Genomic DNA, 144,179 nt, shown 5'->3' on the forward strand with positions numbered 1-144,179 from the left:
AAAAGGTTTAGCGGACAACAAATTATACGCACTCTTTGTCTAAAAAGTAATTTCTTTTTGTACAAATAACCTTCGTGCAAGTTTAAAGTCATTCTCATTATTCGAATATGTATGCTATGATCCAAATGCGTTTTTTATAGATTGAGTGCAATGAGCAACACGCCATAAACATGTACATGGCGTTGACTATGATGATGCTTTTATTGAAGGTGTAAGAAAATGCTGATCATGGAAACATATAAGTTAAGAATGTTCAAAGTAAAATTCTTAACATCAAGTGTTTTCATAGTGTTATTACACTGTCTAAAAATCATGATTTATTTCAGATTAAATAATTCGATGAGACACATGAATTTTCAATCGGATAAGACTCAGAGAGAGTTTCATGTAAATTTTAAAATTTACAAAATCGGATGATAATGGTGACTCGACCACTTCATTGCTAAAAAAATTTCTTAAAGCATTCACAATCCGATGATGAACGTAGCATTTTGTTTCTCCTCTACTCACAATCACTTCCTATAATTTACAAAAATCACTCATAAAGATTTAAGGAATCTAATATGAATGTTTTAAGAAAATCTCAAGAGAGGAAAGTGATTGTTATATTGAAATGTGATATCGTTATGAGGGGTAAACAAGGCATTTGACATCAATTAAATGCTTGTAGAAAATAGTAAGTACATATTTCCATGTTTTTGTTAAGCAAACATTTATTACGAAACATAATTCACAAAAATATATAGGGTCTGTTTGGTATGAGGTAATGAAATGAACGACGGAATGGAATGAACATGGTAATGGAATGGACAAAGGAATGAATGAGTTATTATCATTCCAATGAGATGTTTGGTTACTACATGGTAATGAAATGAATGATTACTTTGTGTTGTTTGTTAGGCAGGAAAAAAAGAAAAAATAAAATTAAAATGGTAGTAAGTGGCGGTGGTGGTGATAGTGGTGGGAAGTAGGTGGTGGTCGTGGCATTGGTGGGCGGTGATGGTGGATGATAGTGGCGGGTGGTGGTGGGTGACGGGAGATAATGGTGGTGGGAGGTAAGTGGTGTTGGTGGTGGTGTTGGGGGGTGGGTAGTGGAGGTGGCAGGCGGCTGGCACTGATGGCGATGGTTGGTGGCGGTAACGGCGGTGGTGGACAGCAATGGTGGTGGCAGCGATGGTAGTGGTGGTGGGCGGCTGGTACTGATGGCGATGGTTGGTGGTGGTAACGGTTGGTGGTGGTGGTGGTGGGTGGTGGCGGCGGCGTTGGTGGTGGTGGGCGGTGGTGGTGGGTGTTGATGGTGGTGGGAGGGTGGTGGAGGTGATGTAGGGTGAAAAAAGGAATGGAATAAAAAAAACATGGGGGTATGGATGGAATAAAATTAGGGTATGTTTGGTTAGAGGTAATGGAATGGAGGGGGAATGGAATAAGAGAAGGAATGGAATGGACAAGGCAATGAAATGGATTATTACATTCGTTTGTTTTGTTTGGTTAACCTATTGGAATGAAATGAATTATTATTTTATGTTGTTTAGTATCCAAAAAAATGTGTAAATGAAATAAAAATAATAAAAATACTCATATCTCAAAAACAAAAAAAAAATTACCGAAATAAAAAAAATTGCAACGGCGACGGTGGTGGTGGTGGTGGTAGGGTGGCGACAACGTTGGTGGTGGTCACGCAACAACAGTGGTGGTGGCAGTGGTAGTCAGACGGCGACAATGACAATGGTTGTGGTGGTTACAACAACGATGGTGGTAGCGGTGGTGGTAAGGTAACGGTGGCAGCGATGGCGGTGGTGGCGGCGGCGACGGTGATGGTCAGGTGGTGGCGGTGGCGATGGTAGTGGTGGTGGTTGTTATTGTCAAGTGGTGTTGCTGAGAAAGCAATGTGAAAGAGGAATGGAATGAAAAAAAATAAGAGGGGTAGGAAGGAATGAGATTCCATGTGTAATGAGTGATTTCATTCCATGAAGCAACCAAATACCACTTTTTTCATTCTCACGCAATCAATCATTCCATTTCCCCTGTCATTACTGCATACCAAACGCTACCTTAAGGTGTTTTAGAGGGAATGGAATTAACTAGGTAATGGGTCATTTCATTCCTTTGATTAACCAAACACACTTTTCTCCATTCCCTCACAATGGGTCATTCCATTTCGCCCTCAATTTCTGCATACCAAACGCTACCATAGTGTTTAGACTTAAGAGTATACACAAAAGTGTAATGATTTATAGTATAGGTAAAGTCCATGTTTCTATATTTTTGTTAACAAAATATTTATTACGAAACGTAATTTACAAAAATATATAAAATTTAAAGTATAAAAGATATCTAACACAAAAGTGTGATGAATTATAGTATAGCTGTTTCGTCACTTAAGTAGTGAGTACCACAGTGTTATCATATTATCATCTCATTAATAATGCTAGTGATTATCGTTTATAATTATCATAATGTTAACAGGTGTGACCACTCATACATTTTAATACAGTTTTTCGAAAGAAAAAATTATATGAAAAACATCAAACACAACTTCTGTTAATATATGACATCTCATGTAATCTAAAAGGTATCCCAAGACCAGACATCACTTGAAAATCACTTCGAAGTCGTCATTTTTAGTTTTTAGTGTACAATCAAGCGGGTCAAATTTAGAGAAATGTTTTGGCTAAATAGGGTGAAATAAAAATTTTCAGAAGGTGATCAGTCCCGCAGATGCCATGGATCAACGGTAGATCAACTATCTTTTTACAACACTTGTGTTTTTTGAAATTTTGGTAATGTCTAGTAATTCTAACAATTCCTAACCCATTTGACAGAGAATTAACAATAGAGAAAACATTAGATTTGACTATGTTATTGTAAGTATTTCCGAACATTGTGAGCAAGTTTTATAATAAATACCAAATGGCATAAGTCATATTTGAATCATGTACAAATGGACATTTGTTTGTTGTTTGGTGTTAAAATGTTTACAATTTGAGTGTTGTATAGTTGATTTGAGATACTTTGGAGTGTTCTGAATCAACTTTTTAAGAAAAATAAGTGGTAGGTATAGGTGGTGTTGTTAGTGTTGGAAATAGTGGATCGGTTCGGTTAATTTAACGCGACCGACCGAGTTACAACCCGTGAGAGTTACACCTTAGGCAACGAACTAAAATCCGTTTAAATTGTTTAACCGGTAAATGACGAATCTAATTACGAGGAATTATTATTTATAATAGTTATAAATAATAAAGTTTATTTACTAATTAAATATATTGGTTCGGACTTTAAACAAAAGTTGGAACGAGTTGGACTTTGGACCCGGTTAGGATTTATTATTAATAAATATAAGATTACGAGATAATCTTAAAATAGTAATAAATCTCATGACTTGGAGATTACTCCATAATTGAATCCGTAAGTAAATTGGAGATCTATATATACATATATAGATCGTGACACAAGAAACAGAGGTAAGGAACTTTCTGCCGCAACCAAAGTCCAGCCGTCATTACTACGATCGTTACCGACCGTCGCTAAAGCAAAACACCCACTGCTGCCGCTACTGCCGTACGCCACCTGGCTGCTGCCGCTGCTGTCCGTACGCCATTCGGCTGCTGTCGCTGCTGTCCATAAGCTACTGTCGGTGCTACTTTCGCGTACCGCGGTTGCCGCTCGCTCGTTCGGTTCGTCACCTAGCATCGTTCGTTGAACCTCGGTGTCTCAACCGGTTATTCATTAACCGAGGTATTATTTATCTCATCGGTAGTTAAATAACATAGTGTATATTAATACCGTGCTCGTATGGTTTTGTAACCGGATCCTGTCGGGTTTAGTTTTGGTGCTGATTACTCGTTTATATTCCACTGCGCATTTATTAATTAATACGATTAATTATTATTTGTCATATTTATTGAACCGGGTTTAATAAATAAAATTTTGACTGATCACCACTGAAACCCAATATTGGTATTAGAGCCTTGGTTACAACGTACGAGTCGGGTACCGGTCTTTTAACCGGAATTAGAGCACAAACTTTAACTAGTTTAAAATTTCTGGTCCAATTAATTTTAGGGCAACTTTATATTTTGGTTAAAATTTTATTTTGTTTTATTTGACCAAAAGCTTGCCCGAATTTTGGTTGTTTGTTATGCAATATGTAAATCTGGCCCGACCCTGTTTGTGGTTGTTTGTGATGTTTTTGGTTTTTGGTTTTGGCCATATGGATGGTTCAAATTTGTAATAGTTAGGGTTTTTCCTTTATTATATTTATTTTTGTAATATTGTATTTCATTTATAAATATTGTAATAAATGAAGACCTGAAGACAAAGACCATGAAACTAAACCGAAATCACGAAGTCAGTGGGAGTTGCTCAAGACGACGATTGGATGCACTCAAGTCCATCCCTGTGGTTGTTTGTGTATTATGACCCCGTGACCCGTTCGGTCTTGCTAATAGGCTCTAGCAAGATCGAACAATTATAGGCCATATAGATTTACATATTTATTTATTGTTTTTGTGGTTGCTTATTTTTATAATTGTATATAATAACCAACCTCACACTAATATATATATTTTAAAAGGAGTTTTAAAATATTAAAAACAATCATAATAAAACAAGTTCTAAAAGGGTTTTACAACTTGTCAAATTTTGTCTTTAAAACAAAGTTTGATTTAAAACAAATTATAACCAATCATGTTTTGCAAAATTAAACTAAATTTGATTTTCCAAAACCAATAATTTAATAGGTAACTATTAACTTAATGTTGGTTATTTATATCGCGACAAACTTAGTTTTAATAGGTTATTTAAAACTGAGTGTCCTGAGAGATGAAATGGTTCATCAAGTTGTCCCGATTAATACAGTAAAACTGGAATTTTACTCTATTTTGTAATATTTAAAATTAATCCCAATTTTAAAATCAATAGTCTATGCCATCCTACTATAAGTCACACTTGAGGCATACTGCGAAACTTCAAGTGTTTGGAGCTAAAGCACCGTACTTGATTTCTAGCCTATCCCTTCAAGGTGAAAGGGTTTCGTTGACACATCCGGCCCTTTCACAAGTGACTATACTATGGCGACTATTACTTTACTCTCTTGTTACGTGCTACAGCTGTCTGGAGACTAAGGTGGGCATAGATGAGGCTAAACGTACCTACTTTGACAAATGTTGTCTTAATAGGCCTCATAACCGAGAGTTGTGCTTTATTCACAATTGGCAATAGTTGTTTGTCTGCCTAACCACTTACTAATGTTGTGTGCTACAGCTGCCACTAGTAACTGGAAGCCAGATTCTCAAGTTCCTATTTTATTAATGTTATCGGGTCATTGATAATAAGATTAAAACATCGAAAATACTAATTAAATTACTTTTTGCTTATTTAACAGATGTCAATTGATAATAACTCCTCATTCACTCTCAAGGCTATTCTTGAGAAAGAAAAGCTGAATGGCACCAATTTTCTTGAATGGCACCGCAATTTGGGACTTGTTCTCAAGATGGCAAAGAAGCACTATGTTCTCGATGGATCTGTTCCAACCGAGCCTGAAAACAATACTTGTGACATTCGTCAGTTTTTCGATTCGTTTTCGTATTTGTAAACCCGACCCGTTGGGTCGTTTCGATGTATTAAATATTTTAATAAAGAGATTCTCGACATTTAATATTCATTATTCAATGTTCGTTGTCATTCAAGTATTTATAAATTCCCGAGCCTTAAAGTAATCAAGCCGTATGGGTTAAACACGTAAAACCGAAAACTATTTAATTTAATTATAAAGTTTAGGGTTATAAATGTAAATTTGAAAACTTTATTTAACTTAAAAGATATTTATATTATCATTTAAAGGTTCTTTAAACTTCAGGGACTAACAGTGTAACATTTTTAATTCAATTTATATTAAAATAAAACCCTACCCGCCTCCCTCCCCGTTACCCGTTTTTCCGGCGAACCTCCAGTGGCCGGAATCGGCGCCGGAGGTAGCCGAAACCTTTTTCTAACGCGTTTTAAACCCAGGTAAATATACCAAAACGATTCTCCGTCAATATTAAACACTAACCGACTAATAAATTGTGATTTCCTTGCCATAAAACACCCGTAATCGACGCCGGAGTTCACGGAATCACCATTAACGAATTAAACGCGTAGATGCTCCTTCCACTAGTATAAATAGGTGCCTAAACCTCTAAACAACTCGCTCATTCTCTCAAATCCCCCTCTAATACACAAATTTCTCTGTAATTGGGAGCTTCTTTATTTTTTTTCCGGCAACCGGGTTTCGATCAAAACAAAATATTATAAGATAATTAATATATGCTTGTTAATGTCGTTTAACCTATAATCAATAACCCTAAACTAATTTGAACAAACATAGAACAGAAACCCCAATTGAATTATTAGGGTTTATGTTCTTCATGTGAAGAAGATGAACCTGAAGTATTATATATGTATAATGATTCTTAACTCTTAAACAAATATCCTTCTAGTTCAACTGGTTAAACTCATTCCCTCGCAACCATGAGACCCGGGTTCGAAACCCGGGTCATGCTCATTTTTTTTGGTTTAATAATCTGGCCCTGTTAATATTATTATTAACAAAATTCTTTTGAAACAGCCATTATATTTAAATATTAAGAACTAAACCATAAACGAATATGCAGTCTAGAGCAGCTGGTTGAAAACAAGGATTATAACCCCAAGACCCGGGTTCGAAACCCGGGTCAGTCATGTTTTTTTTTGTAAATTCAGTTTATTAATATTAATTAATTCTTAATCAATTAAAAATCATAAATAAATCATAAAATTCTTTTTAAATTAAATAAAAATTACGTAAATTAACTATAAAATATAACTCACCATCTCACCCTTAAAAACCAAGTTTCTCGTTTTCATAAGCCGCTATTAAAAATCATTTAATAAACGTAAAGTAAACTTTAAATTCCTAAAAATCATTTTGTCAAGACAATAATCATTTTTTCGACTTGTAATCGATAGTTCAAGCATTTCAGAAGTATAAACTCCATATTCTCGCCGTTAAGCTATTTATATTTTATTAATAAACAATTACCGTTAAACATAAATAATAATATAATAATCAAAGGGCCGTAGAATTGGTAATAAATTATAATAAATTAATAACTACCTTCTATAACTATTATACAATTAAACAACCTTAAAATCCCGATAGAATAGTCGTTAAAAGTCGTGTTTATTCTTATTTATAGTTCGTACGGATTGACCGCTTCGGTTTCCTTTGACGCCTTCAAGTTATTCTTATTCCTTTTTCACTTCAATTACTAAGGTGAGTTTTTTACCACCCCTTTTTAATGTTTTAATGTTTTGGGGTAGCATATGTATCCTTATAAAGATTCAAGTATTATTTCTTCTATTACAAAACTACAATTCGTATATGGACTTGTGTGTTACTTGTATTACTTGCACGAATATTACTTGCACGATTGGGAAGCCTCATTAAGTATGATCATACGCACCCATTTGCACTCCGGTCCATTTGTATCGAGTGGAAAAGGGCCTCATGATCCAAGTACGTTGGTTGTTACCAATTGGAAAGGACCTTACTTGCGCGATTATCCAAGTACGTTGGTTGTACCAACTGGAAATGACTTACTTGCTCGTTTACCACATGTCTATGAATTGTATGGTTTTTATGTACGTATTTAAACTGTGGAAACTCACCAGCTATATTTATAGCTGACCATATTTTATACATATGTTACAGGTACAGTAATTAGAGGTTGAAGTATTGAAGACACTTAGATTACTTAGGGTATTTCAATAAAAGAACTATTGTTATGGTTATGTTTTGGTTTGAACTTGTATTGTTACTTTCGAACTTGTGTTACTTGGCTTATTAAATGAATTAATGTTATTATGGTCACTTAATAGTGCCACGTGTGTTTGAGCAATCTGTACGTCACACTCAGGCGTTTCCGCTTAAGCCGGAGTGTTACAATACTGCTGCTACCAAAGAGGTTCTTGACAAGCATATAGACGACTCTGCTGAAATCGCCTGTATTATGCTAGCCACCATGTCTTACGAACTTGCTAAAGGCTTGGAAGATTTTGGTGCCTATGAGATGTTGGAGCAACTCAAGGGCATGTTCCAGAAACAAGCCCGTCAAGAACGCTATGACACCATGAAGCAGCTTATAAGCTGCAGAATGGAACATGGATAATCTGTTAGTGCGCATGTCGTCAAAATGAAAGGGTACATCGAACAGTTAAGGAAACTTGATTATCCCCTGTCAGATGAAATGGCAGCGGATTTCATCTTGAACTCTCTTCCCAGCTCTTATGACCAGTTCGTAATGAATTTCAACATGAATGGCTGGCTGAAGACAGTGCCAGAGCTTCATGGAATGCTCGAAACGGCTGAGATGAATATTCCTACTAAGACTAATCAAGTTCTTATGGTTCGATCTGCTGGTGTCAAGAAGCCTAAACCCAAGAACCAGGGTAATAACGGTAAAGGCAAGAAAAAGGTTACTGTTGCTGCCAAGTATGTCACTAACACTAACAAAGGTGTTGCAAAGGTACCGTCGCCGCCTCTTGAGGAGCGCCAGTGCTGCAGGTGCAACAAAATGGGACACTGGAAGCGTAACTGTCCTGACTATCTTGCTGAGCTGAAAAGGCAGAGGACCAATGGTGAAAGTTCCTCTAAAGGTATTTCCATTTACGTTATTGAACTTTTCACTGTCTCTAGAAACACATGGGTATTTGATACCGGATGTGGTTACTACATCGTTAATGTCTTGCAGGAGCCTAAAAAACTGGAAGAAGCTAAAACAAGGCAGCATGGAACTCATCGTTGGTGATGGGAAGAGAGTCCCAGTTCTTGCAACTGGCACATATCGTTTTGTTTGTCCATCTGGCCTTGTAGTTTCTTTGAATAACTGTTTGTTTGCACCTGGTTTGACCAGAAACATTATTTCAGTTTCTTTACTATTTGAACAAGGATTTAAGTACGTTTTTAATGGTATTGCTATTTTTGCTTACTTGAATGATGTCTTTTATTTTGAGGCTAAACCTCCAAATTGGTATTTATGATATCGATGTTCAAATAAACAATAATGTATATAATCTTTCTAAACGTATCAAATCTGGCATCAATGATACATTTCTATGGCATTGCCGACTTGGCCACATAAGCAAGGCACGAGTTAAGAGACTCCAATCCGAAGGGATTCTTGAATCCACAGGAATAGACTCTTTTAATGACTGCGAATCCTGCTTAGTTGGAAAACTCGCCAAAGACTCCTTCACTCATAAGAATGAACAAGCAAAGGATCTGCTAGGACTCATACATACTGATGTCTGTGGCCCTTTCAGAACCATGTCTAGAAATCATGAAAGAAACTTTGTTTCCTTTATTGATGATTACAGTCCATATGCTTATGTGTATCTTATGAAACACAAACATGAAACTTTTGAAAAGTTCAAAGAGTTTCAAAACGAAGTGGAAAACCAACTCAGAAAAACTATTAAAATGCTTCGATTAGATCGAGGTGGAGAGTATCTCAGCTCAGAGTTCATAAATCATCTAAAATAGCGTGGAATTGTTTCACAGCTCACTCCACCTGGCACACCCCCAACACAATGGCGTGAGCGAGAGGAGAAATCGAACCTTGCTAAACATGGTCCGATCGATGATGTGTAGAACGAACTTGCCTCATTCCTTTTTGGAGCTTTGCCCTTATGACCGCCGCCCGCATTGTCAATCTGGCTCCAACTAAAAGGTAAGCAAAACCCCATATGAGATATGGCATGGGCATAAACCCAATTTGTCTTTCCTTAGAGTATGGGGATGTGATGCATATGTCACCAGCGATTCTAATGACAAGCTCGATCCTCGCGGCGTAAAAGTTGTTTTCGTCGGATACTCTAACCAAAGCGAATATTATTTCTTCCATCCTGATACAAATTTGATTTCTATCAAAAGGAAGGGCCACTTTCTCAATAAGGAAATTCTCGATCGAGGAACTGGAAATAATATTGTCGATCTTGAAGAAATTCAAGAACCACAAACAACCGCTGAGGAAGTTGGAACGTCTGATCAACAAGTTGTTGCTGATACATCAGACATAAACACAAGCGTTCGCAGAAGTAATAGGACTCGCGTACCAAATTCTAAATACCTATGGCATCTAGATGGTCTCGAAGTCCTCTTAGTAGCTGAGTCAAGCGACGAACATACTAATTACAAATCTGCTATCTTAGATCCGGAATCTGAGAAATGGCAAGATGCCATGAACGCCGAGATGCAATCTATGCGTGACAATCAAGTCTGGAACTTGGTTGAGCTACCCCCCGAATGTCGAGCAGTAGGGAGCAAATGGATTTTCAAAACGAAAACCAACATGCATGGAAATGTATACACCTATAAAGCACTGCTAGTAGCGAAAAGCTTTACTCAAACTCAAGGTGTTGACTTTGGTGAAACCTTCTCGTCCATTGCTATGATCAAATTGATCAAGGTGTGCAAACTGAATAAGTCCATTTATGGACTCAAACAAGCATCTCGTAAATGGAATCTTTGTTTTGACTAGAAAATCAAAGAGTTTGGTTTTGTCAGAATGAAGACGAGTCTTGTGTTTACAGAAAGGCTAGTGGGAGCACTATATCATTTCTCATCCTGTATGTGGATGATATACTGATCATTTGGAAACAACATTCCTATGCTTAAGGAAGTTAAGCACTGGTTGGGATCTTGTTTCACAATGACAGATCTTGGTGAAGCTGCTTATATTCTTGGAATCAAGATCTATTGAGATAGGTCTAAGGGGCTTCTAGGGCTAAGTCAAAGTACATACATAGACAAGGTAATGACACGCTCCTCAATGGATAACTCCAAGAAAGGAGCCGTCCCCATGGCTAAAGGAACGGGTGTTGAACAAATCGCAATCTCCGGTAACAGACATTGAAACTAAGCACATGCAAGCAATTCCATATGCTTCAGCGATTGGTTCTATCATGTATGCAATGTTATGTACTAGACCTGACGTCTCATATGCGCTGAGCATGACTAGTCGTTTTCAGCTGAATCCTGGCATTGCCAACGGAACTGCTATGAAGAACATTATAAGGTACCTGAAAAGGACCAAGGACACGTTCTTAGTGTTTTGAGGAGTGGAAGATGAGCTCACTATAAGGTGTTACACTGATGCTAGCTTCCAAACTGACCGAGATGATTCTCGCTTACAATCTGCTTGGATGAAGAAGTTCATAGCCTACCTCGATCTAGTTCCAAGTTTTCGGAAACCGATCGACATAATTTGTGATAACACAAGAGCCATTGCTCAAGGCAAAGAGCTCAAATCTCATCACAGGGCCAAGCACATTCTAAGTAAGTTCCACTATATACGGGATATACTGGAACAACGAGACATCATAATAAGCAAAGTAGACACAGATCAAAACCTAGCTGACTCGTTCACTAAACCGATGACTCAGGACAAGCATGATCATCACAGAGATGCTATATGTCTTAGATTAGCTAGTAGTTTGTTTTGATTAAGTATTTGGATGTATGAACATTTGAACAGTTATACTTTTGAGTTCTCTTTTTGATTTAATGGTTAAATGCAAATGTTGAATAATATAACTGTGTTCGACTTTAATACATTTAATCCATGAATATTGTATTCTAAATTATCCGTAGTCGGTCATACTCGTGGGAACGACTCTGAATTAAGACTATTCTGACTTTGGACTCAAGGGGTTGACTTCCAAACTCACAGACCTCATTATGAATGACGTTGGATGTAACTCGCATCAAATCATCTTCATGGATCTTAGTCATAAGATGTTTTGATACTGGTATACTCATTTAGTATCCTTAGACCTAAGATATATATTAATTTTCGTTTACTAAAGGCATTGGTTGGGAATGATCTGAAGTTCAGTGGGAGTTGTATGCAATCAAGATGGGATTCTGTACTCTTACATGATATGTAACAGTTAAACATCTTGACGCCCTCGTTGATTCAAACTGGTAAGTGTGAGGCCTCACCCAAACTTATTATGTGTTTGATTGGACCACTTTGATTCTAGATCGAGAACAATAATGATTGAACGTCATATGAGATTGAATATGATCCATGTCTCATTGTTCAATTGATGTCTTATATGGAAAGGATAGATGACAACGATTACCATAAGCTCATTGTCTTGCAATAGTGTATTCCAAGATGTTTTGGTTAATGACTTTAAAGTGTCATAACTTGTTGGGGGCAGCCATGTGTAGCTAGAGCACCGCTGGTAGTCTGCGTTAAGGAACTTAACCGAAAGCCGTCCAAGTGGGAGACTGTTGGAAATAGTGGATCGGTTCGGTTAATTTAACGCGACCGACCGAGTTACGACCCGTGAGAGTTACACCTTGGGCAACGAACTAAAATCCGTTTAAATTGTTTAACCGGTAAATGACGAATCTAATTACGCGGAATTATTATTTATAATAGTTATAAATAATAAAGTTTATTTACTAATTAAATATACTGGTTCGGACTTTAAACGAAAGTTGGAACGAGTTGGACTTTGGACCCGGTTAGGATTTATTATTAATAAATATAAGATTACGAGATAATCTTAAAATAGTAATAAATCTCATGACTTGGAGATTACTCCATAATTGAATCCGTAAGTAAATTGGAGATCTATATATACATATATAGATCGTGACACAAGAAACAGAGGTAAGGAACTTTCTGCCGCAACCAAAGTCCAGTCGTCATTACTACGATCGTTACCGACCGTCGCTAAAGCAAAACACCCACTGCTGCAGCTACTGCCGTACGCCACCTGGCTGCTGCCGCTGCTGTCCGTACGCCATCCGGCTGCTGTCGCTGCTGTCCGTAAGCTACTGTCGGTGCTGCTTTCGCGTACTGCGGTTGCCGCTCGCTCGTTCGATTCGTCACCTAGCATCGTTCGTTGAACCTCGGTGTCTCAACCGGTTATTCATTAACCGAGGTATTATTTATCTCATCGGTAGTTAAATAATATAGTGTATATTAATACCATGCTCGTATGGTTTTGTAACCGGATCCTGTCAGGTTTAGTTTTGGTGCTGATTACTCGTTTATATTCCGCTGCGCATTTATTAATTAATACGATTAATTATTATTTGTCACATTTATTGAACCGGGTTTAATAAATAAAATTTTGACTGATCACCATTGAAACCCGACAGTTAGTTTTGTAGAAATCATATAAATGAATCAAAACTCAATTTGAGACGTGCTACTAGCAACTTTAGTTTTCTTTAATATGTTTTGACTTATAAAATCATACGTTTGAACTTTTTAAAGATTTTTAGTATTATGTCCCTGCCTCATTAAATATGTAAATAAGCCTTGGTAAACTATATAGATCGGTATCGCATGCTTTTAAATTTATCACCATAATTTTTTCTTTCTTTTCAAAAGATTGTAATGGAATGGTCAGTTTGAATGCTCACTTTTTTCCCTTTGTTGTTGTTATTGGTTCCGTCCAGCTTTCGCCCGGTGATTCCTTTATTTTTAACAGTAAAATTGTTTGCCGTTCAAAACAAAATATGTTAAACCGTAAATTTCTAAAATAAAATTTTTGTTTTATTACTTTTGTGATGATAAAACGAGGGGGAGTAACCCCATCTTCAACTAACCTTCACACTTATTTGTATTTTGTACAACATTTTCTTGTGTGTGAACTGTTTTTAGGCCCACCAAAATTATCAACTTTTTTTATTGGTTTCTTGCTTTGTTGTTATTGGTTTGTTCCGTCGATGGTTCCTCTGTTTTTTATAATAAAATTGGTTTCTCGATAAAAAAATATATATTAATTTATAATTTTTTTTAAACGACGACTTTCTTTTAATTAGGCTATTGTACTTTTCAAATTTAGAGAGCCTTGATGCTCCACTCTGCTATACTATATTGTCTTAACCGGGCCCCCGCTAGCTTCAGAGTTTGGTTTGAGCGTTCTCCCGAGAAACCATACCGCCGACTGCCACTTGACAGTCGTTGTGCCACCACAAGAGGAGAACTTTCTGGCGTAACACACGGTGAGACAAAAACTCGGGTGGGCTTTTGGTTTGAACTGACAACCTTTGCACAAGGCCTAGCTCAAATTCTTTATTGCCAATATCCACCTAAAAATGACACAAGTATGATTCAAACTTAAGTCTCCATTAAAAAACCTAAGTCTCCTATCACTAAGCCACACGAGATAAAAAACCATAAGTTTCTAAACTAAAAACTTTGTTTCATTACTTTCAACTAACCCGTCACACTTGTATTTTGTACAACCTTTTCTGTGTGTGAATTGTTTTTCCATGAGGACCACAAAGTTATCAACTTTTTTTTATTGTTTATATTTAAAAGCAAAGTAAATAGGAGTATTTTTTTTTCTTTCATAGTCCATTTTTGAAAACGGATATATGTTTTAAGGGTTGGATTAAATAAAAAGTTTGATTTTTCTAAAAAGACTAGGAAGAATGACATTTTGGTCCATTCTTCAATCTCAAAAACTTACTTAAGTTAATCTTAAAACCCACTTAATTTAATCTTAAAAATCCTGCTTACATCTTCTCACTCATCAACTACAACCACCACCACTCCATCCACCGCCCCCACCTTGCCGGAAAATTTCACCGGGAAAGTCGCCAGAAAAGCCACCGGAATTTTCCGCCGAAGTCGTCGGAATTTTTGGCCGGAAAGAATGAATTTTTGGCCGGAAAACTTGAGAGTTTTTGCCGGAAAACCACATCGGAAATTCGCCGGAAAATAGTCGTCGGAAAATTCACCGGAAAAAAACACAATGGAAAACACAATAAAAAAACGCAATGAAAAACACAATTATTTTTATATAGCAATATAGTGCTCATATAAAAGATAAAAAAAATACTCATTATTATGGTGATTTTATTATTTTTTTTAAATGTCGTATAAAAAAAGGTTATGAGCATTTTAAAATAGTAAGAGGAATTGACATACAGCTTGTATGTGAAAGAATAAAATCAACAGATGGGTTATCCATATTATATCATTCCCCTTGTGTAACATGAACTAAATTAATTTTTATCCTTTTAAAAAACCATACTTTATAACCTAATGCTCTATATTTTGATTTTGTATATAAATTTATATATTAGTTTATTTTTCCTAGCATTTTCTTCTCAATTTCATATTTTCATTTATAAATATTTTGCTTAAAAGAGTCTCTTCTTATGTTCTTTGTTCTTCTCTTCTTATGTCATGTTATTCATAAGTAAAGTGTTTAGATAATAATCCTTTTTTGAACATGTAAACATGTAATCCAACAAGATTTAGATGGTTACTTATTTAATCAAACAAGAAAAAACCGCCCATTTATATGCTGCTGTGTTGGATGAAAAGTGGAGCTTTGGGTCAATTCTTTTCTACGAACAATTTGTGCTCTAGTGCACATGGTCTTTAGTAAATATTTCACGCAATCGGTATTTGTAGAGCTTTACGTCTAAGATGAATACGTGTATGAATCAACATGCACCGAGTTTTTTGTATTAAATATTTTTCAGGTTGAAGTATAAAAAAAGTTAGCTATGATATATAAAGATATATAATGTGACTGTTTATCTACACTATTTTCTTATAAACACAGATTAAAAATATGTAAGTGTATACTCGTGTTTTTTTTACTATTAAGGTATATTATATTTGTCAGCATCTATGGAAACTGAATTTATGTAAAAAGTGACTTGAACGTAATCTATTTCGTATTTAATTAGGCTCTGGTTATCCATACTTCCTTTGACTTATACACACCCTCTTTCAAGTGGGTTCCATATAATCATATAACCCCATACGATTGTATGTAGGGTGTGTGGATAACCAATAGGTGTACCAATAACATATCCTAATTATTTACTTCATAAGTTTCAGAATTGACACTTCATATTTTGTAAGCACGTGTATATTATGTATATATAAGTGAATGAATGTGTGGATAAACATTGGTATCATATAAAATAATTAATGATCGAAAGTTAGTACAATTTGTACAAAATATGACTTGTCTTTTGTGGACCGGCCATTTTTTTGGAATATACAAGAAATATACTTTTTTTAAGTTATTTTAAAACCGACCATAGATAAGAACAATGTCAACATAATTTATGCTTATCTTATTAAATCATTGAATTTTGATGAATGGGCTTTAAATGTATCAATTAAAAGTAAACTGGTATAATTTTTTTTTATGTAATTTGTGATCTTGTTATAAGTTTGTTGTTGCCATTGCTTCGGCTGATTGTTTTCTAATAATATTAGCCTTTCGGGAAAAAAAAAGTTGTTGTGTGAAGAAAACTGTTTTAAATACACAAACTAATTACGAAGTGTTCTACATAATATAAATAGTATTATATATATATATATCAAAACAAAATAAGTATTTTATTTTATCATTTATGTTCCTTTTAGACGAACAAAAATGCTAGACCACTAGAATAGTTGTTTTAAACGTGAGCCAACACCCATCAATTTGGATTAAGTAGCAGCTTCATGGACCACGCACGACAAGGTTTATGAAGATAGAAACTTAGAATCAACCACCACCAAGAGTTGAACCTAATAACATTGTTCATGGCCCACGACAAGAGAGTCCACTATTGTCTACGCACTCCTGTATTAACAAGTATGCATGCCTCCCGGCCACTGTTACTCCACCCAGGGGTGGATTTAGTACAGATTCCCTAGGTTTATGGGTACCTATTGATTTTTAAGTTTTACGTTAAAAGGATATATAAAAAGTATTAGCGAGCCCATAAGATTTTTATAAGTGAACCCATGTTTAAGATAGTGTAGTGGTAAACTCCTTTTAAATCTTCCTAATCTTTTGAATTTTGAAAGGTCCCAAGTTCAAATTTTTCAAAGACCCACTTTGATTACATATTTTTTTCTTTCTGGTAAACAATCACCGTGCTATTGGTTTGGGTTTTATTTGAAATATCTCAAGTTCAAGTCTTTCTAAATCCTATTTTGGTAACTTTTTTTTTCTTTTTGGTGAACAATTATTGTGTATTTAGTTGAGGTTTTTAATAGCTAAAAAAAAACATTTTCGCTTCTGATTATTTCCAGACTTATTCACACATCACGCATCCACAACCCATTTATTGTAAAAAATTTTTCACTTTTAATGACCTTACATGTTTTTTAAATTAACATATTGTTTTATTATGGTATCGTATTATATAATATTCTCCGACAAGGCCCGACCGGCTCGAAAAATTTAACGCTTGGTTGTATGAAATTTGAACATCGAAAAAGATGAACCTATAGAAAAAAAATTCTAGATCCGTCACTGTTCCACCATTATATATAGTCCCTCTACTATCGAAGAATAATGATGTAAACATGCACGCGTGTGCACACACATTACATCAAGGTGTAGTTAATTATTATAATATATAATTCCTGAGATTTTACATATACGTTTTAAAGAATGTTAAAAGTTATAATGAAATATCTAGCTAGATATTAATTACGAAGGGATAAAGAAGAAGAATCAGAACACATAAATATTTATTATGTTTCTCACAGATATTATATCATGAATGGGAAAATACTTTTTATGTCTAGCACATATATTATGCATAGTAACAAAATCATGCTATGAAGTAAATTTGTAATAATAAAACTCTAAGGTAAGAGAGTTAGTCAGTGAAGTTCAACTTCGTAGAACTGAACAGTAAAATACTTTATATCCCATATATGTTAAATATGTATAAGATGATAATATTTTTAAAAGTTATATTCATTTAAGCACCATAAGTTGTACACAAAAGTCTATTTTACAAGACTTATGTATAATGATAATTGAAGGTATGGCATGATGAATGTTAATATAGTTATATCTATGATATGCTTTATTGTAAAAAAAAAAAAAAGAATGAAAATATAATAGTAAAAACTAAAATAGACGGCACACATCAAATATAAAACAGGAGAAAACGTGAGGCATATGAGAAGATATTATTTGAATTTTCTTGTTCATATCTCGGTATCTCACCTATTAAATCTTTGTATTATAATTTATTTTGATTAAACTCGAGTTTTATAAATCGTATATGGAGACCAACTAAACACTTTAGTTTTAGGTTGCTCAAAAATACACTCATTTTAAGTAAAACAAAAGAAGAAAGTTGAGTTTTTCTAAACTCGAAATACCACCTATTTAACAGCTTATTTCTCATTTTATATATATTTAGAAATTGTACATATTTTGGCAGTTTATGATGAATTAATGAAACGGGTGAAGGGAACTTGAATGAGTGATTTGGGAATTAATCTATTCTGGTGGTAATTTTAATTGCATTTTTCACATTTTATAGCACTTTTAACAATTACCACATCTTATTCATATCCCATTATTAATTATTTTATGTAACACTTATTTTGTTGAAACGGAGTATATTTGACATTGTTTTTATTATAATTATAATTTGTAAGTACAAAGTGATTGCAAGAGACGATAATTTCGATCGGTAGGTGATAAAGAGAAGGAGCCAACACCATGAATTTATTTTCAAATTGCAACGATGGAGACAAGCCAAGAAAAGTTATTTGGATTATGATTGAATGAAGGCTTGGTGCCCAAAGCCCACGTACACTGCAAAAGTAGAATTTATGGGCTGATTAAACTTTACAGACCCAAGTGTTGATCAAGGCATTATTGGATATTTTGGTTTGGGCTAGCGATGGGCTAGAAACAAAAGAAAATGCATACAGTTTTTCTACACACTCTAGAGTAGAGGTGTACAAAAAACCGGTTTGGGACCGGTTTTTTAGGCAAACCGAACCGGCTTGGGTTTAAAACCGGTTTCACCCAAACCGGTTCCCAAACCGACCCAAACCGCCAGTTTCAGGACCGGTTCCTCTTAAGATCTACAAAACTGGTTTTAAAACCGAACCGGTTTGAGAAAAACCAGGTTAAAACCGGTTAAACCAGTTTATAAACCGAACCGAATCAACATGACCAGGTCGGCCTATCTTGTTTCGAAACGGTTTATAAACCGAACCGGTTTGAGTCAAACCGGTTTTGACCAGTTGTTGACCAAAACCGGTTCGGTTTGGTTTTAATACCGGTTTTGTACACCTCTACTCTAGAGGTGCACAAATCGGTTTTTTTTAACCCGGAACTGGGTAGGACCGGTTCCGAGTATGGTCAACATAAGTCAGCACTGGGTCGGGTAGGAACCGGTTCCGGGTACAGTCAGGCATTTCACTAGGCTTTTTTCGGGGTTTAGGTAGGGTTGGGTGGGTTTTGACCGGGCCAGTTCCGGGTATGACTGCATGCATAAAGTCCTTTTCGGGTAATAAATTGTTAAAAGTATGTTTAAAGTTTAAACCATGTCATACATGCGTTTGTTGAGTGTTTGACATGTTGGTATGGCTTTGTAAGTGTTAAAACCATCAAAGCCAATGCGTATCTATTAGATGAAATAGATGTACTATACGCCAAGCCAAGCTGGGGAAACCCAATGCGCAACCCCTTTTGAGTTATGCCAAAAGTATCCTAGGTGGTTGGCGTATCATACGCTAGAAGGTGTAGGTGAGGAGATAAATTTTTTACATTGGTACGTAGATACACTTAATTCATGAAGTCTTAAAATTATTTCTTCAATCATATTAATCATAACATAAAAATCTATAGTCTTGAAATTTAAATATTGTTGTTACATATCTTACAATCTACTGAAAAAGCTTGTTTTTGTTTTAACAAAAATTCAAGAATATCATACGAACAAAAGGTCTTATATCTTAAGTTTGCGGCTCATAGTTCGCTTGAATAAAGCTAGCTAAAAAATTTGATTTGAAACGTTCCGAGCCAAGCCGACTCGTTTTTGTAACCGAGCCAAGCTCGACTCAGCTCGTCTCTAGGTTTGTTGGCTTGCTCTTAGACTTGTTTAACCTTAAGCTTGAGCTGAACCGAGATGCCTCGTTTAATTTCGAGCCCGATCTCAAACCCACACAGGCTCGACTCATTTATGCTGTGCTAAAATGTAGAAATGAAAGGACCTAGTTGTAAAAACCACTCAAAACCCTAATCCCCAAATTCAAACCCAAACCCAAACCCTAACCCCAACTCCAATCTAAATCCATTAATCCAACACTCTAACCTTGAATTCAATTCAATTGTTGAACACCAATGGCTTCCAATTCCATCACCAGATTCCGATTCATTCGCCAAACCCTAATCCAAACCCACCGCCATTTCTCATCAATCCTGAACCCTGATTCCACCACTCCTCTTACCAGCAAACAGAAGTCAAGAGCCGCTCTTTCCCTCTTAAAATCCGAGAAAAACCCAGAACGCATCATCGATATCTGCCGTGCAGCTTCCTTGACACCCGACTTACACCTCGACCGAGTCGCATTCTCACTCGCCATTTCCAAACTCACCCACTTGAATTACTACCAGGGTATCCGTGATTTCGTTGATGAGCTGTTTAAGACTCGACCCGATTTGAAAACCGAGCGGTTTGTATCGAATGCCATCGTTTATTTTGGTCAGGCTGGGCTTTTGAACGATGCCCACCAACTGTTTGATAAAATGCCTCAACTGGGTGTCGGTCGGAACGTGCGGTCGTTGAACGCGATGTTGTTTTCGTGCCTTGCGGCGAAGGAGTACGACGAGGTGAAACGGGTGTATCTTGATTTTCCCGGGAAGTATGGGGTGGAGATGAATGTTGATAGTTATAATACGGTGATCAAGGCGTTTTGTGAGTCGGGGTCAGCGAGTTCGTGTTATTCGGTGACGGCGGAGATGGTGAGGAAGAACTGTCGGCCGAATGCGACGACGTTTGGGTTGATGATCGCGGGGTTTTATAAGGAGGGGAAGTTTTATGATGTGGGGAGAGTGTTGGAGATGATGAAGAAGCATGATGTGCATATCGGGATCGGGACGTATAATATTAGGATTCAGAGTTTGTGTAAGCTTAAGAGGACGGTGGAAGCAAAGGCGTTACTTGACGGGATGCAGTCGAGGGGTATGAAGCTGAATGCGGTTACTTACAGTCATTTGATTCATGGGTTTTGCAGGGAGGGGAAGTTGAACGAGGCGAAAGAGTTGTTTAAGAAGACGATTAACGGAGGATTTAAACCGGAAAGCGAGTGTTACTTCACTTTGGCTCATTATCTTTGTAAAAGCGGTGATTTTGAAGCTGCGTTGGATATGTGCAAGAAAAGTATGGAGAAAGATTGGTATCCTAATTTTTCGACTATGAAGTTACTCGTTGAAGGGCTTGTGAATGGTTCAAAAGTTGTTGAAGCGAAAGAGGTTATTGAGACGATGAAGAACAAGTTTCCTAATAACGTTGATGTTTGGAATGAAGTAGAAGAGAAGTTACCGAAATAGAGAGGAGTGAAACCGTACGTGTATGCTCTTTCATGGTACGATGTCAAAATCACCATCACTAGGTCTGGTGATACTTTTTTTTTTAATTAATAACTTTAAATTAAATTGTTGTTTTGCTTTGCATTGGTAGTAACTAATTAGGTTTATTGTTCTTTCGTGTTGCATTTCGTTTAACGAATTTTGGTTGCCCATATATAGGCTTAATCCTTTAATCATAAGCAATCTATTTACAGAAAAGAGAGTTATGATCAATGATGGATATATATTGTGGATTATTACAGTATAAAAGTCACTTGTACAGTAATGATATGATCTACAATGTATCTTGCTGCTTTAATTTTTTTTACCGGATCTTATATTGCTTCGCTTAGTGTCAGCTTCAGCCTTCAAGATTGTGGTAACTGAACCCGGGAATCTTGTTTGCCTGGCGGTGGTTGTGGTGGCCCTCGGTGGCGTCCATCATTATACAAATCCTTGGCAAAAACTTATTCTTCTGCCATTTGGTTTCAAAGAATCCGAAACCGCTCCAAAATCTTGAACCACCACTGTCAAAGTTTGTGTCACTAGTGCCGCCATGGTTCTTAAGACGATCACCGCCAATGTTTGACTCGAGCCTCTTGTAATACTCAATCTCCTTCATCAAAAGGTTACCCATTGTGCCATGTGTCCCTATTTCAGCCAGAGGCGCTGCATCTCCGCCCTTGTTTTTTGAGAACATGCTGGTGGCAACTGGCAGTCTAGCAGCTAGATGGAGCATATGCATTTGGTTCTAATGCAATGGTTTTTAATTGACATAAATGGTGGTCATTAGTGGTAGTTTTTAGGTCTTTATCCATGGTGGGAAAGATAAAAGAACACTTTTGGTTGGTAAATCTATTGTCACAACAATAATCACAGAAATTAAAATAAAATTAATGCTAATATGCAATAGAAGTTGTTCATCAGTCATAGTTTTGCTTTGGTACGCTATAGGCCTCTTCTTTAGCTTTTGTAAGTGATTTTGTACACAATATAAAATAAAATTAAATTGTATTTTTTAAATATAACCTTTATATAGTGTGGTACTAGTTATATTAACATACTCGTTTAAGACCCGTCTATTATACGGGTAGTTTTTGAAAACACAATATCTAATAAATCATCGATATAAAGAAACTATAAACCAATTAAACACTATTAATACACAGTCGTTGTACAATAGTCTTTAAAAAAAAATTTAAAGTAAAAGATTATTATAAATATCAAATATTTAAAAAAAAATAGGAACTAAATATTAAATTAACAAATTTTGAAACATAAATTTTAGGAAATGGTAAATATTATTTTACTATTATAAATTTGTTAAAAATAATGAGTTTTAATGTGAGAGTGACAAGTGACAAAAATTGTAATTTTTTATTAGAGTATAGATATAGATGTTTTTTTTCGTGTATATTGTGATTAAGGATAGAGATTTAAAAGCATTTGAACATAATCATAACTTATTTTACCTATTTATTTAAACTTGTCAAATAGGTTATATGACCTACATTTATATTAAACGATTTAAACACATCAACCCAAAATACTTTTTGCTAAATTTTGTGTTTGTATCAAGAATTGACACCTCATCACATATAGAAATCATGATTTATTTTTTTCTTGTGCTTAATAGTTTTACTGGTGTATTCACTCAAAATAGTTGAACATAATGAGATTTTATGCAGTTAAATAATTATAATGAAGTGACTTACGTTTAGATTCAAGATATTTGTTCATACCCTTTTGGATAATAGCAATTTCTAAGGTCAAAATAGAAATAAAATATGGTCAACATAAATGTATAGCAACATCAATAGTAATTGTGCTATAGTGTCCTAGCAGCAGATTCATACACTCTCATTAGTTCCTTCTTTACCTCATTTCCAGCAAATATGAAATCAACAGCTTTTCTGGCTAGTTCAAACAACTCCATCTTCCCAAGACCTTCAACACATTAAAGACAACATCAAATCACTTATCATTCATTAAATTATGCATCCAATATGTCACATGACATGATACTGGTAAATAGTAGTAATAATACTAACCAAAAGCAGAAGATACAAGAGCATATTCGTTTGAAAGACTTGTCGAGAATACCCCCGAGTCATCCGTGCAAAGAACAATGGGATGGTTTTCCTTGTAAAGATTGGCTGTAAACAAAAACATCATTTATTCTCAAGTCAAGGGGTAAAGGGGGTAAAATTGCCATTTTCTAATTTAAATCTTGAGAAAGAACAACTAACCAAAATGATGAACATCTACGGAAGAGATCGTCTCGGTTCGTATATTGGACGTTAAACATATTTCAACCTGTATGCAAAAGAAAATACTTATAAAAACCGCTAAATATATAAACATATCATTAAAATAGATATAAGAACATAAATCTACCGGTATTTTGTAAGATTTTAATTTTCTCCATTCTTCATCTTGAAAGCAACACGCGTGCCCAATTCTACCAGGAAGAAAATCGAGCATTGATTGAATTTCAACTGAATTAGGTACCTAAAACCACTATGCCAGTACAGGTTGAAAGGGGTCGCTATTATAATAACTTGTGTGTTAAATATAACTACAGAAACTCTTATTACATTAATAATCTAAATAATGAAATAAAACAATTTAGTTTATTTGTTTAAGAGAGGACCTCGCCACAGTGAAGTGTAACCGAAAGACCTTGTTCTCTAGCAAACTTCAAAGCCGGAAGAAACGTTGCCCTAAAAAAATTCAAAATAATTTAAACGTATTTCAGAATTACTAAAACAAATCACATTAACCGAAATGGCAAACAGATTAAAGTTTTGATTTTTACCATTCACCGACAGTCGGATTGCCTGAAAGATCAATTCCAATAACACCCATACCCTTCATTTCCAAAGCAAGATTAACCTAAAACAAGTTTCCGGGTTTTTAAACATAATTAAATTAATTATTGGACAAGGGCCAAACAGGTCTTTGGTGAAGTTAGGTTGACGTTATGCGATTTTTGGCCAATTAATTTTTATATAAACCTAGTGTGTCATATATGGTTACAAAAACCATAAAATTCAAATAATAATCTTATTTACTGAATAAAATGGTTTAAAAGATTTTATACATTATATATAAAGTTTGGATGATTTTCAGCCCGTTCAACATATTTAACCTGATAGAAATAAAACATAAACCAAATCTACGAAACACCAAACCATTATAACCGAACCCAAACAGAAACCGGCAGTTTGGTTTTGTGTTTTTGTAAAAACAGAACTTTTCAGTTTTGCATGAAAAATAGAAAAAGACGAACCGATTCTATGAGTTTTATTTTTAAACTTGAATTTTAAGTAATTTATAAGAATTTAATAAATAGTGTTGCCCAAATATTTCAGCCTAAACGTATAATGATCAATTAACTATGAATTAACAAAAAAGATTTAGGCTTAAATTAATTATTTGAGCAACTCTTTTTTGTCCAACCAAAACTATCTAACCCAAACGGTAAAACTGAAAAGTCCAAAACCGAACAGTGGTCGTTGGTTTTTGGTTCGGTTTGAACCCAAAATAAATCCAAATCGCCCATTTGAACATAAATGGGTCAAAACAGCAACTTGTAGGACTAAAATCTTGTAATAATTTAAAAATGACATTCTAAAAACTTACGGTTTCCATTGCAGATGCAGTAGACTCACGGCGATCAATGCTAAGTAGAAGTCTAACAATTATCTTCTTTTCGGTTTTAAATTTTGAAAATTTTTCAAAATCACCACAAGAAAAATTGATGTCAAGATTACTACTACTCGCAGATCTTAAACCATCAATAACAGCTTCCATGTAGGACTGCTTGCTCATACCGATTGAATCATTCCTCTATAAATACTTTAATTAGATCAAATCTGAAAACTTTATCCATTTCTTTAGATAACTAAATAAGGAATCCATGATAAAATGTAACTGTATATACATTTAGAGGTGCATAGGCTGAGTAATGGGTCAAAATTTGTTATTTTACGCGGGTCAAAATGAATCTTTTTTAACTTTATATGCAACTTATGTGGTGAATTAATATGATTACAGAAATAATATAACTTTTTAAATAAAGTGACTTCGGGGCTTGTTGTTAAATCAATGCACCTTGGATGACTATAAATCATTTTGAACCGTTACCTTTAAAAGGTCAAATCATTTTCACATTTTGCTTAGCACATTTGACATGTTAAAAATAAAAAAAAAATAATTCATGTTTGTAATTGAAAATTATTTGAATTTAATGTCATTTTGCCATTTTATAAACAAGTTCAATTTTCTTTTGGTGATATTTATCCAACATGTTTTCATGTTCTATGCTAGCACGTAGGCCTAGTGAACTGTTCGTGAACCGTTCTGCGAGAAGTTCGTTTATGTTCGTTCATTTAATAAAGGAATGAACACGAACACAATTTTTTGTTCACTTATTCAAATGAACAAACATGAACACATGTCATGTTCCGTTCGCTCATTTATGTTCGTGAGCATTCATTCACTTATGTTCGTACTTCGTTCGTTTATATCTCTTCACTTAAGTCCATTTCTTTAAGCATGTCCATTCAAATTTATTTATTACTAATATAAATTTAAAGTCGATTTGATGTTCAAATTTTATAAAGCTTAAGTTCAATTTTAAATCAGTTTGATAACTTTGTTTAGTTTTAAAATGTTGGATACTTGGATGTAAGTGTAAAGATGACGATATTTCACCTTTACTTTTAGTTGGTGTTCGTTTGTGTTCTTGAACCGTTTGTTTATGACATTGACGTACAAACACCAACGAACACGACACACGAAATGAACAAGAAAATCGATTTGTTTAAGTGTTCGTGTTCGTTTTGATTTGTTTACAGGCCAGGCATATACAGTAACAAAATCATATTTTTATTTATTAATTTAGAAAAAGTTGGAATGTGGAAGTACCTTTGGAGTTGTTCTTAACTCCAAATAAACCACATTTTCAGCTGCAAAATCTTCAACTACCTACAAAAAACAAAGGAGATAATTGTGCATCATGACAAAATAATATCAAGATAGAAATTAGCATACTTCTTTGGTGATTCTTGTAATGGTTTTGTGGTCGGTGGTAACAACATGGATAAGATCAAACAGCTTGAAGACTTGGCGTAGTGTCGGGTCATCTAATTTTGGTTGCATACAACAACATGAGTAAAGAAAAGAAATTATTAGAAAAATAAATAAAAGAAGTGGAGATGAAGGCATACTTTTCCTGATAACATGCTCAAAATCAGAGAAGACGATTGTGCCCTTTTCACCCAATTCTCTAGCAAGTTCTCTGTTGGCAATTGATGAAACAAAAAGAAGAAAGAAATGAAGAGAAGAGAAGAGAAGAAGATACATACAGTAGAGTTGAGTTTCTAATGGAGCCATTGAGGTGGGCATGCAGTTCCACCTTTGGAATAGAAACCCACCATTCCATCTCCTTCTCCTTCTCCTTCTCCTTCTCCTTCTCCTTCTCCTTCACTTCACTCTTGTTGATTTTCAATCCCCAATGGGATTTTTTAGTATCTAGGGCACCAAATTAGTAGGATAGATATACTTCTAGTTGGGATTTCTTATTTTTATAACTTATAATAATTATTATATTGAAAAGAAGTTAAAAACTGTTACTTAATGCATGAATTTTAATAAGTTACAAAGAAATCTTGTAACTTATGAATTTAAAAATAAGAAATCCCAAACACCCTTTAAGTCGGTGTTTGTTTGACCGTTAAAAATTAGAGAGTCAAGGATAAAGTCGTCTTTTCATACATAAACCTAAAATAATATTAATAATAATAATGTTCACATCCCAATTTCATGACAATCAATCTTCTAAATTATCACAATCATACTTTTCAGGTAGTTTTGGTGATTGTGTACTCAAATTTATAAACTGGAGAGAGAGAGAGAGAGATGCAGGTCCTATATAATGGATCTCACAACTTTACTCGGATCAATCCGTATTGTTAGTTAGCGGAAATCACTAACAACAATCGGATCTTGGATTTTAGTTTGCTAACACAAAAGAGAGAACAAGTTCTTAGAAAGATGTTTTATTTTCAGGAGTTATGTCTTTTATGTTTTGTGTGTGAAGAAATGAGTAAAAGTGACTCTTTCGTAGGGTCCCAATTTCTCCAAAGTTTATATTTACCATACAAAATAAATTTACCATACAAAATAAACGTACTGAGTACGTAATACACTGACTAAAAGTAAACTGAAAGACATATATAATCCTAATACTAATATAGGATATTAGCTCTACAAGAGAGAGAGAGAGAGCGTCAATCATTCAAATTCAAATTATTTGTTTGGGGCTTAAATAAGATTCAATGTGAAACTCATCAGAGAGAGAGAGAGAGGGAGAGAGAACGACAATCATGCAAATTATTTGTCTGGGGCTTAACAAGATTCAATGCGAAACTCATGAGAGAGAGAACGTCAATCCTCCAAATTATTTGCTTGGGGCTTGAACAAGATTCAAATATTGTGAAACTCAACCGAGGGGGGGGGATAACGATATCGAATGCAATACCTCATGATATTTTAAATCGATGGATATTCCTTTTGCTATAAATTTACAAATCCTAAAAAGATAATTTTAATGTGACCAATTTCCCTTCATCTCGGCTCCTTCTTCCATAACGTGAGCTTGGGGAAGAAGGATTGATCAAACTTTATTGAGTCTGACTCATAGTTGAACAAATATATTTCTATGGGAAAATAGCTAATCCTTTTGTTTTATTATAAATACGAAAAAGAAATTCTTTCAAAGGTGTGAGATAAAATAGTGATTGCGAGGCCTCAATTCTTGTCATCGATTCAACATTGACTAAAAAAGGGACAATTTCTTTGGAGGCATAGGCCTCTCAAAAGGTACCTCCTCAGGGAATATAAAGTTTTCATGAGGCTGATCTTGAGCCTATTGAGATTTTTTCCCCCGAAGGTGTACTAAATGTGTCCGAGCTTGTCCTACTACGGATAAAGTGAAATTACAATTGAAACAATAGAAAAAGAAATATGAGTTAATAGATGCTCTATCCTATTTTTGAGAATGAGTTGAAGCCCGTTCAAGCTTTTCCTGGGAGTATGGCATGAGTTACTGCAGCGTCGTAGCACATGGTACCAAGATTTCGTGATATGCTGTCGAGCTTATTCCACCATTGGATTTAGGGGTGTGCATGGGTTGAGTTGTTTTTGTTCTTACGTTCAAACGGGTTTTGCGCATCAGAATTTCTCTTTCGTGTCTATTATGAGTTTGCTTCATACTCTTGCTTGTTGATTCATTTGTGTTACATATGCGTTATTTGTTTAAAGCTATTGATTCATTTGTATAAATTCATTTCTGGTTTCATACTTTTCAATTGCTCCACTCCATATACATAAAATTTGAAATCATACACTTGGAGATTATTCGATAATCCATACGTAGTTGGAGATTATTCCATAATCTTTCTTCTGTCTCATATATATGTTGCAATGTGCCTGAAGAGACGTGGATCGACTTACTGGTAGACGATCTACTTTCCTCGGGTGTGATTATACTATTCCACCGATGGTTCTCTGGGATCTTGATTCTTCCACCTACAAAATAAACAGCACCGTAAACTTACCCCTCAGAAAGGGACAGAGGGGTCCTCTTTGGGGTAACCCTCCGGTGTGAGAATAAGTGTTTGTAGGAGAAGATAATAATATGAGAGTAAGGAAATCTGGAGAGTATTGCTTAATATAGCTGAATACTGTGTGATTGTGTTACTGGATGTAACTGAGTGTGATTGAGTGTCCCTTCCTTGTGGAGTTGATGTGGTATTTATAGTGCTAGGGTTTCCACTGATTGGGCTCAGCCTTGTTGGCCTCCTCCAATTGATTTGCGCCACGTGTCCTTGGGGACACCTGGTGCTTTTTCATTGGTTATAATCACGTGGTAGCACATGGGTTTTGCTGAGTTGTCCACCTTTCACTGGCAGCTGTCAACATCAGCATATTCTTATTCCTTAAAAAGATACATTCTGGAAGGTTGTCTGACGTGCACAATCAAGGTTGCCCTAATCCTGATTTGGATAAGGACGAGGTTGATTATGTGCATGTGTGATACGCGCCTATCCTGAGGATGCGCGAGGTCTTCTCTTTATTCTCACGCGCAGATGTTTCATGCGCAGATGTGATATGCACAAGCATGTGATATGCGCCACGCGCGGATGTGCCACGCGCAGATGTGATATGCGTGAGCATATGTGATATGCGTGAGCATGTGATGCATGAGCATATGTGATATGCGTGAGCATATGTGATGCCTGAGCATGTGATATGCGTGAGCATATGTGATGCCTGAGCATGTGATGCATGAGCATATGTTATATGCGCCATGCGCATAGGTTTTGGCTTTGTGCCTTCATAATGTCTTGATTTCAAGACTCTTGTCTATATCTTGTGGGTTGACCCGCCTCGCTCGGTGTTGAGGCGGGTACATACCTCTTCAAGCCCCCCCAGTCTAATGTGTTTCTTGTCTCGCGTGAGCGAGGTAAGATAGATATTAGACTTAATAGTTTGCTCTTTTAATAGGGTTTTGTCTTTTTCTTCTTATTACTCGTCGTTGCGCGAAATTCTATCCTTTTGGTTGAAACGAATCATCTATGTACGTGATGGAGACGTGTCAGACCTTTCGTGTGCTCGAGGTGCTACAGTTGCCTTTCATGTCCCCTCACATAGTGTCAGGAACACGTGTCGCGCTCGCGTTGGTCCGTACCTGCGAGTGGTGGCGCGTGAACTCTGGTGGCAGCTGTATAGTTTCTTTTCGTGTCCCCTCACACAGTGTCAGGGACACGTGTGGCGCTCGCATTGGCTTACACCTGCGAGTGGGGGCGCGTGAAATCCGATCAGCACCACTTTTTCTCTCTCCTGGGCCTATAAAAGCCAGCCCCTTTGAGTTTTTTATCCTTCATCTTCTTGTTTGTTCAGAGCTTTTTCTTTCTTTCATTCTATTCCGATTACCGTCTTCTGCTTCCAGATCTCTGTTCCTTTAGAAGCATCCTCCGTTCGTTTTTACCGTTGTATGTCTGATAGTTCAGACAACACAATCTCCCCTATCCATCGCCGTGTTAAATCCTTAGTAATGTCTACGTTGAAGAAGACCGGCAAGGGGAAGAAAGCTGCTGAGGCCTCATCGGAGGATGTAGGGAAGACCAAGGCAGTGAAGAAGTGGGATGAAATCCCCTGCAAACTGAGGCAGGCTGATTTTGACAGCCTTATCGCCTCTCAGGGTTTTCTCCCTGAGTTTGGCTGCATGCTGCCGGCGGCCGGGCAGACGGCGGCGGACCCGCCCACCGGCTATATATCCCTTTATAGCCATTTTTTCACCCATTGCAACCTTCGTCTCCCGATGACAAGGTTTGTGGGTGCGGTGCTTAAATTTTATGGGATTCATATATCCCAAGTCCATCCGTTTGGACTCGTGCGCATGACTCATTTTGAGTTCATGTGCAAATCCCAGCGCGAGGAGCCCACCCCTCGGCGCTTTCAGTTTTTTTATAAGCCCAAGATCCAAGATTCTTGGTTTTCCTTCATTCCTCGCAGTCAGAAGGTGAAGTGCTGCACTGTTTCATTCAAGAGCCTTCATGACTGGTCTGAGAGATTTTTCTACATCAGGGCTGGTGTGATCCCCATCCGCATGACCATGCGCGCGATCTCTTCTGCGCCTGCGGATGTGGGTGTCCTCAAGAACCCAACTGGCGCCTGGGTTGATAAGTTGATCGCTGAACCATCCCCCGCCAAGAAAATTTGTGAGGAGGCGCTGGTGGGGGTTGGTATGAGCAGGAGGTGGGCCGACAGCGTGACTGAGCCCGTTATCCATGTTGACGGCTTGTGTAAGTTAATCTCATTGCCTTACTTCTGCGCGAATATAATTCGTTTTGCTGATATCATTTGATTTGTTTTGTGCAGTCACCAAGGAGTATATCCACGCCGCCTATGATGAGCATATGGAGGGTGGCTCCGTCGCGCTGGGCGCTGGGGAGGTTGGCTTCCCCGATCGCTTTGATGACATGTTCATCCCTGTTGATCTGGGATTTCTCTTTGAGAGCGATGCGCCTGGTAAGCCTTTGTACTAATGCTTATGCCTTTATAATACCAAATTTGGCTAACATTTCCGTTGCATGTATTGTAGATGCGCTCGAAAACTACGAGCTGGAGCTCGCGGAAGAGGAGGAGGAGGAGGAAGCGCCCCAACTAAAGCGTAAAGCTAAGGGGAAAACTGGCGCAGGGGCCAGTAAGAAACAGAAGAAAGATGATGCCCCTGTTGTTCAGGATCCTCCTACTCAGGCGAAGGGACCTGAGAAAACCCAGGTGTATACCACCAAGTTTTCCTTGTCTTCTCTGCCTCAAAAAGTGGGCAGACCTCCTGTCCACTTGAGGTATGGTGCCACTACCTCCTCCCTTCGCGCGGCGGAAAAGGGAAGCGGTGTTGCGCCTTCCACAGGTATACTTTGCTTATCCTTTGGTTATCTTTTATGGTTCTATGAGCGCGATTCTGATAGAATTACTAATGAATCTTTGCTCACTCAAATGTTTGTAGAGCCGGCGACCCTGGTGGACCAACCTCAGGCGCAACAAGGTGCCGAGCCTGCGCCGGAGGTCGCTTCGAAGTCCCCTGTTTTACCCTCCAAAAAGGGGAGAATGGACTTCATGGCGATGTTTGCCTCGCGAACGGAGTTGCGCCAATGTATGTACTGCCCTTTTATTTTCTGACTTTTTTCTTTTAGATCAAGTCATGAACCATTTCTTTTTGTTGATTTTTCATAGAGGTCATTGCTGGCGTACAAGCTGCTGGCGGCACTCCTGGCGCCGGTGCCAGCGCCGCTGGTTCTGCTCCTGCTCCTGCAAGTGCTGAATCTCCCCTCATCGGGATTACTAAGGAGCAGGAGGCCGTTTTACGCGCCGACCTGGCGGCGTCAAGACCTCCCTCACCTCCTCCTCGCGAGACTGTATTTGGTTCTAGGTCGCAGGAGAAAAGGCATGTTTCCGAGGAGGGTGAGGAGTTTGAAGTTGAAGACTCCGACGGCGGCCGCGCCAGCCCTGCAGCGCCACGAGGTTTCGCGGCGGAGCCTTCTCTTGGGGCTGGCGCTAACTTTTCTGCTTCATCCCCGCAGGTATAGGTTCGTTTTTGCTCCGCTGCGCGGACTTCCATCTTAGTGTTTTGATGACTTAGATAATTACTTTGTGTTTGCAGGAAGCCGATCACATTTACCGCCCTAGATGGAATATTACTGAGGACAGCTCATTTCAATCCATGGGTGTGTATGCGGAATTCTGGGCTCATTCTGTGCCTCCAGCTGAAAAGAGGTTTCAGGAGGGCCGCGCTCGCGATGACTTGCTCAACGATCATCTGTTTGCTGGGTCGGCTTTCTTTGCTGCCTCCCAAGAGCTTCGCTATGATTACATAAAGGTACGTGATGCTCTTGCGGAAGCCAAGCAAGAGGCTAAAGTGTCTGCTTGGCATCTTTCTGATGCTCGAGAGAGAGCTGAGAAGCTCCAAGCAGAGCTCAGTGAGAACAGAGCAAGTGCTAACACCGTCTTCGTGAAGCGCGGTCATGAGCTACAGGCTGCGAGGGAGAAGCTACAGGCGGCCGAGGCGGACGCTGCCAAGTACGCGCGTAGAGTGCGCGACTTGGAGCTGGACGCGGAGGCGCGTGACCAAGCTCTTGTCCAGTCTATAACTGACAAATCATCACTGGAGAGTGAGGTTGCCCGCCTGAAGAAGGAGCTGGCGGCCGCGCAGGTAGAAAAAGATGAAGCCCTGGCGACGGCAGCGTCTAGCCAGGAAGCACTTGACCTTGCGCGAGCGGAAAAAGAAGAAGCCTTGGCGAAACAAGCTAAAGAAACTGTTGAGTTGTTAAACTCTCAGGTTCCTTCTCTTGAGACGTCTGTTGCTTCCCTCGCGCAGGATCGCCAATGGCTAGTCTCACAGGGCATGACTCGTTGCGCTTACGCGATGAAATAATCAGACGAGTTTCAGGCCCTTGTGATGGATTGCAACGCTGCCGCGCGCCTGGTGGGTCGAGCTGAAGGGTTCAAGGATGGCTATGAATATGGGATGCTGAAGAAGAACCCATCCGACTACCCTTATCAGAGCGACGTTGCCTGCGCGGACATGGCCGCGATGGGGGAGAAGTATTTGAATACTCCTATTCCCATCCTTGGGCAGGTATTTTATCCTTAATGATATTACCCTGACTTATTTTCCAAGTCTTTTTTGTACTTATATTTTTCCATATGATTCGCAGATATCCGCGCTTGCTGACCAGCCCGACCTCGGCGCGCTAAAGAAATTACTTGACGAGTGCGAAGGGGCTGGTGGCGGCGATGATGGCGCGGGGAATGCTGCTCCTGCTAGCGGCTCTGGCGTGGCCAAAGGATCCGCTCCTGACACTGTTGTGCTAGAAGACTCCATTCAGGATGAACAACTTGACTATGGTCAGTTTGGAGATGACGAGGAGCAGGCTGCGCCAGATGCTGAGGGCGGTGATGAGGATTATGAAGAGGCTGACGTCGACGTGGAGACTTGAGAAGCCCTTCATGTTTTTTTTTTTATTTTTATTTGTAGTTTGTATCTCATCATCTTGTAAACTTGTAAATTTCAATGCTTTGAAATGAAATTTTGTTTTTCCCTTCTTTGCATCTTGCGCATTCCCTGTTCATCTTTTTATATCGCATGTTTGCTTGTTGAAAATAAGATATGCTTGCACGTTGAAATAAGAACAAGGTTGTAAGGAAATTATTATACTTAATCCTTGTCATATTGTAAGTGATTTTGCCATATCTTGATTATGTTGACACGTGCCTTGGCGTTTTCATTATTCCTCTTTTGCGCGACGTTACCGCGCATTCATTATATGGAATTATGAGTTTTTTAGCCTTTACGTGTCAGTATGTGTTACTCAGATATCCATTACAATTTTATGCGCGACCCCGACCTGAGACCTTAACAACTATGTTTTGGCATTTGCTTTGCCTTAGTTGTGTTTAGGTATTTTTATGGTCAGGCTGCGCAGCATGTAGGATGGATGTTGTGAGTGATTTGAGCTAAGGCTCACATTATTGGGCTAAGGCCCTGAGCTAAGGCTCATATTATTGGGCTAAGGCCCTGACGTTTTAGAGTTAAGACTCGTTAACGCGTTTTTGAGCTTGAAGCTCGCGCATGTATGTTTTACTTCGTTTTATTTTGTTTTGATGTCAATACAATGTTGTCATATTGCTCAAAATTAATAAAGGGAAGTGTGAAACATGTATGCCAAAGGTAATAGAATCCACATTAAGAGAAGATAGCGCGTATCATTATTCATAATGACTTAAAAAGCCTTGATTACAAACTTGACAATTTTTACATGAAACATCTTCTAAGCTGTGCCGCGTTCCATGCGCGCGGGATCTTCTTTCCATTCAAATCTTTTAAGGCATATGCGCCTTTTCCCAATTCTTCCAAGACTTGATAAGGTCCCTCCCAATTGGGGGACATCTTTCCCGGGGGAATCGCGCGGCTAGCTTCATTGTTTCGAAGGACAAAATCATTCTTCTTGAAGTGGCATTCTTTCACGCTCTGATTGTAATATTTTTCCAGTTTTTTCTTGTACTTGGCTTCACTGATGATAGCCGCCTCTCTGCGCCCTTCAAGTAAGTTGAGATCCAACCTTCTTTCGCGCTCGTTATCAATCTTGTTCATCATGAGCACTCTATGGGATGGGCATCCAATTTCTGCTGGAATCATTGCCTCCGTTCCATAGGTTAGGCTGAACGGGGATTCGCCATTGCTAGTTTTGCTTAATGTCCTGTGTGCCCACAGGACATTAGGTAGCTCTTCAACCCAAGAATGGGATTCTCCCTCCAACCTTTTCTTCAGCCCATTTAACAAGCTTTGATTCGCGCGCTCCACTTGGCCATTCCCCTGAGGGTGGTATACCGAAGTGAAGATTTGGTTGATGCGCAATTCCTTGAGCCAGTTGGATATCTTCCTGTCAGTGAATTGTTTGCCGTTATCGCTCACAATTTCCATGGGCAAGCCAAAACGGCATATGATGTGGCTCCAAATAAACTGCTTCATAGCTTCGACCCATTTTGTGAAATAGTCTACTGCCACTACCAAAAATTTTACTCGCCCTTGCGCTTGCGGAAGGGGACCCACAATGTCGATTGCCCATTTGTGGAAAGGCCATGCGGAGGTCACTGGAATCAAGTTGTTCTTTGGCCGCATGGTGTTTGGCGCATAGCTCTGACATGCTTTGCATTTTTGGATCTCTTTTAGAGCGTCCAAGTACATGCCTGGCCAATAGTAACCTGCGCTCATTGCCTTGGCAACCACCATGCGCGGGCCAGCATGTATTCCACAGATTCCTTCGTGTATCTCTCTGATCACATAGCTTGCTTCCTCAGCATCTAGACATTTCATGAGCGGCCCAAGATAAGAGCGTCGATATAATGTGCCATCAAGCAGTTCATAATTCTGCGACTTGTGTCTTATCTTCCTCACCTGTGCGCGATTGTCCGGTACCTTTCCCTCCTTCAAGAATTCCATTATTGGAGTTATCCATGATGAAGGGGTTGTATGAGTTACAAGGACAGACTTCGCTACCACCGACGGGTTACTCATTACTTCTACCCTGACATCTTTGCCAAAGTGATCGAAACTGGTTGATGCCATCTTGCTCAGCGCGTCAGCAGATTTGTTTTCACTGCGCGGAATATGAATGATTCTGAAGCAGTCAAACTGCTCGATGAGCTTTTTCGCCTGCTCTAGATATAGAGGCATGGTGTTCTCCTTGGCATCATAAAGGCCTTTGACCTGTGCTGCTACCAAGTATGAATCAACATGGGCCTCTAACTTTTTAACTCCGAATTTGTGGGCGATGCGCAGGCCAGCTAGCAGGGCTTCATACTCAGCCTCATTGTTGGTGCTCTTGAAGTCCAACCTGATGGCGTAAGTATATTCATGATTCTCGGGATCCACCAGTTTAAGGCCTGCGCCGGACCCCTCATTGTTTGAAGCTCCTTCAGTGAACAATCTCCAAACATTTTCTTCATCATTGGCTCGCGGAGGGTCTACCTCGCGCTGAGCCTCTTCAATTTTTCCTTCTGGAATTTCCGCGATGAAATCAGCTAAGACTTGTCCTTTTATTGCTGGGCGGGGCTTATAGGCGATCGTGTGTTCACCTAATTCCAGGGCCCATTTTGTCAGCCTTCCCGAGAGCGCGGGGCGCTGCAAGACTTGCTGGATATTGTAACCAGTCAGTACTTCAATGGGATGACCATTGAAATATCTATGAAGCTTGCGCGACGCGTGTGTTAGTGACAAAACTAACTTTTCCATGATGGAGTAGCGCGTCTCAGGATCTGTCAGCACCCGACTCACATAGTATATTGGCGTTTGGATTCCCTTGCGATCCACCAACAATACTGCGCCGATGGCGCGCTCTCCTGCTGATAGGTACAATGTCAAAGTTTCACCAGGAAGTGGAGCTGTGAGCGCAGGCAGATTTATCAAACATTCTTTAATCTCACTGAAAGCTTGCTCGGCCTCAGGAGTCCATTTGAACTGGCTTTTCTTTAAGCAGTTTCTCAATGTATTGACAAATGGGGTAGATTTGCTTGCATGGTTCGCTAGGAACCTGTTGATTGATACCAATCTACCATTCAGCTTCTGGACTTCTTTCATGGTGGATGGCGAAGGCATGTCAAGGATGGCCTCCACCTTCTCAGGATTCACCTTGAAACCATCCTTGGTGACCATTACACCTAGAAATTTTCCCTCTTGTACGCCGAAAGTGCATTTGCTCGGATTGAGCTTCATGTTAACTTCCGTTAGGCGCCCAAGGGTTTCTTCGATGTCTTTGAGCATTTGTTTTTCCTCCCTGCTTTTGATCACCAAATCATCCACATAGACTTCTAGGTTTCTTCCAATTTGCTCGCTGAAAACGGCATCCATAAGTCTTTGGTAGGTGGCGCCCGCATTCTTCAAACCAAAGGGCATTTTTGTGTAACAAAAAACACCCTTGTCGGTTCTGAAGGCGGTCTTGTCCTCATCTTGTGGTGCCATTTGAATCTGGTGATAGCCTTTGTAGGCATCCAGGAAACATTTTAGCTTGAATGGCGCCACGGAGTCCACCTTTGCGTCGATGTTTGGGAGGGGGTAACAATCCTTTGGGCACGCTTTGTTGAGGTCCTTGAAGTCAATGCACATCCTCCACGACCCGTTACTTTTCTTTACCATCACAGGATTGGCTACCCACGTCTGGTATCGTATCGGGCGGATGATGTTTGCGCGCAGTAGATCCTCAACCTGCTCATTCATGGCCCTCGCTTTCTCATCCCCCATGACTCTCTTCTTTTGAGCAATTGGCTCTACAGACTTGAACGTGTTGAGAGAATGTTGTGCCAGGTCTCGCGGAACCCCAGTCATATCAGAATGTTGCCACGCGAAGACCGACATATATGCTGTGAGCAATCTTTTTATTCTCACCCTCGTGTCGTCTGATATCGTTGCGCCAATTGTGATCTTCTGCTCCGGGAATTTTGGGTTGAGAATCCATTCCTCTGGCGCGTTGTCTGCCATTGGAAGTTTCATTCTCCCCTCCCGCGGAGTACTTGTCACTGCACACAAATGATCCCGGTATACAAAAGTTACACCTGTTGGTGTTGGGAACCCCAACGCGCCGTGCGCTGGCGACGGTATGGCGTTGAATTGGGCAATCGTTCCCCTACCCAAGATCATATTGTGGCAAGAAGTGGTGGGCAAGACCAAGAAGTTAACAACTTCGGCTCGCTTGTGTTTCTCATCCCCCATGGTTAGTTCAAATTGTATTTGACCTAGGGGATGAATGATTTCATTTGAAACACCAGAGATTGGTGCATTCACAATTTCAAGCCTTGCTTGGTCTGCCGGATCCAGTTTCCTGAAACATTGCTCATACATGATGTCTGATTCGCTGCCAGTGTCCACCAGGACTTTTGACACTTCGTAATGAGCAATGTGTGTAGTGATTACAAGAGGACTGCTGATGGAAGGGCCTCCCCTGATTCTTGGGAAGATTACTTGCTGCTCGCGCCAATCTCCTTGGATTTGCGCGCTTCTCTTTCTTGATCTTTGCCCTTGCGTTCCTCCCTCGGCTACACAGATTCTTTTGTACTTTTTGCTGGCAGAGGCTCCTTCTGGTTGTTCACTTTCTGGTCTTTGGTTTTTCACCAGGTGAGCCAGCTTGCCTGATTTCATATCCTTTTCAATTGCATCCTTCAAGTGATGGCATGAATCAGTGTTGTGTCCTGTGGACTTGTGAAACTCACAGTACTTGCCACTGCTTGACGGTCCCTTGTAGTGTAGTGGCTTGGGGCTTTTGAACTGGACATTCTCAGTGCTCAACACTTGTGAAGGTGTTTTAGTGAGGGGAGTCCATATTCTTGGCAGAGGTCTGCTAGGATCTCTGCCGCCTTCCCTCTTATCACCTTCCCCGCGATTACGAATGTCTTTTTGGGGCTGAGGTGAGCTTGGTTGCGCCTGTTTTTCTACGGGAGAAAAACTGGTTGGTTGCAACCTGGACCATACAGTGTTCTGTTTGCCCCTTCTTTCGTTGCTGCGCAGTGTCTCAGCTTGATGCCCTCTTTCTCTTGCCCTATCTTGGGCAATTTGTTTTTCATTTCTCGCGAAGACTCGCGATGCTTCCATTAGTTTAGCCCAAGTGGTGGGCATGCCATCTCTGCTTACGAGAGCTCGGCGGAGTTGATCACTGCGCGCGCCTTGTATAAAGGCCACGCGCAATAGTTGCTCAGTGATGCCTCCGATTGCCAGAGACTCCTGATTGAAACGAGTGATGTAGTCTTCAATCGTTTCATCATTCCTGCGCACGCAGTGCATGATGTCATCAGGGTCGCGCGTGTGTCTGCGCTGTTGTACGAAGTGAGCTTGGAACTTTTCCAAAAGTTCCTCGAACCCATCGATTTGCCCAGTAGGCAAGCTCTCGAACCAGACACGAGCCGCGCCCGTTAGGCATCGAGCAAACATGTGACACCATGTTGGCATCGTCCAGCTTTCTAGGTTTCCCGTGTTGTAAAAACCTTGCAAGAAATCATCTGGATCTGTTGTGCCGTCATATTTGCCCAAACCACTTGGCATCTTGGTTTTGTGCTGAATGGGGGCCTTCGCGATGCGCTCAGTGAATTTTGAATGTTTCACTAAGATGGCTGGCCTGTACGGTGTGGTTACGTCCACTTGCCCTCTCACTGGTGGGCTGTACGGTGCGTGCAGATCCAGATCGGCTCTGGCTCCAGGCGCCATGTTCATTTGCACGCGGGGCTGTGAGCCTCCTGCATGAGTATCTCGCGTCCTCCTGACGCTGTGCACTTCTTCATCACTAAACTCAGCGTGTTCAGTGTGAACAGAGTGACCCTCTTCCGGCGCGCGCCCCCTTCTTGTTCCATGAACAGTTTGCTTATCAAACGCTTGCCTTTGTGTTTTTTGTTTGACCAGCTCATTGTACTTGTCCATTAGACGCCGTTGCTCGTTTATGAGCCATTCTTTAGGGTCATTTGTTTCATCTTCCGGACCCATTGGTCCTTTTTGTTTCGCGCCGGCAAGATTTTGTAACGTGAGATCGTCTGGAGGAGTTTCAGTCTGGCCATGAGGAGTTGTGATGAAGGGACGGTTACTGGTGGTGCGAGTAGAATCACGCGGCACCCTCAGAAACTGCTGTCCCTCATTAACATCCTCACGTTCAATATCCTCCAGAACTTGATCGACGTTACGAGCACCAGAAACCATGGTGAAAATTTGTTTTTTTTTTTTTTATAGATCTGATGAGATCTTGTTGCCGTTGTAACAGTGGATGGCGCCAATGAAGAGACGTGGATCGACTTACTGGTAGACGATCTACTTTCCTCGGGTGTGATTATACTATTCCACCGATGGTTCTCTGGGATCTTGATTCTTCCACCTACAAAATGAACAGCACCGTAAACTTATCCCTCAGAAAGGGACAGAGGGGTCCTCTTTGGGGTAACCCTCCGGTGTGAGAATAAGTGTTTGTAGGAGAAGATAATAATATGAGAGTAAGGAAATCTGGAGAGTATTGCTTAATATAGCTGAATACTGTGTGATTGTGTTACTGGATGTAACTGAGTGTGATTGAGTGTCCCTTCCTTGTGGAGTTGATGTGGTATTTATAGTGCTAGGGTTTCCACTGATTGGGCTCAGCCTTGTTGGCCTCCTCCAATTGATTTGCGCCACGTGTCCTTGGGGACACCTGGTGCTTTTTCATTGGTTATAATCACGTGGTAGCACATGGGTTTTGCTGAGTTGTCCATCTTTCACTGGCAGCTGTCAACATCAGCATATTCTTATTCCTTAAAAAGATACCTTCTGGAAGGTTGTCTGACGTGCACAATCAAGGTTGCCCTAATCCTGATTTGGATAAGGACGAGGTTGATTATGTGCATGTGTGATACGCGCCTATCCTGAGGATGCGCGAGGTCTTCTCTTTATTCTCACGCGCAGATGTTTCATGCGCAGATGTGATATGCACAAGCATGTGATATGCGCCACGCGCGGATGTGCCACGCGCAGATGTGATATGCGTGAGCATATGTGATGCGTGAGCATATGTGATATGCGTGAGCATGTGATGCATGAGCATATGTGATATGCGTAAGCATATGTGATGCCTGAGCATGTGATATGCGTGAGCATATGTTATATGCGCCATGCGCATATGTTTTGGCTTTGTGCCTTCATAATGTCTTGATTTCAAGACTCTTGTCTATATCTTGTGGGTTGACCCGCCTCGCTCGGTGTTGAGGCGGGTACATACCTCTTCAGTGCCATGTGAGGATTAGGTAAAAGTCCTATTAACTAACAATTTAAAAAAATAAAACATAAACATACTAAAACAGGGAATCGAACACGGGTTCACTCTCATAATTTTATATAAATATAAAATTAAAAAAAAATTGTTGATAAGTCAATTTTGTCTTTTTGCTATCTAGTACTATAGTATGAGTGGATGACACATTATCAATATGTTTGTGCATTAATTTCGCCACTTGAGAGATGGCAGATGGAACAAAAGACGGAAGCTCAGCCCCTTTCTCCTACGGGTAACCTCTCGGATGGATCTCCCTATTTGATTCGGTTTGTTTTCGTTGGCCTTTTTTTTTTATTACAGTTGACCCTTTAATCATTTATACGCCTAACTCCTTTGATTTTTTTTTTCTTCGTATTTTTTAAATACAAATGCCTATTTTGTATAAACAAATCATTTTTTATCTTTTAAAATAACACAAAATGGTTAAAAAGTAATGCTTATTTAAGGGTGAGATCTGGTACACATACATGCACTTTTGAACTACAGTAATTACAGTTTCGAGAAAAATTATATTATAAAAAATAAAATCGTGTATAATAAAAAAGACATGAACAGATTAGGTTAATGAAAACTAATCTAAACACATGTAAGTTAGCTGAAAGATGTGTAGGCAAGAAATTAGAATTGATTTTTATTTTCATTTTTTTATATGTTGTTATAGTCTTTGTTAAAATAAAAAAGAATTAAAAACAATGTGGATCGTGTGAGTACATATATGTATTTTGCGAAGTATATATAAGGTAAATATATATAGGTTAGAAGCTACATATAAGTATTTTCATAATCTACATTTATTATTTTTCCTTTTTATTTTGGTAAAAGTTAGTAACATACAAATAGGATGAAAAGGTAAAAAAAAAAATTAGTGTTTAAAAATGATTTTCACAAGTTTCGTTTTCAAGTATCTTAGGGGTTTTATTTGAACCATCTCCTATATATTTGTGTGTGCGTAACAAGATGTTGTTACATAATAGTTATTATTATATTTACACATATGAAAACGATAGTTAAATAACAAATGTTTTGTATCGTACAAAAAATTATAATCATACATTTATATAAAAAAAAATCAAATACTTAATAAATAATAAACGAGCTAAGGTTGTGATTGAAAATTTATCAAACGCACTTACATTATAGGTTGTTACGTGACAGGGTTTGTGTGGGATCGGCATTGGATGGTGATTAACTCGAAAGGCCGAGGGTGCACCCAAAGGGTCGAACCAAAGCTCGCTATGGTTCAAGTGGAGCTGCCCCTTGAGGCCTTTTCTCTGGGTTGGAAGCCAAACAACTCATCTTACTTGGGTATATTTTTCTTCCTGCCAAAATTTTGTATTTCATGTTTACTAGAATAAAGGTTATTTGTTTGGTCAATGTATAAAAAACATACGCAACAAGGGCAGAAGAATTGTTGTTGAGTTCACTCGATTTTGTTCTAATGTCAGTGGTACGCGCTCCTGGGATGGCCGAGCTCAAGGTCTCACTGGCTAAACCATGTTTACTGTCTGATGGAGTCTCGGTTTGGGAATGGTCAGGCTCGGCCTGGGACGAGGGAGACGAGGCTGCCAGATGGTTCACTGATTACCTTGGAAAACCAAGCCGCTTAGTGCGCTTTAATGAAGGTACAATATAACTCTTAGTCAAGTTTATTATCTGTTATAGTTATTATTATTGTTGGTTAGCTTTGTTATTATCTTTTATAAATAGATCTGGTTTTCTGTTGTCAATACATAGAAATTATTATTAGTTATTTTGAATAATGTATTGTACCATTGTACAATATAATACAATGCATTACATGACATGAGAGATTAGTTTAATTTGTTTTCTATGTAAAGAATCGGAGACTAGACCCATTAACCCTCACTATGCATCCGGATTCAACGTGAAATTTACAGATCTTTCCCCCTTCCATTTGATCTCCGAGGTTAGCACTCATATAAGTACGCGATAAAAATGTCTTTAGACCCTTTGAAATTCGTAATTGGTTGTAAATTGTAATATGAATCTCTTAAGTCCTGCAGGCTTCTTTGGATGCTGTAAATGAACAACTAAAGGAACCGATAAGCATAAACCGATTTAGACCCAAGTACGCATTTAGCACATTAACTTAGCGTTCTCAAATGTTTTATTAAAAAAGAAGCATATCATTATTTTAGTAATATACTTTCAATAACCTTATTGCAGCATCTTTGTGAATGGTTGTGAATCATTTGCTGAGGACCTCTGGAAACAAATCAAAATCAATGACTCGACTTTTCAAAACGTCATGCTTTGCCCCCGCTGTAAGGTATTGCAGCAATTCTTTTTGTCACATAATTACTTGGGCCTCAACATTACTGTTATTATCACTATTACTATTACTACTATTATTCAGATACCCAATATCAATCAAGAGGACGGGAAACACGGAAGTGAACCTACCGCAACCATGATGAAATTCCGCTCATATAAAGTCTTGGAAGTGAACACCGTGACCACCCAATATAGGGGACGGGTTAGTGGCTAACACCTTTGGGTCTCACTGTGTTATGTGTTGTGTGTGTCTGAGAAAGAAATTAATATGGGTGGTGTATAGGTTTACATTGGGCAGATGCTGGTGTGTGAGGATAGCAAGGGGAAGATTGTGAGTGTTGGAGATATTATTGAGGTGGAAAGTGTATTCCCTTCATATGCAGATGTTGCAGTTTAATCTTTACACTCTCCTTCAATACTTAAGTCTTACCAGTTGTTCTTTGTTCAATTAATAAACTTGATAAACAAAACTAAAATATATGCAATTGTATGCTAGTTTTATGTCACCAAGGCCTCACTCAGATTTACATATTTGAAGCATACCTTTACAGATTCTGAATATCACATTGTTTAAACACATTAGCACCTAAAATTTAATTTTGTGTAATCGGAATTTGTAGATTCTACATATTAATTGAAACTTTTAGTAACATTCGATTCGAGGTATTTTGATATCGAGCTTTTAGAGTTTCTAGTTTAAAGCTTTAAAAGAAAAAAGCTCCTACTCAATAAAAAACTTTATTTGGTTGAGGGAGATTGAAGCTTTTAAGTTAGGAGAAAAAATTCTATATTTGAACGCTCGTACTTGTAGCGTTGAGAAAAACTACAAGCTTTTAGTATTTAAAATTTTACAAATTTGGTGCTTGAACTTCCATAAGCTTTTGTTAATTTATATAGTAGTTATACATTTAACCCTTATTCAAAACAAACTAGCCTCATGACTTTTTAAAAGACCATAATTTTTTTACACGCTAATATTTTTTTTAAGAAATGTTGGTTTTAAATAATCTCAACTATGTCATATTGGCAAATAACAGTCCCAACTTTTTTACTTTACTGATAGTGACCCAAATAAAGGGGCACTTGTTTTTTAACGGACCGTGACTAACGGATGTAACTCCGTTAGTGATTTGTTGACGTGGGCCTTCTTCTCCGACCGCATCACGCTGGAAACCTACCAAAAACCTTCAGCTCACCTCCATTCTCCCTAATATCGTTACACCGTCTCTCTCTCTCATTCGAAACCTAATTGACGTGCCACATTCGTTGTCTCCGGCAAAGTCCATCCTCGTCAATCGTGTACCATTCGAGGTAATTGACACATCATTCGACTCGCTTTAATCCTCTTAACAAAAGCCCTATGTTTATTTTGTAAATTATATAACATTGATTTCGAATTTTTGAAAATAAGATCGGGTTTAGTATCTAGGGATTGACCATGGAAGAAGATGATCATTTTCTAATTTCCGATGTGTTTTGAAGGGGATGAGACAGTGCAACGATATTAGGAAGAATGGAGGCGAGTTGCAGTTTCCGGCGTGACGCAGTTGGAGAAGAAGGTCCCCGTTAGCAAATCACTAATAGAGTTAACATCCGTTAGTCGTGGTCCTTTAAAAACAAATACCCTTTTAGTTGGGACCGCCACCAGTCAAGTTTAAAGTTGAGACTGTTATTTGCCAATAGAGCATGTGATTATTTAAAACCAACATTCCTTTTTTAAAATACATCATAAAAACGAGAATTTTATTTTTCTTTAATTTGAGTATGGCGTTGCTATACTTCTTTATCTTTAAAAATTTAACATATTATGTGATTACCAGTTAGGATCGGCAACAAGTCGAGTCAGGTGACCTCGGGTTATGTGTAAGACCAAATTAGAGTCGGAACGAGCCGATACAAAAAGGGTTAATTTAGTTCGGTTCGTGTTGGTACGGTTTTGAGTCAAAAGGGGTCATGTCAAAACAAGTTTCAGATTAGAACAGTGTCGGGTCGGAATGGGATTCGGATCAAAACATGTTTAAAAATTATCTATTTGAAATTATTGTATGCTTCAATTTTGCTTCTTGATTTTCACCAATGGTTACATGCATACTGCCTTTTCAATAATTATACGTCTACATCCGGGTTATTTGTGCACTGTCATCAGATGAATCATGTACCGAAAATGATTATGTGGTTGATGGCAAGTTGCGTGCCTACCCCACTGCATTGCGCAGACACCCAGCTAGTTTTATTAAAAGCTCCAGCTACTCCACCGAACAACTAAATATATCTAAAAGCTACAGCTAACAGCTGCCGGCCACCAGTTAGCTTTGCCAGACGTACCCTTAATATTTCAAGTTTTTGTGGCACATTCAATGGCCTTTGACTTTGATCATTCTCATGGCTTCCAATATTTTCTTAACATTTTGTCCAACTCTACATGTGAAGGAATTTAAATAATCCCTAGTTATTTGACGCTTCATGTCTGACCCCCCCTTTTTATGGTTGTGGCACCCGACTATTTTAAGCTGATACTAAATATTATAACTAATGAAATAACGTTATTTTAGTTCAAAAATTCCAAAAGTACGCGTTATATTTTATTATGTTAAAAAATTTAAGTTTTGTCGTGTGGAGAACATTGGAAGAAACAAGCGCGGGTGACGACCCAGGTAAAATAAAAAGTCCAAAAATATTCCAAAACATTAGGAATAACTTAAAAATAAATTATTATCATTGAAAATATTAATAATAAGTCATCCATGAAAAACAAAACCATAAAATGTTTTCAACATAACTAAAACCAGATAATGTTGAAAGGTAGATTATGTTTTCAACATAGCAAAAAACAAAAATCTATAATATATATAAATGAAACCCCTAAAATCCTACGTGTCGTGATGTGGTCGCTCCCCTTTTATGGAAGCTACCAGATTGCTTGATTTTAAATGGAGACCTCTCATTGATTTAACCCAAATTCATGGGTATGAGTCTTACCAAAACCAGATATCTCTTAAACGGGTTATAACATCTCATTAAATTAAAAATTAAACTTACCAATTATTTGATATAAAAATCCTATAAAATAGGGATATACTAAAATTTAATATCCAATTTAAAAGAAAAAGATATTATTTATAATTAATAAACAATTTTATAGTAAAAAACATAAGCGCGTCATGGGTCACCAAAGCCAGATAGCTTTTAAACGGGTTATAGCATATCATTTATTTATGAAACCCTTTCATCATCAAACCCTAAGTATATTATTAACTTTCTTACAATAAAGCAAATTAAAATCCAAAAAATAAATATTAAAAAACAAAAAATGTAAAACAACTATTTTCTCAAGCCATCAGATTGCTTTATTTGTAAATGAAGGTGATGGCAATGAGCTTGTAAATGGATCAAATACCCGAACAGAGAACTACAACGAACTCTACAAGATACATACACACCACTTAAGAGCTTCGTTGGGCAGAGTTTCTAACCCGGATTCCCGATACAGTCACACCACGAGAATCTGAATTAGCCTTCCAAGATCACCTTCTAATCTCCTGCCAAGAAATTAGAATAGTAATGGAAATAATATCCTCTAAGTACGGAGAATAGAATTTTGGAAAATCAAGTCTGTGTTTTCATTCCCATTTTTAGTACATATTGGTTAAAAGAAAGAAGCTAATAAGAGCACTACTACCCCACGTCTCCTACACTTTTGGAATCTCAAAACTACTTTAACAACTTTAAACAAATGAAATAAAAAAAATGAAAATTACTAAAATAAACAAAAGACATGCTGTGAAATAAAAACGTGGGTCAGTCAAACTTCATGCGGTCAAGATTCTGGATATCCCAACTGGGCCAGGTTAACCCATATTTGATTTGGACTTGCGGACATTGAGTTATGGGTCTGGGCCTGCGTCTTCCCATCATCCTCTCCTGCTTCGAAAAAATTTGACCTCAAACTTGGAAGGGGATCATCAGGATCGAAATAAGGCTGTAGATCAACAACATTAATGGTTGCTGAAGCTGATGAATTTCCTGGCAGGTCAATTTTATAAGCATTGTCATTCACTTTAGCAAGAACTTTGAACGGGCAATCAGACCGAGGGCTCAACTTGGAACGACATTTAGACAGAAATCGTTCCTTTCGAAAATGCAGCCAAACAAGATCCCCTGGTTTAAAAAGAACATGCTTTCTACCCTTATCACGCCGATATTTAATGAGCTCATTAGTTTTTGCAATTTGATCATGAATACGCTGATGGATTGGCTTGATATCAACTGCTAAATCACTGACTTCTTTACTGAATTTTGTGGAGGTGTCCAGGACAGCGAGATCAAGTGGAGTTTGTGGGTTTAAACCATAAACAGCCATGAAGGGGCTGATTCCTGTTGTCTTACTAGGAGCCCGGTTATAAGCGAATTCAGCCCGAGGCAATAAATCTTCCCGCTGCTTCAAGTTAGTTGTTATGAGAGCCCGTAACAGTGACCCTAGGGTATGATTAGTGACTTCGGTCTGTCCGTCAGTTTGCGGATGGCTTGACGTGCTAAACTTGAGTTTGGTGTCTAACTTCCTCCACAATGTCAACCAAAAATGGCTTAAAAATTTAACGTCCCGATCACTAACCATAGTCTTTGGCACACCATGAAGGTGGACTATCTCTTTGAAGTATAAATTAGCGATTTGGACAGCATCATATGTCATGTGACAGGCAATGAAATGAGCCATCTTAGAGAAACGATTGACCACGGCCATAATGGAATCCTTTTGGTTTTGGGTACCGGGTAATCCAGTGATAAAATCGAGACTAACATCCTCCCAAGGGGCAACCGGTACCGGAAGTGGCATGTATAATCCATGGGGAGAAGACTGACCTTTTGCTTTATGGCACTGCAAACAACGTCGAATATAATGTTCAACATCACGGTTCATCCGAGGCAAAAAAAAAATGACTTCACAATATATAAGTTGTTTTGTCTATACCCAAATGACCTGCTAACCCCCCTCATGAGCCTCCTGTATAATGACCAACCTGATGCTATGGAGTGGAACACAAAGTTGATGTCTTTTGAACAGGAACCCGTTAAAAACGAGAAATTCGCCCTTAGCATGACTTTGACAGTTGGAGTATATCTCCACAAAGTCGGGATCTGATGGGTATACATTATGTAAGAGTTCAAACCCAATAACTTTCGGTTGAAGTGAAGCAAGTAAGGAGTACCTGAGAGATAACGCGTCAACTCCTTTATTGAACTTTCCAGACTTGTGTTTAATAGTGAAGGTAAAATCCTGAAGGAATTCCACCCATTTAGCATGAAGGGGTTGTAGTTTATGTTGGCCTTGAATGCACTTAGCGCCTCATGATCTGAATGTAAATGAACTCTTTGGAAATCAGATAATGTTGCCAATGTTCCAACGCCCGGATAGTTGCATAAAACTCTTTATCATATGTGGAATATCTCCGTTTGGCATCATTAAGCTTTTCACTAAAATAGGCAATTGGGCGGTTCAATTGAGTTAAAACAGCCCCAATTCCCACCCCAGACGCGTCACACTCAACCTCGAACACTTCAGTAAAACAGGGCAGTGCCAATACTAGAGTAGAAGACATTGTCGCTTGAGCTCATCGAAAGCGATTTGAGCTTGGGGATTCCAAGCGAAAGTTTTTAGCTTTGTTATTTCGGTCATTGGAGCCACAATAGTGCTGAAGTTCTTGATAAAACGGCGGTAAAACAAGGCAAGACCATGAAAACATCGGACTTGCTGAATGGATTGGGGCACCGGCCAGTCACTAATGGCTTAAATTTTCTTGTCGTCGACTTGAATGCCCTGTGCTGAAACAAGATAACCAAGAAAAGTTACTTGATTAGTAAAGAACTTACATTTGTCCAAATTCCCATATAGTTTTTCTCGATCAAGAACTTGAAACAGTTTTGAAAGGTGGGATTGGTGTTCATACGTGGTCCGGCTATACACGAGGATATCATCGAAATAAACAACAATAAAGCTACCTAAAAACGGCTTTAACGCGTGGTTCATCAACCTCATGAACGTGCTAGGTGCATTTGATAACCCGGAAGGCATGACAAGCCATTCATACAACCCCTCTTTAGTCTTAAAAGCGGTTTTCCATTCATCCCCTTCATAAATTCGAATTTGATGGTAACCACTCCGCAAATCGACTTTAGAAAACACAGTGGCACCGTGAAGCTCATCCAACAAATCATTCAGCCTTGGTATGGGAAAACGGTATTTTATTGTAATTTTATTGATCGACCTGCTATCCATACACATCTGCCACTCCCCATTCTTTTTTGGTACAAGCAAAATGGGGACTGCACAAGGACTAAGGGACTCACGAACAAGTCGTCAACCTGCTTCCTGATTTCGATGGTTTCTTGGGGGTTTGCTCGATAAGCGGGTTTATTGGGTAAGGCATAATCGGGTAGGAGATCAATTTTGTGTTGAATGGATCGTTTAGGTGGTAGACCAAGGGGAATTTCAGTGGGGAAGACTTGGGAATAGGATTTTAACAAGGCTTTTACAAGAGGGGACACAATCGGTTGGGATAGGTTCTCATCTTCGTCAAGTTCCAACAAAACAAACTCTATGATGGATTGGTATTCATGGTATTTGGCTTGTAGTAGGTTGCTCAGGGAAGCTGTTGGTTTTGGGGAAGTTACTGAAGGGATAATTGGGGTAAGGATAATCTTGCGGTTGTTATGATCAAGAGTCTAGGGATCATCCTCAGGTATATCACACTTCATCAGGAGACATTCAAATTCACGATAATATTCTTCTACCGTACCTGGTGATTGCTTCAACAAGTGCAGCTGTGAAAAGCTATTCTGAATATAGTATGTGGGTAAAAATTTTTGCTTCATCTTTGTGAAATATATATAAATCGCTTGTATATTTTAATTAATATTTTATTACTTTTTTGTTCGGTTTTTATTAGAATTTATATATTACTAATATATTTGAATAATGTAGGTTCTGATACTTGTTCATGGTTAAAAAAGGCGAAAAAAGAGCTAAAACAAGCCAAACCGGTGAACTGGAGCATCATAATTGAACTGGACCGCATCATAATTGAACCGAACCGCATCAGGAAACGAACCGAACCGATCAACAATCCTAGCCCGCGGCGCCGCACGACCGGGAGGCAAAATGCCGCCGCGCGGCGCTCTGGGGACCCCGTTTCTCGAATTTTCTTCGTTATTTATCAGTTTTGGGCCTAGGAAACCTATATAAACACCCCTAAACTTAATCCTGAGCATACCCTGTGACCAGAGCCGAATTTGGAGTTTCCTGGAGCTTAGGATTGCAATATTTGGCGGGTTTGAAGGCTAGGAATCAGTCGGCGAAGTGCTTATCATCCAAGAACGAAGACCACGGGTTTTATCGCCTTTAATCGTCCGTTCTTATTTATTTCGCCATGATTTCCTTTGTTATCATTTTGTTTGCTTTTATGATGTTAGGCTAAACTTTATAGACTGCCTAGCTTTATGATGAACCTTTGTTGACATTTGATATTTGACTTGGGATTTATTTATCATTATGGTTTTTATTACTAGTTAAAATGTTTAATTATATTAAATTGATGCATATGTGTGCTTAGGGTTGTTTAATTAAGTTTATTATTCCATAGTTGATTTGATTATTGTTTCTTATTATGATAGATTTCTATTAGGTCATCTCCTTTGTTTTTTTGACTATTTTATGATTGATTTTGCGATAAGATCATAGGAATAATATTAGTTAATCAAATAAACCTAAGTGTGCTGCTAACCTAAATAGCTTTAAGGTGCTAGGTTATTGATAGGTCTTTGTTGATCAGGAATACTAGATTTAGTTCTTCGTAAGGAGTCCGTCTAGGTTTGATTGATTAACTTTGTCTATCGAGTCAATTGAATATATTAGACTGCCTTTGATTTCCGCGCTGTAAGGTAGGATTTCGTACAAAGGAACTAGTTTGTAATTAATTAGGTGACCGTAAGGAAACTTGATTTTAATACTTGTGTGCGTTAAAACTTATTAGAAATCCATAGGTGTCTCTTGAGAAGGGTCAGGGGTCCTGTTCGGGTTTTCTCTTAAGCATCTATATTACGATCCCAGTTCCATAACTAAATAGTATCCCGGTTAATTGATAACTGAAACTTAAGGGATTCTAGCGTAGGTGGTTGTTCATCATCATCTGAATTAAGTCCAACTTATAAGTTTAGTCGTCTTTAGTTTCCTTAATTAGTTAAAATTAGTTTATTAGTAAAACCCCCTAAAACAAATAATAAATAAATAAGTTGTGTCTGTAATTGAGTCTAATTAGCTAGTTAACGTAATTTAAAGAGTCCTGTGGGTTCGATATATGGACTTACTTAGTTGTACTAGAGTCGACCGGTTCACTTGCCGGTTAGTAGTTTTATTTTAGTTAAGAGTCTAGAATTATTACTTAGTGTCTAGATTAGCGTAATTTAGTTAGTAATCATTAGACTACTTTTAGCACATCACTTTGCCTTCATCTTGGGCCCCAAGTCTGGATCTTTTCTTTCCCTGATCTTTCTTGCTTCAAACAAGTATTCGATCACCATGTCGATGCATATTTTCGAAGTTTGAGGGCAACAATTTTGACCTTGTTATCCTCAGTCGTTTGTTTATAATCAAAGACCCGCTCCACAGTGTAACCATTCAAAAAACTCGTCAGGATCTAGTTTCCCATCATACTCAGGGATATCAACTTTGATTTCATTCGGGTGCCATCCACCGGCACCTCCTTTGTTAACCGACCTGCTTGACAGGGACTCGTCACCATGAACCTGGGAAACAATCAATTCTTGAATTTGTTCTTGCATCGCCTGCAACTTTTGCGCCATCTCCTTCTTATCAGTTTCCATAATCTCCAAAATCTTATTCAAGTCGGTACTACTTCGGGTATCCATAGCTCTGATACCAAATGATGGCAATGAGCTTGTAAATGGATCAAATACTCGAACAGAGAACTACAACGAACTCTACAAGATACAGACACACCACTCGAGAGCTTCGTTGGGCAGAGTTTCTAACCCGGATTCCCGATACAATCACACCATGAAAATCTGAATTAGCCTTCCAAGATCACCTTCTAATCTCCTGCCAATAAATTAGAATAGAAATGGAAATTATATCCTCTAAGTACAGAGAATAGAATTTTGGAAAATCAAGTCTGCGTTTTCATTCCCATTTTCTGTACATATTAGTGAAAAGAAAGAAACTAACAAGAGCACTACTACCCTACGTCTCCTACACTGTTGGAATCTCAAAAATTCTTATGACAACTTCAAACAAATGAAACAAAAAAAATTAAAATTACTGAAATAAACGAAAGACATGCTGTGTAATAAAAACGTGGGTCAGTTAAATTTCATGCAGTTAAGTATCTGGATATCCCAACTGGCCAGGTTAACCATCTTTGATTTGGACCTGCGGACATTGAGTTATGGGTCTGGCCTGCGTCTTCCCATCAGAAGGCTTCTCACTCATTTGACCTGAATTCACGGGTAAATGTGTCATCAAACTCGGATAGCTCTTAAACAAGTTATAACATCTTATTGTATATATTAAAACTTAATCTCATCAAATATTTGATATGAAAATCCTATAAAATAGGGATATACTAAATATTAATATCCTATTTTATTTAAAAAAAAGATATTATTTATAATTAAGAAACAATTTTATAATAAAGAAAATAAACGGGTAATGGGTATCACCAAACCCAGATAGTTTTTAAACCGGATTATAACATATCATTTATTTGTGAAACCATTTTATCATCAAATCTCAAGTATATTAATTATTAACTTTCTTACAATAAATAAAATTAAAATCCATATATATATATATATATAAAAATATTAAAAATGAATAATGTAAAACAACCCCCGTAATACGGGGGATAAAATCTAGTAAATAAATAAAATAAAAGATAAAAAGCAGATAACATCCTTCACTACTTTATTAGTCCTAAACTTGAAGCTGTCATCGCGATCTACACTCTTAATACGTTAGGAATATTTTGCAATGTCATTCAAGATTCCTCATGTCCAATGACACTCCAAAAATATGAAAAGCAGCTAAGAATAGAGGATCTATCGGGTCTAACCCAACCAACTTTAACTTCTCATGATATTCAAGAACGGTTATCCCTTCTTTGCTTTTAATCAAATACCGTAGAGCCTTTTGCATATCAAGTGCTAAATCATCATCAGTTATAGATGATGATTTTAAGGTTTTTGCGCTTTTGTTTGGATTAGGCTCGGGGGTATACTCAGGAGTAGGCTCGAAAGCATGGTGTCCGTAATCATTAGAGCCGACATCATCTTCGGTGTCATGAATAACTGTGTTAGTAATCATAAGTGGTTTGTCACGATGACAAGAAGATGATATAGCCCCTGATTTTATTTGGGTTGAGGTCCACTTGCAATTCCCAGTGGTAGTATTGCCATCAAACAATTCTGCACAAAGATTAGGAAAAGGCAATGGAACTATTTTCGATGATACAGTCTTCAGATGCCCCTAAACTCAAAGTAAAAAAAAGTGTTTATGTTTATTGATAGATGTTAAAATTTTTAAATATGAAAATACCTTCTTAATTTCTTCACATTCTTAATTTGTTAAGGCAAAAGTAATTCTTTGCAGCGTTGTATATGTTGCCGGTTTGTTATTCAAATACACCCATCCTGTGTATTTGGCTTTAAGATTATCATAGGCATTCTTCATTTGTTTTTGACTCAAATCCAACCAAACTTTTCCTTAAGAACTGTTTCTAACGTAATCCATGAGTCTTTTTGCAAACTCTAACATTTTCTACCCATTGTGTTAACTCTTCAATGGAAGTCTTTAATAAGCATTTTAGATATTCATTTGACCATTGTTGTTTCTCTCTCATTTCTATTAATCAACAAACAATCGACAACAGAAAACAAACAAATCAATTGAGCATGTTAACTATATGCTCAAACAATTTTGTTATACCTAAACTTTCATGTTAAAGTAAACTTTCTACAATAACTATTCAACCAAACACAAAAACTTTATATATGTATCATGCAATTCAATTCGAAATAATAATCAACAAAATCCCTAATAATTTAAGTCTAACCCAAACACAAGAGATTTTCAATTTATTTATAAAGAAGAAAAAGAAAATATCGCCTATCAATGAAATTCAATTCTATATAATAATTACCAAAAGCCTAATAATTCAATTCCAACTCAAACACAAGAACTTTTCAATTCAATTATAAAGTGTTAAAACAACAACTCTAATCTCTTTATTTCATCCATATCAAAACAAATTACAACTATGTTCAAATCAAATTACAACATATCAAACCCTAAATATCTAATCAAAACAGAAATAATAGAGTTGATTACAAGCAATTGAATATGAACTATGGAACAAGAAAACAATACCTGCAACATTGAGTTGCAGGTTGATCCGGATATGAACAGAATGAAGAAGACGATCAACCGATAAATTCCGTTGTATAATATCACGAACCATAAGCTCCTGCAGTTTTCTTTTCTTTTATATCAGCAATATTTCCAGTTTTGTCCCTTTACTTTGCACACGTCCAGCTTCAACCCTTCCAGATTGCAAAGCCCTTCCCAAATTACTCTTTGCACCCTCCAAAGTTGTAATCATGCAAAATAAATCCAAAACATAACAAGAAGTTATTTATTATACTTATTAAAGAAATGAAACTAATTTGAGACTAATTCATACCGTTACTAGATGTCTGTATATGTTGAAATGAACTAGATACTTTCAACACCCCCTCTCAGTTCAACTATCACAGGCATCAACCAAGCCCAAGTTTTTACACAGAAGTTGGTGTTGTGCAATACCAAGACCTTTGGTAAACAAATCTGCAGTTTGATTATTTGTATCCACTTTTACCACTTTAACCACCCCCTCAATTACTCTATCTCGCACTAAATGCAAGTCAATTTCAAAATGCTTTGTCCGATCATGGAACACAGGGTTTGCAGCAATTAAAATTGCAGCTGAACTGGTAACTTCACAACAATTAGCTGCAAGTGCTCTATATTCTGCCTCAGCAGAAGATCTAGACACGGTTAACTGTTTTTTGCTTTTCCAAGAAATCAAAGATTTCCCAAGAAATATGCAAAACCTAGATATGCACTTTCTCGTGGCAAGACATTTGCCACAGTCAGCATCATAAAAAGCTTTTAGGTTAAATTGATCACTTATACTAAAAAAATTTCCTTTAGCAGGACTACTTTTCAAGTATCTAAGCAACCTTAAGGCAACTTTCAGGTGTGAATTTAATGGAGAATGCATAAACTGACTTAAACACCCAACCGTATATGAAATGTCAGGTCTGGTAATTGTCAAATATATCAACTTACCTATCAATTTTTTATTAGAATTAACATCTTCAATCTCATAGTCAGAGTCTGAAGAGTTTAGTTTATCGGTTACAACTAAATTTTGATCAATAGGATTACCAACAGGTTTAGTACCAAGTAACCCAAACTCATCAAGTAAATCAAGACAATATTTTCTTTGTGATAACACCAAACCTGTTGGTTTATAAAAAAATTCTATACATAAAAAATAAGTTAGTTTTCCAAGATCTTTGATCTTGAATTTAGAACTCAACCATGATTTAGTGTATTGTATTTCAGATTCACTATTACCAGTTAAAATTATGTCATCAACATACACTAATAGGATAGTTATGTTATGACCTTTTGACTTAATAAATAGTGAATAATCACTTTTACTTTGTTTAAACCCTACTTCTATAAGTGTATTTGTTAATTTTTCATTCCACATACGCGGAGCCTGTTTAAGCCCATAAAGGGACTTGACCAGTTTACGCACTCTTTGATCAGAAGGATTATGATATCCTTCAGGTGGTGTCATATACACCTCCTCGGTTAATGAACCATATAAAAAAGCATTATTAACATCTAATTGACACAGATTCCACTTATTTTGAACTGCTAGTGCCAAAACGGTTCTAATAGTGACAATTTTAACTACTGGTGAAAAGGTCTCCTCAAAATCTAACCCTTCCTTTTAATTGAATTCTTTAGCTACAAGCCTAGCCTTGTATCTCTCAATTGTACCATTAGACCTATATTTAATTTTATATATCCATTTACATCCAACTGGTTTCCTACCACTCGGCAACTCAGTTAATATCCAAGTGCCATTTCTCATTAAGGCTTCCATTTCCTCATTCATGGCAGAAATCTAGTTAGAATCAGTGGATGCTTCTTTATAATTCCTAGGTTCTAAGTTTTTATTAAGAGCAGCAACAAGAGATATATAATCAGAAGAAAGATTTGAGCATTTAACAACCTTGTTAACACAAAATTTTGACCTGCCTTCTAGAATAAAGTCATCATATTTCCTAGGAATATAAGTCTTCCTACTAGATCTCTTAAGGAAACTATCTTTAGTTTCATCTACATTTTCTTTGTTTTTTCCCTCAGAACTTGGAGTATCAACATGAGTATCATCAGGAGAATTAGCCTCGTCAGTTTCAGACTCAGTAAGATTCTCATTAAGACTAGCATCTTGATCAGCTAAGTCACTAAAGTCTCTACTCAAACTGTTCTCATCAGACCCTTAACCAAGAGACTCTTTAGTACCACTGTTCAAGTCACCACTTTCCTGATGAGATATATCCTGAGTGACACCAAGTGGCCTATCATCCTGAATGTCTCTATTTGAACTACCCCTCTTGTCATCATAGGGAACAGGTGTCTCAGAATTTACTAAGAAAAAACTATAGAACTCTTCAGATGTTAAATTTGGTTTAATTTCATCAGATGCTTTGATTTTAAAAGGAAACACATCCTCATAAAATCTAACATCCCTTGAATATAAAACAGATTTAGTTTCCAAATTCCACATTTTATAACATTTTTTTGTATCTGAATACCCTATAAATGCACATTTAATGGCACTTGAATCAAATTTACTAGAAGGATTTAAGTTTGTGCAAAAACCAAGACACCCAAAAGACCTGAGATGCTTAAGAGAGGGTTTCTTTCCAAAGATTAGTTCATAAGGAGATTTACCAGATAGAATAGAAGAAGGAATACGATTGATCAAGTAGGCAGCAGTTAAAACACAGTCACTCCACATGTTTATAGGCAAGTGACCCTGAAACATGAGAGATCTAGCAGCATTTAGAAGATGGCGGTGTTTTCTTTCCACCACTCCATTTTGCTGAGGAGTATAAGCAACAGAGGTTTGGTGAATGACACCTTGATTTGCGAAGAAAGCTTGCAAACCTGAGTTAACAAACTCAGTGCCATTATCAGATCTACATACTTTAACATTTTTCTTAAACTGTGTTCTTATTAGACTAAAAAAGGACACAATAGAGGAATAAGTTTGATCTTTAGACTTTAACAAATATAGCCACACACCTCTAGAATAGTCATCAACAATGGTTTAAAAATACCTAAAACCGTCTTGACTAGTGACCTTAAAAGGACCCTATAAATCCATATGAATTAGGTCTCCTAATTCTATGGATTTACGGTCACTGGAGGAAAAAGATAATCTAGTTTGTTTAGACTTATGACAAGTTTCACAAGGTTGAGAGTGATCTATTTTACTCAGGTTAATATCATCTTTTAAAACATTTAGTACATGATCTGAGGGATGACCAAGCCTATTGTGCCACAACTCAGCAGATAAAAGGCTGGAAAACACATTATTTGAATTACACATAATCTTACCACCATTTACAGATTCTAAGACATATAAACCCCCTAACTCTTTACCAATCATCACTAGCTTCTGATGCACTAAGTCCTGTACATAACAGTGTGACTCAGTAAACAAGGAATACATTTTATTTTCCTTAGCCATTTTATTCACAGATATTAGATTTATAGAGTAATCAGGTATCACAAGAACATAATGTAACATTATGTCATTATTTACCTTCAAGTTCCCTATTTTAAATATTTTGGCTTTAGTCTCGTTAGGGAGACCAACAGAAAGATTCAAATCAGAAACATCAAGACAATTTACCATATTTAATTCAGAAGTCACCATATGTTGGTTGGCTCCTGAATCAATGATCCAATTATTTGATTCAAGTATTTCCTTATTTACATTTGTAGAAAAGATAGAATGACAACTGGTGGGATTGAACCAGCTACCTGTCATAGTAGTAGAAGAAGCACTAGCAGTACCCTTATCAGATATGAGGGCCATGATTCTAGAAATCTGCTCAGGAGTGAAAGGTTGTACTCCAGTATGAGTAGCTTCTTTGAAACTGTCCTGATCTGAAAAAGCATTGGAAGAACTCTGGTTTCTTACAGTGTTAGACTTCTTCTTGTAATTAGGAGGATAGCCTGCAATCTCATAGCATTTATCAACAGCATGTCCAGTAAGATTACAATGTGTACATTTAGAAATCTGTCTACCTTGTTTCCTCTTATTATCAACTAACTTTGTATTAAAAGCAGCAGGTTGGCTTTTAACACTAGAAGAAACACCCCTGTGAGACTCCTCACTAGAGATGGTGGCAAAAGCAGATTTAACAGAAGGAAGAGGATCTTTAGAAAGTATAGTGGTTCTTAAGGGTTGATACACATCATCTAATCCCATCAAGAATTGCATTAACTTGATCCTATTACTAAAATCATTTAATTCTACTGAAGCTTCACATTTACATGGAGGTAATTTTGTGAGGTTATCGTATTGCCTCCATAGTGAATTAAGTTTGTAATAATAATCAGAAATAGAAGTACCATTCTGAGTAATAGAATTTATTTGCTTATGCAGATTGTAAACAATAGAACCATCAATTTTACAGTATGTTTCTTTTAACTCATTCCACACATTAGAGGCAATAGTAGAAAATATCTGACTAGCATAACGTTCTTCACTAATAGTGTTAAGTATCCAAGACAAAACAACTGAATTACACCTGTCCCATTGAGCTTGTAGCACATGATTAGTGGTGGATCTTACACATGTCCCTTTAATAAAGCCTATCTTATTTTTTACATTTAAATCTAACTCAATTGAACTAGCCCAGACATTGTAATTCTCTGTTCCTTTCAGTTTGACGTTAACAATCGCTATATTGCTAGTGTCAGTAGGGTGAAGAAATAGAGGATGACAGAAGTGTAGGCTGCTAATCAATGTATTGTTATTATTATGATTATTATCATTATTATTATTATCATTTTCATGTTCATTACTATTATCACTACTGTTACTGTGTACATATACCTCAGACATGATGACACAAACAAGGAACAATTAACACAGTAAAGAAACAAGAACAATGCAACACGTATAATGCACCAACTAAACCAAATACTGGAACCACTAGTCCAGTTAAATCAATGCCTAATCAAGCAAATATCGTGATGCAAAAAAATAAAGATTGAGTAAGAAGACTTACAGTGTACTCTTGCAGGGTTAGAAGACTTACAGTGAGTTGGAGAAAAAACATATGAATTAGCATCGGACACCTTAGGTAGAGACTAAGTCCAGATGAACCAACAATGCAATCCACCCCAGGACTGACAATATAATTTCTCCAAATAATCAGTCTCGAAACACAAGAAAGAATAAGTCAAACCCTATTGATACAAGTTATGAAACCCTAAATTCAATTATTTTAGGGTTTCTATACAAAATCGATTTAACTACGAAATACACACCAATAATTCTTGAATAACAGACACGAACAATCGTCGTGATGATCAATTCAAGACTTAATCAAGGATAAAAACACAAACCGGAGAAACAAAGAGATTAAAGATCACGAGCACGTGGCTTTGATACCATATTAAAAAAACAACTCTAATCTCTTTATTTCATCCATATCAAAACAAATTACAACTATGTTCAAATCAAATTACAACATATCAAACCCTAAATATCTAATCAAAACAGAAATAATAGAGTTGATTACAAGCAATTGAATATGAACTATGAAACAAGAAAACAATACCTGCAACAATGAGTTGCAGGTTGATCCGAAATATGAACAGAATGAAGAAGACGATCACCCGATAAATTTCGTTGTATAATATCACGAACCATAAGCTCCTGCAGTTTTCTTTTCTTTTATATCAGCAATATTTCCAGTTTTGTCCCTTTACTTTGCACATGTCCATCTTCAACCCTTCCAGTTTGCAAAGCATCAATCAATCAATCAATCAATCAATCATGCCCAGTAAAATCCCACCGACAGCAAAGCTATAAGTAGGGTCTGGAGAGGGTGGGATGTAGGCACACCGTACCTCTATCCAAAGGAATAAAGAGGTGGCTTCCAGAGAGACCCTCGGCTCTAAGTACATGTGTATGAAGCAAAATAAAGGAAATCAAAGTTTAACAGTTATATAAAAACTACTACTAATTATAATAATATTAATAATAAGATCACAGTTTAACAGCTATATAAAAGCTAATAATAATTATAATAATAATAATAATATATGTAAGGGAAATACCATTATGGTATGTGACCTAAATAAGTTAAGTCTAAGCCCTAAGGTATTCAAATCTCTCTAAAAATCCTTAACTTTAATTCTACTTCTCCACGAATTCCTATCCTCAACCATGTCCTCGGAGAGGTTTAGGTCTATCAAATCATGCCTAATCCTCTCATCCCAAGTCAATTTCGGTTGTCCTCTACCCCTCCTCCCCTCTATAGTAATGTTTTCTACGGATCTAACAGGATTCGTCTTCTGTCTTCTCTTTACATGTCCAAACCATCTCAATCTCCAGTTTGCAAAGCCCTTCCCAAATTACTCTTTGCACCCTCCAAAGTTGTAATCATGCAAAATAAATCCAAAACATAACAAGAAGTTATTTATTATACTTATTAAAGAAATGAAACTAATTTGAGACTAATTCATACCGTTACTAGATGTCTGTATATGTTGAAATGAACTAGATACTTTCAACATAAAGAATAAGAAGAAAATATCATCTATCAATGCAATTCAATTCTAAATAATAATCAACATCACATATCACCACAATTGCACCATGTAATCCTCAAATAAAAGTTACCTGAACAGAAGACCGGTGAACAGCGGCGGTGTGGTGGTGATGGTCAGTGTGGCGGCGGTGCAGGGGGGAGACCAACAGTGGTGATGGGGGTACGGTGTCGACAGTGCCCGGGGGGGGGGGGGGCAACGACAAGAGAATGGAGAGTAAAATATTTTTTAGGGCTTGAAATATGAGAAGGAAGAGGGTGGAAGACTTTAGGGGGGTGTTTGGTACAGAGAAAAAGAATGGGAAGAAATGGAAATAGAAATGGGAGAGAAATGGAATTGGAGAGAAATAGAAATGGGTGGAGAATTGACAATCATTTCCTTTGTTTGGTACAATAGAGAAATGGGTGGAGAAACGGGAGCAGAGACGTGATTAGGGTTCCGCCTCAGCATCATCATGGTGGAGAAATGGTGGCTCAGAGACGCGTCGCAACACCGCGAACGGAGTAGAGCGTCATCATCATCGCCGCGCAACATCAACACCGCGATTTAGGGTTCCGCCTCGCAACACCGCCTCGCGATTTAGGGTTTCGTTTTGGCTCAGAGACGCGAACGGACGTGGCTGCGGCGTCGGCCGCCGTGCCGGACGTCGGCATCATCATCACCATCGCCGGTCGGAGCATCATCATCATCATACGCGAACGGAGTAGAGCAGAGACGCGATTTAGAAGCAGAGAGAATTCCATTTCTCTTCCAAATGGAGAGAATTGGATTTCTCTACTTTTTGCCTACACCCAATTCTCAGAGAAAACCAATTCTCCGCCCAATTCTCCGCCTAATTCTCCCAAACAAGAGAAACCTAATTCTCCACCCTCAAATCTCTCTACCAAACACCCCCTAGAAGTGGTTGGTCTAGCCAGAAGAAGGCAAGTAGACATTTTTTTAATGAAATGTCTTTCAAAAAACAAATAGTTTGTATACCTCAACATCTGCATGTAGTATGTATCAGTGTTTTAAATACAGGTTCATACCGGCCGGTTGAACCGGTAATACTGGGTTTCACGTATTAGGCCAATATTTTGAGTCCGGTATTTTAGGGCGGTTTGCTAGAACATCAAACCAACGGTTTTTTCTAAAATACCGGTTTAAACCGGCAAACCGATTTAAAGTCCAAGAGATTTTTGATATTTTGTGGCCTATATTTTTTAAAAATTACTTTTAACCTAGAGATAAACATTGGAACGAGTATACTTCTGGATTATTTTTTTTAAAAAACGAGTAGTGTTGTATTATTTTTTATTATAGATTAACTTTTGGATTATATTTTATTATGGAATCATATGTTTTTGGTTTACTTTTGAGTTGAAGTTGCAATTATATCAAATTACAAGGTAAACTACATAAGACGGTTGAACCTTTCGCTACAACCCGATTCAACCGGTTGTACAATTTTTTTAGCCCAATTCGGTATGAGTAAAAAACTGTTTTTAAAACATTGGTCTGTTTGAAGCAGACAAAAGAGATCAGGAAGATCTTTTTTGAAAAAAGAAACACCCCTAAGTGTCCCAAATCATTTATTAAAATCGATTTGTATTTATGATTATTATAGTAACCGTGTGATCATCAGGGCGTGTTCGTTTCACAGAATTCGTAGGAATTCAAAGGAATTGGAATTAAAATCCCCCGACATGGCGTGTTCGTTTCGTTGGAATTGGAATCTTAATTTCCTTTTGATGCGTTCGGTTGCCAAGGAATTGGAATTGGAATCCAATTTCTTTAAATCCTTTAAATAAAGGGATTCTAAATCCATCAATATGTGGAGTATTTCAAGTGAATTCGTTCGAATACTTTGTTGAGTTTTTTTTTACGAGAACAACGAATAAAATATTTTGTTTTTTTTTTACTTTTTTGTTTTTGATTTATATTTTGAGTTATGAATTTTTTATTATTTTTTTTTAATATTTTTTGAGAGGTTTTGATCTTAATAGAAAACCCCTAAAAAAATTCAAAAAAAAATAATAATAAAAAATCATAACGCAAAATATAAATAAAAAACAAAAAATCTAAAAAACCTAAAATGTTTCCGCCGCTATATTCGTTAAAAAAAATCGATTCCAATTCATGTTAAACGAACACATCAAGAAATGGAATTGGATTTCAGTTCCTTCACATTCCAATTTCTATTGGAATGTTCAGATTCCAAATCCAATTCCTTTCGATTCCAAATCCTATGCAAATTACAATTCCAATTACATTCCATTATGTGAAACGAACGCATCCTAAATGTTTTCTTAAAACTAATAAAAGAAAATCAATCTATGTACCGAGCAACTAAGGAAAGCTATTTGTTGTCGACTCATATCACCAGCTAATATTATCTGTTGTGTAAGTTATTTGTTTGAAAAAGAACATAACATGATAACAATTTCGAAAGGTAACAACACGTTTTAGTTTATTTAATTGTTGCGTTCAATGGGTTTAATATTTTTTTTGCTTTTCAGTTCGGTTTTGGTATTGAAATTACGAAACATTTGCAGAGTATGTGGTGATCTTTATGTGGTGTATTATTCGTTTTTATGTTTTAAGGCAACTGTTTTGCACATTTGAATTCTGATGCTGCATAATTTTTATTAGTTTTTGGTTTCGAAACCGGTAAGCCGAGTACATTAAGTAATAGGAACTTTAAACTGAACCCATTTTGACCCAAGTCTATTCTGATTAGAATTCACGCGCTTTGATCCAACCAAACTCGACCTGTTTTAGACCTGTCTGTTTGACATGTTAGCTGACCTGCACATTCTACAAAATTAAATAGTTATTATATTTCAGGGTCTCCACGTAAGCATTTTTTTAACTCTTAGCTACTTGAAGGTCCCCAAAACTATCATTTCTTGTAAAATATAGATACCATTAAAGGCATAGTAATCAGATGATCATGCTCTCAACGAATAATAAAACGGATGATTCATATACCAAAATTATATGTATAGGAGTTAAAGAATAATAAAGCAATAAATTTGATTGTTTATTGGATTACATCGAAACAGAAGGCAAGCGGGCAACAAGCTACGCCGCTACCCCTTTTTGAATCGCAAAACCCAATCTTTTAAAAATTATATTTGCTGATCTTGGAGTCATAACATTACTATGCATGACCCGCTGAACATGGGTAAGTAGCTCCACAGCTTCAGGCGCGAGGAAACCAAAAGTGTCAAAAGCAAAAGGAATAAATACATGTTGGTTGTCAAGACACGCCTTTTCATGTTTTGCCACCTTACCTGAAGCAGCTTTTAATGCGGCTTGACCGACCGCGAAACCACTACTCCCTAAGCCCACCAAAGGAGAAACCCCTGTTAAATCCACACACACGTGTTTCCCTCCTATCCATCCAAACATCAAAATGTCAGCCGGTCGAAGAGATGATCTTCCCTCCGACGGGCCAGTCAGGAAATTCACAAGTGCTTCTTTCTTAACAGAAATTCCAGCTCGCCTGAATATATCAAAGAGCACATCCCTAACCAGATCGTGTCGGTACTTGAACCCCGGGAGCTCTTTACAATGCACCGCGTGCTCCCCATATGAGTCTAAACACGCTTTACGACAAACAGGACATATCTCATCAACCGGAAATAGAGGAATCATAAAGCGATACTTAAGGATACTACGATACTTCACTGGAGACATATGCTTGCCTAACCCATCTATAGGGATAGCAAGAAGAAAATCTTGAGCATGTGGTGCTTGTAGACACTCAAAAATGGCTTTTTGTCTACTTGTCATGTTAAAGCGTGACTCCATGTCGTGAACAATTTTACTAAAAAGAGTACTCGCCAATGCATGCTGGGCTTTAGAGGGGGCGGTCTCTTTGTTAGAGAAACTGCTAAAATCGAAGCTTGGAATCATATCACGAAGACAAGCCAGAGCACAAGAATAATAAAACTATATATGTAAATTTGGTGTCCGATGGTTTACAAAGCTGCATTTGAAATGCTCATTTGTTTTCTGGATTGAAGGGATTTTCAAAATAAGTTTACCTGGTCTAGAGCTGGAGTGGGTTGATCAGACTGGGTGAATGTAACTTTTTGTTAAGGGTCAAATCGGATCAGTTTGACATGAAATAATTTTCTCCATAATTTTATCTACATTTAGTGTCAAATTTGCTAAGAAGAACCATATTATTTAAAAAAAATCCAAATTTTTGAATAAAAATACATATTTGACAACACTCAACTCGTTTGACCCAGTCGAGTAGAATAACGAATATAATTATTGAATATTAACTTTTATTGAAGAACTAGGGTATTACTACATGGATTTCAAACTAGTTCATAATAAATAGAAAACAATAAATGGAAATGGATGAATTCAAGTCTTATCCCTAGGCAAAATCGTTGCCTTGAGTGGATTCTTCATGTTTACAGTTAAAGCAAATTTCTCAGCCGGGTAGGGCGGATTACCTGCAACCGGAACCCATTTGAATGCATGAATCATTCTAGCCACCAGCAACTGAACATGCAACGTACCCAGACTCCATGCTGGGCAAATCCTCCTACCCGCACCGAAAGGCATCATGTTCACTCCCCGCTTCCCCGTGATGTCCACATCCACCCCGTCTCCGCCTTCCAAAAACCTCTCGGGCCGAAACTTCTCCGGAGCTTCCCATGCCTCCGGATCCTTGGCCACCCAAGCCGTGTAGAAGTCCACGTTAACGTTCGGTGGAATTATGTACCCACCGAGCTCTGTCGCCTCTGTCGTGGCGTGCGAAAGAATGAAGTGGCTCGGTGGGTGTCGCCTGAAGGTCTCTTTAACCACCGATAATAGATACGCCATCTCCTCTACATCACTTTCTTGAACCTCCCCATTCACACCAACTTTTTTCACTATTTCTTTGTAAACTTTTTCTTGTATGTCTTGATTCATCACGAGTTCGAACATAGCCCACTCCACCATGTTGGCGCTGGTGTCAGTTCCAGCATTAATCGTCTCTGGTACCAGCGACACCAACTCTTCCTCCTTTAACCGCCCATGGCCGGGCGGTTTAAGGTCAAAGAGGGAGTCAACATAAGCAGCTCCAACCGGACTCACCATCTCCAACGCTCCATCCGGTTGGAGCCGGTTATTAGCACCATCTTCCTTCTGGCTTTCAATGAACGCTCTTCTAGCCCGAACCAACGGGACCAAACACTCCATCTGTCTCCTCCGCAGGTCCTTGGCTGCCTCATAAGGACGGCGGAAGAACGGGAGGAGCAGGAGCACCGGAATGAAATCCGAAAGCCTCTTGGTGCTCATCAAAATAACCTCTTTGAGCACACTCTCTATACTCAGCATTTTTTCCTTTGAAAGTTTTGCACCAAAACACAAACATATCAAAATACTACAAATTGTAAGCCTAACATTAATCATCACATCCACAAACCCCTTTTGCGAGTTTTCCAATTCCAAAATTTTCAAGTGCTCTTTAAGTGCCCATTCCCGGATCCACCTGTTCTGTCGGATCCGGGAAGGGCTAACCAACTCGGTCACAAAGTTTCGCCATAGGGTCCGCCACATTGGACCGTACGGCAGGGCGTTGATGGCCTTTTTCCCGGCGCTAAACAAAAATTGAATAGGCGTGTCCGCTGGCCGGCTAGCAAAATTGGCACCCTTTTGAATCAAAGCTTCATGGATGAGTTTGGAGCTTGTAACAATGACCAGAGTTTTTTGACCCATCTTAATGGTGTAGATAGGACCATACTTGGCTCGCAAACCGCTCACCACATACATGAACGGACGCTTATCAAGGAGGACCTGAACCAGGTTGCCGACTATCGGCCACCCGGGTGGTCCTAGTCGGAGTTTATTGTGGCCGGAAGACCGTGGTCGCCACCACAGAAAACAAAGGAGGCATGTTATGGTGGCTAGCATGATGCCCAAGAGTTCCATTTTTGAGTGTGTATGAGGATAGAGATGGTACTTATGCATGGATATATATAATAAAGTTATACGTGAATAATAATAAATTAAAAGTTTAGAGGTATAAAAGGGAGGAACATAAATACCAACATTTTGAGGTAGTCTTGTTGAAAACAAGATGAAGCTTTCAATTTCTTTCACAAAATCATGGATGGTGCTCTAAATGGTAGGAACACAAAAACCAATTTTATTAAGAAAGATATATAATGTTTAAAAGCATTTCCATTTGTATAAATATTTGAATGCATATTTTATTTTTTATTTTTATTAGGTTTTTTTTAGATATTACGTACTATGTTTTCCAATTACACCGTACTTTACTAAGGTTTGACTAAGACATACCAGTCATAGTTTATTTCATACATGAACAAATCATTAATTATTGTTAAGAACTAAAAGCCCTTTTAATAATTTTCTAATTATAACCGATCATTAATAAAACTACTTAAATTACAATATGTATTTGAATTACATAAAAGTTAGATTCTAAAAAAAAGGTTATCTAATATTAAAAACACATTTTTATATAATTTGCTAATATCATTTGGGTGAGGTTAAAATAAAAAGTATTATTTTTGTAAGAAGGATAAGAAGGATTGCAGATCATTGATTTTTTATTTGGATGGTTAAGATTAGTTTTGGGAAAATTAAGTAAAAAGTAAAGGGAAGGGCACAAATGGAATAACACATAATTGTAGACTTTCTCTCATCACATGTAAGGCACATGTCAAATTTTCTCATCATTTTAAAATGTCTATAACTTTTTTTATACAACACGTTTTTAAAAAAAATCACCATAATAACAAACGTCTTTTTATCTTTAATATGAATACAATATTGTCATATAAAAACCAAAAAAACTAACGAGTTTTTTATTAGTTTGTGTTATAGGTTATGATCATTGTGTTTTATCAAATTGTGTTTTACAAACTTTATTTTAACAGTAGTTTTTTTCCATTGTGTTTTTAGAATAATGTTTTTGAGGTAAGAAATACAATTGTGTTTTTATAAGAAAGTCATTTCACTCATGTCTTTTACAATTTACGATTTTACGTTTTGTGTTTTACCAATTAAGCTACAGTGCGATACAATTGCGTTTAATGGTGTTTGAAAAATACAACGGTTGTGTTTTAATCCGGATTCACTATTAATTATTTACACCATGATTAATTTGTCCTTATATCTCAATTACTGATTTACACACACATGGTGAAGGCTATGAAGCACTACTTTAAAGTTCGCCAGAAATCCGTTTAACCGTATCTCACCGGAAAAACACAATGGTCCGCCGTATCTCACCAGAAAAAACACAATGGGTGAAAAGCATAATGTTTTAAGTTCGTCGGAAATCTGTTTTACCGGAAAAAAAAATCTCGAAGGCTTCACGAAATTAGAAGGTGCCGGTGCCGGTGCCGGTGATGGTGACGGAGAAGAGCTGAGCCAGCGGTGATGTTGGTGGCGGTAGTGTAGCGCTAGCAGAGGGGGTTACAGTGGTGGAGGTTAGCTGACAGAGAGGGTGCAGATGTGTGGCCTGAAGGTGGTGGATATGATGTGCTTTTTATGTTTAGGGTTTTAATTTTGTGATGGACAAAAATATCATTCTTCTTAGCCTTCTTATAATATTTAAACTTTTTATTTAAACTTAACACTCATTTTGTAATAATTAATAAAATGTTTTATTTGTAGTATTTATTAATTTATATCTTATCTTAAAGATAATATAGCAGCATTAGCTACAATTTACTTTACCACATAATTAATTAGGTTTGACTATAACACATCACTATAAGAAAATTTGGCGTGACGAAAAAGAAAAAAAAAAAACTTGTCCTGATTGGGAAAAAAAAGTTTGTTAAATATCTTAAATTGTATATGTTTTTACTAATAATATTAGAACTCGTAACACTGATATAGTGGTATATGATATGTTAAAAGAGATTGGTAACTTTATTGATGGAGGTGGGCCGATCTAAATTTGTGGGCATACGTGAGATGTGTTTATGGGCATGGCTATGAACTAGGCCCAAATCTTTGGGGCTATGACCGGCAAGCAGTTGGGCTATGGGTTCAGTTCGGCATTCTGATTAAATGCATCTGATGGCTAATGTATGTAGACCACTTTGGGTTGTAATGATGAATATAATGTGCAAAAACAAGAACACGTATTTTACGTTGTGGTTCATACCAGATGGGAGGTTGGGTTGAAATGGTTGGGCCAGAACACCGCCACACCTCTTATCTATCTGTGAGGATGACTCATAATTCATAAATAAAAGTTTAACTCTAGTTGATGTGTTATAGTCAAACCTAATTAATTATGTGGTAAAGTAAATTGTAGCTAATGCTGCTATATTATCTTTAAGATAAGATATAAATTAATACTACAAATAAAACATTTTATTAATTATTACAAAATGAGTGTTAAGTTTAAATATTATAAGAGGTGTGGGCCTAGTTCATAGCCATGCCCATAAACACATCTCACGTATGCCCACAAATTTAGATCGGCCCACCTCCATCAATAAAGTTACCAATCTCTTTTAACATATCATATACCACTATATCAGTGTTACGAGTTCTAATATTATTAGTAAAAACATATACAATTTAAGATATTTAACAAACTTTTTTTTCCCAATCAGGACAAGTTTTTTTTTTTTCTTTTTCGTCACGCCAAATTTTCTAAAAAAACATAATTTTTTTGGATGACGAATGAGGACAATGTTAGAAAGCTAAAATCACATCAATTCGACTAATATAAGTAGAATCTTCGCTCTATTGTTCACCAAATAAAACCTCGTGAGTTAATTTGATCAATTAATTTTGAAATTGTTGTCATGATTATTAAAAATGTTATCATTATGTCGCCCGCTAAATGGCCCATGGTGTAACGAGCACAATGTAGTATTGTACCTTCTTTTCTTATGCAATTTAGGTTGAGGATACTATACTACATGTTTTTTTTTTAACGGCCAACAAACATAGAATGCCTAGGTACTTTGTACGGGATAATCCAATGGCAAAAGGCCACCACCAACTAGCCCAATCCAACCGTACGTAGCCCTTAAGCGCCTCCAAATTATCTCCAGTTCTGGAAAAACCCTCCCGCCCAAAGGCCCACGTGGTGGTCAAACCCGAACGCGCTCAGGATTGAACTAGAGATCACAAATACCTCAGAGTTTTCTCCTGAAACATTTTTCAAATACAAAAGTTCAGTATTTTCCCACGAATTAGTAAATTAGATAGGATTCCTTTGCACAGAATAAAAAGTTGTGGCTCAATCTTCAGAAATTTTATCGGAAATCTGAAATACTTATACCCACAAAAAAACGTGGGAGAGATAAAAAAGATGTAGAGTAATTTGTCTGCTTGGCTAGTTAAGCATACGCTAATTCATAGATCTTTGGGCTTTTATTACCAAGGAATAGAGACTTTACAAATAAACCCGGGGATTGACATTCCATTGCTGTCATTTTATATGTATATGGTTACAATTATCTTCGTTTCTAATGCGCCTATGATGTAGCACCGGGCGGACTATTAGCTAGTGTGTATCATCTTACTAGAATAGAGTATGGCGTGGATCAACCAGAAGAGGTATGCATAAAAGTATTTCCCCCGAGGAGGGATCCTAGAATTCCGTCTATTTTCTGAGTTTGGAAAAGTGTGGATTTTCAAGAACGGGAATCTTATGATATGTTGGGAATCTCTTATGATAATCATTCACGTTTGAAATGCACCTTAATGCCTAAAAGTTAGATAGGATGGCCTTTACGTATAGATTATATTGCTCCCAATTTTTATGAAATACAAGATGCTCATTGAATGATAAAAAAAACAAATCTTCACTTATAACAATTCTATAGATTCAATGTTCTATTCTAGATTAAACAGAGTAATTGAAGTCTCTTTTGTTTTATGGTTTGTATTTTTATTATGTATAGAATAAAAAATACAATAAAATTAGGGATTCATTGGGATTCTCAAATTTGGAAAAGACTTAATGAATATATATTCATATCAATGAATTGGTAGAGTAGAGACTCATACAAACTAATCATGTGTCATGAACCAGATTTGAACTGTTGACACGAGGATTTTCAGTCTTCTGCTAAAGATCTCAGTATTCCTTTATTGAGCCACCCATATCCCCCAAAAATATTGTAAGTGAAGTTTGAACTTAAATCTCCATTAAAAATCTCATGTTTCCTACCACTACACAAAGTTTAGCTTTTCTTACCTTCTACTTTGCAACTTTCATTTATTTATTTGTTTATTTTTGCGTATAACTATTGTTTTCAGAGTAATAGCAATAAATCAAGCTGATGGTTGTCTTTATTTAAAACTGTCGAACACATTGAACCCGTGTTTGAATCCCTTCATCCCCTTTTATTTTTCTTATTTTTCAACGTGTTGCCTTTCCGCATTCTATCTTAATGTAGACATTATATTTTATTAAAAACAAGGTTAGTTACCCGTGTTATACAGGGTGAAAAATAAAGAAAGCAATATATGTTTATGTTATACATTTTAATGAATTACAAATGTCATATTTATAAGAATGAATAATTTTGCATAAACTATAAGGTATTATGTTGTTATTTTTATTAAGACAAAAAAACATGCAAAGAGAAACAGAGTAAAATGACAACTTAAAACATCTTTTTAAGTTAAACCGTGAAACCAAAAAGATATATTAATAAAAACTATATCATATGATAAAGTCAAATGTTGTATGTCAAAAAAAACTTTACAGTATCCACAAAGTTTGTTTCTTACACAATCATTGAAATATGAAACAAATGTTTTATAATTTATCATACCTGAAAAGAAGAAAGCTAAAATCACTACAAAATCAAAGTAAATGTATTGAATTAATTAAACTATTTGTTAAAAGCTTGGTACTCATTTTAAGAACACGATTTTGAACTATTCATTCCTATTTTTTACGCTCTGCAATTCCGCAGGGCTGCACCAACAACAAAAACGCATAATAAAACTCAAAAGAGTTATTATTGTCAATTTCATCTCTAAGTCATTATTTTAACTTTATTTTGACATTTATTTAACTTTATTTTTTATTTAACTTTATGAGATATTATTGTCAATTTCATCTCTAAGTCATTATTTTATGAATAAGAGTTTACTGTCGAACTTGAATTAATTTGAATGTTTAATCCGAATGAATGGCCCGATTTGACCTGAACTCACTTTTCTCGTAATCCATTTTGCTGATAACACTATTAAATCCGAATCTAGTCGATATTTTTATTTGAAATGACCCGTAATCAATAGTACATCTTTTTTATTTTCTGGCAAGAATAAGGCTTGGAATAGCACTTTAGAAGATATGCAGCCAAAATTGATTCTTGTCTCATCTTCCCGATTTCACTTTAAAGCTTTCCATAATTTTTGATTGTAACTGATAGTTTCTTTTTCACGTTTCTAATGGTTTTCCATGTTCTACCTAATGATAGTTTTACAGACATAGAAGTCCCAATTTTATACCCATATATGTAACGTAGCGATTGTTTAACCCATAAATTTTTTTTGAATAAGTAACTAACATACTTTCTAAATTAAATTCTAAGTTTACGCCAGTATTCTTAATGCGACTCGAGCACAGAACACTCAACCAATTGTTGAGAATTATCTTATTACACACCTTGATCCCTCTTGGCCACAAACACTTCAACATCATAAATAATTTCAAAACATCTATGCACGCATATGCACACACTTACAAACAGAATATAAAATATATGAAATATGGAAATTGAAAAAATATAAAAAAAAAAATAAGATTTCTAAACATATACATAATTTATTAAAAATTTCTTGAAAATACGGTCCAACACTCCAACTACCAGTCTAGTTTGACTCATAACTATCGGCATCACTAAAGTTTGTTAAGACTATTAATTATTGTTATTTTTGAGTTGTGAAAAGCAAGGTCACCCGCCAAATCCGTTGTCAAACCCATTTTTACCCTCCACCGCTGTCCCATTAACGACCTACCCCTTTTTGGTTATTGAGGTCCACATCAAACTCACCAATTATATACAAAGACAAATTTATTTTATTTTAGTTATTTGCTAGGATAATAACCCGTGTTACACACGGGTGGAAAATGTAACAACTCGGGTTTTCCAACGAACGAATTGATGTCTTTTACCCGACTCGTTTTATAATTCGGGAAATTTTAAACAAATAAAAAATATCACGTTTATCGAGAAATATTTATACGATTTATATTTGTTTATTATATTTAATATATATTTAACTATGAAGAATATACATATTTTACCCTAAACTTATGTTTTAACCTCTCTATTTGTATCCCCATCAAATTTCAGGGACCAAAGTGCAATTTCTGCTTATTTCTTTATAACCCATAACCAGACCCGTTTACCCATGGATCCAGGACCCGTTAACCCAAAACCCGTACCCGTTTAGTTGCTTGAGCCTCAATTATCGTTCTAAATTGAGAATTTGATCGTGTTTTTGATTCTCCTTGCTATAATCGGCCTAACAGACTCATTTAATTTAAGAAACGAGATCAAAGATGATACGAATTAATTCATAAACAAACCGTCTTTAACCTAGATTCGATTATATAGTCTAGGAGTGACTATAATCCAATTAGTTTCATCAGAACCTTCCCTACAACCCAACGACCAAAAACCCTATACTTAATTATATTTAAACTGGCCGTAAACCTCCATTCGAGCCCTGTTTCTAGCTGTCAAGACGGGGTAGCCGTTCTCTCTATTTCCGTCATCGTTTGAGGTAATTAACACTTGCACTAGGTTCGCATAACAGCAATGGGCAAAAGCCCCAACACTAATTAAACGGGTATTGAATGGATTGATCAATTGCAGATTTAGGGTTTTATAATCAAATCTAGGATTGTCAGCTTCTATATATAAGGTTCTGTTTACAACAATTTAATAATTGACACACCAGCGCAGATCGCTGGTGTGTGTGTGTGTTCAAATTCTGGTCAAAGATCGTGGGTTCGAGTCTTGCAAGCCGTTTTTTTGGTTATATTTTTGATATTTATTGTTTTAAGGATTTTAAATGATATATAATTTATTATAAGTAATATTAAATAAACGATATTTTATTCAAACCGACGTCAAGTTAAAATTTTCGTGTCAAATAATCTCGTTACTAGTTTTCGTATATGTATGTGTATATGTGTGTATATATATATATGTATGTATCTTATTATTAATAATAAATCATTATTTTGTTTTATTAAAAACCGACGCTAATGTTAATGCTTCTCGTTGTAAAAACGTTTTTTTCTAAATTCATTTATATTTAATAAATATATATTAAATATGTATATATGTAAGTGTTATTTATTTTAAAAATCATAATAAACGTATTAACGTATTTAAAAGTGTTAACTATATTTTACCACCGACTTTCGTTAAGAAGTCCGAGATACAAATTTTACTATAATTGCATATTTAAACGATTATTATTATAATGGATCTCAACTTATATTTATTAAACTAATAATTATTTGTAAGTTCGGTTATACGATAAACAATGGTTTTTATACAATTAAACAATAATAAAATCCGTAGAGATCAATCGTTCAATCCGTAACATACCAAATCATAATTGTAACTCAAATCATATCGAATCCTAAATTCGTTATATGTATTATATAATTTATAATTCACTTATATCATTATTTAATTAGGATTCTTTTCGGTATTCTCGAAGAGCATGATTATCGTTCTTGTCGCGTTCAATTCCGTTTGGCTTAATCGATCAGGTGAGTTTGATCATTCCCCTTTTTATACAATGTTTTCGAATGTTTTGGGGACATATGCGTACTTACTCATATTTTCTATGCTATATATATACACTGAAAATCGCAAACATAATTATTATGTGAATATCAGTTGAATGCTATTTGCTAATTGCTACATGTTTAATTGTTTACTTGATAACGTTTCAGGGAGGTCCAACATATCCCCTTTTGTATAGGCTTATCATTAGTATGATCATACGTCCGTCTTAGTAACCGGAGCTCGATTCGCTTGGCGAAAGTAAACCGACAATCTAGTCATTGAAATCAATGCTTGATTCGCTTGGCAACGATTCACTGGCACACGAGTACAACTTGATTTTGGTTTGTTAAAGTTTGATTGATTTTTACCACATATATTGGTTTGCGCATTTATCATTTACTATTTCTCAATTATCTATATATATATATATATATATATATATATATATATATATATATATATGTTATTTGTTGTTTCAAAATTTGGTGATCATCTCACTCAACATGTGTTGTTGATCAAACTCCATTTTCTACGCATATGCAGGTTGCTTAAATTGAAATATGGATACTTAGAAAGATCATAGGGTTATATTGAAGACAAACTTAAATTTAATTGATTGTATTTATTTATTTGAATTGTATTGTTGTATTTGAATATTGTGTATTATTTGAATTAAAATAATTAATTAGATATTGTCATTTATAATTATGATAGTATCTTCGAGCTGTGAGCAATCGGATCACGCCCCGGCATTTCCGCCTTAGGTTGGGGTGTGACAGAAAACATATCAACAAACAATATAAAATATGAACTACGACTTCAGTCAACACAAATATTTGACATAAGTTTTTTACCCTCAGATGTTACAAAAGATGTTAAACTATGTCTATAACATAAAAAGAAAATACTTTATAAATAAACAATGTAATGAATAAGAAATAATATAACATAAATGAACCATTAGACCTGAAAAAAATAAAAAAAACATATTAGTAAAAGATTTGTTATATTAATTGAAAACTAAGTTTACAAATACACACCAGCTTTAGACTGTACCACATTAAGTTTCCGAAAATCTCTTTGTAAACAGCTTTATTTATTTTTTTTAAATGTTCCTAATTGTTTTAAAGAACGTTTTTTTTTTCTTTTTTCTTTTAGAGTGTTTTTTACAAATAATTTTCAGAGATATCTATATTTTTATAGCATTTTTCATATCATTTCTTGATAAATAAATAAATAAATAAATAAAACTTAAAGAACATTCGGTTTGATCACCATTCACCGACTCTTCTTCTTTCCTCAAGAGTAAATTAAATCATTGACAATGTGGTTATTAATTGGAATAAATAGACTTAATCATGGAGTTAATTGCTTTAATTTGAATAAATAGATTTAAATGAAAGAGAAACTTAAAAAGAAAGACATACATTTGACAATGTGATTATTAATTAGAATAAATAGACTTAATTATGAAGTTAATTGTATTAATTTGAATAAATAGATTTAATTGTAGAATTAATTGAATTAAATTGGAATGCTGATTTTAATTTAGTGGATTAAAAATAATTGTGAATATATGGAAATTATTGATATGGAAATGTGATTACATGAAATCCTATGTGGATAGGCTAGAATAAGGACAAGTGGAGATAATTATCTTGCTTTAATATATTAGTAAGATTAAAATATTAGTTAAACTAATTTAAACCGCAACACGTTAGTTAAGGTTAAACTAGTTACCACTTCACTACCTACGCAATAGTAACGCGGTGTTTTAACTAAACCGTTTTGATTTACCCATGGCAAACAACCTAAGAAACACTAAATCAAACTAGTTAGAGCATTCTCAACCCATTCTCTAAAATTATATGAGGAAAGTTTGTAAATTATAGGGTGGGGTTGTTAGTGTAAATTATAGGGTGGAGAGAGAAAATGTAGTGATTTTTTTGTAAATTATAGAGTGAAGAGAGAAAACTGTAATGAAAAAGGTATAAAAAAATATTATTTAATTAAACAGAAGAGAGAAATATAATGTTTTTTAGTATAATTATATGATATATATGGATATAAAGATAGAGAACTGGATGAGAATGCTCTATATCGGTTTCTAGTTACCAAGTCTAAAACAGTAAGTATGGATTCATGAGGTTGGTGGTTACTATTTATTGAAAAAGAAGCAGGGGTGTGGTCGTACACGTAGACTTTTAAAACTTACATTAGTAAACAGCAGAAAGGTGGTTCGTCAAATTAATAGCCATTGGTCAATCCCCAACTAGATCTCATTGGATTCAATGTAAACGTAGGCCCCACACTAGATATCATTGGTCTTTTTCCAACCAGATATATTGTTGTTAATTTCTTATTGAGTGGTAGATCGAGTATTTTTCAGTTGGCTTTTTTATGTTCATATGTCTCGACGTCTCGTAGTTAAACACCACAATTTTTGGTGCGGGTTACATAAATAGTACTAATTTTATCGTTATAGTCAATAAAATTAAGAGAAAGTTTTTAATTATTATGCGTTTGAGTTAATCAAAAGCTTACTATTTACAGTTATTGTTGTAAGTGATCAATAACCTGTCAGAAAGAAAAATTCAAGTAATTAGGTGAGTGGCATACTTATTATTATTACTATTATTATTATTATTATTATTATTATTATTATTATTATTATTATTATGTTTATCAATTACAAAATGCATAGATTGAGTTTTTCAATGTAAGTAAAAAAGTTGCAGTGCCGATGCTCAAAAACCACTAGGGTTAAATTCCATATTAAACGTATATATAAAAGTAAAAAATTAAGTGCCGTGCTCCATATACCAGTTCCACTCATGCTTACATCAATTTACTAAAGCACATCATTTAAATATGTTGAAAACGTTGGGTAATGTTTGAAGTGTGAAAAAATTACATAAATCTCATAAATGCAAGAGTCGTTAAATAGATTATTATGATACATTATAAATAAATATTTTTAAACTACAGCAGAATCATAACTATTTTATACATGTTAAGAAAATGATAAAACAAGTCTTTGTGAGCTAATTCAACCCAACCCGATTTAGTTCGGTCTGTAACCAACTTATTTTGTCTCCTACAATATTGACTTATTTTTTTAACTAAGCTATGTGTGTTTTTTTTAACTCATATGTAACTTTGTGAAAATTTACTACAAATAAAAATGTGAAAAAAAAAATTAAAAAGTACAACTTTTGTCTGGCAAACTACATATAAATGTACAATAAGTCATTTAATGTTTTATAAGAAAAATAGCTAGGAAGCTTCAATGTAAATTACCTTTTTAAGTGATGAATGACAAAAATATTTCTTTAAAAAAATTATAGCCACCGTTCTATAAGGCGTCAAGAGCACCTATAACGTAAGGTTTGCGGGGTGATCATCCTTTTGATGTGGCAGCCTACAAATGAGCAGCGGCAAACGAGTCTCGTTGTGACTGTTTGTCCATCCATATGGGTTTGCATATGCAAACAAGAAGGCGGATGAGAAAATAGGGCCACACTCTCTCTCTCTTTCTCTCTCTCTCTCTCTCTCTATCATATACTAACACATTATATAAAAATTTCAACAATGCTTTAATATGGTTTTTGGAGGTTTGATGTTGTAGAAGAAAGCGGGGTTTTTAGAAACTCTTTAAATCTAATATGGTGCTGATGTGACGATTTACAGGCGTTTAACGTTGTAAGGGCTCTAAAACAGGATCAACAATCACATCAGATCAAGAATTCAAACAAATGAAAATAAAAATTACATCAATTTCCCCTGAATAAATTTCTACCTATTTTCGGCTTATGCAAATTACATAAATCTCAAATTCGTGACATTTGAGGAGTTAATGTTAGTAAAATTTCCTCCTCATCTTTCATATGACTTTGAGGCAAATAATTAACATTAACCTGGTTATTTAGGAACATTCCTACCTATTTATGTTTTCATTTATAATATTCCTTCAATAATATTGTAATCATATAAAGTTGATTTACTAAATAACTAGAATATAGTCCGTGTAACACGTGGGTGGTTAAGAATTTGCAACAAAAAAATTTAAATTTAATAATTTACATAATAACTTATGTGGATTCATAAGATATAAATAATGATAAATAAAATTTCATAATTCATAAATATCTAAAAACTCATTTAATACAACATTTAAAGTTACATTTTTAACTTTGTTAGTAATTCTATAAATGATAATAGTGTTAGTTGACATTTTAATTGGTTACTTTAGTTAAATGACATATGAAAGAATGACTCTGTTTTAAAAGTATAGGTAAATTAGAATGTGTTTATGGTAATATATTGCTATGTGTTTGGAGTGTAGGTTATGATAGAAAAACGGAACAACCATCCACTAAAAAACTTCGAAGATGATAGACGCATTAGTAATAAGTATAAAAGATAAGTTTGGTGCCGCAAAGTTTCTACTGGGCCACTTTGCGGCGTCTTATTGGTCCGCAACATTTTTTTGGTACCGGTATCATAATGAACATAACAAAAATTGATTGGATTTACGTCAACTTACTATCTCAACGCTCGGGACCGACAACGCTTAAGTTTTGTCACTGTCTGGGTTTCACCAACATGCCCGGTGCGTCACGCCGGTAATATTACTAGTTCAGTATATTTTGGGCCAAGTTATTACGATGAGACATGAATGGAAAAATTGAATTGAAGACATACTTGTACCAAATATACGAACCAAAATAACCTTGATTTCGAATTTTCAAAATAAAAAAAAATTCTTCACATATAAATTGAGGATATATGTAATGAATAAGTGGGTGTTTAGGATTGCTATTTATATGAGAGAAAAAAGTTAATAAATTACACTTTTTTAACTTATTAACTTATTGAAAAATTATAAGAAGTTTTCATAAGGAGTCTCAAGCACCCCCTAAAAAGAATATTTCCAAAACCACCCCAAGAAGAAATTTGTTAGAACTTTGGGTTAAAAATACTTAAACTAAGGTAGCGTTTGGTATGCAGGAATGGAATGCTTCATTGCGTGGGAATGAAAAAAGTGATGTTTAGTTGCTCAATGGAATGGAAACATCCATTACACATGGAATCTCATTCCATCAAAACCATTCCTTCCCACTCCCTTCTTTTTTTCTTTCCATTCCATTCCTCCTTCACCTTACTTTCTCAACAACACCACCACCATCTAACAACAACCACTACCACTACCATCGCCACCACTATCACCTGATCGTCGTCGCCAACACCACCTCCGCCACCACCACCAGCTCTACCACCGCCACCGCCGTTGCAACCAACTTTGTGCGCAACCACCGCAACCCTTTTCACCGCCCCCGCTTGACCATCACCTCCACCACCATTGTCGCTGTTAGACCGCCACCACTGTCGCTGCCACCCTACCATCGCCATCACTACGAATGCTACCACCGCCACCCATGCCGCCTGGCCGACCACCATCACCACTGTCGCCACCACCATTTTCGTCGCCGAAGCTACCATCGTCACCATTGAAGGTTTTTTATTTATTTATTTATTTTTTTGGGTTAAAAAGTATTTCAAGATAGGAGTGTTTTTACTATTCTATTTAATTCGTATAATTTTTTTTGGATACCAAATAGTATAAAGTAATAATTCATTTCATTTACATAGGTTAACCGAACAAGACAAATGAATGGTAATAATGCATTTCATTACCATGTCCATTCCATTCCATTTCTTTTACCATTCCATTTCCCCTTCATTCCATTACCTCCAACCAAGTTTAAAACAAGAGAATGAATAAAACATGTTTGGTTGTCATGTGTTAATAGCACGAATCATTCCATAATGAATGAAATTCCTTAAATTTCTAGAATTTTCATTTATTTAAAAAGTTTTTTTAATATCTTTTTTACCTTCAAGGAATGAAAAGGAGTCAGTAATAACAACAACAATAATAATTACTATTATTATTATATTACTTTTATCATTGTATATTATAATATAACTATTATTATATTAGAAATATCATTATATTATCAATATTGTTGTTATTTTAAATTTAGTGAGTTAATATTTCACAATACACATTCATGATATTAGTGTTTTTATGATTATTTTTATTTGGTTTAAAGATCTCGTTGCAATGCATAGGCCCTGAAAACTAGCTATTATGAACATTCATATTATTATTATTATTGTTGTTGTTATCAACAACAATAATAATAAAGAAGTGATAAATCATTCCTGTATTGTAACCAAGCATAATAGTAGAATAGTAATGATTCATTTATTACTTTGTTCATTCTATTACCATGTCCATTACTCATTTCATTATCTCATACCAACCATACACATATAGTATTTATTGAAAGTTAATAACGTGTTTAAGAAAAGTTGGAGAGTCAAAGTGGAAAGTATAATTAAGTTTAGTTTTTAATAAATAGCTTCAATTAATTAGTAAGATTAAATGTTTAATAAGAGTTATATATAGTAGGTTTATTCTTTTTGCAAGTTAAGTTAGTTGAGTCCTTGTTTAGATCCGGTTAGATTATAAACATGGTTGTTTTGCCTTTGTTTTGAGTATGCAACATTTCTAATTGATAATTTTTTTACTTTTTACTTTAGTTGTTTGATTTATAGAAAATTTGATATTTGTCTTGTTCATGGAGTTGGCTCAACAATTAGTATCAAAGCGTACGCTTGAACTAAGAGGCATGTAATTAAATAGAAGAAAGCAAGTGCTCATCCATAGAGAAGGAGATCGAATACATAAGCAAGGCATGATCACATAGGAAGCAAGACGTGATCACGTGAAAAAAAGAAGCAAAGCGTGATCATGTGGGTTCAAGAAATTTTATTACAATAGTCTTTTGGCTGATTATGAGGTAGTGGGGGACTTTTTCGGGTGATGTTATTCGCAGCTGGTCGAGGATAAGATCCGTTGAGTAGGTTATCAAGATCAATTCTTGATAAATTAAAGAAGGCACGTGTAGAAAGTAGGTAAGAAGGTTTCCTAGAATGAAGGCAGAAGGTAATAGAGAGTTTGTTTCTTGACAGGAGGTAGAAGATAATCAAGAACTCGCTTTCTAAAAATAATAAGGTGTGGGGGGGGGGGGGGGGGGGAGAAAGAAGGTAGTCGATGGCCAAATGCTGAAGAAAGAAGATAGCTAGCTAGTCAGCAGCCAAGTCTTGAAAATTTAAGGTACAAAGTAATCTAATATTTTTATTAGAAGCAACAGTAAGAAATCGTAAACCGTTTTGGTTCTTAATAGCAAGAGAGAGCAAGAAATCTGATTTGGGTTATAGCAAGAAAGAATTCCCAAGAATTTAAAAAAGATAAATAAACTTATTTTTGAGTTAGAGCAAGAACAAGAAAGAAAAGAAAGAAAGATTATTAGCAAGAAAGTAAGATCGAAGCAAGGAAATTAAGCAAGAAAACATCTTAGAAAACAAGTGGAACGACAAGAAAGAAGGAACGAATAATGACAAGGAAGAGGACACGATTAACAAGGCAAAACATATTCAAGATGACCTTGATGTGACTTTGTATCGAAGAATAAATGAGTTGGTTTCAGGATTAAGGGAGAATATTGAAAGTTGATCCTTAAATGTGTTTAAAAGATAGTTGGAGGACCAAGTGGAAAATTTAATGAAGTCTAATTTTTAATAAATATTTTGATTTATATAGTAAGTTTAAATGCTTAAGAGTTACCTAGTAGGTTTATTTGTTTTTCAAGTTAAGTTATTTGAGTCCTAGTATGTTAAGATTTGGTTAGGTTATAAATAATTAATGTGACATTTCATTTTTCAGTTTGATTCGTATTCTTATTTGCATTGTATAACCCGACCCGGGTATGTTTTCGGATCCTTGTATATTAATAAAATAACAAATTTTGTGTTATAATCATGTTTTATACTTGTCTTATTGTTACATTATCCTTAACTTGCTTATTTTATGCTAAAAATCGATCTTAAACAAGTCCAGGGACTAAAATTACCAAAAAAATAAAGTTTTTTTGAGCCTCACCCATTGTGATATGCGATAAAGATGCCCCCCCCCCCCCCTCATTGGGCATGCTAAGCGACTAAGTTGCAGATCAGCAGCTTGGTTTTTGTTTTTGTTTTCGATCGTTTAAGGGTTCAAACTCGTGTTTCTTCCACCCAAATCGATCAAGTCCCAACCCATTATTATATTATATATTACTAAACTATTTTTCATCTTAGAATATATTAATTTAATTATAAAACTTTATTTAAATTCAAAAGCAACCAATAAACATTTTTGCATGAGATTCTATTGGCAAAGCCTTGTCACTCTCTCAAGCTTATCCTTGCATGTTTGTTCTATAAAAGAAGCTCCATTACACTCATTCTTAGTTGTTCTTCCCCTCTAATCTCTCTCAAATCCGGATTTGAAAGGCTTAATCGCTTGTTCTTGACAGTTTGACCTTTAAAGTCAAATAGAAGCCGTTACTTGCTTTTAATCCGATTTGGGTAATTAAAACTCATGTTTTTCTGTTTATTTATGTTGTATCACTTTTTTTCTTTGTTTCCCTTCTTCAACCTTGGTTGATTAAGTTGTTTATGCCATTCTATGGCAAGCCTTTGCATATTAAGGCTATTTTGGTTCGTTTTGGGATTTTACTAATTTATAACTTTCTGGTTCGGTTTCAAATTTGAATTTTTAATATGTTGTACTTATCATTATAACATGGAAGTGTCGGAACCAAACTTGGTATCATACCAAGTCTCGGACCAACCAAACCTAAGTAAACCTAATTCATTCGCTTAAACACACTAGTTGTCTTTCGAGCCACCAAATCTCATATTTTTCTTTAAGTTTCTTTTTAAACTGATTTAGAAATGTTTTCTCAAATACTTGGCATGTCAGAACCAACTTGGTCTTATATCAAGCTTGGACCGATACAACCGAACACTCACTTAATGTTAGCGTTTGGAGTTTTTCTTAATGAAACTTCTAACTTGGTTAAGCTTCTGACTTAAATTAATCATCTCATAATTATTTATCACTTGGAAGTGTCGGGTCGGACTTGATAACATATCAAGACCCGAGTTGACTAAACCGAACACGCTTTTAAGATTAAATTATAGGGTTTAAACTGATAAACTTTCAAATTATCTAAGCTACTAGTTTTTATATTTATAAGTTATTTTATATTATACATCATTTAGAAAAGTCGGGTTCGAACTTGATGACATATTTCACAGCCACTCGTTAAAGTCCAATTTTAATGTTTATCTAGCAAGGGGTCATGCACTCTTGCATAAAACCAATCCTCTCATATTAACTCAATCAAGGTTGAGTAAAACAAGCAGATAAAAATGCCAAGACTTGATTTCATCTTAGTTACTTTACAAGTCGTTTATTTCCAACACTTAAGTTTTACATATTTAACTTTAAATCACAAAATACAAAGACTAAGCCATGGATGATCCAGTTTTGTTTTATCTTATATTTTACTTTATTTTTCCTCAAGCACCATTATTAATCCGAGTCTTTGCATTCTAGTACGTGCGTGCTAAACTAAACCTTTCAGTTCGTCTTCTTGAGGATCTTCTAGTCTTCAACAAAGTTGTCACACCCTCAAATTTCGGCTAAAGGGGTTTTACCGTGAGGCACACAACGTACCAGGATCTAGCCATGTGTCTACTAAATAACCATTTAATAATGAAAAATTATCATTTAATACAACTCATTAATAATGAGAAAAATACATTAACGGTATAAGTTGCGTTTGCGGAAGCGTAAAAGTAAACAACTTGAAAACGAAGAAATTTCATGCTCAAACATGCACAACCCATCCAAGTGTAAGACAATGTATCCATGCTATAATGAAACTCCAAAACAAACGCGTGCACAAGCTCCTTAGCATACCTAGTAACCTGGGCAAGTATAAATACTCAAGGGTTAAAATGAGGTTGGTGAGTTCATAAGTTATATCAAAAAGCAGTATAAGTAGATTCAGCACTTTTTCAAAATATATCATGGTAGCTAACCCATTTACAAGCTACTCACTCGAACTGAAGCTAACAAGATGTATGTCTTCCTACTAGGTCTATCACCGACACTAGAATATATAGTTAGGTCAATAAAATACCCATTTTACGATATCCCCATCATGCTAGCTCGACTATCCGGGTGGGGTTTGTCACCCAGTAGTACCAGTTAGTATTACCCCGCAAGAATCCTCTCTCTAACGGTTTCAAAAAATGTAAGGACTTTATGTGATATAAAGGGCATCTAGTATACATTTGTGATATACAAGAAATCACATAAATCTAAAACAAGTCATTGTGTTTTCCTCCAAAAACATATAAGAATATGCCTGTGTTTTCTCCCGAAAACAAGTAAATGAAAATGTTTGGTGTTTTCTTCCCGAAAACTAGTAATGAAAATGCTTGGTCTTTTCTTCCCGAAAACAGGTATGAAAAGTATGAACTCACCTGGTGATGCGTGCAATAGATCTTCCCCAAAATCAAAAGAATACACTTGACTCGCTAACTGTTGCCTAGTACAAATGTTTAAGTTATGAGAGTGTGTTCAACAACACACGACCCTAAGACTCACATATAGACTCACACACAAACACAAAATTGACCCAACGACTTGTTGGTGATTGCAATTAATGTCAAAAGTTAAAATAAGTTCTAGCACGTTTCAAACATCAAGCAATGATCACACCATCAGGCATCATCATGAAACTGAAATACTTATCATGCAGTCCTCTAGTTAGATTTAGACATGTACAAACGAATTTTATTATCTAATCATACAACGAAAATAAGTTCCAACGTATTTACCACAGTAGCATTCATGTGTTAGGTTTACCAAATAATTTTTTTTATAGTTTTCTCGTGCACAAAATAATCATGATAAATCAATCATTACAGATAAGTGCAAATAGTTCATCACACTTCACAACAAAGAGTATTAGCTTGGTTCTGACACAATACTAATCTAAATCAAGCAAGGCCAATTGGGTTAGATTAGTAACTCAAAGCGTGAACTTCTAGAAGTAGAATCAACCCATTTGGCTTTGCATTATCAGGTTAAGATATCGGGAATCAAGGTCAGAAAATAACTCTCTAAATCATATTAGACACACAATCTTGTAAAATCATAAAACCTATGAAGCACTCGTCAAACAATTACAAACTATAGCTTTCTGGAAACTAAACTCAAAGTAGAACATTATGGAATAAAGAATCAATCGAATATTGTGACATTTGAGACAAAACCAGGTACACCTCAGTACGTATTTACCGATTAAGCGAATAAACGCTTATTATGTAACGAACGAATGCTTAACCGAACGGGTCTGGTTATAACCTAGGTATCTCGCGGAGCCATCTATAATTGATATACGTTTAATATAAGCTAGCATGCTAGTATTAAGGCCTTAGTTCGATAGCAAACAAGTTAAACGAAAACATGCTCGTTTAACTACCCGCTATAGATTTAAACGCGAAAGATAGTTACAAACCAAGCATTGTATCATCCGTTAAGCCGAAAAAGACTTACCAAAAACTTTAAAATGTTTTAAGCGATCCGTGAAAATATTTTTGAATTTTACAAACGTACAGTATGTTTTTATAAATTTATACAAAAATAGCCGAAAAACACTCGTTTTCGCGCTATTTGTCGTACCCGATATATTTTTCGCTCCAAAAACCAAACCCGAAATATATTTAGACTTGGATTTTCACGTACAGGCACACAAATCGAAAAATGTGGGCCAAAATGGGCCCAAAGAGGCTCAAAAAGCCTCCCGGCCGTAACATTTGAAATAAAACCCCCTAAGTCATTTTTTTTATTTATATCCATTAGGAGATAATGTTAACATCAACTTCCACCAACTTCTGGACTAAAAATCCGTTTTTCAACAATCTGGACTATCTGGATAATGTTAATCCATTTTTTTTATTTATAACCTTTTTATGAGAAACCTGGACAATCTTGATAGATTGTGCGCGTTTCCCCTTAAATCAAACTGAGTAAACGGAAACGGGCCCCATAGCGTATCCGAAACCCCAATATGTGATCTTTCTTTATAACTTAATCATTTTATCGACCAACACATTTACCCAAGCTTACTTCCCCATAACTGTTTTCTGAACGCATAAACGAACAACTTGGCCCAGCTGGGAAAACATGGAAACTGAGCCAAGTTCAGTTTTAAGTATTATAAATTGAACAACATCACAACCTAAGCCTATTGACACTTTCTGGGCATTCCAGCTATACCCAGATTAGATATACAGCCTAGTTTAGTATTAAGATAATAATAATATTAAAATATTAATATTATTATAATATTGATTATAGGAACTAGTGATAGCGAATCGAGCAAACCACGAGCTGACTCAGTACTGATTATCTACTAAACAGTGAGTTTCATGACCCCACTTTTAAACTGTTTTTACGAACTTTCGGGGTGAAAAACATGTTGATACATATCTATATACTCTGAATTGTTTGATGATGAGAATTATCTAAGTGCTAACACACGAAAGTCCCCACGAACAAAATGATTAACTTCGAGCCGGTGGCTTGTGAATAGTACTATTTGTTTGACAAACCCAAATGGAATCGACCTGGTTTCCGTGTTTGCACATGACCATACTTATACAGACAGACTATGTGGTGTTAGACATTGCTACCGGGGCATGTTGGGTGGGCGGAAAGGGAGCCACAGTGGTTGATTGGGCGTGGGAAATGGATGCACGCAGCACAGACAGTCAAGGCTTCACTGTAGCTTAGCTTAATTACATCATAAACATACATACAAACGTACTTGTGAACGTACATGCATACATACTTGCGTATTTACAAACTGTGATTGTTGTACGCATAAATGATTTCTTGAAACTCGTGAAACCCACCAACTATTTGTAGTTGACCCTTTTTAACATGTTTTTTAGGTACTGGATTGGATTAGAAAGTCAATGTGCTATGTGTTTGACTTGCGATCAATGTTGGGTGAATTGATGCAAGTGTGCTAATAGGAAGTAAAGTCGTTTAACGAGATGAATTTAGTTTGTATCACCTAGTTGTAAATTAAGTTAGATCAATGTAATATACTGTAAAGTAGTTTGTATTGTTCTTTATAAACAATGTGGTTGATATCAGAGTTGTCTGTTACATTTCCGTTTTACGCTTCCGCAAATCGCTTAACGGGGTGTGACATAAGTTGGTATAAGAGCCATTGGTTATAAAGGATTAGGTTATCCCTTAGGGTACCTAAAATATAACCGTAGGCTCGATTAACTCTAGGAAAATAAATAATAATATAATATTATATACTGATGGATGCCGGGATGAACTTGTAGGGCAAGTAAGTTATTATGGTTTGGAACATAATAACAGACTTGCTTGTACAAGAGAATTCGGGGAGAAGTCGCGGAATGTAAGGGTAGGTAAAAATGGCAACATGTGTGTATGAAAGGTAATGCTGAGCATGTGTATGTGTGTGTGTGTGTGTGTATATAACATACATACGTGCTTATCTGGAACAAGGTGTACGAGTACGTGTACGTACTATATTGTCGATGATACTAAGTCTTCGTGTAACGAATATTATATTCGATTATAATCAATATTAATTTAAAATTGTATTTTATTAAAAATAATATCATATCTTATCATAATTAATATTGTACCTGACCATAACAAATAAAATATCTTATTTGGCCTTGAGTAATAATATTCTCTACTATGATTCCTACTATTGAAAAATATTATTTTTATGACAAATTGTGAAAATGAAAGATGTTGAAAATGGTAGTCTCATATCGGATGAAGAACTGATGTTTCCTGTAAACGGGAATGCATGGACGTTCTAGCAAGTCCAAACTAAACCTTATTGTATGATTGAATCACATAATGAGCATAAATTCAAAGCACAGAAAGAAACTGTGGAAAGTATGATATACGTACGTCCATCTCAAGGGAACACGACACTTCTCGATTCGGGCCTAATCTTTATCTCACATACTAGTTTCTAACAGCAGATTGATATGTTTTCTAGTCATCTTTCCACTTCCCTCATTCAAGGATAAACACTATTCCTAGGAAAATACCTATTGACTAGTTCAATTTATGAAATTACAAAATATATAAGTACTTTACGAAATCCTCGATATATAACAGACCGTAATCACCTGTATATACTACTTATCAGCTATAGTTCAAAAGCTTTTCATATCATCAGTACAATCATCCCTGCCAAATCCACCTAATCAACAAACTCATCAAATCATATGTATACGAGTATCTTCAACCCCTCCCATATTGTTGCCACTCCGATCAATGTATCATAGAAAGGAAACCTCACGCCGTGAACCGATGACATGTCTTGGCTTATAGAGAACCAACTTACTCCCAACTAATAAATCACCACTTTTTGTAGTAGCATGCTTATTGGTACTGAATAATCTGATGAAAGAATATTCTGTAGCTATATTTAATAACATCCAAAGGTCAAGGAAAGTATACAAATGCCTCCGACTACAACATACTGTTTAAACTCATAACAAACAAATGCCTATTTATGGGGGAGGCAGAATAAAACAGTTACCCAGTGGTGGGATTACATCTGAATGATTTTTGTACAAGTTGTGAACTATTCGTGATTATTATAATGTGTGCTCGAATAGACAAGGATAGTATGACAAAGTTGTGTATAGTTTCGATACTCCATGCATGCATTTGGTAATGTGCTATGCTGATATGGGAAACGATTTGGATCTAATAGTACAAACATTGACCCTTACCGGGTTAAAATTACTTGTCACAGGATGACAATTTTCGATGTATATACGCAAACAATGGCCTTGTTAGGCTAAATCTATATACTATCCTGAGTATATGGATACGTGATTTGGTATGTGTAATACGTGTTAGCTATTTGAATTACCTGCCTGTTAGTTAATGTGATTCCCTGCGTAATGAGTTATGGGGAAAATTCTATTACGTGAAGTTTAGTTGTTTATCATTATAGAATAGCACCGAAGAAAACAAACACGTGATTTGAGGCAGTTGTGGCCGAAATGATTGCTCGGCAATTGTAGATAGTAACTTTGACAATCGCAGCGCGATTCGCTGCCGGCATTAATACGACAATGAATACAAATTAAATGCCAAACACTAATACGGTCGCGAATATTATTTCACCGCCCAATACTAATACAGTTACAAATGTTATTTTCATGATAAATACGAACATTGTCACGAATAATACTCCCCCATTGGGCAATAATGCTACTACCGATAATGATAAATTTAAATGCCATTGGCAACAAAATCGTTTACCGAACATGAATACTAGTCGTAAAAACAGTGATCCTTCACAACGAAAATACTCGTTTAAACAAATTACGTCGAGCAAACCTATAAATTCTAGTGGCACTACAAGAGTAAATGTTTTAGTAAAATGAATCGAAGAAATAAAATCTGTTATCAATACCAGAAATTGATCATTACATGTGTGACAGATAACGATTGTACAAATTCGGAAACAAGAGACAACCAACTGTATGATTTGGACAAAACTTAAAACCCTTTTATTAAAATATTTTCGTCCAAGGAATGAAATCTAGAAATTAGAATACAAACCCGGGAAACTGAAGACGAAAGGTGCGAACTAATTGGGATACACGAATTGTTTTAACGATCTGGCTCGACTGATGCCATAGTTAGTAACCCCAGAAGTAGGAACTTTAATTAATTCAGTTTACCACTAACTCTCATAAAAAAAAAGAAAAAAAATCCTGTGACACAAGCCGGTGTGGTAGCCTTTGATTTGGTCAGAAATAGTGTGTTAAGAATGCCCTAGGAAATCATCTAGTACCAAAACGAATTAATCATGAAACAGGGGTACAATAGCTACAACAATTTAAACTTGCGCACCCCACAACTCAAAATAATTCGACAATCAACTTTAAATTCAGAATTAAACATATACAATGAACCTTTGCTAAAGGGTATGCGAATAAAGGCATGCCATAAAAGCGGAAAGATTGGATACTATGCATGTAGTCGTGAAACCATTATGATCACTGTAAACCGACCTTTTGACCTCACCACTTACAGTTGTCCCAATCGCAACCAATTCGATCACAAACTATGACAAACCCTCATGTTTACTACAAGTGTCGAAGTACGAAACGCTTCAAAAGGAACTGTCCCAAGTTAAAAAAAGAACGAACATCGACGTCTAACTCGGCTAGAGGCCGCGATTAGTGATCAGACCTGATAAAACACAGCAAGACTTAATTGTGGTGAGAGAATACATTTGTTATTTATGACTAATATGCTTCAGTTCGTTTGATATAGATACCGCTAGAAGAGTTATTCTATATTGAATTCGTACCCCTGGGAAATATACTGGTTAGTGAACTAGTAACATAAAATTCGCTAATAGAAAAATTGATAACTGTTAACCAAATACTCCAAAACTTTCCTATTATCCTAAACAATTAACCATTTTTATTGACCTACTTTCGGTATAGTTAGGAAGCATCGCTGTAATTGTCAGTATGGAATGGTTAGCTAAATACAAGGCGAAACTCGTGAGTGATGACTAAATAGTTAAAATTCCTCTCTTGAGTGATGAAGCAATTATGGTACAGGGAGAGAAGTTTGATGCAATATCACATTTCTTGCCTCATCTTAAAGTATTAAAACACTTACGCCAAAGCTGTATGGAATTTCTAAAAAATGTAATCATAAAAACTCCAATGAAACATATAGGAGACATTCCTGTAGTACTCGAATATTCCATTGTCATTTCTGATGAACTACCCGGAATACTACTATTCGACAAGTTGAATACCGAACTGACTTAATCCTAGGAACAACTTCTATTACCCAGGACACCTTATTGTCTTACACTCTCCGAAATGTAAGAATTATTTGGCCAGCAACAAGAATTATTAGATAAAGATTTTATAGAACCTAGCTATCCTTATTGGGGAGCACCGGTGTTTTTTGTAAAAAAATAAGGATTGAAGCTTTAGGATGTGCGTTGATTACCGGGAAATACACAAAATTGCCATCAAAAACCAATGTCCCCTCCCACAATTAGATGAATTATTCGATCAACTCCAAGGATCGAATTACTTCCCGAAAATCGACCTCCGATCCGACTATCTTCAAGTTAAAATCCGAAAGGAAGATGTTTCTAAAACAGTGTTTCAAACTCAATAAAGTAGCTGTGAATTCTCAATTATGCCTTTTGAGCTAACTGACACACCCGCAGTCTTCTAGGACCTCCCTAACCGAGTTTGTAAACCGCATCTCAATAAATTCGTTACAGTGTTTATCAATGACATCTCGATACCTTTGAAAACCAAAGTGGAACTCGAACAACGTATACGAACAATCTCGGAGTTGTTATGGTAGAAGAAACTATATGCCAAGTTGTCCAAGTATGAATACTGGTTAAAAGAAGTGAAATTTTTAGGATGCGTTGTTAACAGACACGGAATTCGCATAAACCTGAGCGAGATAGAATTCAATAAAAGTTGGCAAGTACCAAGGGCACCAAAAGGAATTCGCCGAATTTTAAGAATAGCTGGATACTACCAGTGCCATTAAAACACTTTAAGTATAACTCGAGCACTAGCTCTCGTAACTTGGAGAGACCAAAATCATGATCGGGAAGCAGAACAAGAAATGCCCTTCCAGCTACTAATATAAAAACTTTATTCGGATCCAATATTAAAATTTTCAGTCGGAACTATACCATCCGTGACCCGGAGTATGGAACGATTGATTTTGATGGGGATACTACTGATATGTCACCCAATGCACAAATTAAATAAATCAACAAAGCCTATGACCTGCAATTGATCTGACAAAACTGAATGTGGGATATGGAAAACGAGTAGAGTTGTGGAACAAGTGTAATTGTGAAAACCGATGCCTCAAGATGAAGGGATGAAATTAAACACTAGAAGGTACTGGCATTTGAAACGACTGTTTAGACAAACTTTATCGGGCAAATTCATATCGCCCAAAAGAAAACCCCAAGAACTTAACATTTAGAAAACAAAATCTTGCACGAGGACGAGCAAAACTTCAAAAACAAAAACCCCGATAAACAACTATATCTCAAACAAACCGAGTCTAGAATCAACTAAAACAGAGTATCAAGAACCCTCGAAATGTTACAACAACCGGAAATACCCGGTGAAAGCGGGAACATCTTACTATGAGCCTCATAACACCCTTTTATAAATCATTCCTAGGACGCAGTATAGTCTGGGTACTAGTTGACCCACTAACTTAATTTGCATACTCTCCCCTGATTCATAACAACTACACGACTGAAAGGCACGCCTACAATTATGTCAAAAAAAATCATACCTCGACATGGTATGTCTATTTTGATTACTTCGGACTGAGATTATCATTCCATCTCTTATGTTCTGATAGACTTAAGAAACCGAATTGGTTTAACCACGACCTGTTGTCCCCAAACAATCGATCGATTTGAACAAACTATACAAACACTGAAAGAATTACCAAACCTTCGAGAAATTTAGGACCAACATATCCACAGGTCTAATTCTCGAATACTAATAGTTATCATAATATTATACGGCGGCACGGTAACCGGTACAATACGAACAATAACATGAATTGATACTTTATTAGACTGAAAGTTGACAACACTCAAAATGTGAAATCCAATTTGATTCCGGAAACCACAGATAAAACTATATCGATGTACATAACGAATTGTTGACCTTTAGTGTTATTTGAGTTGAGAAAATGATAAGTTGACATCAAGATATACAGAACCGTACAAAGTTATCCTGAAATTTAATCTCATAGCAAATTGACTAAAACCATATTTTAGTCCTACTAGTAATTTCCGATATACCGAAACAAACAAGTGCCTTATTGACGAGGCGGCGATAGTACCGCTTGGAAACTCATACATAACTAAACTTTGTAAAGAAACCGTATAAATATCAGGCGGGAAAGTCAAACAGTTACGACTCAACAGAATTTCAACGGACAAAGTTCGGTAAAATGCCCTATAACGGGGAATTATATACATTTGAAAACGAAATCAAATATTCTTGTTTGTTCCTAAGAAGCTTTTAACTGGCATATTGAGTTTCGGGGACCAAATTTCTTAATGGGGGGAGAATGTGACATTTGAGACAAAACCAGGTACACCTCAGTACGTATTTACCGATTAAGCGAATAAACGTTTATTACGTAACGAACGAACGCTTAACCGAATGGGTCTGTTTATGACCCAGATATCTCAGGGGGCCATCTATAAGTGATGTACGTTTAATATAAGTTAGCAGGCTAGTATTATGGCCTTAGTTAGATAGCAAACAAATTAAACGAAAACATGCTCGTTTAACTACCCGCTATAGATTTAAACGTGAAAGATAGTTACAAACCAAGCATTGTATCATCTGTTAAGCCAAAAAAGACTTTTCAAACACTTATTTAAAATGTTTTAAGCGATCCGTGAAAATATTTTTGAATTTTACAAACATACAGTATGTTTTTATAAATTTATACAAAAATAGCCGAAAAACACTCGTTTCCACGCTATTTGTCGTACCCGATATATTTTTCACGCCAAAAACCAAATCCGAAATAAATTTAGACTTGGATTTTCACGTACGGGCATGCAAATCAAAATATGTGGGCCAAAATGGGCCCAAAGGGGCCCAAAAAGCCTCCCGGCTGTAACATTTGAAACAAACCCCCCTAAGTCATTTTTTTTATTTAAAACCATTAGGAGATAATGTTAACATCAACTTCTACCAACTTCTGGACTAAAAATCCGTTTTTCAACACCCAGCCAAAGAAACGCATGTAAGTGTGTTCAATTTGTTAAAAATTAGCTTAAATAATTATGTTTAATTCTATATAAACGTAGTTCGATTGCCAAAAATCATTCCTAACCATGTAAAAATCCTAAAAATGGTCCATAAACATGTTTTGATCATAAACATGGTTAGGAACTTGGTTTGATAGTTTTTTTGGCCATAAACACGGATTAGAGGGTTTAAACGGCATTTTTACGATTCAAATGTTCGTTTTTACACCCTAGCCGAAACCCTAAGTTATGGGGCCGTTATGTTAATGAAACTTGCTTGGTTTGTGATATAGGACTTGTATCTAGCCTGCATAGAAGCAAAAGAGAGTGAAACATCGATTAGAAAGGCAAAAACGAGCCAAACCCGCTAAGGTAATGCCGAATCACTCGTTTGCGGGCTGTTTAGGTTAAGGTTGTGATGTGCATATTGTTAGGTCTTGAAATTTTTCAGGAACATCAGGGACTATATCATTGAGTCCCTGTTCAATTTTGGTAATTGGTCGACTATCCGAGAATATTTGGCGAATGTATTACCGAATTGGGACATTTATTTGGGAAAAATAGTTAAAATGCTTGAAAAATTATGACAATTTTTGGGGAACTCAGATTTGGTATATTTTGATCACATATGAAATTTGGAGTCATTTGGAAAAGCCTAAGTGTGTTTTGTACATATGCGTTCATATGAGTTTTTATAGTTGAATTTGGCCCGAAAATGATACTGAACAAGGTTGTTACATTCTGGAATTGATATAGATGGTTTTGGGATATAATTTTGAGCATCCAAGAATTTTTGTGGAATTTTTGGAAATCATTTGGGATAAACGGACAATTTTCAGGCTAAATATAGCAGGTAAAATGAATTTTTATAAATAATTAAACCAGTAAATAATTCCAGAAATATTTTTAGAAAAATCTATATATTTTATTTGATAAATAGCTAAATTTTCATAATTTAATGATTAATGGTTAATTAACTATACTAATTTGAAAATTAAACAAATTCAATTCTGATAAAAACCGACAAGTTCGTGATTAACGAACCTGCGGGAATATCAAAACACCAAGAGTGATCAAAAATTATATTTTTGGATTAATTAAGTAAAAACGAACCTTTTTATGAGAAACCTGAACAATCTGGATAGATTGTGTGCATTTCTCCTTAAATCAAACTGAATAAACGGAAACGGGCCCAGCGCGTATCCGGAACCCCAATATGTGATCTTTCTTTATAACTTAATCATTTTATCGACCAACACATTTACCCAAGCTTACTTCACCATGACTGTTTTCTGAACGCATAAACGAACAACTTGGCCCAGCTGGGAAAACGGGGAAACTGAGCCAAGTTCAGTTTTAAGTATTAGAAATTGAACAACATCACAACCTAAGCCTATTAACACTTTCTGGGAATTCCAGCTATACCCAGATTAGATATACACCCTAGTTCAATATTAAGATTATAGTAATATTAAAATATTAATATTATTATAATATTGATTATAGGAACTAGTGATAGCGAATCGAGCAAACCACGAGCTGACTCAGTACTGATTATCTACTAAACAGTGAGTTTCATGACCCCACTTTTAAACTGTTTTTACTAACTTTCGGGGTGAAAAACATGTTGATACATATCTATATGCTCTGAATTGTTTGATGATGGGAATTATCTAAGTGCTAACATACGAAAGTCCTCACGAACACAGTGATTAACTTCGAACACAGTGACTTGTGTAATGTTATGCATGGATGTTTATGATAACAAAGTTAACGTGAATTTGTGGGGTTTCACAAAAGTTGTAAGGCCCCGTTCCCGGTAGTCTTACATTCGGTGTTGGATTTACTCATAAACATAGTTCTAAATCAGAGTTAATTAAAACTTTCACGGAATAATTAAAACATCATGCATTACATTACAAAACATCAAATCATGTCTTAACATACAAGTTGTCTTTTCGTAAATATTTAAATAAAATAGTCATGACACTTCTTCATGGATGCCAGTCTCTTTAGCTCGTGCCATGTGTCCCTTCTCAAGCCAGCTGCCTCAACCTATTTGCCTGCGTGCATATTAAAAGTCAGCTACGCTGAGTGAGTTCTAGTTAATCAAATAATATACATTACATACATACCATACTCATACGTGTCCGGAGATACGTATCCATACCTTATTTACTATAACTTCTTTCATACATACTTTACATACATGCTTACGCACTTACATACTTTCTTTCATAAAACCCTATGGTATACCATAAGCTATTATATCTTAAACATCACAAATATTATAAGGGTCTGGTCCCTAACATCACAGATATTATAAGGGTATGGTCCCTAACATCACATATATTATGAGGGTCTAGTCCCTATCATCACAGATATTATAAGGGTCTGGTCCCTAACATCACAGATATTATGAGGGTCTGGTCCCTATCATCACAGATATTATAAGGGTCTGGTCCCTTCTGTCTCGAATAACCATACCTTTATCATGCGGGCATACTTTACATATTTTCTTGTTATAACTATATATACATACTCGTTCATACAATCATTGTGTAACAATTCATTCAATACACAATCATACAGGTATCATACCCTTACCAATCAAGTAAGTGTATTATCTACCACATAGGAGTATGCACACAGCCCCGAAAACATAACAGATAAAGGGGCTAGAACTCACCTAGAGTCGGTTTCTCTCGCCGTTAATGGTAATGTCCTTCCTTAGTTGTGCACGGCTAACTGTACAATACATTACGCGTGTCAATCATCTGTTACTAGTATCTCTTATATCTATGCTAATGAAACCCTCAACTAACGGGGGTCATGGAATTTCGCATGGAAGAATTTCTCATGGAAGAATTTCGCTTCTTATGGAATTTCTCTTCTCATGGAATTTCTCTTCTAATGGGAATTTCGCTTCTCATGGGAATTTCGCTTCTCATGGGAATTTCTCTTATCATGGAATTTCTCTTCTCACGGAATTTCTCTTCTCATGGGATTTCTTTTCTCTTCTCATGGAATTTCTCTCCTCATACGAAAAACCCATTTTTTTTACATCCTTTTTGCCATTTTAAAGCTATTTTACTCCGTGACTCTTCTTTAGGACCTGATTTTACTCTTTCTCAACTTTTGGCACATTCTGACCCCATGCACCTGATCCTGAACCCGTATTTCTCATAGACCAAACGTTACTTTTGAGGTTTACTTTCGAAATCACTTGAATAGACCAAAACCATATCAAACGAACTCGGAATTGAGTGATTCAAGCGGCCACGCGACCGGGTCGCAGAGCTCTACCAGCGCCGCCAGTTGCCGCCGCTGGAATCCGCCGCCACCATCGCCGTAAAACCCAAACAGTTTCCGGAAAACTTTATTTCCCACGGTTACGGGTTTGCTGATAAAAACCGTGCTTCCCGACATCTGATCCAAGATCCGTCCGGTGAAAATCTTCATTTATATCCTATGAACACTTAGTTAAAATTTGAGAGCGATCCGACGGCTAGATCTCCGGGAACCGCTGGATCTTTGTGGGTTGCTCTCTCAAAAAACGGGATTTTGGGTGAAAAATGAGGTTGGAGGTGTTGAGGTAGTAACATATATAGGAAGTGGGTAGGGTTCCATGTTTAACTTTTGACCTAATAACACTTTACCCCCTCGTACTTTAGATTACTACTTGTAACCTTTATAATACATTCAACCTCGATCCTTTTAAATATCTCATGAAACTTGGGATGTTACAAAAGTCGTCTTTCAAAGTGAGTAGTTTTACTCCCCGTTTTCCGGTTTGCATTTTGTGGTTAGCTTGTATAGCCATATTCAAAGACTAAATGATTTAAATTTTAGATCCTTAAAACCACAATTACAGATTATATGTTACTTAGATGAACTTGCTTGATTATTGTTATATGCCTCATACGAACTAAGAGTTTATTTTGTTGTTGATGTTGTGCCCAAATAAGTATGATTATACGCCCCCTAAGTATTTCAGTTTCGTGAAAAATAGAATAGGGCCTCATTTACATCCTCCTTGTAATTTGGTTGCTATCGCATTTGAAAGGACTCTCATTTACTTATGAATTATATACCACAACTGTTGTGATTTTATCTTAAGCTTTCGTATATAAATTGTGGTCTTTGGCTTCATATATATATATATATATATATATATATATATATATATATATATATATATATATATAGTGAAGGGTTAACATGAAACCCAATAGTTAAGTAGTGATATCTTGAAACCCACTTTTTAACCTTAGATCTAAACATTGAATGCCAGGATCAAATGCTGAATTGGTCACACATGCTTTAATAACTTTTCTAATTATTTTATTGCAAAAGGGCAAAAAGGAAAATTCAAATATGATGAAAGAAGACAAAATGCTGCAAAAAGATGTATTGGAACGCGTGCATGTGTCAGGACCGGACCTAGTGCAAAACCTATAAAGGTTGATGATGTAACACAAAGTGTACATCTTATTGCATTGAGTTTCCTCATATTTAAGTCAAACTCAATGCAAATTCATTGTTTTTAGCACTTATTTAAGTTATTTGTGAATTTGTAGGTCCAGACGCCCGCCTGACAAAGAAAACATGAAAAGAAATGGCATTTCTTGGACAAAAACCCAAAATCTGCCAAGCCTGCACGGTCGTGCAAGACCTAGTACGGCCGTGCTTCCTGGGAAATTTGCCGGTGCATGCTAGTGCAGGATCAAGTGCCGAGATATTTCAAATTGGCACGACCGTGCGAGCCCGTGCGGGTGACCGTGCCAGAACAGAGAAATCTGACTTCTTGATCAAATTAAAGCAAGGCGTTGACTTTCCACAATTTGGCACGACCGTGCCACATTTGGCACGACCGTGCCAGACATCCAGACAACATATATACACCTCCATTATCTTCATTTTTGGCGTGGAGCTGTAACACCCCGGTTAAAGCGGAAACGCCTGAGTGTGACGCACAGATTGCTCAAACACACGTGACACTATTAGGTGACCATAATAACATTATTTCATTTAAATATTCATGTAACACAAGTTTATCAAATAATACAAGTTGTAACAAATAAATAAACAGATGATAAGTTGTTCTTTGAATATCATACAGGCATGCTTTGTGTCTTCTAACTATCATCCTCGTATCTTTAAACCTGTAACATACGTATAAAATAAAGTCAGCTATGAACATAGCTGGTGAGATTCCCACAGTTTGATATAATGCGTAAAAATCATATAATTCATGGACAAGTGATAAACGAGCAAGTAAAGTCCTTTCCAGTTGGTATCAACCAACGTATTCGGGTAATTGCGCAAGTAAGGTCCTTTACAGTTGGTAACAACCAACGTACTCGGATAATGAGGCCATTTTCCACTCTATACAAATGGACCTGAGTGCAAAAGGGGGAGTATGATCATACTTATTGAGGCTATCACGTGCAAGTAAATTCGAGCAAGTAATCAAGTAACACACAAATCCATATAGTGAATTGTAGTTTGTGATCGAAATAATAAATACTTGAAGTTTTGTAGGATACATATGCTACCCCAAAATATGAAAATGTTTAAAAAAGGGTGGTGAGAAACTCACCTCGAAATAAAAGATAAATCTTGCAATATAAACCGAAGGCACGATAACGAAACCGAAACAACCAAAAATGCGTTAAAGGATCCAAAACGATTGAACTTCTCGAACTATAAGTAAAATAAATACGAATATTTAAAGACCAAACTAACAGCTAAACAATTTGATTTTAGGAATTAAGCATTATGTTAATGTGTTTTATTAGCATTTTATGGCCTTCATATTATAATAATGTATTTAAGTTTAATGAAATTATAACGATGTTTAGTATTTAATATTACATAATACTAATATATGAGTTACGATAATTACAAGGTACGGGTTTTAAATGGGAAATTTATCTCATACAATTATTTTAGCTTTTATAATTATTTATTGAAAGGGATAAAAAGTATTATGAAATAAGCTAACAATTTATAAACTAAATTCAATGGGTTAAAAATATTTTAATACTATTATTAATTTATGAGAATACTACGTTTATAGAGCATCAGTTTTAACGTAGTTTTATCTCGACAAATATAACTAAGTTATTTGAATTAAAGTTAACGAATGAGTTAAAATCTAATGACTTTAAAGTTAACGAGTTAATATTAACGAAGAAAAATTAAAACTGGTGGTTTAACGAGTTTTGAAAATCGGTTTTGCATGGATAGACGGTGAGAAATAATTTATATATAATTAATAAAAATTTTATTTGATTTAAAAATGATTTTATTTGATTTATTAAGAATTTTAAATGATTTTATTTGATTAAAATAATTAGTAAGCTGTTTAAAAAAAATATACCAGAAACATGCCTGTCCCGGGTTTCGAACCCGGGTCCTTCTGACCACACTTATGAACACTAACCAATGGACCAGCTAATGATTTTGTTTAAATACTGAAACATAATATATTTAACTATTTTATATGTTCATCTTCTAGTTTATGAACCCTAGCAATCTAAACTCGTTAATCCGATCCTTGTTCGTTGAAATTAAGTTGGGGGTTTTAATTCTCATTGAAAAATGATTCTTAAACATATAACACTTACCTGGAAACGTTACAAATTGAGAGGTGAATGGAGGTGGCCTGAAAACGAATCTTGGGGATTGCTTATGAATTACAGAGAGATTACTAGTGTAGATTATTGTTATGAGCGAGTTTGGTTGTTGATTTGGATGGTAAATATAGGATTAATTGAAACGAAAAGTCGTTAATTGGTGTTTAAGGTTTTGGCCGATTTTCCGGTGGGTTTTACGGTTATAACAAATCTAATTTCTCGTAATTACATTATGAACGATGATTGCGGGGTTAATAGTCAGTCTAATGTCGTTATAAAGTTTAATTAGATTTATTTGCGAGAAAAGCATTGATTAGGAGTTGTTGGAGTTAGTCGCGGCCACCGAAATATCGTGGCCGGGAAAACGCGTGAGGAGGGTTTGAATTATCTTAATAATATTTTCACTATAGCCCCTCATCTTACAGGTTTTATTAAATTAGCATTAAATTAAATTTTAATCTTTGCACCTTGAACTTTCATATTGTTTTAAGATTATAAAGTAAAAATATAATTTATGAATTGGGTCCCGAACTTTGAAAAGAAATATGAAAATCATATATGTGTGTGTGTATAATAAACTTGAACACTATATTATGCCATTAAAGTTTGCGAATTGTTTAAACTTATAAACCTTAAAATCCTGAGGTTTCGTTAATTTACCAAAACGTATAGAAGACGAACGAATACAAATCCAAATCCAAATCCAAAAATAACGAATACGAGCAACTAAACTTGAGAACATTATTATTATATATTTATAAACAAAAACTGAAAATTCAAAATGGGTCGGGTTTTCAGGTTGGAAAAGTAACGAATGTTACAGGAGCCTTAGGAAAATTCTCTAAAATTGCTGGAAAATTGTTGTGTGTGTTCTAGGGAGAATTCAAGGCTTCCATCATTGTTTGATCATCCTTTCAAGTGTTCAATCATCATTCATCCTAGTTTCCCTTTCTTTTGTTCTTGAACATGATTTGTAAGATTATTTTGATTTTGATTGTTGTATCAAGCCTTATGGGCTAAATACTCTTGTTACTTAGATTATGTTGAAGCTTTTGCTTATGTGAAATTTATCTATGTATGATTTTGGCAAGTTTGGTGTTCTTCAACTTATGACATGTTCTTGAATAGAGTTTAATGGTTGAATGCTTGTTATAATTCCTAGTCTTGTTAGTTTGATAGATGCTTAGCCATAAATGTTGGAAAACTATGTGTTGAGTATTTGTTTATGAACTTAGTTTGTACATGCATTCTTTGTTTATATCATTAAATTAGGAATGATTAATGGAAACTAACTTGGTTATGAATTTTAACAAGCATGAAACCTATCACTTAATATTGGAAAATTGTATGGTGATAACATGATTCTTTGAGTTAGTTGATGTTTTCTAGAGATTAAGGCCATAATTCTTAGTTCATATTTTACTATTTAAAAGATTCATGTGTTTAACTTGTTTTCTTGAACATTGTCTATTTTACATGATTTTAGGTGGTTATGGTGTTGTTTTCATGCTAGCTTTCCTTTAATTATGAGATTAGGTAGTTTTGACAAACTTACTAATCTATGGTTATTAATTTAATGAACACCCATCATGATGTTTTGTTGTTAGTATTTGGTTGCCTTGATTGGAATTTGATATTGATACTTGATTCATGATGTTTGCCATTATCATTATTTTGTCACTAAGTTTAAGTGGATGCATAGTCTAAGTAGCTTTGTTTGGATAGATTCACTAAGTTTAAGTGGATGCATAGTCTAAGTAGCTTTGTTTGGATTGATTGTTAGTTATAATTTATTTGCTTTGTTGTTGTTGTTGTATGTTAGTTTTGTAATTTGAAAGCCCTTATAGATTGCGTGTTCGGTTTAATCATTTACAAAGATTTAGTATCAAAAGTTAGCCGTGTCCATGGATTGACACTCGGTTCTTACCGACACTTTGCTACAAACGATAGGTACACCTGCCTTTCATGTGTGGTTTGGTTGTAGGTGGAAACCATTTTAAAATCCCGATTTATGTGAAACTTTTATTCAAATTTTATAAATAAATTCGCACAGGTCAGTTGACAAGAGCACACTAGATCTAATAACCCAAAGTCCCTTTGAATGCACCAAAGGAATCAGTATATTCGAAGATTGGGAATGAAGATTGATGTGAAAGTAAATACTCAATAATATCAATAAGAAGCCATAGACAAAGATTCACTATATTAATATATCGTTTAATGAACAGTGATTAATGTTGCATGGAATGTTTAGGGTTTCGCGACCGCGGCGGTAGGAGGTAGCATAAAAAGGAATATTCGCTCTGGTGGTTATGTTCTCGTAATCCGTAAAAACTCGTCCCTTAGTGCGTGCAACCTAGTATTCTATTTATAGGCCTAGACATTCCTTCTTAAAACCCTAATGATTACATAATAAATGTCAAAAATAAATACAAGTGTAAACAAGTCTTCGAGTATGATAATTCCTTGTTAAGCAGACTTGTAATGCACAGCATGCTCGAAACAGGTCTTCGAGCAGACTTTACTTAGAATATTTTCAATAGAAAATATTCTTCTCTAGCAGACTTCAATCTTCTTAACACATCCTTGCTTTGCTCGAATATGTTCCACGAGCAAGCATGTTCTTCTCAATATCTTCAATCATGCCTTGTGACTTATTGTGAACAATCTTTAGCATACTCGGTGTGAAGTTTGCTCGGGATTGAACCATGCTCTAAGTTTGTACTTAGAACATTTAAGATCTTCCTTTATTGTATCCATGCTCGACCCACCAATGTGCTCGGAACACTTGGTTTAAGCTGGATAGATCAAGTTTTTTGCTCGATTGGCAATCCATACTCGATGAAGAACATCCTTGCTTGACGAAGTGTAGCTTACTCGAAGCCTTCAACACTTTGAAGAAATTCTAGAAGATAGTCTTATGTGCATAAGACATTATGCTCGAGGTAGTAAATCCGTGCTTGAACGTCCAAGCTTGCTCGAAGTCCATAGTTAGTCATTTCTTTGAGGAGGTTAAGAAGATTCCAATCTTCCTTGTAAATTTCCGACTCAACAGCATGGTTCTCTTTCTCCACCTTTATATAATCAGACCTATTTTACATCTGTTACATCATTTACGTCTTTTGCGTTCTTATTCAAGCGTGTTTTTCCATGTTTTACACATGTTTACGAATTTAACATACTTTACAACAACCAATAAATGTAAGAAATGTAACTGGTCTAGGTAAACTTATATAATCAGACATGTTTTACATCCGTTACATCGTTTACATATTTTTCATTTTTTACATTAAGACGTGTTTTTACATGTTTTACACATGTTTACATAGTTAAATGCTTTAAAACAACTAATAAATGTAAGAAATGTAACTGATATGGGTGAATCATATAATCAGAAGTGTTTTACATTAGTTACATCATCTACATCTTTTACATGCTTTACATTAAGGAGTATTTTACATGGTTTACGTATGTTTGCATATTTTACTTTCTTTACAACAACCAACAAATGTAATAAATGTAACTTGTCTGTAGAAGTGTTTTACATCTATTACATTATTCGTATCTTTTAAAAACTTTACATTCAGGCGTTTTCTACTTGTTTACATATTTTACATACTTTATAACCGATCTGGTTTAAAAGCGCACATGAATCCTATAAAAGAAAAAATTTAAGACGTAAATATGTTCTTAACAACATATACGTAGCAAATGTAAATGATTGGGTCCATTAACAAATGTGTGTATGCATATATAAAAATCATAAAAAATTTACATCTAAAAACCTGTCTTTACGTATATAATATCACAAAATGGAACCAAAAGCATCTGCATGTAAAAATAACAACTAATAAACTACAAAAATCAAAAAATATTTGTGTGTTCGTAAATGAAAAAAGGTCATAAAAAGTTTTGTTTCGAATTAAAAAAAAATTATGTTGACTAATTGTAACTGGCAGTGAAAACAGTTGATCGAATAAGTTTGCTTTCTGGTGAAAACAATGGATCGGATGGTCAAACGGATTTTACAACGAACGGATTTCCGCCAGACTTCATAAGGTCAGCCAGAAACCTGCAACTCGTGGTTCAGGACGGTGACAGTGTATCTCAACTGAACCGAAATAGATGATGGCGGAGATCTGAAGGTTGTGCTGTGATGGATTTTGAGAGAGAAAATGTGGGAAAATGGGTTTGGATTTTGGTGGATGAAAAGATACGATACAAAGATTATATATATATATATATATATATATATATACGGTGTAGAGACAGGGTACAAAAAGTACAAAAATACCCTTCAAAGCAAAATATTACATTCGGTCAAACGGGTAATATGGCTTGTTCTCATCCACACAAATGGATTTCAAGGGTGATCAACATAACAAGGGGTTTCAATTATCATTTTCCATATATATATATATAGGTATTGATTCATTTCAGAAGTATTTTTATAGCGAGAAGTATGAGAAGACATTCTAACCAAATTAGAATTTTTCCTTATATTTTTTCTTTAAATAATTAGAAAGGGTACATTGGTAAAATCCGTAATTATTTTATTTGGTAACTATTTAATGTAGGAAGTTACAAATCAATATTTGTTTATAATAATATAATTCAAAAATTTCCAGATCATTAATTCATCGAACCCTTCCACGATTCCAGGATTTCAAACATCACCATTGGAAAACAGATCCAGCAGAATTCTCGTATTAAATCAAAAGGGATAATTCAATTCTAATCTTCATCAAAAGTCGGTTATGCCTAATTCGATGAGCCCTAATTTTTCAGCAGGATGATATCTCGAATCCAACACATTAAAATCAGGTTTCATTCAATTTGTCTTAACCTTTAGGTTTCATTCTGTAGGGGGGTTTAGGTTTTTATATTTTAGTAGGTGAAAAGGTTAGTCTGTATGTAGGTTAATTTAACAGTTTAGTTTTAATCCCAAACAAACTGATAGTTTATTTTTGTAACTGTTTTTTCATGAGTTTCATTTACCTATAGTTTATTCTTGTTTAATATATATAACCGGTGTTTGATATCCTAACCCATATAACTTCGTAATCGCCCACTTAGTGTTCTTTTGAACAAAATTTGGATACTATATAATACTACTATATTGCATATGTGTCCCTATAAAAATGTATGAAAGTAAAATAGTAAGTGTTTTAGGTTCTTTATACAGATGATTCAGTACATTGTAATTCAATTATTGTTTCTTTGTATCTGGTAATGAATCTTCTATATGCAAAAATCCCCACCGAAGAAAAAAGAGTTGGCCACATATGTGGTTTTTGGATTAATCACATATTCTATCTTTGTTGTGATTCATTTTTTATAATTTGATATAGTCTTCAACTGTTTTTAATATGTTATAAGAGTACATTCTATAGGTGTAGTGTTGTAATATGTTTTTAAAATTGTCCTAGATTTAATTGTCTTTTATAATCTGATGTATGTGTACAAGAAGGGCTTTATTTTTTAATTAATTTTTTTTTTTGTAATTTTTTCTTTGTACATATTATGTGAGTAACTTTATTGTTAATGAATCATATGCATGTGTGTAATGTATGTGCAAGCATATTTATTTCTTTTGCTTATAATTTGCGTGTTACTCTGAACCAGAAACCATCTGTCTCAACACCAAAAGGAATAAGAAATAAAGGTTGCCGGACTAGTTGTCACTTGATTGGCTCGGGTGAAAAAGTTATGGAGAAAGATACCAAAAAGGGTGTAACAAGCATGCGAAAAGTATGCGCACGACCATGATTCTTGCAAATTCAAGAAAAAAAGCATGAAATCAGCTCACATGCTGATCGATCTCAGCTTTTTTGTGTTAACTTTTGTATTCTATAGTGTGTAGTGTAAGTAATTGTGCAATGTAGGAAACTACGTGTGATATTTCGCAAGCACTATAGGTTGCAGTGTATGAACATTGGAATTATATTAAAACATGGTATAAGTAGTTACATATAAATCATTTGCTGTGTAACGGTATGGTGCCTATCAAATTGTTTGCTATGTAAAACAAATGTTTGTTGTTTAGGAAGTAGTGTGAAATGCAGGAAATAGTGCGCAATGCAGTAAACTATTCGATGCATATTAAATTGTTCTGTTACACATAGTTATCGTACTAATTTATGCTATACGAACAATTTAAGCATTCACTTGTGAATTTATGGACAAAACTGGCACACATTTATTTATTTTTGGTTAATTTGAATTTATACTGTGTACAATATAATAACAAAGCTAGCTGCAATACAAGATCTTCTTATACCAATTTTCTTGAGCTATTAACAGATCTTGGTATGAACAAAGAAATTTCCGACAACCAACCGGGATAATTATAAAATATAAATAGCATAAAATTAAAATGAGGGGTTATTACTTATGCATTCAAGTGTTTCATGGTCATCAGTTCCCATAGGTCTAAACTAACTGTAAAATGACATACACAATAACTTAACCACTTATACAAACCAGAAACAAATGATATTACACCATAAATGTTCAAGTTCAAACTTTTTCAAATCACATAAACATGTTAACACCTGTTAACAATAAAATTAGATTACTTATAGTGAAACTTAAACAGAACACTATGTCCTATACGCGAATCAACGCCAATAAACAAACTAGTCATTTTCTGTATATTCCTTCATCAAATGAAACAATCATCCTGAACTAAGAAGCTCCAAAGTATATGACTTTTTAGTGTTTACGTCTGAACTGAGCCTCCATTTTTGTCGGGTCACCTTTGAAAGCAAAATCTGTCATTCATTTCCACAATAAAACGAAAAATAAAGTTTAAAAATAGATTAAACATTAGTACGTGTAACCAGTTTTCATATTAAATATATTATTATCAAATAGTATAAACAAATATAGACAACACCTACACGTATCATCATACAACTACACTTTCTATACTTGTTCATAATGCCGCTTACCTAGCGCATCATATTATTCATAATGTACTGTGTAAGAACTTTTCATATATTTTTTAATGGCCGTGTAGGGATGTTCCTACATAGATACGCGTACAAATCATTACACTAACCAGACAGCTACATATATGCAGCCAATAAATCCCTACAAAATCATTAACTACATATATGAATAGTAACTCCTAAGCAGCCTAAACAAAATATAATTTAGGCTCAAATTAATACCTACACATAATACACAATTTGCAGATAGACCTTACACAACCTACACATAACAGAATGTATACTCAAATTAGCACATACACAATACAATTTGTAGACAAATTCTACACAGCTTACACATAACAGAATGCCAAACTAACACCTACACAACTTGTACAAGTTGCAGGCAAACCCTACAAAGCCTACACATAACATAATGTATACTCAAACTCACCTACACCTCCTTACAATTTGCAGATAAACCCTACACAGCCTACACATAATTAATGTATACTCAAACAAGCACCTTCACACCTTCAGAACCTACACAATTTGTAGATAAACGCTACACAGCGTACACATAACTGAATCTATACTCGAATTAACATCGACAAAATTTGCAGATAAACCCTACAGAACCTACACATAACAGAATGTATACTCTAGTTAACACCAACACAACCTACACTAGCATAAAGTATACTCAAATTACACACCTACACATCCTACACATAATGTTATTAAAGCATGTACGATGCCTAAAACCATTCAATATTTGTAAACATCGATACACAAATATAACCACCAGCATACCAGTTTTGATTAGTGTTGCATCAGATTTTACATCCACGCACATCTTACATGTTACACAACATTAACACAATCAAACATCCTCATTTTTCATAGTTTTTTGCCAGTATAATTTTTATATTTATTTATACAGCACTCGCAATTTATACCCAAGCTTTAATTATAGATGAATATATTGTATTAAAAAATAAGTCTTTTTTTGTTTGTATTGTCTTCTGCAACAATATAAACTGGGTTCGACGCATCATTTTTAAACCTGGAGAAAGTTTTCTTTTTCACGATCCTTTCACATGTTCTCTCTATCCAACACAAATAAAAAAGTGATTAGTAATTATAGAAACCAACCGGTTACGTACACTACACTATACTCAACAAACACTAACAATTGGTATAGTATTCCACTTACTACATTGTGATGGACCACATTTGCAAGTTTGACCTACAAATTTAAATCATAATCAATTATTAAATTCTTGGTGTCAATCGCCATAAAATACACAATGATATGACATTTTTTTAGTATTTACACTGAATACTTATCCTATATGCATATTGAAACATAGATAATACTTCCAAATCTTTTATTAACACTAAAAAAGCATATAAAAAAATAATGTTAACACTTTGTAAAATGCACTAGAACATGACATCCATAGCAGACATGTTTATGCAACTCAAGTTCGATTCATACACCATAATGAAGGTTTAATGTAGCATCAACTAGTTACGCTACAACACATATACTAGTAGCTACACAAAACAGACGACACCACCATTAAAGATGCACTAACACATGCATCCCAAGCATAGACTTCGCTACTTTACGCATCTACACGGCCTACACAAAAGTAACTACTCTATATAAACCTGATGCTCGTCCAACAATGCCAACATGTTACTCATTTACTAATATCTAGACAATCAAGAAATTTTGTATCCCTGTGTCTGACAATGACTTAATTCTAACTACACAAACGACCAGATGGACGCAAGACAACAAATATAACTACACCATACAACCAGCTGTGCAGCCGATGCACCACAACAAACAACAATTTGGCCTCCAAATACTAGTGCATCTCAATATAACTACATTACCCCACATAATAAATACACAAACATAATCCACATAAACACTAAACAAATGGTGCAAATCCTCACAACAACCAAGTTGACCAGACGATTAGTTTTTCCATAAATTGACTACCCTAACCCACGAAACAAAATAATTTGACCAGGAGATGTTTTGATGTATTCAACTATAAAAACATAAATCATAATTATTTAAACGAGATTCCATTAGTAACTTCATAAGCTACATCTAATCATACAAAAAACCAACAACCCACTAACATAACATCAACAACATCTAAAATTGCTGAACATACCTTCAAACCTTGTGTAGGGTTCGATCCCACTAGCATATGAGAAACCCACATCATCTTCAAAACCAAGGCCGTACAATTGATAGAACACCGATTGCTTATTATACTAAAAGGATCAGAATCACTTGAGTTTAATTGATTCGATTGTGTGTATCAGTTGGATATGAGAAGAGGATTCCGCGCCTCGAGTTGTGTGTAAGAGTTAAATTGATTCGATTGTATCAGTTGGACATGGGAAGAAAACTTCGTGCCTTGAGTTGTGCGTGGGAGTTATAGAGTGAAATTAGGGATACATAAGCCGTTCCTTTTTGATAGCTACACAACAATTACTAGTATGCCTTTTCAAGTAATTAGAATCTGATTAAAACTTCTTAATATTACTAAAATGCCATCTTGTAATATACACCATTGATCTTTGTAATCAATGACTTAAATTTACTTCTCGCACTTCTCGTTATAAGATTACTTCTCGCAAGATCCATCCCCTATATATATATCTGTATATATATATATATTGTTTGCCAGAACAAAGATTAGTAAGCATTTCACTAGTTTATATATTGATGTAGTCTAAAATATACATATTATTATATATATATATTCCCCATACTTTTGGATTCTTTTGAGCCAAGTTTTTATTGAATATTATTATTATTTGGTTCATATATGAGTTTAATGGTTTCTAGAGACAATAAGCTAAAATTGAGTATTTTTACTAAACTTGAGACTGACGAGTGTAAGGTCAAACATATGCGATATATTGCTAGATTTTATTATTGTTATTGATATTATAACAGTATGGTATTTAATTAATTAAAATTAATATAGGAAACTTGCATTTGAGTTTTTTGATATTAAAATATATACGTATAATGCAACATGTTTTCTTGAAGTGTTATCATGATTAATAATCTTTTTATTTTGACTAAGTCCACTACAATTTGTGAAGGCCCATAGAGAGTCGGTTGTGAAAACTTGGAGTACAAGTTAATTAGGGCCACAAGTGAAGGGTCGGTGGAAAACCTACAAGTAATAAAAAGAAAGAGGCAGCCGAATGTTATTATGATTATTATTGGAGGGAGGCATTCAGCAGACGCAAATCAAGGTGGGAGTACGAACAGAAAGGCAAGAAAGGGCAGTAGCAATTCAATTATTTTGGAGGCGTTCGAATTCAACACCGATTCATCCAAACATCCTTATTAGTCGGTTTGAATTTAATATTTTCGTCATGAATTTGTTATTTAAACCTATTTATTATATTTTGTTCTTGAGTATGGTTGTTGGCTAAACCCTTAGACTGCCTAGGCTTGTGATGAACCTACTTTGATATTTTGATTTGACTTAGGATTATTTATTGTTATGGTTTTTATGGTTTTGTAAAAGATGTATTTATAATTAATTGATGCATATGGATATATAGGATTGTTTGATGAGTTTTATTCCATAGCTTTCCTTGATTATTGTTTGTCATATGATAGGGTGCTATTAGATCAATTACTTTGTGCTTTTGATTATTTTATGATTGATGTCATGATAAGATCATAGGAATAATATTGTCAAATAAACCTAAGTGTGTTGCTAACATAAAATCTGTAAAGTGCTAGGTTATTGATAGATCTTTATTATTTAATCTTGCTAGATTTAGTTCTTCGTAAGGAGTCCGTCTAGGGTTGATTATTTATTATTGTCTATTAAATCAATTAAATATTTTAAATTTCCTTTGATTTTCGCGCTGTAAGGTAGGATTTCATTATAAAGGAACTAGATCATAATTAATTAGGTGACCGTAAGGGAACTTGATTTTCAATACTCGTGTGCGTTAAAACTTGTTAGAAATCCATAGGTGTCTCTTGAGAAGGGTCAGGGGTCCTGTTTGGGTTTTCTTTTAAGTGTCTATTTTACGATCCCAGTCTATAACTAAATATTTTCCTGGGTTAATTCGTTACTGAAATTTAGGGGATTCTAGCCTAGGTAGTTTTCTCATCATCATCTTATTTTCACAACAAACTTTGTTTTCGTTTAACGTACTTGTTTTCTTAATTAGTTTTTAATTATAGTATTAAATTAGTATTTTAAATATAAAACCCCCTAAAACAAATATAATTAATAAGTCGTGTTTTGTAGTCGAGTCTAATTAGCTAATAAACGTAATTTAGAGAGTCTTGTGGATTTGATATCCGGACTTACTTAGCTTTACTAGAGTCGATCGGTTCACTTGCCGGTTAGTAGTTTAGTCGAGTTTTAGAGAGTCTAGAGTATTATTTAGTGTTTATTTTTAGTTAATTTAGTTAATAATTATTAAACTACTTTTAGCACATCATATATATACATATATGGGAAGGATCGAGAGAAAACTCCTCATTAGAGAGAAAACTTAAAAACTACTAAAAGATTATTTTTAATTAAAAATAAAAAAATATTTTCAATCTTTTTTCTTTCATTCTTCTTATATTTTTTTACTTTTCACCAGAAAAAAATTAAAAAAATAAAAAATAAAGTCGATGTAGTGCACATATGCAACAATGTTGTATTACCTATGTGTAATATTGTATGTTTTATATGTTCAACAGTGGTGGAGCCACATACAACTCACTGGGTTCGGCCGAACCCGATCAATTTTTGGTTTTATATATAATCTATAGGTACGATTTAACGAACGAACTCATTCTTTTTAGGCGAGCGAACCCGGTATCACTTTTATAAAAATATTCGAACCTATTGATTACAAAAATTGAGTTAAGTAATTTTTTATAAATGAATATATTTTTACAAAATTTAAAAAGTTTTTAAAAGACTATAAAAATTAGTAGCAAACATTATAAATGGACCAAAATAACCTATATATGATATATAGATTATAAAAAAAGCCCATTGTTATTAACGGAATAGGTTAATAAGCCCAACCAATTACATTAACATAATATCTAAATAAAAATTAAATTGAAAAAAAGTCAAAAACAACAACTGACCAATTTGTTTTCTATCGACGAGGTTCTAACTATCGCCTTCTTTGCAGTTCAGGCCTGAAAACAATGACGATATACTTTTGTTATGATAGTGATATTACATTTTATTTATTTGGACCGACCCGACCTATCCGGGCCTGAAAACTTTGACGCCGGAAAAATCGAGCATCAACGAATTCCCGAACCCATACGATAAAATTTCTGGCTCCGCCGCTTTTTGTTCAATAGTGTTTAATTGCATATATTCAGTAGTGTGTATTGTATATGTGCAATAATATTGTATTATATGCAAAAAAGTATAAAAATAAATAAATAAAAGTCGATGTAGTGTATATGTGCATAAGTTTCGTATTTTACATATACACAATAGTGCATATTTTATATGTTCAATAGTCTTATATTGCATATATATAATAGTGTGTCTCAAATATGTGCAATATTGTTGTATTTTATGAAACACCACACTTTTGCATATATGCAATACACACTGTCGCACATATGCAATACACCAACGAGATTTTTTTAAACAATATCAACATATAAGAAGAATAGAAGAAAAAAAACTACAAAATATTTTTTAAAAAAACTTAAAAATAATTTTTAGGAGTTTTTAAGTTTTCTCTTTAAGAGGAGTTTCCACACACACATATTGTGTGTGTGTGTGAGAGAGAGAGAATTCTGAAAATATGTTTTTTTAGGAGAGAGAGTATGAAAATAGGCTAAATATTTTTCAAGTTTCAAAAATAATCCGACGAAAATCAGCGCCGGCATGAGATTGAGTTTCCGCCGATGGATTTCGGCCTCCAATATTTGAGTGACACGTGTAAAGCATCTGACGCAATCCAATGGTTTTGTAATCAAATCTATCATCGTTGATAACTTTGGGCTGAAATCACCTCTGTGGAAATTCATGTTTTTTTTTAAATTCATCTGACCAAATGAATTTCACGTGAATTCCATATTCGGAGACGAAATTCAAAAAAAAATGCAAAAAACACCATCTCCATCTTAATCATCTTCATCTTTGTCACAACCTCCCTTCGCCGCCGCCGCCACCCATCTCCTTCCCCGAGGAACTCCAAGAGCTCAACCTTTTCCGGCAAGCCACCACCATCGCCGGAAATTCATATAGATTTGACCGGCGGTGGCGATGGCTCGTTAGAAAAGGTTAAGCTCTTGGAGTTCGTCGGGGAAGGGAGGATGTGACGAAGATGAAGATGAAGATGAAGATGAAGATGAAAATAGTGTTGTTTGCATTTTTTTTTTGAATTTCTTCTTCGAAAATGAATTTCAAGTGAACACGAATTTCAGACAAAAATAATTGGGAAAGATAGATTTGAAAGTAAAACTGTCGAATTGTGCTAGTCACTTTACACGTGTCAACGATTTAGTGGTGGGCGAAAACCGTCGGCGCGAAACCAAATGCATCGACGCTGACGGTTTTGAATAGCTTATTTTTAGAAATTGAAAAATTTTTAGTCTATTTTTATACTTTCTGTCTCCTAAAAAGCCTATTTTCAGAATTTTCCATATATATATACACATATAAACTAGTGAAATGCTCACCAACCTTTATTTTGACAAACTTTACTACAATGCTACAGGTTTGATTATAGGTTGAATGAAGATTGTAGACTTTACCACCTCGTTGGACCTTTAAGATACATAATTTGGACGATTTACTTTAGTCATAGTGTTATGTTTGAATGGTTGTATTGTGTACTTGAACACGTACTTTGAATTTATGATATGAAATGCTTTTATTTGTCACTTTAATAGTGTCATGTGTTCATGTGCAATCAACATCACGCCAAGACATGTTCCGTCATTTTTTGTCAAGGTGTGACAACTAACAGGGTTGTTTTGTTTTTGTTTGAGCATGCAAATTTTTTGATTAAAAAACTTAGTTCGGCTGCTTATTTTTCAGATATCGTGATCTCCGTCTTTTTAATTGGCGTTAATCCTCTGGTAATTGGGTCGGGCAATTCGGCATATGATGTGCTGAAAGCGGTCTATAAAAACTTAACCTAACCTAGACACTTTAGTTTTAAATTTATAAATCTAGACTATCCTAATGCTAGACCACTAGACAGGCAAGTGTACCTATCAATTGAAGTAAAGCCTAATGAAGTCCAGATATCGAACCCAAAAGACACTAGCGACACCTAAAACAAAACTCTGACTTAAAACTTAATGATTTTACTTATTTGACAATTAACTAATTAAACTAAAAACGAAAACTGACACTGACAAACTTCAACACTATGACTACCTAGACGAACTCAAAGATAGGAGAATCACTACCTAGGTTTAGAATCCTACTTATGAATCTTGGATTTCTCTCGGCTATGGAAACTATGATGGAAACGGGATCTTATGATACGACACCCTTACCAACCTAGTGGATCCCTGATCATTCTTCGGGTGTGACCTACAGGGAAACTCTAAGGGGCGTGTAAACTTACCGGTTGGTCGGATTACCTGTCAGTCTCTCCAACAACACTAAAGTACCCTAAAAGACAAATCACCAGTCGGTCTCACTATCTCAATACACCCTAAAGTGCAAGGGGTAACCTAAGAACAATCGATAAGACACGGAGTTACAATGAAACTAGGGAAATCTAGGAAACCTCCTATCAGAGCGTTCTAGCCTAAACACCTAATCCCAAGGACAACCCGACTATCTATTACCTCTCAGTCTCTAGATAGGTAGAATATAAAGTCCTCACAAATCACCAATCAATGTTCCTATGGATTACTATGTCTAGAAAAACCATAAAATAATCACAAATACACAGCAAACGACCTAAACATGCATCTATAACCGGAATACATTCAACAAGACACATGTGAAACAAAGAAAGACAATAAATCAGACCCGAATACGCATACACATCATAACAATTGTAACCAAGTTCTTTACTTTAGCATTAAACCAACAATAAGATCCAAAAAACCAATAAAAATCCGTAAATCACAAAGTAATCATCAAAATCCTTGGTAGAACGGGAATCTAGCCGATAATCATCAAGAACAGCAGCAACATATGATAATTAAGCACATACATATTCTAAAAATAGAAGAAAACACAAGAAAAACCGAATAAACGAACCAAGACTCGCTTAATGATCAATCTCGAGCACCGGCCTTTAATGCCTTGATCCCGAACACTCTCCTGCTCCAAAATCGCCCTAAGGGTCCCTGGGGGACGGCTAAAGGTTGAATTTTTCGATTAGGGTTGATAGAAATCGTTTATATAGGGCTTATAAAACTTTTTGCCGACATACAGTCCTCCGAGCCGAGCGTAGCACCAATCTTTGTTCTCCGAGGGGTCACAAAATGACAAAATAGTCGATTTCCCTTTCTGAGCACCTCGATCCGCGCGTAGCATGAAGCTCCATCCTCCGCGCCGCGGAGGTTAAATATGATACATTATTTTATAATTTTCTTTATTTCGCTCATAGAGTCTTCGTTTTAGCTCCGTTTTCTTCCCCGTTTATTCCTATGTCTTCGTATTTCAACCCTCTATCATATTCTCTTCTAATATCTCCATTTCCAATCCATTTTTATTTTCAACTTTTCCTTTCACTCTCGTGCATTCTCCCATGTGCTCGTTTCTTCATGATTTGGCATCGTTTTCATTCTTTCCATGCACGGGAACCTGGATATATGAAAATATGTAAGTACATGCTAATTTCGATACATAAACGTTATAATTTAGCATGATTTCTTATTAAAACAAATGCAAAAGACGTATGTATTTTGCAACACATCAGCATATGACAAAACCTATCCCATCCCAAACCGGCAAAAGTTTTCAAAAGTAATCTCAAACCTGTCTCATACCCTAATGGGATGGTTTCTGGTTTTTTCATCAGGTTTGGATTTCACTATCATCCCTAAATGCATCCCTGGTTAGAGAAAAATCGTGGGATGTGGAAGCTATGGATGGGGTATGAGAATAATATGCTTTCACTGCAGCCACCACCGAATCCAAACTAATCTTGTTAGGTGTTGTCCACATCATGGAGAGGGAGAACAAAACCTTCCTTATAAGAGGTAGAAACCTCCTCTACCAGGATCGTATGGAGAGCAATTTTTGGGTTGAAACAAGACTGTGAGTTTCTGGATGGGCAATCCAGAAGGGGCAAAGGAGACAATATCTTGACACGGTTTATTTGGATTATTACAAATGGTATCAGAACTAGGGGCCATGCCAATGTGCCAGCAAGGGCGATGGGCTCCAGAGAGAGAGGGTGGGGGGGACATGTAAGCCTCATATCGGTTGAAAGGGAGAATAGAACCTTCTTTATTAGGGGATTGAAACCTCCTCTACCATGAGTTCCTGCATACGCAATCTATTAGGGAGGATAATATATTGGTATGGTTTATTTGGACGGCTGCATTAGGTGAATGAATTGTTGACGCAACACTCAATGAAGACTCCTGGTGAGTGACTAGTTAGGAGGAAGCGCCTGAATCAAATAATTTGTAAACAACACTTTGGAATCATCTACTGCTATTCGGAATACGGAAATAATTTGGAATGGGGACTCTGTGGATGTCGCTGTCGATAATATAGAAACTAATGCGATAAATCCTATCCAATGTTTAATCAGCTTGATATATATGGTGGATGAATAAAATAGCAGGTAACGCATGGGTTGCTACAAGAAAATGATGGGATTAAAGTTAGAATTATTAATGTGAAGAAGTTAATGGGATGGTGGCTATTCCAAGCCCACAAAAGTGGATGTGTATTAACATTTAAGATCTTTACGTGGAGTTGAAAGGTACAATTCGTTTTGTTCACAATTTTATGTCCATGGAGAATAAATCAATATGTGGTACGCTCCATCCAAAGTAAAACGAGATATGATGGATCACTTTGCATTGGCTTACAAGCGTGTCAATAAACTTTTTAAAGTTCGCTGGTTTAAATAAGGGTGGTGGTAGACTCAACTGTCGGGTCGAGTTCAGATGTACTACGTGCATTGGCTTATCGAAAGAATGAAGGCATCGAGAAGGTGATTGCGGTCCAAGAATTAAGCTTAAAAAGGTGCGACTGTTACATGGTATGAGATTTTAATGGAGTAGTGAAAGATGATGTTAAGAGTGAATGATAAAATTGCAACATAAAAAAGGGTGATACGGTTAATATCAAAGAGGTGGTTTGAAAAAAAGATCATAATAAAAATGCTAAATGAAAAAAAAAATCAAGTTTAGCTTGGAGGCTAAATTTATTTATTGTTATATTTATTTTACTAGGTTATAAACCCGTGTACTACACGGGATTGAGTAAAAAAATGCTAAATTTAATAAAATTTTAATAATAAACAAATACAAATTATATTTGAATACTTACCTTTACAATTTATGTAATTTTTATTTCTATACTTACAAATATAATGAGCAATAATTACTAAATTAATTATAAAAAATAATTAAAAGTAGAAAAGGAAATTACCACAAGAAAAATCATACATGCCAGTATCAACAGGGAAATAACGGGCTTCTCAAAAGGGTTTTTTTTTTTCCCTTTCGATATAATTATCATAGTCATTGTATTTCTTGTTCGCCTATGGGACTTTTAGCAAGCAGCCTTTAAATTCCTAATACTGACAAGATCCATTGTCATTCTCCTTCGCAACCAAACGAAATTACAGATATCAGATGTCCTTACAATATATTTCCAGAAGGCTCCTCGGTAGATGATGAGTGGTACAACTTTCATTCGAGGATAAATATGCCTAGTAATAATGAGCACAAAAGAACCATTTTAGTCTTAGAATTTGTTAATAAAGGTTGTTAAAGTATAAATAAATAAATAAATAAATATTTTTGCATATTAAACAACTGCATCACTTTGGCCCATTTTGATACCTTTATTTATGAACCGACTAATTTCAACTCGTATTCAGATTATCCATAGCTTGTTTTGACCTGAACATAATTAGCACTTCTTTAAATCAACCTGTTTTGACCTGAACTATTTTTGCTAAGAACCCGTTTTAAGCCTAACTATATTGTACGTTTAAAAATTTTAAAAACAACCGGCTTCGACCAAACAATTTTCATGTGTTTAACCTCATTATCAAAAGAAATAAACTTCAAATTTGAAGCGAACAAATTTAAACTTGCTCTAGACAAATTTAAGCACAAATGAAAGTTCATTTGCAGATAATAATAATTCTAGAAAATGAGAGTGTGGGAAAATCCACAAAGAGAAACAGTAGGCCTAGGAACCGAAGGTCAAAGTTCATCATCAGGATTAATATGAAACATACAAGAAAAATTGTATATCTTTTCAAAATATAGGCGGATCAAGAGGGTGAATGATGTGTCAAAATGAGTCATTTTCATGAGCAAAACAGGTTCGGTTGCCCCACAAACATCTTTTGTCCATTTTTATTTTTATTTTTATAAATAATTAAAGCACTAATACTGGTTACAAACAACAGTATTAGAATAACAAATATATCTTTAAATAAAACAATTAGGAACGTTGTATGCACACTTTGGTGAACTTCAACCTATTTGACCACATTTTATGATTTGACTTGTTTGATATATTAAAAAAAACCTCAATAGACCAACATGGACTTAAGGACAAGTATATATATGTATGAGAAAAAAACCTTCACTATGCATTAGCATATTGAAGATGCAAATGGTAAAAATACTTTACCTAATTATTTAAGGTAAAAAATCACAGGACATTAAACTGAACTATAAGATCAGGTATATAACAAACTAATCATGTAAATATAATCATTAAACTCCAGTACAGCTAGATGTTGAGCATTGAATCAACAAATTAAGAAATGTATGACTTCTTATGAACTAAAATCATTTAGATATATAAATCTAGATGCACATTTAACACACTATAAAACATGTGATATGTAATGTGCATACACCATTAAATTGATGCACGTGGTAATTTGTTTAACATTACATAACACCAAATAAATTAACGCACATGGTAATTTGTTTAACATTACACAAACAAATTTCACAAGGGGAGCCAAACATATGATCATAGAAACATAAAAAATGCGATTACATTATTAATTGCAAAAGGATAACTTTGGTTACACCCAAATTCCGAAGCTACATATGCTTTATTTCATTTTTTTTTTTAAATAATGAACATGCTCAAAGTGCATTACAAGACAAACTCATGATGCAATGGATTGACTTTTGCATGATATTTATAGTAATGTATGAATGATTTATTCATGTTACTAGTGATATTGCTTTAATCATTACAAGTTTATGGTAGTGTGATATACATTTTCATGGTATATTTCGCCTAGCAGTAAAATTTTGTTATTATATTTTATATTTTCTTCTACTCTTAGTTTTGTCTCAAAATAATTCAATTTTAGAAATAGATTGTTTTAGTGAACTTTTCATTTAATCGTTAGTTACCAACCTTCATCATTGTGTGCTTTTTGGTTGATTTGCAGTTGTTCTAAGTCAAAGCCTGAACGTCTTATATTTTTTTTGAAAATTAAGCTTCATTCAACACAAACGACCTGCAAGACCTCAAAACGAGGGCAGCAAGGAAAACCAAGTTACATCAACCCAAAAGGATATTTACATCAATCGCTCCATTCTATAGATTTAAATCTAGACCTATTTTGAATCTAAAAATACGAACAAGATTTCATCTTGGACACCACCTCGTTAGCTTTGGCCTCTTTATCTTGAAAAATCTTCTCATTTCTTGCATTCCACATACTCCATAAGGCCGTAACCACTATACAATGAGCCACCCTTTTGTCGAGTTTCGGCTTCTTTAAACCTTTCTCTAACACAAGAATATCTCGAACTTCAAACACAAAAATAGGATCAAAACGGAACCACACGGCAATCCTATCCCATATCTCAGCTGCAAAAATACAACCTGTGAAAATATGATTAGCGGATTCCTGATGCAATTCACAAAACGGACAACTTTCCTCGCTAAGACCCATCCCTCGTTTATTTAAAGCAATTTTAGTAGGAATCCTATCTGGCTCCGCTCGCCACGCCAACACATTACACTTGATTGGCATCCACCCATCCCATTTAAACTTAAAAAAAGGGGTCATATTGTCGGCTATCAATAATAAGTTTTTTTGCAGCAGAAACCGAGAACATGCCATCTTCAGATCCAGCCCAAATCCATTTATCACAACCAGTGGCCCAGTCGTACTCATATATATTGGACACAAGCCCAAATAACTCATTCAGCTCTACCGATGATCTGGGATCCTGCCGCCAAGACCATCTCATAACCCGATCATTATTTTGGAAACTCACTCTATCCGCCACGCTGCACCATTTTTGAGATTCCAATCTAAAAATATTAGGATACATACATCGTAAAGGAAACTCTGAGAGCCATGGGTCACACCAAAATCTAATGTTTACACCATCCCCAGCGACGTCACACAAGAAACTATTAAGTTTTTTTATCATTACCAATCAAACGCTCCCCGATCTTCACTATCTCTCTCCAACATCCATTAGCCGCCGACCTTAGCGGTAAGAAGGACCAACTTTGAGTGCCACCATGACAAACCGCAATGAATCTCTTCCATAAACAATTCCATCCTTTTTGAACCGCCAACTCCATTTAAGAAGAAGAGCTTCATTAGTATCTTTTAATCGACTTAAACCCAACCCACCAATTTTCCTCGGCCTTACTGCTCTCTCCCAAGCAACCCAATTGATCTTTTTTCTTCACCAGATCCTCCCCACAAAAAACGTCGCATAATACCTTCTAGCTTTTCAATCACCGTCGAAGGAGCTTTGAAGAGCGAGAAATAATAAATGGGAAGATTCTCTAAAACCGATCTTATAAGAGTTACTCTTCCTCCAATAGATAGAAGTTTAGACTTCCACAAGGCGAGCCACTTCTCCACCACATTACTAACAGAAGACCAATTGCCAATACGATTCATGTTTGCCCCCTCTTTGATCCCTAAATAATCAAAAAGAAACAATCCCCTTCTACACCCCACCACATCTCACATGTCATCCACTTCGTCGTCTTCGACTTCAATTCCAAACAAGTTGGACTTATGTAAATTAATTTTAAGACCCGAACACAAGTAAAAGCACCGAAGGACCCGAGCTATTTTTTCCAAATTCTCTCGAGACCACTCGCCAACAATAAAAGCATCGTCAGCATAAAAAAGAAGAGTGATATCCACGTCCGAAATGCGAATCCCCGGCAATTCCCCTATCTCTTTAGCTTTATTCAACATCCAAGAAAGAGTCTCCATCACGATCAGGGGACAAAGGATCTCCTTGTCTGAGCCCCTTTTCACGTTTAAATTCGAAAGTCGGTGACCCATTCACTAGAACCGCCGACCTAGCCGAATCTAAAATCCCTTTAACCCACAAACACCACTGGTTCGGAAAGCCCATCTGTAGCATAATATTAATCAAAAAATTCCAATTAATGTTGTCATACGCCTTCTTAAAATCTATCTTCAAAAGGAATGCCTTCTTATTGTTTTTCTTCAACCAATCCACCAGCTCAGAAACAATAAGAGACCCATCCAAAATAGAGCTGTCTTTGAGAAACGCCAACTGAGACTCAGAAATCAACACCCCCAAAACCTTTTTGAGACAATTAGCAAGAATTTTAGAAATCACTTTACTAATAATCCCAATGAGCGTGATATGTCTGTAATCCTTGAGTCCCAAAGGATTTTTACTTTTGGGAATCAAAGTGATAAAAGAAGATCCACAACCAGAACTAATAACCCCGGACTCATGAAAGGCTACAAGAATATTGTAAAAGTCATTCTCCAACAAACCCCAAAACTTCTTTACAAACTTAAAATTAAAACCATCTGGTCCAGGAGCTTTATCCGGCCCGCAATCAAACACCGCGGACTTGATTTCCTCTTTAGAAAAAGGAGCCACCAAACTATCTTTAAGGTCCGCAGGGACGGTTCTAATCCCTTCACATTCCAACTCTGGCCGAATTTTTAATTTTTTTCGAAAGTGCTTTCTAAAAAACTTGTAAACATGTTTCTTAACCAAAGTGGGTTTAGAAATCCACTCCCCGTCAATCTCCAAACCTGGAATAGCGTTTTGAACTTTCCTCCCGTTAACCATACTATGAAAGAAGGCCATGTTATCATCACCGAAGGACGCCCATTTAACTTTGGATTTTTGTTCTTTAGCCCCTAAAGCCTCAATATCCTCTATACCCTTTTTACATTGTTCCCACACCCACACCTCATCCTCCTCAAGATCCCTTTCCTCCATAGGTAACTCGAAATCTTCTTTTTCTGATTTAAAAATTTTTAAGTTTTCACCTTCCTTAATTTTACAATCCTTAACCCATATTTTTAGTTCGTCTCTTAACAACCTGAATTTTTTCATTAAAATCACATCTGGAGGACCTGAAATATCACAATTTCTAAGAATCTTCCCCACCACATCCTCACAATCGGCCCTATCCCCCCACGAATTAAACCAACGAAAAGGCTTTGGACCAAAATTGGTATCTACTAAAGACAAAACCAACGGGGCGTGATCTGACCGCTTTCTAGGGAAAGCCCTCAAGCACGTGTTCGGGCACTTAGATATAAAGTTAGAGCACACCAAAACCTGTCAATCTTGCTGAGTTTAACAACATCACCTCTACTAGCCATAAACGTATACTTCTTACCTTTCATATTATATTCTTTAAGATCCGCTTCATCAATAAATTCATTAAAATCCATGGCACACACTTGATCAAAGGTAGAATTATTCCTTTCCTCATGACATATAACTGCATTAAAATCACCTAACACAACCCACCACCCTTGCCCACACTGAATAAGCCTAAGAATCTCCTACCAAACAACTCTCTTATCTACATTATTTTGAGGGGCTTACACATTAACTACATTAAGTCGCTGATTCCCATCCACCAGAAAACCGGAGGTTACAACAAAATTATCATTCAAAATTGTGCTATCTTTTCGGAAAACTTTTGGGTCCCACAAACTTGCAATACCACCAGATCGTCCATTAGAGTTAACCCAATCCGCCTCAAAACCCTGCCCATCCCAAAAATTACAAAACGAAGACATCTGTGTATCCGAACACATAGTCTCCTGCATAGCTAAAGACGAAACCCCACAATCCTCCTTTAACCTTTTTATCCAACCCGATTTACCAATCACCCCAATCCCTCGAATATTAATAGATAAGAAATTCATCGGTTACCTGTTTGTACCCCTTCTTGAAAAATTGATTCTTTCACCATCTCGTTAAATTTAGACAGACGAGCTCCAAGTTTTTCCCCTAACGTAGTGGTCGCCGAGACCTCGATGTCCCCTTTGTACATTTTCGAAAGAGACCTTAAATCCCCTAAATCCATTTTGTTAGAATTTGTCGGTCCATGAAAACCGCTATTGTCTATATTAGTCGATCCCTCCCGTGGATGATTGTTAAGATCTAAGATTTCCTCCTCGGTCACGTTAACATTATTACCATCCACTCCAGATAAGGTCCCCTTGGAAACCCCATCCGCTTCCTGCGAGTCACCTCCACTTTGTGCAAGCCCAAATTGGACACCGATTCATCCTCTATACCCAACAATTCATTTAGCCCAAAAGGGTCATTAGTACGGGCCCTTTTCCCCTTTTTCAAATTCCCTAATCCACTAGACCCCACATCACTGGGCTGGCCCACAGAAGAGAACTTTTTGAATTTTTTTTTCTTTTGTTAATATTACTATTACCAGCCTTAAATCCACCTTCTAAATTAACAAAATGGTCAAAATTAAACGTGGGACCCGGCACAAAATCCTCACTGACCAAATCCTCTCTGACAACATTGACAACATTTCCGGCAATGACCACCGGCTCCGTTCTTTCATCCTTACTAATGACATCCTCTTCAATTGTATGATCCACCTCGTCTTTATTAGCCAGACTCTCATCATCATCGGACCCACCATCGGAGATGAACTCCTAAGTCCAATCAACTGTTTCTTCCAACACCGATACACAAAAAGATCTTCCCCTCCACCGAATATCCATCTCTTCGCACAACCTCCTACTGCCTTCAACCAACACTGCCATGGATTCAAAGGATAGATCCTCCTTCTCCTCCGATAAGATAGGTTTATGAACTACTTTACCAATCATACCCCCCACAGCTTCAACTACCATATTTGATCGAAGATGCAGAGGAATACTGAATATTTTGACCCACGCCAATCGATCAAAAATTAATGTTGCCCCTCCCACATCTCAAAATTAGACAACATCCCTACAATATCTCTACCCGCCTGAAGAGCCTCCGTCACCATCTAGTTATCCGAAAAAGACAGTAAAACCGACAGACCACCCAAATATTGAATTTTACCTCCACCCGGACTAATCTTCTTCAAGATCATACGAACATTCTTCAAAGCACCCATATCCATCAATTTGACCACCAAAACCTTCCTATGCAAATCAGAAAAACTATTCACATCGTCGTCCACCGAAACCGAGCCTTTCTAATTGACAAAATGGTTCCTCCCCAACAAAGCATCATAGAATGTACGCCTACCGAAATCGACCGGCCGGCCTGCACTTTGGTTATGAGTATTACCCTCAGAATCCATATTCACACGCTCATCCGGCTGCCTTCTTTCTTCCGGCTTCTTAGTGTTAACCTCACCGTCTTCAAGAATAAATCTCGCCAAGTTAAACTTTAACGCAAAGTCTCCCATCTTAATCTTGCTTAACATCCTCCCCGTTTCTTCCTTGTTTTTGACATCCAACAATGAAACAAACCCGAACCTATTTCCGAGTCTATCTCTTTTCTTAGCAATGTAAATATCGAAAATGTTACCATACTCTCTAACAAACCCCGCTAAATCATTGCCGCTGCACCGATCAGGGAGATTTGTTACAAAAAAACTTCGTTATCCTCCGTTGAATCGCCTCCGGTATAGGCTTCCGACGGTCCATAAAGAAACCCGGTGGTATGGCGGTGGTAGGGGTTGGGTCGTGAGTGTTACGGTGGTGAAACCCTACGGCGGTGGCAGGGTTGGGTCGTGAGAGTTACGGGGGTGAGGCCCTACAGCGGCGGCAGGGTTTTTTTTCTGGTGGTGAAACCCTACGGCAGGGATGGGTGTGTCTACAGCAGGCATGGGTAGGTGTATATGGTGGGTTGGGTCGTGAGAGTTACGGGGGTGAGGCCCTACGGCGGCGGCAGGGTTTTTCCGGTGGTGAAACCCTACGGCAGGGTTGGGTGATGCTAAAGAACGTTTTATATTGGTTGATATTAACACCTAATGAGTTTACAAGCAAAATAGAAAAATCAGCATCAAAATAAGGAGAAACCTAACCTTAAATTCCAAAAAAAAAAAAAAAAAAAAAACCATGGAGCAATACGAAACAATTACTGAACCTTTCTCCTTTTGAATTACATAAATTTTATTATTGATTCGGCAAATTAATATAAACATTACGATCATACTCAATTGATCCATTAACTGATCGAGAATAACTAACTTTATAAACCATAGCGGTAAATGAAATTCCAAAGAGAAATACATGCCTTGTAAATCAGTGGTTGAGTGAACGTACCAGTGGTGATGGAGGAGAAAATTACAGATTGGTGGCGAACTGCGTTGCGGTGAAGATAATCAAAAGTACAATTTGCCGTCAAAACTCCCGTTAATGGAATCCTGATCAGAATTTGTGGCTATGGCTAGAGGATATTATTGGGTATAATGTAGGTTTTGGACGGGAAGTGGTGGTTGGAAGGAAACAAAAACCGTCACAACCTCTGCTGGGAATAAACTGCCCTGAATTTACGTTCTGAACCCTTGTGAAGACATATGTCACAATATTAAGAAGTGCAAATAAAGAGGAAGGCTGGTGTGAGAATTACACCTGTCCAAAACCTTTTGTTTTATTACATTAGTAGATTTAGAATTAGAGTTTATTTAGGTTTCCTAATTCTAGTTTTTCATGTTCCGTAAGGTTCTTGTTGACTATATAAGGCTTGATAGTTGTTCTCCTACTAGTATTTACAACTGCGAGTTGTGGCGAGACTATTAAACCGCACTACGTTAAACTTCATACACATATTAGGCAGGTCAAATTGTGTATGAAACGTAGCATAAAATTTTGTGATACTCTAGTGGTGCTCAATGTGGTTTAGTCAAATTTTATAAAGTGAAAATAAAAACAAGTTTCAAAGTATATCTTTTATTGTTACGGAAACTAATTTTTGTATACTTTTAATTACCTAATTTATTTAATCCAACAATATGTAAATAAAATGATTTGATATAATAATATTTTGATTAGCAAAACTAAATATTAAAGATTATTGTATTCAGTTTGTTTCTTGAAAGTTATGATGTATCTAGATATGCTTGATGTATTTATGATAAGAGCCAGGGAACAATAATCATGCTGATAGCAGGTGACTAAATCAAGTATAACTGCTAGTAGCAGTAATTATAGCTTAGAGTACAACTAAGAGCATTCCCAGCTCGTTCTCTATCCTATATCCATATATATCATATAATTACATTAAAAAAATCGTATTTTCTATTTCCTGTTTAATTAAATAACATTTTTTATACTTTTATTATTATATTTTCTCTCTCTTTCACTCGCAACTATTTTATGAAAATATTAAAAAAATTATGCAGTATCTAAAGTGAAACCCCAAATTTATTTTCCCATATAAATTTTCTTTCTTCTCTACTCACAACCACTTATAACCATACCATATAATTTGCAAATACCTCTCACATAATTTTAGGAAACGGATTGAGAATGCTCTAAGAAAGCATAAAATGAAGTGAATATGAACTATGTGAGGAAACTGAAATCTGAAAATTGTTGTATATATAATACCAGTTTTTGTTTGATTATTAATAAAAGGAGATGCAGAGGTTAGAGACTTTTACAAATCTTAAGTTTGTGTTCTTGATTCGCTTGCTTAGTATTTAACACCAGACACATAGGATGACCGTTCACATTTGTTCACTTTGTACTAATAACACTAAATGTCATCTCAAAATTGATCCAGTTAGTCAAGTTAAAAAAAATTAGCTAGTAATCGTTTCGTCAAAATAGTTTTTTCCAATTTACTAAACTAACAAATATGAATTTGAGTTTTGGTCGTTGATCACCATTTTAGTTTGATATAACCTCTTAAAATTTACATTTCTAAGGTAACGTATATAAGTACATTGTTTATTTGTTTTCTTGTGTTTTTTAACCACCATCAAATTTTATTATAAAACCAAATGATGCTACAACCAATATACTCACAACATCATTACAACACACGTCATCATAAAAAGTCAATCATGACTACCCGCCTTTACGTTTATATTTAAATTAAAACTACACCACCTCTCTAATATTTTTATTTATACTTAATAATCAAATTAGTTATAAAAATTACGTCGACCAAATATTTATGTGCGACATTGGTCATAGTGTTCATACTTGCATGTTAACATTAACTATGTCTAATATTTTTATTTATACTTAATGATCAAATTAGTTATAAAAATTACGATCAAATATTTATGTGCGAAGTTCGCATAGTTATAGTGTTCATACTTGCATGTGGAATTATAGACAAATCTTGTAACATTATTTATTTCTTTGAACGGCTAATCCAGATTAATGCTGGTGTTTTAAGTCATAGTTACGATCGTATTAAATAATATACCATTTTTCTCCAAACCTACTTGTCCAAATAATTTATTAAAAAAGATATGCATTTATGATTATTAAAGTATGACCGTGTGATGAGTAAATGTTTTCTTAAAAACTTGTGATAGAAGGTTAAAATACAGGAAAGCTATTTGCTGTCCACACATATTAAGAGCTAATATTTGTTTTTAACATTTAGATAAATAATAAAAAAAACTGGCCTGAAGTAATTTTTCTAATCCTACATATTGGTTGGAGGCTTGGGTTTTTCAGTGGAGATTCAAATTTAAATCCCATTTGTGTCATTTTTGAGTGGATATTGACAATGAAATATTTGAGCTATACCTTTTGCAAAGGCTGTTAGATCGAACCCGGAGCCCACCGGGGTTTTCGTCCCACTATGTGTTACGCCAGAGAGTTTTGCTCTTGTGGTGGCACAATAACTGCCAAGTGGCAGTCGGCGGTATGGTTTCCCGATGGAACGTCTAAGCCAAACTCTGAAGCCAGCGTGGGCCCAGTTAAGACAAATAGTCTGGTCAGAGTGGGGCATCGGAGCTCTCCAAATTTGAAGTGTGCGATAAACAAAATACAAGAAAGTCGCCGGTTAAAAAAGAGTAATTTTTTCTATAACGATTTATTTTTTATTTTTTATTTTTGTCAATTATGGATTTTGAACGGATTGAACTCTTGAAATATTGATGCAGATATTTGAAACATTTTTAACCCAATTCATAATCTCTTTTATAACGAATCGTCTTTTAAACCAAACCTCTTATGAATTCTCCGGTCAGACTAGTTTTAAAATAAATCTAGTTAACATTACAAATAATATTAAAATTAAAAATACATTTGTAGTTATTCTAAAACAAAATGCAAAAGATTATACTTTGGTGTGTTCCCAACTTTGTTGAAATATGAAACTTGAATAAATAAATGGAGCTGTAATTGAGATTTTAATAGGAAAATAAAATTATATAAAATTTTGGACCGATTGAAATGATACACAATAACCAAACCGTTCTACGGCCGATTGCAATCTAACCGGTCGGTCCAAATACATATGTGTTTGGTTAGCAATGGAGTTGAAAACAAAACCATAAAAAATACCAAATATCATAATAGAATAAGAAAACACAAAGAACTTAATAATATTCAACATCTATAATTGATGATTTCAACTTTTGTCCCGGGGCAAAACGGTGGCCTTGAGTGGATTCTTCATCACTACCGTAAAAGCAAAAGTCTCAGTCGGGTCGGGTGGGTTACCCGCAACCGGAACCCATTTGAATGCATGAACCATTCGAGCCAACAACATGTGAACATGCAACGTACCCAAACTCCACGCCGGACAAATCCTCCGGCCGGCTCCAAACGGCAGCATCTTGACCCCCCGCATCCCGGTCACGTCCACATCCACCCCTTCTCCGCCCTCCAAAAACCTCGCGGGTCGAAACTCCTCAGGCGCTTCCCATGCCTCTGGATCCTCGGTCAACCAAGCGGTATAAAACTCCACATTCACGTCCGGTGGAATGACGTACCCACCGAGCTCTGTCGGCTGTGTTGCCGCGTGCGACAGCACGAAGTGGCTCGGTGGGTGCCTCCGGAAGGTTTCTTTAACCACCGCCGATAAATAAGCCATGTCCTCAACATCACTTTCTTGAATCATTCCATTCACACCAACCTTTTCCACTATTTCTTTATAAAGCTTTTCTTGAATTTCTTGGTTCATCACTAGGTGGAGCATGGCCCACTCAGCATGGCCCACTCCACCGCGGTAGCGCTGGTGTCAGTACCAGCATTAATCACCTCTGACACTAGCGTCACCAACTCTTCCTCCCCTAACCTTCCCCTCCCAGCCGGTTCAAGGTCATAGAGCGAGTCTATGTAAGCAGCTCCAACCGGACTCACCATCTCCAAACCATCCGGTTGGAGCTGGTTAACACTAGGGTTTTTCAAATTATCCTCCCGGCTTTCAAGAAAAGCTCTTCTTGCTCGCACCAACGGGACCAAGCACTCCATCTGCCTCCTCCTCAGCTCCTTCGCTGCCACAAGTTGGCGGTGAAACAGAGGGAGGAGCACCGGCATGAAATCCGGAAGCTTCGGCAAGGTAATCATCATCACATCTTTAAGTATACTCTCAATATTCTTAATCTTTTCCTTAGAAATCCTCGCAACAAAACACAAACATATCAAAATACTACAAATTGTAAGCCTACAATTACTCATCACCTCCACAAACCCCTTTTGCGAATTCTCCAACTCCAACATCTTCAAATGCTCCTCAAAAGCCCATTTCCGGATCCAACTACACTGTCGAATTCGGGTAGGGTTTATCAACTCGGTCACAAAGTTTCGCCGCAGGGTCCGCCAAAGCGGACCATACTGCGCCGAGTTGATAGCACATTTTCCAACACTAAACAACAATCGTATAGGCGAGTCGGGTGGCCGGCTAGCGAAAACCGCACCCTTTTGAACCAAAGCTTCATGGATGAGATCAGAGCTTGTGACAATAACCAGGGTACGTTGTCCCATCTTCATGGTAAAGATCGGACCATACTTAGCTCTTAAGTCACGCACCACATACATAAACGGACGGTTTTGCATAATCACTTGAACCAAGTTGCCGACAATCGGCCAGCCGGGTGGGAGGTTTGTGGTGGTGGAAGAAGGCTTGGACCGTTGTGACCACCACCAACAGCATAGGAGGCATGTTATGGTGGCTAGCGCAATGTCAAAGAGTTCCATTTTGATTTTGGAGTGTGTATGAGAGTGAGATAGTTGATGGATATATAAAAGGGTGAATAGTAAATGAATTGGTAACTACCCACTCCTGAATATATTGAATATGATTGGCAGAAAATATTTATTATTGGTGGGGTTGTGATTATTGTATTGTTGGTAATTGTAAATAGATGTGAATTGTACAAGACTAGTTAGTTGATCTGGTTAGAGGCCCAAGTTTAGGCCCACTAATTTAAGGTCCGGTTAATTTCTTCCATTAGCAAAATGGCAAGAATGAGTTTAATTTTTTAAACTTTCACTACAAGAAAACTATTTTGACCCGATCGCTTAACTCGATCACACGTCGTCGGGACATAAATGTCGGTATACATGTACCTTTCCCGACGGCAAGTGGTTACAAAATGTTTTGTTGCGAATTTCTTCTTCATTTAAAAATAAATGTAAAAAGAAGCATTAAAAAGTTTTGACTTTTGACTATTTGTTTATATATGAATGAGTTAAAAATATGTTGACTGGAAAAAATTTAATATATCGTTGACAAACACTAACTTAATAAATATTTAAGATTACATGTAATCATATTTACATATTTTGAAATCATACTCCTTTTTTTGGATGTATGAAATTAACGCAACTTTCATTATGGTCAATTGAAATTGGGTTCTCCGCGTGAAAGGTAAATATAGAAAATAGAGATTTTTTTTATTTAATGTGAAAGATACCTAGAATCATAAAAATTGACTAGTGTTTTTCTTGTTCATGACATCTGCGGAAATCTTAAAAGTGATATAAGCTTTCCTTGGGGCATCCATGAAATTAAAAAAAAAAAAAAAGAGAGAGAAAGTTGGGTACTAACTTCGAGTTTTGGGTTATTTACCTACCAACAATTCGAAGGGGGGTAATAATAAAAATGGCTCCTTTCGGTGACATTGTTTTACAACACATGATTTGAGTTGCAATCTCGTTTAAAAACAAGATGAGTCTTCTTTTATAAAATCATGGTTGGTGCATTAGAAGTTAGGAAACCAAAACCCAGCTTTTTGTTGAAACTTGAAAGTAACATCCTGATTTCTATGAAAATTCTAACGTATATTTTCATTTAAATATTTTATTTATAGAAAAATAAAACGATATAGTTGTAAGAGAATTTTAATGTTTACGGAAAAAAGTGAATGATCTTTGAATCTAAAGGATTAACCTTGTTCTTATCACGCCTCTTATGATTTTCAAGTTTTTGGATAAGTGTAATTCCTCTTCATTGTTCTTGAATTAAAAATGTTAGAATTCATGATTAAATCAGGTTTCAACATGCGATTTTGGGGATGATTGGGATTATTAAGGTTGGAAATCACATGGTGATGAGTATGAAACCTTTATATTAAAGCACAATTATAGTTGCATGTTATGGTTTGGTATAAAAATGACTATAAAATGATAGTGCTCACAATGTTGATGAGGTGATGTTGCTATAAGAACTTAAATATTGACTTCATGATTGTATAAGCGTACTTGATTTCTAAATAATTATTTGTTAGTAGGTGTTTTACATTATTGATGAACCATAAGTTGTTAGTATAATATTTTGGTAAAACTTATACATGTAAGTTGAGTTGAAAGATGATAATCTTGATAGATCTAATGTTCATTATTTATTTGTGGAAATGCTTAACTTAATAGTCTTTGTTGGATAATAAGTGACTATGAGCAATTTGATATGATCTGATAATTGATATTCACTATTAAGATTAGGGATCAGAAAATTGGTACTGGTATCGATTGGTAATGTTGGTGTCGAATCGGTACCAAATTTTGAGCTTTAGTATTTTCCATGAAACATTGGTACCGTATCGGTACCAAACTGAACATTTCGGTACCGGTACCAAATATTTTCGGTATTTGGTACCGGTACCAAATGTTGGAATCGGTATTTTCGGGATCGCTATTAGTCGATACGAGTACCATCCCGAGCTCATTAGTCATCCCTAATTAAGATTGTGACATGAAAAAGTATGTTTTTCATTAATGTTTGATGTATATAAAAATATATACATCTTTTAAGCATTAAATAATCTTCAAAAATATACCTTTTATTATATTATCTTGTTCAAATAGCTACTTATTATGTTATTTTCTACTTTTAGGTTTATTTCAGTCTCAAACGAAGAAGCGAGTGACTACACGAAGAAAAAAAAAAGAAAATTAAAGAAATTGTGTATCAGCCAGCCTAACACGCCCCCATGTTTCAAGGACCACACACCCGTGGTCACCTTCTCAAGAAAAGACAAAATCAAAGATCAAAATCACAGGGCCGTGCCTCACCTACCACACCCCCGTGGTCACCTTCTCAAGATAAGACAAAATCTGATGGATCAAACACGGGACCGTGTCTCATGGACCACACCCCCATGGTTATCTTTCCAAAAAAAGACAAAATCAGAGATCAAAATCACGGGGCCATGCCTCACATACCACACCCCCGTGGTCACCCTAACCAAATAAGATAAAATAATAAGAATCTATAAACTAGAACACAGGGGCGTGCCCCCTGTATCACACCCCCGTGATGAGTCAGCAAATGTACGATCTAGCAAAGCATTTATTAGACATGGACAACTCACCACGGGGTCTTCCCGTCCACCACGGGGTCGTGTTCGGCTGCCCAGATAGCCTATAAATAGATTGCATGTCTCATTACGTTAGGTGTGTTTGGAAAGGATTTGGACGGATTTATCACTTAAAAACACTCACTTTACACACAAATTGAAGATCTATTGAACGATTTGAAGGCTTGGAGGCATCCATCATCATCCATTATCATTGAAGAAAGTTTCATCATCAATTTGGTTAGATTGTTCTAAGTTTAGTCATTTGTTTGATATCTCAATCTTCTTTAATGTTCATTGTCATGCTCATCATGAGCTAAACTTCCAATTACTATCTAAATCTATGATGAAACTTAACTCCATTTGATGATTTTATTAAATATGTGATTTAGTTTTTGTGAAGTAATGATTATTTTGCAATTATTCTTTGATGAAACTTGTTTGTGATCTTAATCCATTAATTCAAGATTGACGATTAATATCTTTAAAACAAATCTTTATTATCATTCATGATTCACTCATGTTTTTGGAGACTGAAAATGGTAAAAGAAAATCTTGATATTTTTATCCATAACATGTTTCCTTGTGTTGGACTTTGAAAAGATGAGATACATGCTATGATCAGTTTCTCTAGTTTTGGTCCATTCTAAAACAAGATTGTTAAGTACGATTGATTAGGTTGTCATGCTAGTTAAAGAAATCACATGTTAAAGGAATGTGTAATTATAGTCTACTTAAATCAACCAAGGGGGTTGTGTGACTAAACTATAATTCCCTAAAAGTTGTTAGGATTTGTGTTTGAGAAATTTAAGTCAATCCTAATCTTTATACTCCACTAAAACTATTTGCTTAATTAAATTGATATTCTTGTGGTAGATATGAAGTTACGCATTCTGCTTTCTTTTATATCATAGGGTAATTCACTTAGAAATGAGTTGTTATTCTATTTTATATTCTAAAAGCAAGTTTATCACAGATTCATAATATAATAGTCAAAGAGGAGCTAAGTGAATTCTTGATTTAGATGGTAACCTTCATATATTGATTTTCTCGTCTAAAATTCGTCTACTTGTTCACCTACTTTACTTTAATTTAACAAAGATTTAGTTTAAAAACAACCTTTAATGATTATTACTTCCAGTTAACTTATTAACAAAGATTTAGTATTGAAGATATACCGTGTCCTTGGATCGAACTTGGTTCTTACCAATACTATTCTATATATGCGATAGGTACACTTGCCTATTTTTGTGTGGTTTAGTCTTACTGGAAATCATCTTTATAAATTTAAAACTCGATCTTGTATGAAAAACAATCAATATTTATATACCCTCACGCACACATCAATGTTATATGCCACGTACATGTTGCTTAACACTTGAGATCATCATCAGTCATCATAACTATGATTAAGTGGTTAATGAAGATTCTACATCCAAGACGGGGATTAACCATGGACATCAACCGCCAAGGCATCAACCATCTTTTTGACATCTCACATGTCTAGCTATAAACAGAAGACCTGTTCAAACTTAATCTTCACACGTTTGCTTTATAACATTCATACATACTTTCAAAGATAGTCTCTTCCACATTCAAAGAAGAATTCAAGCTTCAAAATAAAAGAAGAGGATATCAAAGTTAGAGCAAATGAATAGCCTTTTCAACCTATGAACCTACCTCTTGCTTGTGTATTTGAGGGATCATCACTAGAGTTGTCCTAGTGATTGGACAAGTGAGGATTCATCATTTTATTGATGATCTAAGAGCGTAACACACTATCTTGATATATTGTTGTTATTGTATTGCTTTGGAAAACTTTATCTTGATATAAAGTTTATCTATGTTGGGAGATTACACTATCTTGATATAGTGGTTGAGAGAGTTAACTATCTTGGCATAGTTAAACATTGAAGAATTATGAAAACATGTATTGGTGTAGCTAGTGAAGAAGGCTATCACTTCCTTTGAAGAATGTTGTGATTATATCGGTGATCCCTGCTGTTTAGGGAGACGATAGTGAAAAAAACTCTTAATCGTTGGATCAGGAAGAGAACGCAAAATGGATTAGTTATCATCCAATTAAAGCTTTATTGTTTTCTGCACATTTATTGTTTATATAAAAGTGTATGTGACAAAGGTGATAAAATATGTTTACGGGTCAATGAATATATATAAATGTATGATGTTAATAATATATAAAAGTGTATGTGGCAAATGCATGTAGGCAATTTGAAATACAAACTGTACAGTACACACAATACGTGTATAAACTTACACAAAACAAAATAAACTATTTTTATTATTTTAAAAATAAAACTAAATATAATAAATAAGAATAATACTAATAACATACACTTTTAACATTTCATATGAACACTCGTAATGTCACCAACACGGTACGTGAATTTGTATAGGCAATACATGAATATGGTATTTGACACATTTGACGAACTTTAAATGAGGATATTATGGTATTTTATTAAGACAAATTGGAAATAAATAATCTCACATTATGTATATTGATAGATAATAATCCTACATTTAAAAATCACTATCAATGGTCCAACCTTTCAACTATTTTTGTTTAAGTGGACATCCGTTAAAAAACACTTTGCGTCGTTAAGTTTTTTTCCGAGTTTCAAACCAATGCTTTAGGGCTTTGATCAGAAAAAGGATACGAGTCAACTGATCATGTCACCACCAATGTTTTCAGACGCGAGCCGGACGTCGACCGGACGCCTTACTGGGTCAAAGGTTGGACCGACCCGGGAGGGCGGACCGACCCGGATGACGTCATAAATAATATATATATATAAATAATATATATATATATATATATATATATATATATATATATATATATATATATATATATATAATTACTAATTTTTATAAAACTTCAAAAAACATAATCCAAAACATACATCAAATACTAGTATTAAAAGTTAAAGAGTTAATGGCCATTTTTGTCCCTGTGGTTTGCTACTTTCGCCACTTCAGTCCAAAATTTTTAATTTTGTCAATTTAGTCCTCATAGTTTTAAATTTTAGCCAATTACGTCCCTTCCGTCTAACGGCATCCAAGTATGCCGTTAGTTTAAGGGTATTTTTGTCTTTCTCCTTTTAATTTTGAGTTAATGTCATTTTAGTCCCTGTGGTTTGATATCTTTGCCAATTCAGTCCAAAGTTTGAAAATTTGTCAATTTAATGTTCAGTTTAATTCAGTTTTTTTTATTTTGTATTTTTTTGTTTATAACCCTAAAGAGCATAATTCAAGCCCAAAACCATCGAGCAACCTCAAATACTGGTATGCATTTACTCTGTTGACAACAGTAATCATACCCCCCCTATATTTAGTTTCTAGACATTTCCTAAAATCTTCTCCATGGTGGAATTCAATGGTAAAGTGGTCAAGGTAATTCCCTGAAATCAAATTATACACAAAAAACTAAAAATTGTTTTGTTGATTAATGTATAATAGTTGATTACGACCCAGATTTTCGTTATGATATGTTAATCTCTAAACCCTAAATATTATGCATTCATCAAAGAAACGATTTTTAGTTTTTTCCGTACAATTCGGTTTCACGGAATTGCTTTGACCACTTTACCATTTAATTCCACCATGGGGGAGAGTTTAGGAACCGTCTAGAAACTAAATACGAGAGGAGGGGGTATGATTACTGCTGTCGACAGAGTAAATGCAGACTTGTTTTGGGCTTGGATAATGCTCTCTAGGGTTATAGAAAAAAACTGACTTAAATTGACAAAATTTCAAACTTTGGACTGAATTGGCAAAAGTATCAAACCACAGGGACGAAAATGACCAATAACTCAAAATAAAAAGAAGAAAGACAAAAATACCCTTAAACTAATGGCATAGCTGGATGCCGTTAGACGGATAGGATGTAATTGGCTAATATTTAAAACTATGAGGACTAAATTGACAAAAATACAAATTTTGGACTGAAGTGGCGAAAGTAGCAAACCACAGGGACGAAAATGGCCATTAACTCAAAGTTAAAACATAAGTCTTAAAACATAAATAAGTCTTCCAAAACATGCATCACAATCCAACAATCCAAAACATACATCAAGTCTAAACATAAATATCTTAAATTCTTAAATCAACATCCAAGTCTAAAACAAAACATAACTAAAAGCTCCATCCAATATGTTTAGAACGCATGAAAATCGCCATTGTCGTCGTCCTCCTCCTCCTCCTTTTCATCATCCAATTCAATCACTTCATCAACAAAAGCTTCGTCTACAATTTAAAAAATTGACAAAACAAACTAAAATTTTGAAAGCTTCGTCTACAATTTAAAAAATTGACAAAACAAAATTGGTTGTGTACATCATTGAAGATTTGTTTCTTTAAAAGTTAAAAATAGTAAAAATACTAACCTTCATCATGTGTTTGTGAAGTAGACGCTCCATTGTTACTTGATGGCTCTTCTTCTAGCATACCTTCCAATTCATCATAATCAAGTTCACCTTCTTCCTCTTCATCAATTAACCAAAAGTCAGTTTTATCAATGCTTTCGTAATCAACCGGGTCGTAGATTCTATTTTTGTCATTAACCCTAACGATTTGAAATGTTAAGTAACAACTTAATGTATACAATATATATATATATATGTAGGGTAAGGATATATTAAAAACCCACGTTAGTTGAAGAAACCTTGAAAACTCAACTCTGACCATTGATCAAGTTATATTCACGGCTAATATTAAAAGGTTGGATTCTGTCTTTTAAATACATTATTATAATGATAGCATTACACATAAGGGTATTTTAGGAAAGAGATTTTTACCTTCTCTCTTCTATGAAATAGAAACCCAGCTGATGCATTTGTTGGTGTATTCAAGAAAAAAGTAGGTTGACTTATCTTTTATGACATGTCACGTACTAGTACTTTTTCATTTATATTTCAAAATCTCAATTTAAATTTTACTTTTCTTCTCTAAAGATCCTAAATTAAAACAAAATTTGATTATAGAATAAGCATGATTAGCTCATATATTAGCATTTTAAATAAATTATGCATTTCTTTAAATAAGCTTCCTTAGCTCAATATCGGGCAATGCGCAACCCAAAAAACAAATTATGTATTTTAACATGTACACTTCTACTAAAACCATGATTTTAATATTTTAATATATTACATTTTTTATAATGTAACATCAATAAGTCTTAACTTGTTTTGGTAACAACACATATGTTAGTTACTTAACATTTTATTTGATTTACACAAAAATAAGTTGTTGAGTCAAAAAAATTAAAATATGCGTTATATATATATAGGGTTAGGTTCAAATAAAAAGTTTAATTTTCCTAAGAAGGTTAGGAAGAAGGGTATTTTAGTCTAACACTTTAATATCAAAACCCACTTACTTTAATCTCAAAACCCACTTACATTAATTTCAAAAACTCACTTACATAAAACCCAATTACATCTTCACTTATTTCCTACAACCACCACCACTCCACCGCCCACCGCCACCACAACCGTCACCCACCGCCACCACCTCGCCGGAAAAGTTTGAAAAAACACAATGGAAAACACTATGAAAAATACAATGTAAAAAACACAATGGAAAAAAACACTGTAAAAAAACACAATGATAAAAACACAATAAAAAACACAATTGTATGACACAATGTAAAAAACACAATGAAAAATATTATTGTATAACACAATTTTATAAAACACAATTTTGGTAAAACACAATTTGTAAAAACCCACTTATTTTTTTTCAATTTTTATATAACAATATGGTACTCATAGAAAAGATAAAAAGATATTCGTTATTATGGTGAATTTATTTTTCAATAAAAACGTCGTAAAAAAAAGTTATGGACGTTTAAAAATGATGGGGGAATTTGACATATGCCTTGCATGTGGAGAGAGAAAGTCAACAAATGTGTTATTCCTTTTATACCCTATCCCTTATGTTCACACTTGATTTCCCCCTAAACTAATCTCAACCTTCCATGTACAAAATCAATGGACAAGATTACTTTCTATTCTTCCTATAAAAACTATACTTCCTATTATAACCTAACCATATATATATATATATATATATTATTTAAAAGTTAAAATTCATTTACATATTTAATAATATGTAAACTTTTTAAAAAACTGTTACTTATTTTATAAATCTTTTTACAAATATACAAATATGCTTGTATATAAACTTGTTTAAGATTTTGTTACATTGTTGGTGCATTATGCCAGTAGTTCATTTGTCTCTAGTTTATCGTGTCTGTAATCGTTACGATGTTTGTTTTGTCTTTATGAACTAGTTAGTTTGGTTATCTAGTTTTGGCAAACTTCTGTTCTGGCGAAGTTAGGGACAACTTCGCCTAGGGTGTTAGGCGAAGTTGTCGTATTATTTAAACCTAACTTGCGCCGTTAGTCAATAGGTTTTTGTGTGTTCGTCTTGTAAGCCGCAGCAGGGTTTTGGTGTTATTGGTATTAACATCTAATAACAAGTAACCTTTGTCCTACGTGTTACGTGTTTCTTTACGTGTCTCTCGATTAAATACTCGTATCATATGCGTAGGGGATTCCGCACCCTCGTGTTACGAGATAATCCTGTGTTGATCCGGCTGGGAACCTACAATTGGTATCAGAGCGTTTTCTTGTGATTGTGTGGTTCAGGATTATCACACGAGTGTTAAAATTACTCCGCTAGACTTTTTGCGGATTCGTTTCACGTAAAACACCGTTCGTTCAGCCCATTCCTACACTATACTACCCTCGTGGCACTCCATACTACCTTTTAATCATTCGAAACAAAAAAAAAACACTGCTCAAAATCAGATTTCACATCCAGCGAAGTTGCCGTCACCTGTCATTAGGGTTTCGGCGAAGTTGTACTTTGGCGAAGTTACTTGGTGAAGTTAGTAGGAAGTGAAGTTAATTATAACTTCGCGTCAGGCGAAGTTAGCACAAGGCATAGTTCCAGCTCTCGTCTCTGCTTAATATGACGTCAATAAACATCACTGAACTGGTAAAGATGGAAGTTGAAGCTAGGTCAGCGACTAAAGCTCCAAAGTTACTTAAGGGCACTGATTTTGTTGCGTGGAAAGACAGATTTGAGCAGTATGTGAAATATCAAGATGCAAAGATATGGGTATGTATTCAGGATGGCTATATCCCTCCAACAACTGAGTTTGAAGGACGTGAGCAACTAAAAAAATATAATAAGATAGAGGACGATGAGAAGAAAATGTACGAGGCAGAAAGTAAGGCATTAGCTGCAATCACCATGGCATTACCTCAGGAAATTCTTCATACTTTCAGAAAGTACAAGACGGCTAGAGAATTGTGGGAAGCATTGGAGAACCGCTATGAAGGTAATGTCGGAATTCGAAACTCAAAGACAAAGTTACTAAAGACTCAGTTCTCAGTATTCAAGTACTTTAAGAATGAATCACTTGATGACATCATCACAAGATACTATCACTTGATGACCGAATTGGACAACTATTCCATAAATTATTCTAAGAGTGAGATCGTGGAAAAACTTCTTGATGCTCTTCCACCAAGATGGGAGATGTACTCAGTTCTGATGAAAGAAGATAAAGAATTTGACAGCTTTGATTTAGAGAAGGTGGTTAACAAGATACGTAATTATGAGCTTAATATGTTACGAAAAGAGACGCCTACTGATCAGGTTCAGGATTCGGGAATGTATGGTGCAAAAGGCTCTACAACCTCAAGCTCTAAAACATATTCGACCGTCTATTACTTAGGCGGGGAGCCAAATTCTACGCAAGATGGTCATGTGGTGATGAATATGGAGGGAGATATATTCTTTGTAGCTAGTGGAAGTGGTTCTTCAAAACCTCAATCCTCAGCCAGTAATTCTTCTACTGGTCCTTCAAGTGTAATTTACTCAAAGATGCCTATGAGTGTAAAATCTGCTGAACAACAATTTGCTCTTTATGCCTCTTTCATTGCGTCTTATGAGAATTACATCAAGGGAAAGATAGTTGACCCTGCAACCTTGGATGAGGATTATGATCAGATAGATGCTGATGACATGGAAGAAATGGATCCGCAATGGCAAATGGCGATGATAGTAAGAAGGGTAAAACGGTTTATGAAGAAGACTGGACGAAAGTTCGTGGGAGAGAGACCGGGATTTGACAAGTCAAAGGTTCGTTGCTACAACTGTCAAAAAAATGGACACTTTGCAAGAGAGTGTACAAATGAGAGAGTTGAACGGAGTCAGAACAGGCCTACTCAGCAGAATGAGAATGGAAGTGAAATAAAAGCCATGGTGTCTCAACAGAATGGTGGATATAATTGGAACATCAAAGTTGAGGAGGTAATTGAACAAGCAAATCTGGTGAATATCGTGAGTGAAAGATGTGACAAGGAACCAGATGAGGATCAAGCATACATGGCAGAAGTGAATGATCAGCTCTCAGAGGTATGTTCTGAACCTCATTGTGAACAATGTGAAAAACTGTCTGATCAATTAATTGCTTTAACTGATCAGTATGTAAGTTTGGAAAAGGAATTAAAAATTGTAAAAGAAGAACATCATTATTCTAAAGAAAAGGAAAACAGTTACTCGGTCAAAATTAATGCTAGTGAAAAAGACATAAGATGCCTTAAGGCAACATTAGCTGAGAAAATCCAAGTAATTGATCTAAGTTATGAAGTTGTGGAAGAAAAAACCAAACTTATTGCTGAAAAAGACAAACAGATAGCAGATTATCAAGTGAAAGTGGTGGAACTAAACAGAAAACTTGAACAATTTAGGAATTCTTCAATGATGCTTAATCATGTCCTAAGTGTTCAACGTTCTCCTAACGATAAAGGAGGAATTGGATACAATGAAGTTCCACCACCTTTTAACAATAACTATACTTATAATCCTTGTAATCAGCCATCTGCTTTTGTTAAATCTGATCAGACAGTAACGGGAAATATCAGCTCCATCGAGGTACCCGTTAGAGTTCAATCAAGCAATATCAACGTTAAATTGAACAATCATGAGAACCTCGATAAAGATATAAATGAATCGGTTCAGACAAATTCGTCAGTCGTGGATCAAGATTCCACGAATAAGGAGTCTGTGAATATTCGCAAAGTGGACGATGAAGTTGTGTTACTCAGACGGGGGGGGGGGGGGGAGTGATACTTTTAGTAAAAAGAAATCTTTTTTAAACCCATTC

The 144,179-nt window shown here is 35.7% G+C and overlaps 5 protein-coding genes and 2 pseudogenes across 5 annotated transcripts; 2 read left to right on the forward strand and 5 right to left on the reverse strand.

Annotated features, from left to right (window-relative positions):
• Positions 1-20,175: 20,175 nt before the first annotated feature.
• Positions 20,176-21,642, forward strand: LOC143531437 (pentatricopeptide repeat-containing protein At1g11630, mitochondrial pseudogene; annotated as a pseudogene).
• Positions 21,643-21,763: 121 nt separating this feature from the next.
• Positions 21,764-22,147, reverse strand: LOC143531439 (uncharacterized). Its single transcript, XM_077026737.1, has one exon. The coding sequence runs from the start codon at positions 22,145-22,147 to the stop codon at positions 21,764-21,766; it is 384 nt and encodes a 127-aa protein (XP_076882852.1).
• Positions 22,148-23,222: 1,075 nt separating this feature from the next.
• On the reverse strand, positions 23,223-115,684 carry LOC143531452 (N6-mAMP deaminase-like). Its single transcript, XM_077026746.1, has 12 exons — positions 115,679-115,684; positions 26,775-26,881; positions 26,637-26,707; positions 26,461-26,552; positions 26,335-26,394; positions 25,048-25,254; positions 24,221-24,297; positions 24,056-24,125; positions 23,800-23,913; positions 23,652-23,718; positions 23,454-23,558; positions 23,223-23,349 (listed from the first exon to the last, which is right to left on the reverse strand). The coding sequence occupies exons 2-12, from the start codon at positions 26,849-26,851 to the stop codon at positions 23,231-23,233; spliced, it is 1,059 nt and encodes a 352-aa protein (XP_076882861.1). The 5' UTR covers positions 26,852-26,881; positions 115,679-115,684; the 3' UTR covers positions 23,223-23,230.
• On the forward strand, positions 33,434-44,001 carry LOC143531425 (uncharacterized). Its single transcript, XM_077026727.1, has 10 exons — positions 33,434-33,464; positions 37,901-37,942; positions 41,521-41,541; positions 42,465-42,614; positions 42,755-42,931; positions 43,148-43,236; positions 43,334-43,398; positions 43,497-43,599; positions 43,687-43,806; positions 43,888-44,001. The coding sequence occupies exons 1-10, from the start codon at positions 33,434-33,436 to the stop codon at positions 43,999-44,001; spliced, it is 912 nt and encodes a 303-aa protein (XP_076882842.1).
• Positions 47,422-52,526, reverse strand: LOC143531440 (uncharacterized). Its single transcript, XM_077026738.1, has 4 exons — positions 52,273-52,526; positions 49,453-49,822; positions 48,591-48,740; positions 47,422-48,480 (listed from the first exon to the last, which is right to left on the reverse strand). Exons 1-4 carry the CDS (start codon positions 52,524-52,526, stop codon positions 47,422-47,424), a joined length of 1,833 nt encoding a protein of 610 aa, XP_076882853.1.
• Positions 65,894-67,509, reverse strand: LOC143531426 (cytochrome P450 77A3-like). Its single transcript, XM_077026728.1, has one exon. It carries the CDS (start codon positions 67,507-67,509, stop codon positions 65,953-65,955), a length of 1,557 nt encoding a protein of 518 aa, XP_076882843.1. The 3' UTR covers positions 65,894-65,952.
• A 15,064-nt stretch (positions 115,685-130,748) lies between the features above and the next one.
• LOC143531427 (cytochrome P450 77A3-like) lies at positions 130,749-132,374 on the reverse strand (annotated as a pseudogene).
• Between the last annotated feature and the right edge of the window lie 11,805 nt (positions 132,375-144,179).

Source organism: Bidens hawaiensis, unplaced genomic scaffold (assembly GCF_021521415.1).
Source record: "Bidens hawaiensis isolate Kalapana, Puna unplaced genomic scaffold, B.hawaiensis_p1.1 tig00009161_1, whole genome shotgun sequence".
NCBI classification, from domain to species: domain Eukaryota; kingdom Viridiplantae; phylum Streptophyta; class Magnoliopsida; order Asterales; family Asteraceae; genus Bidens; species Bidens hawaiensis.

Excerpts from the sequence above, each read along its gene's own strand:
- LOC143531426 (XM_077026728.1), bottom strand. The coding sequence starts at position 67,509 with ATGGAACTCTTGGGCATCATGCTAGCCACCATAACATGCCTCCTTTGT.
- LOC143531425 (XM_077026727.1), top strand. The coding sequence starts at position 33,434 with ATGGATTGCAACGCTGCCGCGCGCCTGGTGG. Across the intron at positions 41,542-42,464 it reads TCAGCCCCTTTCTCCTACGG|GGTTTGTGTGGGATCGGCAT; the intron begins GTAACCTCTCGG and ends GTTACGTGACAG. Across the intron at positions 42,615-42,754 it reads AAACAACTCATCTTACTTGG|TGGTACGCGCTCCTGGGATG; the intron begins GTATATTTTTCT and ends TTCTAATGTCAG.
- LOC143531439 (XM_077026737.1), bottom strand. The coding sequence starts at position 22,147 with ATGCATATGCTCCATCTAGCTGCTAGACTGCCAGTTGCCACCAGCATG.
- LOC143531440 (XM_077026738.1), bottom strand. The coding sequence starts at position 52,526 with ATGGATACCCGAAGTAGTACCGACTTGAATAAGATTTTGGAGATTATG. Across the intron at positions 49,823-52,272 it reads CCTGACGAGTTTTTTGAATG|GCTGAATGATTTGTTGGATG; the intron begins GTTACACTGTGG and ends TCCCATACCAAG. Across the intron at positions 48,741-49,452 it reads GTAAGTTCTTTACTAATCAA|ATCCCGACTTTGTGGAGATA; the intron begins GTAACTTTTCTT and ends TATACCCATCAG.
- LOC143531452 (XM_077026746.1), bottom strand. The coding sequence starts at position 26,851 with ATGGAATGGTGGGTTTCTATTCCAAAGGTGGAACTGCATGCCCACCTC. Across the intron at positions 26,553-26,636 it reads TGAGCATGTTATCAGGAAAA|ATGACCCGACACTACGCCAA; the intron begins GTATGCCTTCAT and ends AACCAAAATTAG. Across the intron at positions 23,350-23,453 it reads TCTTGTATCTTCTGCTTTTG|GTCTTGGGAAGATGGAGTTG; the intron begins GTTAGTATTATT and ends AATGTGTTGAAG.